At 37.5% G+C, this 109,187-nt stretch overlaps 3 protein-coding genes across 5 annotated transcripts; all 3 read right to left on the bottom strand.

Annotated features, from left to right (window-relative positions):
* Positions 1 to 8,842: 8,842 nt before the first annotated feature.
* tbc1d15 (TBC1 domain family member 15) lies at positions 8,843 to 55,534 on the bottom strand. The gene is given in 17 exon segments (NM_203892.1): positions 8,843 to 10,199; positions 12,218 to 12,304; positions 13,416 to 13,532; positions 17,700 to 17,797; positions 19,003 to 19,102; positions 20,583 to 20,683; positions 22,574 to 22,690; positions 24,419 to 24,513; positions 27,129 to 27,232; positions 28,287 to 28,415; positions 34,469 to 34,663; positions 36,059 to 36,161; positions 40,956 to 41,166; positions 46,429 to 46,561; positions 46,837 to 46,911; positions 48,100 to 48,198; positions 55,497 to 55,534. Coding segments are annotated over 17 exon segments (2,001 nt in total). The 5' UTR covers positions 55,521 to 55,534; the 3' UTR covers positions 8,843 to 9,986.
* Positions 55,535 to 61,995: 6,461 nt separating this feature from the next.
* rab21 (RAB21, member RAS oncogene family) lies at positions 61,996 to 74,892 on the bottom strand. The gene is given in 7 exon segments (NM_001016319.2): positions 61,996 to 62,696; positions 63,598 to 63,686; positions 63,781 to 63,835; positions 66,573 to 66,636; positions 67,538 to 67,645; positions 70,123 to 70,182; positions 74,566 to 74,892. Coding segments are annotated over 7 exon segments (666 nt in total). The 5' UTR covers positions 74,719 to 74,892; the 3' UTR covers positions 61,996 to 62,559.
* Positions 74,893 to 89,250: 14,358 nt separating this feature from the next.
* tmem19 (transmembrane protein 19) lies at positions 89,251 to 108,288 on the bottom strand. 3 transcript variants are annotated; one of them, XM_031897925.1, is made up of 7 exons: positions 107,840 to 108,080; positions 103,961 to 104,111; positions 102,778 to 102,891; positions 100,769 to 100,906; positions 98,291 to 98,545; positions 93,820 to 94,029; positions 89,251 to 90,497 (listed from the first exon to the last, which is right to left on the bottom strand). In XM_031897925.1, exons 2-7 carry the CDS (start codon positions 104,088 to 104,090, stop codon positions 90,334 to 90,336), a joined length of 1,011 nt encoding a protein of 336 aa, XP_031753785.1. In that variant the 5' UTR covers positions 104,091 to 104,111; positions 107,840 to 108,080; the 3' UTR covers positions 89,251 to 90,333. The 3 variants fall into 3 exon arrangements, with proteins under 3 accessions (XP_031753785.1, XP_012814445.1, NP_001016079.1); XM_012958991.3 differs by having other exon boundaries at positions 107,863 to 108,080; NM_001016079.3 differs by lacking the exon at positions 107,840 to 108,080 and adding an exon at positions 108,125 to 108,288 and having other exon boundaries at positions 90,150 to 90,497.
* Positions 108,289 to 109,187: the final 899 nt, after the last annotated feature.

Below are 109,187 nucleotides of genomic sequence, written 5' to 3'. Positions count from 1 at the left end.
GAGTATGCTTATAGTGAATCGTGCGAAAAGTCGCCAAAATTAAGACGCGGTAAAAAAATTTTAGCGCACACTAAAAATAGCGCACGTTTTATCGCACTTTAGTGAATCGGGTCCACTGAGCATGTGCAGTGCCATGGACGCTCCAAACATGGCCTAATAAAATAAACATATCTTTAATATACTGCCATTAAAAAAATCTGTACTGTTTTTCTAGAATAAAATATCTTTTGTTGTGCATTTTCCCTACTTGCTTCCACTGTGCACCAAATTCTTTAGGCAGCTAACGGCTGCAGTACTTGGAAATATTCAGTGGTGCTCCGAGTTCTGCAATGCAGGAAACAGCAGGTGGGTTTGTTTCTCACTGAAGACCCTACAAATACAAATAACAAAAACACTGATAAAATGCTTTATGAAGAATGCTATGGTTGCCAGTAAGTGACCGTGACCCCAAAGGACACTGCATGTGAGATGTATTAGAGATAAAGAGCCCCCTTCTCTACAGAATAAAGCTATTAAACAGCACAGAAACTTTAGTAGAAACATAACAGCACAAGTCAGCAGGGTGAAAGCTTTTTATTTTCAGGTCACAGAAGGTTTCTGAGATGTAATGGATACTGTGTATAATATGTCATTTGTTTTTGCTATTGGGACATATATTTCGCTTAGTTTGTCTTACTTATGGTTTGATCAGTGTACAGCAGGGGATGTCTGTCTATTGTTTTTGCCGCTTGTTTCTGATGATGCCTGAAAAGGTGACTTTAGTACAGTTTTGCCAGTGGGCATGGAGAAAGTCCACCCTCCTTTTTGCATGTTACCCTCTTCTTTATGTTGCTCCCAGAAGCACAACTCTTAGAACTCCTAGCTTAAAGCACAAAGAGTTGGGCCCTTATTGTGTATGCAGAACTGCTTTCATAACCCTGCATACAAGAGTGGAGGCATGTGGTCCTTCCCTGAAACACTCCATATCGTGTAGCATTGGTAAATAAGTCCTTATATTATACTCATGGAACATAATGTAAGCCAGGAAGACCCTGAAGGGGAAATAAATGATGATATTGTGATGTTGTCAAGATATGACACACAACAGCAAAATCCATAGCCAAGTAGGGGCTAATGTATGGGCTAAGCAACAGACTGACAAGGCCAAATTATAAAAACCAGGTAGAGAAAGGAAACAATTACAACATCAGGAACAGGCAAGAAAAAAAGACCATCAGAGAATTCAAGACACAGATCAATGAATAAAAACTAATTGGTGAACAGTGTATTAAACATGGTACACCGTCATGTATTGAATAAACTGTGAGACAAACAAAGCACAAACTGACACTTACACACGCAAATGCACCTGCCCATATTGTTGAGGTACTGATATGGCATGTAGGAATCAACGTGCAATTCCAGCCTGAACAAGATGTCCTTGATTCAATACTTAGCCCATGATGCATAATCTATTCACTCTATTCTTTTGGTTAATGCTAAGAAGGCCCTGAATGTAACTGCTGTTTAGCATGTGGACAGGTATTACCCTTTATGAATGAGATAAAACTGACAATTAAGCAAGCCAGATATATGTCTTTAGATTTCCATATATGCATGTTCTAGTTTATTCACAAAGCATAAACAACATACAAATTGCAGAAAAAAGTTAGCAAAGCACCCGTTTTTTGCACCTTACATGCACCTAGAATGGACATTTAGATGTGCAAGCTAGGAAGCACTGGCAGACACAGGTGCTGGTGGGGGCCTGTAATTAACCCCTGCCTGACAAACACAGGGCTCCTTTCCACCAGTGCTGCCCTTGATGCAAGTGCTCTGTGCATGAGCCCTAGAGGGGTTCAATATTATGTTCATTAATGCTCTAGCACAATAAAACACAAATCCCTTTCTGTTTTCAGTGAATGTGCCACATACAGTATATTATACTAACATATTTGCGCACAGTGGGGTGGAGTAATATTTCACTGCTCTTTTATTCATTTATGGAGTATATGGAGAAACTATGAGAATAGGAATCCCATTTCCATTTTAATGGTCTATATATGCTCATATGGCATCACTTCATTTGCCGACTGTCTAATTAGATAGGGGGGCTGAGCAAACCATGAGATTTGATGTCAGTATATTTGGTTATACATAAACTCTGCAGAATTCCATACTCAGTATTGAAAAGATACATTTCCCAATAGCATGGTAAACTGATAAATCTCAGTTCTGATAACTAGATAATGTTCATTTGCAGCTTGTGTTGGCAAGATTTTTTTGAGCTGTACCTAGCTTACATAGGAAAACCCTCCCTGTACAGATTATATGATTACCCCCAATGACATTGTTCTAGTTACAAACCACTTGCTAAATGTTAAGGCCCCTTCTATTTCTCTTTATTATATATTAAAAATGTTTTAGAACAACTATCAAAGAAGCAGGCACTAATGCTGCAGATAGCAATTTCACTGTTACAAGGGATATGCCGTGTTGGTTGGGACTTATTTGTAGTGTAACAAAAGAGTACAAGAGGGGTGACTGCTGATAAGAGCTTGCACTGTTGATTACTGCTGGAATTTTAAAATACAAGAGAATAGAGGCTAAGAGATGATGGGGGTGATACATTACAGTCTGCTTGCCTAATATATGTGATATGGCCCTGGAGCCATCTTGAATATGATAAAGTGTTCTCATATTGAACAGAATTCTCTGCCATAGGCAAACCATATACCACATGCAAAAGGAAGATCCATCCTAGCAAAGATAGTTGGATTTTCTAAGGCAAATATATCTTGACCTATAAACTAAAGTATGTGTCAAACAAAAAACCGATAGGAGTGCCTAACCTTAATGGGTCTACTGTACAGTATAGCCGTCAACTCTAACTTTTAAATATGTATGTTGTGACACTCAGGGGCGATTCTGAACATATCAGGATGCCGCCCCCCCCCCCCCCCCCCGCTCCCCAGCGCTTACCTTCTGAGCGCAGGAGCGGGTCCGGGGGCAGTGAGATCGCTAGTGCAGAGAGCGCAATTGCTCTTAAAGTTACCAGGAGCGGCTTTTTGCCGCCCCTGGTAACTGGGGCGCTTCTGCTGCTTGAGGCTAGTTTCTCAACTCGCCTAATGGCAGAAGCGCCCCTGGTGACACTGTTACTTTGGGATGCTCCGAATCCAGGATTCGGTTCGGTATTCAGCCAGGATTTGGCCTTTTTCAGCAGGGTTCGGATTCAGGCAAATCCACGGTCCTGGCTGACTGAATCCGAATCCTAATTAGCATGCGCTTCTTTCACCGCGCACGTATGGAGAGGTAAAAATTTTTCCACTTCCGTGTTTGCGTGGCAACAATTAATCATTCTGTATCCTAATTATCATATGCTAATTAGGATTTGGTTCAGTATTCAGCCGAATTCCTTACAATGGATTTGGGGGTTCAGGTTCAGTGCATACCTACTGAATGTAACCTAAATGTAACAAAATCTGACACAATTATACCATTGTGTAAAATTTTTAGAAGACACATGACAAAAAATATATATATTTAAGGCTTTACATATTAACATTTAGGGGCAGATTTATCCATATTCTGTTCATTCCTATAGGATTTTAAGAAGCAAATTTATCAACTGGTGAACTCTAACTTATTGATAAATACACTTCTAAAAATCCCATAGGAATGAATAGAACATGAGTTTTTATGTATTAAGCTCTAAACATTTTGATAAATTTGCCCCTATGATTCATTATAGAATTAAATTCTCAAAGTTATTCCCCTAGAAATACTATTTTTCAGGAACTAACCACAAAATACAACGCCCTTGCTTTTTTATTGTACAATAAATCTTCTACAATTTGAAATAAAAAAATCCTCTCACTTTTAAGACACTAATCTCTTGAAAGCAGCTTGATTTCCAGCTTTTTAAAATGCAAACTGTATACAGATTTTTATACTTGAAAGAGAAGCCTTGGCATATTAATAGTAAGCAGGCAGCAACATATCTCTGTCTTACTTGTGGAACTGCCTGCCTGCATCCATTTTGTGACATAACTTATTTATTAATGCACTGAGTTGAGCCTGGAGGCTTGGGACCCTTCCAAGGTTGCAGCAGCCTATATAAGAAGGAAAAGACTGAGGCGAGTGGTATGATTAAAAGCTCTTCAACATGGCCAAATTATCTTTGGGCTTTACCGGTCTTCTTAGCTAATAAATAGTACAACAATCGAGTCTTAAGTAAAATACATTTTTATAGATGTTCCTGACATGAAGTAAATTTCTAACATTAAGGAAGGAATTATTCTTTAGAACTGTGTTTTTTTTCTTATATGAATTAAGCAAAGGCCAAAACATACACAGTAATTTAGCAGCCGTCAATTAGGGATGCTGCTTATTGCAAGATGGCTGCCACTGACGTCATTTAATGAGATCACAGGCAAAGATATCCAGGCAACAAGGATCAGGTTGTACTGACTAGCATGCATGCACAAATTAGCCACTATACTACTTTGCACAAAAAAAGAAGAATATCAGGATGGTCCAAAGTAATTTCCTGAAAAACAGGAAATGAAATGTGTGAGAGGCAGAGATGTTATCTATTGTTCTCAGTATAAAAAAAAGATATTAACTGATAGCCTGATAACACTGACATATTGATTGTTACATGGCGTTTAGTGTGCTCAGAAGGTGTATAAATTCTCTATCTATATATGTGGAACACAGATGCATATTCTAAACAGTAACCAAGCTTTTTTCCTAGCCTTGGGTTTAATATGAATGGCAAGGATGAGTGAGACAAGAGCTACATAGAAAATTGCAGAAAATCTCAGTAATAGCTGCATTATAAAAGAATGTTTGTGTTGTTAGTGGCCTTGTATTAGTTAGCAATAACAATAATACGATGCTTTAAATATAATGTGTAGGGGGTAGATTCTTTTTTGTCAAATTAAATGTGTAGGTGAGATCAGTGTTAGCTTAACTGTAGCCTCCAAGAGGGTTAGTAGTTCAGGGCTCATTTATAAAACCTGCGCAAATTTGCACATGGGAAGTAACCCATAACAACCAACTATGGATGCATCAAATTCGGGATTTGGTCCAGTATTTGTCCAAGATTTGGCCTTTCTCAGCAGGATTTGGAGTCGAGCAAATCCATGCCTCTGGGCGAACCAAGTCCAAATCCTTAAAATCATGTGTTTGTCACGGAAGTTGAACATTTTTCACCTCACGCAAAGTGTCTGATTCTCTTTAACCCTTCCTTCTCCTAATTTGAATATGCCACATGCAAATTAGGATTTGAATTCGGTTTAGTATTCAGCCAAATCTTTCTAAAAGGATTTGGGGTTCGACCGGATCCCAAAATAGTGGACTTTTTTGAGCCAGTTGCAGACTTAACAATGAAAGCAATCGTCTGATTGGGTGCCATGGTTACTGCCCAAGTGCAAATTTGCCCAGTGCTTATAAATGAACCCACTTATCTTTACCCTAAACTTGCTACTTTCCCATATGGTGGGTACTTTAATCCCTATGATTAGGTGCATGAAATGCGTAAGGTTACTCTGCACTTGGTGTTTTTCTTAATAAAGGAAATGTTTACTGAATTACATGCCTGTTTTGTTGGATCTGTGAGTACATGCTGTGTTTTTTTGGTGCTTTTTCACTACATTCAACTACATTCACAAAGTGTGTTCAGTATGAAGGTCTCAGTGACATAAAGGGGTTTATTTTTTAAACCAATACAAAGTACAAATAAAGGTCAACTTAATTTTACAATTTTTACCCACAATGCAACTTTATTTCCCAGAATTCCAGTCCAGAATTCCAGCCCCCAAGACAAACTAGTGCAAAATGCTGAACCAGATACAGGAGTGGGAGTGTGCTGGTTCATTAATTAGGTGCAACTTGCACTTGAGAAGTAAGCGGTGGCACATGGATGGGGCATCAGTGTTCACTTACAAGACCTTCAGTTATGTGTGGTTCAACTGTTACATCATCAAGGGGTGCATTTATTAACAATTAATGTGTTATCTTTTAGGTGACAGGTGTTAACAAGTGAACCACACAGAGGGAGTCCTGTACTTACTGTCTGGTCAAGGCAGGTGCTAGGTACAAGGCTCCTGTGTGCCCTGTGTGTTGTTCCTTGCGCCTTATTTGGCAAAATAAATGCACTAATCACCAAAACAAAAGAAAAAAATGAAATTATAACCAATTAGAGAAATAAATAAATGAATAGATAAGGGCTTAAAAAATTGACAATCAAGTCATACCAAATTAGTTAGAAGGTCCGGGTGTAAATACCCCGGACCTAACGCAAGTGTTGAACATAGAGCAAAAGCCCATTAGGTTAGATATGGTCAAGTTCACTCACCTGAGTCCCAGAATGGTCCAGGTGCCCAAGGCCCCGAACACATAGCCGAGGGAGAGAATTCCACAAACGCATAAAGAAGGCTCCAAGCACTCCGGACTCCAAGCTTTAAGCTTGGAGTCCGGAGTGCTTGGAGCCTTCTTTATGCGTTTGCAAAATAAATGCAACCAGGAAATTGTCACAGGGCTGTGATATGGATGTGTGAGCAGACAAAAGCAGTTTGTACATGGTGTTAAAATAAGGGCAATTCTGCATCCATTTTTGCACCTAGTTCTGTGACTACTTTTTGTAATTGATCCATATTATGTTGCCCTTTAGGCCACTGCCTATTGCAGCTTGGTTGCCTGACAATCTGACATTTTGATTGCCGTTTGAGCAATAAATCGATAGATCATCTCATGCACTTTCTGATCTGTGGTGGCTGCTACAGCGTGCTAGTGCATCTGTTAAAATAAAAAGTACATTGGCTTCAGAGAACAGCTTCTGCCTTTATTCTCCCGAATAGACATTAAAGTAAGAGCATTTCTTACTGGGTTCACAGAACCTGCCTTCTTTTATTATTTTCATCTATTCATTATATATAGATAGCTGCCATATTACTTTACTTGGCTCGAGTACACATATGCTACTCTAGTAACAGAAACCCTGGAAGCTACAAAGATGGAGCTCTTGCCATTCCTGCCACAAATGATATTATAGTGACTGATCATTATATGCTAAGAAAGGACAATCACTACTGGCTGTGCCCTCCTACTTTACTATTCAAGGGAAAGAAAATGCCACTGTATTGAGAAATCCGGTCTGTTTTTCTCTTTGCGGTTTCGCTTGCACTGTGTCTTCACAAAACTGCACAGTGATTTTAAGTGAAATGAAAGCAGAAGGTTGTGTTTGGAAGCACACAGCAGGCTTGTAATGAATGCACCCATTGTGAGTGTGTTATCTCTGCAGCCCTGCAGCTCATTCATTCACAGATTCACTACATTGATTGGATTTGTCAAGGAACAGTTTCATTACTTCAGGATTTTAAAAAAAGAAATAAATGGCAAGCATGAGCTGCATCACCTGCCATTATTTTTCCTTATTATGGTGATCTGAGTTGAGCCTGAAGTGTATTGTGCACAATTACTTTTGTTTTGTGTGGTATTGTATCGTGTGAGAATGGAGCCAGATGTAAGATGTTACATTACCACTATAACTACTAGTTTATTTGTATAGCATGCTACTACTAAACAAATGGCTTAGGAGCAGGGCCTTTAAATGAATATGTCTGGACAGTGCTATGTTTGTGTGTTCTCATGTTCGCCCTTTATAAGAACAATCCCTGCTATGCTCTGTGTGTGGCTTTTCATTGAAACACAATATTACACCCTGTGAGGAAAAACTGTGTTATTGCTCTTAAACTTGGGCATTTTACCATGTGTTTTTCAGCGGTGGACCTCTCCTGTGTTCCATCACAGGAGGACGCAGGACAAAACGCAGCCCATTCTACCTGATAGGGTTGTACCCATTTAGTTGCATACAAGCGCTGATCGACACGTTCCACGTGTGTTCAGAGCTTGCAAGCATCTAAATGGGTACAACCAAATCATTAATATATTTTCATGCAGAAAGGAATGTTTCATTCACTGCCCAGTAATAAGAGTAGAATCATTAGGTTCCCTGCCATACTGTCAATGTTATGAGCCACTGTGACAGTCATTCAAAATGTAGTGGTAGGAGTGTTAGTGCCACAGACGAGGCATGAGGGTAAGATAAATTGTGCAGGCCTGTGAAAGGGGTGAGGAATTCTGACTGAAGCAGGGTGTTTGTATTAATTATGTTAAAGCATCAGTGAAGGAAGAGAAATGCCAACCCACTGTCTCCACTAAAGACACAATTGGTCCAGGCAGTCCTAGGAGCTCTGTTGTTCCATATAAAGGTAATAATTATTGCAACTGCAATGTATTGTTTTGGGTACAAGTTAATTGTGACTATTGAGATTTAAGTGCTAAAAAGTGTTTTTTTAATGGTAAACATGTAATTCTAAACATTTTTCCAATAAATAATTTTAAAGTGATTTATAAATGTGAATCAAAGTAGTATTTCTCTCACAACTCCCTCCTTTCCTTATGCCACACATTCTGGGTTCTCGGCCTGTGGACAATCGCAGGCTGAGAATCTGTCCCTACACTTGAATCAGCACTCTTCCTTGTCTGCATTCGGAGCCACGGTGCAGAGTGGATGTGCGAGTATGCACTAAAACCAACTGTGTGTGCTGTACCTGGGCTGGAGCACTGGCTCCTGGTACAGACACAGAAGAGCACCGATTCAAGTGTAGGGGAGATTTGTAGGCCTGCATTTATCCACAGGCCGAGAATCTGCCACGTTTGGCATGAGCCTAACTATTCGTAACATTATAACACTGTATCAGCAGTCAGATCTCCTCCAGCCAAGCCTCTAATTTCCCCATCATGCATATTGTACAATTAACACACCAAACATTAAAGCAAAGGAAAAAGCTGTGTGAAATATCTGTACAAATCATTACAGATTTATTTATTTACAGTATTTACTGTACATTTAATACATTTAGCAATTTATTTTCAAAACACATAACCAAAAATCATGCGGGACACTAAATGCATCTCAAGCTGAAAATGCACGATTTATTGAGACTGTTAAATACATCTGATTGAATCACCAGTGTGAATATAAACCAATTCCAACACCAAAGTAACAATCTGTTTTCATATTGTCCTCACACCATTCTGCAGCAATATGTGCAGCTTTGGGAGCATAATTTAATGAAAATAATGCTTTGCTTAATAAAAATTATTTCCTTTAGGTTTTTTTTTTTTACTAACATAGGAAAATATTGCAATGCTGAGTATTAACTGAAAGGAGTAATATTCATATGCAGTTTGGTTACAATAAATGTTTAAATTAACATTTAGCTCAAAATATATCAACGTTATCTCTTTAACATTAAATGAAAGCATTTATAAGGATAAATGTACTTGGGAATGGCAAGGGAAAGTTAAACTCAGTAATCAGATTCCTTATTAAACCTTAAGTAGAATTAGGAAAGTACTAGAGTCCCGGTCTTTTCTGAACTATTCTTGTATAGAAAGATTTATGCATTTTAATTGCTCGTGTATTATTTGTATACATTATATCTGGAATCCTCAGATACTTTCCTATGGAATATTATATTAGACGCTGTTGAACACTGCAAAATGTGATTACAAAAAACAACGTAGTTGAGTCCTCCTTAAATGCACACAATTTTCAGTAATCTGTTATTACTACAAAGTAAGGAAACACAATTCGCAGTTATAAACAAAACTTCTGTTTGTTGTACTTTTTTTAGGAATATAAAACACATGATCTTCAAGTTGCTTTATTTTCATTGCTGTCATGTAAGCCACTAAAAATAAATATTTTCCAGTTTACAATGTAAACTTGCTTTCTCAGTGACAGGCTTAAGGAATGACAGAAACAGAATAGAGGTGGTTTGTGTCCACTAGAAAAATAATTTGTTCATATCTTTCCTTTTGAAAAGCTCTAATGAAAAGTTGCTGCTGTAGATAAAAATGTTTGAAATTCTCCAAAATCGTCTTACGTGAGTTTTCTTCAGTGAGTCCCCCTTGGTTCACAGGAATTTGTGTTATCAGGCAGAAGTTGGTGTGTGAACACTGTTTGGCAAAGTTTGTAGGGTTGCAGCACTTTTTGTTCCATTGGCAGCAATAACAGGCACTGGGACATATTGAGGTGATGATTTTTTATGTTTTTTGGCAAGATTTTCTTCACTTGTTGCTTCATTTGGTCCTGCAACACCATTGTTCTTTATGCCAATAACATCACAAACATTCAGTGGTAAATCCTGCAACAAAAAGCAAAGCAGAACTTTTACCAGGAACACTGTGGCCATCAGGTAGGCATCATGGCATTGTGACTGATGCTATTAGCATGGGGGTCATTTGTACATTAACAATCATAAAAAAATCAAGATGAAAGTCTATTTCTAGGTTGCACGTCAAAATCAAAGATGTATTTGAGCACCTAAATGGAATGAATATATTGTTGAGCACATGCTAAGAAGGCATATATCCAAGGTTCTATCATCAAACTTTTACTTTAACTTCCATTCTTGATTTTAGATATTTTTGTGTGCCTACGGGCTGCACAGCAACCCATTAAAACCTAAATTATAGCTTTCTGGTCCCCCTACAATCTTCCAGGTGCTGAAATGAACAAAGCACAAAAAATTTAGTAGCATGGTACTGTTTTACATAACATAGACATCCTTGTTTTTGGTACTCACAGTTATGGCTCAGATAAGGCCATGGCCCATAATTAAATGCTAATTAATCAAACAAGGGTGTTAAATTTGCTGCTACCCACTTAAACATTCTATAATTAATGGTATTTAAGGTCTGTCCTAAAACCTCAATCACATCATACAATGTTGACCACAAAAACATAAAGGGCATCACAGAGACATATATTCTTCATAAAGCAAAACAGCATTTAGATTGTAAGCTCTGGTGAGCAGGGCTTTTTACCTCTAGTATACCTCTTTTTACCTACATATAGATTAGTTGTTACATAGTGCATGAGGTAAAAAAAAAAGAAGACAAACCATTGGACCAAATTCCAAAAGGTCAACTGGACCAGTCCCTGGATCAACTCTGTAACAAAGTAACTTCAGTTTTCTTGTGTTTTCTCTTGTTACAAAACCATTTTTTTAAACAAATGTATCTGCAAGTATAGCTGCTTCATATGGGACCTTACCAGGGCTTTTTAAGCGAAAAATGTGTCCCTTATTGCTGCTTATTAACACTGCTTGCTACATTTAAGATTATTATTCATGAGTAATTCAGGGTACAACACAATCAAGGATTAACCTTAGTTCCATTAAGGTATAAGTCGACTGCATCTTTTTAAATCTCAAATAAATATGACCTTACATTAGTCAAAATGAAATCTCATCTACTACTCAGCTAGCCCAAACTAATAACAGGGATAACACTTCTTGGATGTATTTAATTGTCCCACTCAGTTTTGCAGGTTTGTGTCATGCTTTGAATGCATTTATTCAAGTTATTAATAAAAAATTTAAATTAAAGTGGACCCATAAGGGAAACCTGTGGCATATCACTTATTCGTCCAATATTAGACCAATTAGAGAATGTATCATTGATGACTACAATTTGTACATGGTGAGAGATTTCGCTAAAAGATCCCAATAACAAATATAGACTGCTTATTCAGAAACTGTAAATAACATATTTCCTTTTTTTCTTTCTGCCAGACAATACTTGGTGTGGTACAGAGCAACCCAAAAACCATAAAAGCTGTGATCATGGCAGTCAAGTGCTAGAGAAAAGTCAACCTAATTTTTCTGGCAGTTAATGAACCTAATAATAAACTTTTTAGGGGTTGTTGTTTGCAAGTTAAGTGATAAAATCATTTTCTGTTGTTACCTTCTTGTGTGCTGAAGTACCTATAAAGACCAGCATATATTTAAATACACAAATACCTGCATATATTTAGCTTTAAATGCACAAAGACCTGCATATTTTTAGCTTTAAATACACAAAGACCTGTATATATCTGGCTTTAAATACACAAAGTCCTGCATATATCTAGCTTTAAATACACGTCATGTAGCTATATGGTATTCAGTATTTTCAGGTCAAACCCTTTAATGATCTAATTTGTATAATACATTTTTGTTAAAAGCTGATATTGCTGACTATTGTATAGTTTCTACATTAAAATGTAATCAAGGCATGCAGCTCATATGTTTTACCACATCTAAAACAGTACAAAAAAAAAAAGACCTGCCATTTCTATCCCTCCAAATTGACATGAAATATGCAGCCTACATTAAATTACCTTGCACTTCATCATCTGCAAAGAAATAGCTTCAGCTTTGCTTAGAACATCGTTAACATCCAGCTTCATGGAAAGTTCATTGATGTGCTAAATAACAAAAATGACAATAAATAATTTCCGGAGTGAGAAGGCAGCTGAGCAGTGATTTACAATGATCTTGTAGACCCAGTAAATTTAAATAAACATTTTTCGAGCCTAAAGATTTTGAAAAAATAACAGTGCTGGTGTTGATAATGGTTACAGTTATAGAAAGAGATTGTCTTTTTATTTAAAAATGTATGTATTTTAAACGTATACTGAAGATGTTTGAATGGACTGGCATTTCATGACCACAGGGTGTTGTGTGCGCATTAAATAGCAAGTAGCGCAATTACAGCCTGGGAGAACTTAGTGAACACTGTCGCTACCCTACATAAACTTACGTATGAGACTAGGGGCGCACCTGATAAATTTGATAGAGTTTGGAGTCCTTGGTGTGACTTAGAGGGTTACTGAGGAATTCCACACACATATACATTTTATGACTCACAGAGTCTTCCCACCTCTTTTGACCCAGCTCGGTTGGTTGATGGACCCAATATGCTGGAACTGCTGTCAGATTCCATACTCTGTAATGTTATACCCATTCTTTTAATGTCTGTAACAAACCATGGGGACAGAGTCTATTCTAATGGTATAATTGACCTGGAAAAGAAAGACTAGCGCTTTATCCTCTTGTATTGTAGGATGTGTTACCTTCCAAAAAAAAAAAAAAATAGCATGTAGCTTAACAAAAATAGAAAAGGGCAACAGAGGTATATCTAAACCCAATTTAACTGGAGATGTTTTTGATTTGAATAAATCAAATTTTAAAAATATTTAACCAAATTTCATTTTGGCACTGGTGCATCCCACTCAGCAATTATTTTGTTTTTGATTCTTAAGCTGGTCAGACACAAGTTGGGGGGGCAGAATCTACCCAACTATTCTATTGGAAGGTCAACTGCCAACATCTATACAATATGGCAATAAATTTGGATTTCTAAACTTCAGTTTCAACTTGGGTCAGTTTATTTTATCACTCAGAACAGACATAGGGATGATATAAAATAATTATTAGTCATCTTTATATCTATTTTGTCTGCTCAGTTTTGGTACAATAACACTAGTGGCTGCTTAACCAAACTGCCATAATTCTAAGACTAATGACTCTACGTACCTTAAGAATTTCATTAAATCCAAAATGTTGCTCCATAATTACTTGTTTTTCTGATTCCAGGATAGCACAGCAAATAAGCAGATGAAAATTCTGACAAGGAAGATCTGTCCATATTACCTGTAAAATATAACCTATGTTTATTAATATATGTGGTAAATGTCACGGTAAATAGGGCACACACCAAAAACTCCGTAAATGCTTCAGTGCCAAGTATGGAGAACAGTATATAATCGAGGAATAGACACAGCACTCACAGGACTTTGTATTGAAAAAATGTGATCCTTTATTTGTGCAAAATCGATTTTTCAATCGAATAAATATGTGAAATAAAATTTTCTGCTTCTTAAGGCCATAATTTAGAAAGCACTGGAATACCAATCTGATTCAGTTATTACTGAAATTTCAAGCAATATAAATACTAAAAGGAAGTTTAGAAACACATTAAGATAGCAGAGAAGAGTTATGGGCTATGACAGATGGATTGGATGCTCTCTTCAAGCATATGTCAATCTAGTAACTGTATGGCAAGCGGCAACCTATTTGTAAGACAGATGCTACATGAGTGCCCTCACCTGGAGCCTAGCACTAAGGACATTTTATGCAACCAGAAAACTGCTTCTAACAAATCAGAACACTGCTCTCTTTCTTTTACACAAAGTGAAACATTATGCATGTACTCTATACAGACAGTGATAAAGGTTTTTTGTTTTTTTTAAAACAAATATGGAGTTTCTAATAGTTTAGAAGGCAAATAAACTTACATATAGATAATGAGGTGACATTAGTTCAGACAAAAATCTATAATAGCAAAGATAAATATCAGAGTGAACAGAATTGAAGCCATATTTCAATACATCCATTTGTGATTCCCAGAAGGGAAAGATATGGCTGTTGATAAAAAATAATGTAAATTTTTTGCTATAACCACCCCACTTAAATCTACCATTACTTACCATGATTATTAGCTTCATTACCTCTGCAACATAAATCTTTAAACCACACTTTATAATGTCTTCTTTTATAACATATGAAATGGAAATCTGTTCCTATAAAACACCTTTGGTACCCATGGACATTTTATTCACTACAGTATGGGTAAAACACTACAGGGTGAGGCAGGTTATCCAATAATTATCCCTAACAGCACAGGATACATCTATATAACTAATGCGGGAGCACAGAAAACATAAAAGCCTAATTTATTAACACATCTGTACTGTATTAACACATCGTAAGACAAAAAATGAAAAAGCAAGGGTTACCACTTTTTTCTGTCAATAATACCAGCCTTTGGGTTGGGAGCAGTTTGCAACATCCTTTTGGGGAGAGGAAAAGGTGAATGAGGCCAGGAAATGGGCGTGGTTATAGGCGGAGCAGAGGGCAGCTCATGATTATAAAGAGTGATAGGAAGCGGAGAGAGTCGCTGAAGGGAGGGATTTATAGGGCATTACAAATTTACCAGCAAGTACATTGCTGGTAAATTTGTAATACAGGTGCTGGCCCTAGCTGGTGATTAAACAACTAGGCTGGTCAAATACTGGCTAGGTGGCAACCCTACTCACAAAGGAATTAACATAGAGCAACTGGAGGTGACTTTGGGCCATTTGATGTTTGTTATACATTTTCTACTTAACATGAAAGTTAAAATGGCTTTGTATATATTCATATAAACAGGGTCAAAAGTCATTTATGCCTCTCTTCACATGTAACATAAACAAGAGCCGATACAAAAATGGTGATTTTCATGCACCATGTTTCAGCATTCTGGTGTGCACTCACATTGTCATATTCTATTTATTTATATTTTTACCCTTATATAAACAGTATAACCTCGGCATCAGAAATTCTTAAAGAGGTAAATCAAGCTTAAATTTTAGTAACATTCTGAGACAATCTAAGAATGATCTTAATTTCTTTTTTAGGGAGAGGGTTTGATTTTTAGCCTAAGAATTTAAAAGAGTAACAACTTCTTGGGGTCACTGATCTGGCATCAAGAAAGTAGATTAATGCTGAACTAAAAAAAAAAAATCAAAAATAATAACAATAACAATTTCTTGTTCGTGTTGAACCGTGACATTTAACCCTTTCCCTGCCAAGCACGTAGCTCCTACGTGCTGGAATAAAAAGATGTTAAATGCCAAGCACGTAGGAGCTATGTTTTCTTTATCTTGCTCTCGTTCTCTGCGCTCCCTGCTTAATCCGAGTGCAGGGAGCGAGCGCAGGGTAAAGAACCCCCTAGGGAACGACCTGAGGGGGGTAAATAGTGGCCCCTGGGGCACAATTGCCCAGGGGCCCCATGGGAAAAGCCTGACACGTGGATGTTATGTGGCAGGCTTTTGCTGCTCTGCCCCCCCTTCCTGTGCTCCCCCCTCACTTCCTGTGCCACCCACACACTGGAGCCGACTGCTGCTGCTGCTATCCCTGTGATCTTCTGTCTCCCTCCTGTGATCTCCAGCTGTTTGTGCCCCGGTTAGTGCCAGATACACACACAAACACACAATCACACACTTATTACACTAATACACACTTATTCTTATACTTATACACACACACACACACTTACATTTGGGGGGGGTTTCACACATTCACAGCACTTACAGCACTCACACTTACTTGCACACTCACACACATGCCCACAAAACACATTTTGCCATGTGTTACACACACACACACTTATGCAATTTAGTCATTTTTTTTTTTTATCACATCGTTTTTTTTCTTGCCTGAAAAATTATTTTATTGCCATTGCGGATAGCATATTCGCGCAATACCTTTTGTTTATTATTTTTGTGTTTTTATTACATTTTCCATTGCCATTGTTGTTTGCTTGACTTTGTCTGTAAAACTTATTTGCCCAAGCCAAAATACTCAAACTGTGATTCAGACTGCAGATATCACTAGGAAAAAAAAAATTTGATTTTAGGTTTTTTTGGGGGTTTTAGCAATTTTACTGCATTTCATATTGTTCTTTGTTACTTGTCTTTGCACATGGACATTTTGTCTGCTGTATTTCAATTTGGCTTCCTCTGTACCCCACATAGTTTGGTAAATCTATGCATATAGGGCATCAAACTGTTCAGTAGACCACTGGCGTTCATATTTAGAGTGTTTTATGTTGGTACGTTATGAAATGTGGGGTACATGATGGGGCAAAATGCAAGCTTTGTGACGATTTCCGGAAATGTTATAAAAACTGTTCTGTTTAGCATAGCTTTGTAGTTTGGTAGTTTGCAGTAGAAAGATGTATTTACCCATTTTTGTTTTGTCAGAATGTGTACTTTCTGAAAATGTATGGTTTTCTAGAGTCTCCGTACCGTTAGGGGGTCTTATGGCACATAATACACATACCGGGTGCAAAAACTGCACGAGCCGGAGCGTCATTTGTGAAAATTCATATGCACTATTTTCATTTGGGTGCCCTTGTACTCCAAATAGTTTGGTAAATCTATTCATATAGGGCATCAAAGTGTTCAGTAGACCCCTGGTGTCCATATTTAGAGTGTTTTATGTTAATATGTTACAAATTGTGGGGGTACATAATGAGGTAAAATGCAAGCTTTGTGGCGATTTTCAGAAATGTCATAAAAACCGTTCTGTTTAGCATAGCTTTGTAGTTTGGTAGTTTGCAGTAGAAAGATGTATTTACCCATTCCCCAGAATCTGTTCTTTCTAAAAATGTATAATTTTCTGGGATAAACCTTCTGTTAGTGGAATTTTTGGCCTTGAAATCTAAAAGTATGCAGCTTTCTGGAGCAGTGCTTTGGAAATTTGGTAGTGTACTGCTGGGAGTTTTTGACCTATACAAGTGAGAAATCTCCATAAAACTATATATATTTGGTATTGGCACGTTCAGGAGACATGGGACTTTCCAAATCAGTTGTATTTTCATGCATAAAATAATTTTTGTTTCTGGTGTATGTGTTTATATTATGGAAAATATTTTTTTTCATTTTTTAGACATTTAGAAGCCTATATCTTGTTACAGAATTGGAATTACACAAAAATTCCACCATATTTTGAAAGCATAGGTTGTCCTGAAAAAAAACGATATATAGTTTTCCTGGGTAAACTAAAAGTCCCCCCGAGGAAAAGCCCCTAAAGTGAAACAGTGCAAAATGTTCAAAAACTGTCTGGCAGTAGAAGTTCCACTTTGTTCAAAACGGCTGGCAGTGAAAGGGTTAAACCACTAGTTAAAAACAAACAAACAAAAAAACCACAGACTAAACAATACAGATCAATTGCACACAAAAACACAATGTAGTTTAGTTCAGAAACAACACTTACCTCCCACAATCGTAGAGTATCTTGAAAATTAAATTCCCTTTTAAATCTGATAAGAAGCCACCGGAAACAGAAATATAAGTATCCAGAGTCCTGAGATTCTAAAAAAGGATACATCAGATAGTTATTGTGCAAGTATTAGGATGTTAGATGCAAGGCAACCGGTGATGTAATATTACTGTAGAACAAAACACCTGTAAAATGGCAATTTACAACAGACAGATGCCATCCATTATTCCATTACGTTTAAATGGTTTCTCATCTTAGAGAATACATAACAAATAAATATTTTGCTTTCTATTTTTCATTTTTGACTATTTTTGCAATATTACAGTTTTATTTTATTTTGTTCCTTTTCATCTCTCTGGATCGCCTTGGGGGGGAGGGGTCTTTAACTCTAGTCCACTGACTATAATTTGATACATTAGTAAATACATTTCTTATCTTTGGCCCTGCTGAGGTTTATAGCTGAAGAAAATACCTACACTGAAAAAAGTGATTGGAAGGTGAACAACCTGTTTAAGCAGGTTAAGGCTGAATAAGATTTGATACGAAACTCAAAAGACAAATATAAATCCTGCAAGTAAAAATAGTAATTGTAGTTTCGCAGATGCTTTTCTAAAAAGGAAACCTTTTAAATCAATTCCCCTGGACTATAGGACAGGGAAATTAAACATAATAAGCAACTATAAGCCTCTTGTAATGGCCTGAAATTCAGGAGGTTAATTAATGAAAAATAAAGTTATCCTTAGAATTAACTAAATCTAGAAACTAATATAATTGCACATCACGCACTGATGCATCAGATGTACCCATGTAGGGTGACCTCTCTTAACATATTCTTTAGCACTGGGAACAAATACATTATAAACTGTACTTGGTTTCCAAGTGACAAAGGGAAAAAAAATCAAAATAAAAGGACATTATGTAGACCAGTTATGGATTTACAAAACATACCTTTTGTATGACTTTTTGTTGTTGAGAACAATAAGGCTACGTCAGTGTCTGAGAGAGTTAATATTCAAAACTTTAGCATGGTATATGGTTTCCATACCAAAGTTAGGAAAAAGTAGACAATACAACACTACTCAATAACTTTAAGACCACTGAACTATACTCTTTATCTTAGCTCAGTACTATTTTTAGCTTTGTAACGAGGACTTTATGAAGCATTCAGAGGAAAACATGTATTTGCCTTTGATGCTGGCAGCTGAAATCGTATTATCCCCTTGACTAGTTATCTTGTGCATGACTCAAGATGCTTGTCACTCTATTTACAGTAAAAGCTCTTTAAATCCATACTTACCAAGGTAACTGCAGAAACCACTGTCCAGTAACCGCAGCAATGTACTCAGATGAACTAGCTGCGTCTTCATTCCCTGCATCTGCTCCTCAAAATTCTGATGCTAGAAAGACATGCAAAGAAATGTCTTTAGATAAGATGAATCTAGCAAATTGCTGTCTTATTGTAACAAGCATAAACATTTCTGCACCTGCTGCTCACACAACCTATTAACATAGTTATTTGGGTTAAAAGCAGATTTGATTGATCCTAGCCTTCCTTCTGTATAGGAAGGAGTCAGGCTAGGATCGATCAATCGATCGTCGCATAGTGGATGCTTCCCCTGCATTGCCGTATCGCCTTTTTTCAAATGACCGGAAGCCAAGTTTTAACAGGTATTTTCTAATAAAGCATTCTAAATACTAAATGGTTTGCAGGATAAGGCAATTATTGGGGCAGAGTAAATAGATTTTTTACTTTTTAACTTTTTACATTTTTAGTGTTACTTTTCCTTTAAGGAACTATAGCCAGACATGCATATGACTCCTTAATGTCCCTGTGGCCAACTACTCATCTGCCGCTGGTTTATTAGCACAGATACAACCTAATTCAGAGCCATGTATTCAAACTTGCAGACAGCCTTTTCCATCTTTTTAGATCTTATCAGTGCAAGACATTGCAACATAGCTTCTGAGGGTATAGGACGTGGAAAGCACTGAAGCAAAAGAACCACATTTGCTAGGATGAGAAGGACTAAAGAGAGCCCAAGAGCCCTTCTCTAATGCAAGACATGCACCGAATACCTTCTGTTTTTTTTTTTTCAACTGTATTTTTATTTATTTTTCACATTTTAAACACAGGTGCATTGTTTCCAGAAAATAAAGCATACATATTTATATTCAATGACATTCAAAGTTGTGCTTTCTTTAGAAAAAATTAAACCAATAAACTTTCATATCTTTAGAGAGAAAAGACAAGAAAAATTCGATGTGAGTATGTGGTACAAGGTTCATGGTGTATTTATTCGGGATACCTGTAGGTATTTCTTTGTAGGAGTGCCATATGCTTAGTTTAGTTTCCCCTTTTCGTTTTTATTTAAGTTAGGTTTTAGCTTTCCTGTCGGTCTTGGCCCTGTAAATCAGCATAGTAGGCCTGCCACATAAACCAGTCCTCTTCTACTGTTAGGGACCTGCCATGCGATAAAGCTGTTAGGTATTCCATTCTCCTTACTTGCTCAATTTTATTAACTAGGTCTTGGAAGGAGGGGGTCAGAGTATTTTTCCAGTGGGCAGCAATTAAACATCTGGTCGCTGTAAATATACAGTTCAGTATTTTTTGTGTTCTCTTTCCCACTCCCTGGACTGGGCAGCCCAATAAGTGGGTCAGAGGATCAGTTGGTAGGTCTAAGCATAGGGTTCGTATAGTTATTTGGTTTACCATGGACCATAAGGGGGTGATTATACCTTCTGTTTTAAGAAGAGACATGCAAATTCCTTCTCTTTAATAAAATAACGAATGTATCCCTAAAAAAAACACATTTTCTAAAGAAAATTGAAAAATATTACAGCAAACAACTTTTGGTTTTATTTATATTTGGTACTTACCATTTGATCCATGTATGATACAAAGCACCAAAAGGCATCTACTTCATTTTCCATAACATACAGAACAGGAGAAAGCAAGTCACTCATTCCTTGCACATATCCTAAAACACAAGGCACATGGCAACTAGAAGTAAAAATATGTTGCTTAAGCACGCCAGAAGTAAACATATATAGGGGAAAGGTTCATCAATTCAAACAATGGCATTAAAAGATAGAAATAAAAACTGAAAATCAAAGTACAAATTTCTAATATGAGCAGAATGCTTAAAATACTGTAGTAAACTGTACATTTATTAAAAAAAAAAAAGTTTCAAAAACATTCTTATATGATTAGTGCACTGATTGTTACTGCTTTAAGCCAGTTTTTTCTTACTACCACTATCTCAACTTCAGGTCAAAGATTGCCCTCTGCCATTTGCTGCCTACACAAGTGACATGAGGCACTCTCTACATACCTAATTCCATGGAACTTATGACAAAAGCCTAAAAAAGTTGATGCATTTAAAACAGGAGTTATATTCTATCAACCCCCTGAAAGTTTGTACTTTTTCTTAGCAAACATGTAAAATTATGGTTGCACTGTATCCAGGATTCAGTTCAGAACACTTTTTCCAGGATACAGAAAAATCCCAAGAGCTTGGCCATATAGAATTTAAACACTTAGTCAAAAAACTTCAAAGCTCTGGAAAATTTTACAAACAATTCAAATTAGGATTTAAGTTCAGTTCAGGATTTGGCCAAATCTTTTGTGGAGGACCCAGTAAGTATTCTGCCAAATACCAAAAGTATAGATTGGTAAGAAAGGGGAGGTTGTGCTCACCACTAAATATTAAACCATTAGGTGGGTTGCAATGAGGCTGTGACTACAAAATTCATATAGACAGCAACAAGAGGTCCTCTGCTTCAATACACATTTAACAAAGGGACTGAGTTTTACCTGCAACTTGCTTGCTTTCAAGGGTAAAACCCCCAAATGGTTGCCCTTTTATTGGCCTATTGGGATCACCTGATGGGAAGGATGTGTACTGAAGCAGTATAATTTTAAGTAAATCAGATGAAAGTGTAGAACTGGCCAGAGGGGATGCCTTTGACGTAGTTGGCCAGCTTGAAGTATATTGCAATGTATGGACAAACAATCCCTGTTTTGCTTGAAGGGGCAGGCATTTCTTGGTAGCTTAATGCACAGAATGTCTTAATGTCCTATATATATTGATAATGGGTAAGTGCAGAGGACTTCTTGTTGCTGTCTAAATGTATGGATTGGTGGCATTCTATGGTAAAGACAGCTTTTTTTGTACTTGTGTGCTTGCTTGTTTGCAGCACTGTTTACAAGACTGCAGAATGTAGAGGGCCTAGCAGAAATATGCAGGATGAAAGGACAAACACTTAAGCTGGCCATACACATACATAAATAGAATCAATCAACAAAACTGTCTTTGGTAGATGTATTTGGGAGGATGGTTCTAAGCAATTTCTTTGTACTACTGATATCAGATGGTTTGTTAATCAGGCAGGGTTGAACTATTCAGGTTGGGTGGCTTAAAGAGGTATAGTGAAACCTTATATACCCTGAATTTTACTTTTTCCTCATTTTATACCATCTTGTTGTAGTCTCACCAATATATATATATATATATATATATATATATATATATATATATATATATATATATATATATATATATATATATATATATATATATATATATTGCATTTCCTTGATTTTACATTTTTCTGGATTTTATACCATTTTTTATCTGGTCCCCTGAAAAACATTCATATCACTCAAGGTTTCAGATATAGATAAAAACCTTTTTCTCTTTCTCTTTTAAATTTGAAAATTTTCAGCAAATAGGGGATTGCAAAATGCAAAGTAAGTTAAATGAAAAGCAGACAAAATACTTTCTTATGTCCAAATTATTCTATACATGGTATCTAATTGCTTTAAAAAAAGAGAAACAGAGAAAAGAATATGAATATCCACTACTTACCGAGATCAAAATCATACATACAATATGTCATTAAAATGTCATGAAGTAAATTTAATCCTGGATTATCTGGGCCCTCGTAAAACTTGTTTGTTCGATCCGTGCGGTTGACATCTTTCTCTAATGTAAGAGATAAAGAAAATGACATTAAATATTTGACGGGGAAAGAGAAGCCCTGCTCATTTTCACTAGAACCATATCTTAAACATTCAGTGTGCTAGCCTAAGTACATCCACTAAGCTTTAAAGGGCTTAACATGACAGCTACTGCTCATGAATGCCAGACAGAAAGCAATTACACTGCCTTTAGAATTTAAAAAGACATTGCTTCTTAAAACAGATTTTTGCTTAGCTTAACTGAGAGATCTAAATAAAAAGAGAAGCAGGTTAATAAATGATGCATTGAACTTTCTATTTAGAAAACTTTTATTTTGCTTTTTTAAGTTGGATTTACGCAAGGAAAACATATTTTAGGGAATCAAAAGTGCATATTTTTTATGCCGTAGTTTTCCTCTCAAGATTGAGCATGGCTATATAATTTGCCTCAGTCAATCATACAGGCATTAAAGATCTTAAACTGTAATAACCTTTAAAGGAGAAGGAAAGGTAAAAACTAAGTAAGAATATCAGAAAGGTCTATGTAAATACAGCCATAGAAATGCATAAAGAAAAATCTTCAGCACACCACTTACATACATGTTCTCAAAGGGTGCTTGACTTCCACGGCCACTCCCAAGCCTTTTTCCATATATCTTTGCAAAGGGGAAGAAGCACACCAGTGTGTCAGCGATGCCTTTAAATCATTTATTTGCAGAAATGAACAAACAGCACAAGCTTTCGGGGGTGACCCTTTCTTCAGGTGCAATACTGTATTGCATCTGAAGTGGTCCCCCCCGAAAGGTTGTGCAGTTTGTTCATTTCTGCAAATAAATGATTTAAAGGCATTGCCGACACACTGGTGTGCTTCTTCCCCTTTGCAAAGAGCCATAGAAATGCTGCACTGAGTCCTCTATCAAAAGAAACACAGGATTTCTTATCGTTTTCCTCTGCCAGAGACACGCAGCTCTCTCCTCTCTTCCCTCTCCTGCTCCCCCCTCCCTCAAGAATGCTAAGAACTCCCTTCCCCTCCTTAGGAATGTGTGATCTGAGCCAATCAGCAGAAAGCTTCCTCATAGTCTTACAAACTGCACGTGTACACCAGTCTTGGTCTTGGTGCAGGAGCGTGGCATTATGGGAACTTTCTTTACAGAGCTCAGCTTTTTTTCCTATGAGGCTTCTGATCATCTGAATAGGAGAAATATGGGGAGACTTAAGGGCACTATTGAGAGAACTGAAGGTATGCCTGCAGCTTGAGGTTTACTCTTTATTAGCCTTTCCTTCTCCTTTAAATGATGCACATATAAAACCAAAAGGGATTCATTATTAAAGGGGTTGAAAGGACAAGGTCCAAAATACATGGCAGGTGACCACAATGCACCTGCCCACACCCAGCAGTTGACATTCCAAGAAAGAAAGGAGTTGGACCCTTCTCTGCATGGCAGTCATCTTAATCCTAAAGAGAAACAACTACACTTGTTGTTTGGCATTCTTTTTATACTTCTATATTTGTATTTTTTCATTTTATATTTAATAGAACTGTAATTAGCCAAATTTTTGTCTTCTGTGCAATAGAACTGACCCGTAAGGGATTACATATGTTAGCTACATGTTAGTATATATATATGTTACATATTTTAGTTAAATCTTATTTATGGGTTGTTACTGCTGTTATTTAGCTGTGAATCCTACAATCATGCATAACAAAAAAATGTAAGTGCTACACAATAAGAAATGTATTGTTATAACATGCCTATTAAGCTTCTATAATCTCTGAGTTTGGAATTTCGATTTTCTTGTTCTTCACTGACCGACTTCCACTGAAGTTTCATTCGAAAATATTCATCTCTAAAAAAAATAAAATAAAATACATTCAATAAATACAATACATACAATATAATCCAGGTATTTAAACTGATGGTTTGCCAGAGACATATAACACTGATATACAGTTAAAACAAATACTATTATCTATATAAACTACTTTCTATAGCCAATTTAACATGTCACTTGATGCTGACATGGTATGATTGGCTATGATTGATTCATGGTATGAAGATCCAAATTACAGAAACACCCCTTATCTAGAAAACCTCAGGCCCTAAGCATTCTTCTACCTGGACTAATTTTGAATGCACACCTTCCAACCCTCTTAAAACCTTACCACAACTGTATAGCTTTATTCCAGGCATGGATAGATCTAAAACATAGGAGCACAAATGGCATTTTTTAAAGCACTGTTCCAAAAATAAGCATACTTTTTAAAAGGCCAGATCAAAATATGCCCCTAGGTAACATTTTGTAAAAGAAGATATCCTACTGTACCATGCATACCTCTGCAGATAATTATATCTCATTGTCTTTTTGCAAAACATACAGTTTTAAATACACATACATATAGCCACAAAAAAGACTTTTATTACATGCTATTAGGTACAAAGACAACACATAGAATATACAAGTCAGGAAACTGATATATTATTCACAGGGTATCAAAAAATAGGTGTATTTAAAAGACCCGTAAATATAAATTGTGTTCTCTTATATTCATAGCAATAGTGCAATTTACAGGATCTTATCTCCCATATACTGAAAAACAAATACACATCCACATGTTTGCTACAGGCTACATCTCAGCAGTATTTCTGAACCGTTTAAAACCAGATTTGCATATTATTAACAGACCATATGGTATGTAGAAACCCCAAAATGTATACAGGACAAATGTTCATGGCTCCTGCAAGCAAAACACATACACACTGTTTTATCAAAGCCACTAATATAAAGATAGCCCAATAAAATCATATATGTTATTTTAAAATAATGTATTAAAGAAATTACAATTCATAATTGTAATTTGTAAACATATCCTATTCCAAACTAAAATTATGTGCTAAAATGTGTAGTTTTTGAAAACTTACTGATGCTAAAACATTTAGGCAGAGTAACTGACTACTGAATGTACTGTGTGTTTGGTTAATATAATAGAGGCTTTTGTACGCTCCAATTGGGAAAGAACTAAAGCAAATAATGTACAACCTCCATAATGCACTGTGTAAATGTGGAGATGCTATATTAATAAATTATAATATATTTAGTGCCCTAAATACTCCATGACAGAAAAACAAAATATCACAAATATGAATACCATGGGTCCATGTGGAATACAAAGACCACAATATATGAATAGGCATGCATATTGCCTGTGTGCAGAATTATGACTCCTGGAAAGTGATCAATGGCTTATTGATATCCAGTTCTCTCATGAAGAACCAGATAACCACTGCTACTACTGACAGACTGAATAAATTGGGAAAACAAAGTATGGTACCATAAATGGATCTACAAGCCCTCTTATGGATTTACATGAATCAGCTCTCCAGATCACATGATCAGACTCTGATGAAGCTGATTGTGGATTGAAGCCAATTGGAAGAAACACAAAAGGTGACCTCCAGTTAACTTAAATATTAAAAACAGTCACACACAGCTGCAAAAATAAACTGTTTATCTTCAACCTTGCACTACTAAATAAGAGCTATAACTACAGGCAACATGTGAGTGATAAGTGCAGCCAGTTTTTATTAATTTGATTTCAGTCACTGTCAATGTCAAACAGACTCAAATGCATGCATTTATCATTTGAATTGTGAAGTAATATGAACGTTTGTACATAAGGATCTCTGCCTTTAAATGTCAGCTAAAGAAGTCAAATTGGGTATGATAGGTAGTCGAGCTGGGAAAATAAACAGAGAACAGCAAGCCTGTTCACAACCCTCAAGCAAACAAACTAAGCACAAAGTCTCCTGCAGAAACAAAGGCACTCTGCACACAGATCTTGGAGGGAATTGAATCGCAAGGTAAGCATAACAGCGACACAACAGAACTCATCCCAATGACTTCCCAAAGTGCATTGGAATAAAAAAATAAACTGGCACAAAGACAGAGGGCAAAATATGTTATTAGGCAACAGTGTTCATTTTCATCCACATTTTTTTTTAAATTTTTTATGGCCTATGAGATTTAAGAATCATCATATAACAATATTATATGCACGTACTAATAAAACATCAAATACCCCCTTTAACTATTTTTTCATTTATCTGACTCAGAACATAATTACTGTGAGTTTTTATTGGTGTATTTACAAAGCTTACTTCATTTTTACCTTTCATTCTACTTTATTTGTAATTTAGCAATATGGCACGCTGCCTAGTTTGTGTTTTTTTTTCTTTTTATAAGGTGTGCATTGGGTTATTCATACTTTACAAAGTATGCTTAAACCCTCAGACCTTCATTTACATAAATATAAGAAATTCATAATGATAGGGAGAAAATGTTCACTTATGAGGCTACTAGATTTGAATACCAGAGCTTGATTTTCCACTATGAATGGCAATTAAAGATGATACATTTTAAATAAAGAACATAATTTTCCTTACTGAATTATTGTAAACACCTACGTTTTTCTTTTTTGCAAATGAGCTCGTTCCTCTCGTGTACTATCCCATGGAAAGTAGCCCAGAAGAAATTTCCAAACCTCTTTCCTTAAGGCATGACAAAGACCCTGCAGAAAAGATCAAGGCAAAAGTGATTTTGCTATCTCTCAGAGCAAATTGTATTTATTGCATATTGCTGTTCTAATAAGAAAACTATTACCATTAGAGTATGTACTCAGTGTTATTTAATCTTGATTATTATTTTTTCGCTCCCATGAGTACAACCCCATAACACAAATTCGAGCTTAATATTGCCATGTGAACTATAATAAAACACATCAAAAACAAGATAAAAAGTCTATGAAAATGGATCCTAATGCAAATAAATAAAGGCAATTAAAATTGGAAAACAATATGCAAAAAAGTATAACAAAAAGAAGCAAAACTAAAAATATATTTGTTTGCAAACAAATGAAAATGCCTTATATGATAATGTTTAGGAGCATTAGAATGGAAAAGTGATCATTGACACTGTCATACAGAGATCATTGTACTTTAACACATGGCAGTATCAGACTATACAAGAGGAATCACTGACTTCATGAACACATTGGATTGTAGACAGCTAGATGGGGTGCTAGCCAGAGAGAAAAAATGGGTCAAGAGTGGTTCAGGATTAATAATACAGGCCTGTTTAAATAAAGAGGTGAGAATTCCCTAAGGACAGTGTACAATGTTGAGTGATTACGTTGGTGAGGGATGTAGAAAGGTATTTAATATGAAAAACAAGTTTTGTGGATTTAAATAATTATTATTTACAAGTATATGTACTACAGTAATCTTGGTCTTAGAGAGAGCAGAATTGAGACATAACAGGAGAAATTAATATTGCATGAAGCTAGCTAGACTAGATGTGACTTGCAGGTCCTGCACCGAAACACAAGAATCTTATTTGTGATTTCAACCAGGGGTGGTTTTATGATCTTGAGTATGTACAACTTAAAAAGTCAAATGATGGTGAGGGAAAGAATGTATTTATAGGGATTGTCAAGAGCATTAGTGACCCCTTAAATTGGACATATAAACTTAACAGAGTTTACAGTAATTATGCCTGAAAATAACATGTATTGTTAAGAAGAAAAAATGATACTGATTGATTAAAAAAATAAATAAATACATTACCCCTTTAAAAATCATGTTCTTAATGCGATCCACATTACAAATTCTTCCTTCATGGTCTATATTGGCTTCCCATTCAGCTGTTGACATAGGATCCCTTCGATGAACTTCTGGGCGTGTTCCAACATCAATCTAAAATGCATAAACTTCAATCTCTTAAGCCAGTATAGCCTAAACTGCCATATTCCCACAATGCTGGAAAAAGCCAATTTTATTCAAAGATATATTCTAAGCTATTTAGCTTAGTATAAATATAAGAATAAAATAGGCTTTTTCAGTTGTGTTGGGGTTACTGCTCCAACTTGTAAAAAATAGGGGGGGGAGGGCTTTGTTTGCACTCATAAGGAGACATAAATGGTACCTAAAAATTGTAAGCATCTGTTTTAAATGTTAGTATGAGCAATATTCAAATATACTTTGTTCTTTTCAATTCTCTTTTTGACTGGCTCTGCTTTTCTGAAGAGAGCAGAACCAGTTTGACATCATGGCTCGATAGACAAGTCTTTCAGCCCTTCTGCTAGCTGCTTTGTATAATGTGTGCATTGGGAAAACAGATTTAAGTAACCCTATGCGAGTTTGATCTGCATGTCAGATTTCATTCACATAGGACAAGTGATGTAAAAGAAGGCAGAGGGCATGCACTTACTGCTCTTATAAACATCAAACTCAGATCACAACCAATTTGCCTTCAAGAAAGCTACAAAAATGCCTATACACATTTTTTCATATAAGCTGCACTGCACTGAATATTCTAAATAAAATAAATTAAAAATTCTGACCCGTTTCTGAAATAGTGAAGATAAACGTGATTATCTCCCTATCAGCATCTGTCTCTCTTCATGTAGGAGCTGGGAATCTGATTTAAATGACAGTTCAGTCTAATGCAGCCTTTGGGGGTTAATCCTTTTTCCTTAAAGATGTATTAGAGATGCTGTTGGTGCTGGAATCCAGTATTTGAGTAAGCTCTAATACATCTGCCAGGAGCGGGAGCTCTCCTAAAAAAGATATACTGAATCTGTCAATCAAAATCTGACACCCGTCTCCTGCATGAAGAGAGACAGATGCTGATAGGGAAATATGAAAGCCAAAGGTTCACTGAACAGTTTGATATCCAATGTGCATAGGATTACCAAACTGTTCAGTGAACCTTTGGCTTTCAAATTTAGGTTGTATTTTCTTGGTACCTAATGTTATATGGGAAATAAGGTGCTTAAAATTGAAAGCTTTAAGGCGATTTTCAGGTATTTAATCAGCACTGCAAATATTGGTAAAACATTGTAGTTTGGAGTAGAAAGACATGGGTAACCATTTTCTTTAATTCCTCTGAATGTGAATATATAGTTTTGGGGGGTCAATGTATTTTTTATGTGGGAGATAAGATGGAAGCCTTGAGGTGATTTTTTTTTTTTTATAAATTTTTATGGAAACTCCTGAGTTCAGAAAGGCATTGCTGTTTGGTACTTAGGAGTAGAAAGACATGACTACCCATTTTGGATTTGGCAGAATGTGTACTTTTCAAAAATGTATGGTTTTCTGGGGTAAACAGGATTTTTGGCTTTGAAATCTAAAGTATGCTGTATTCCGATGTAGTGCTTTGAAAATTCAGTAATTTAATTTTCTACTTGATCTGTAGAAGTAAGAAATCTCCATAAAACTATACATATCTGGTACTGGCACGTTCGAGAGGCATTTTTGGCCATAAAATAAAATATTTTTCTGGTATTAATACCTACATTGAGGAACATAAGTATTTGAACACCCTGCGATTTTGCAAGTTCTCCCACTTAGAAATCATGGAGGGGTCTGAAATTCACATTGTAGGTGCATTCCCACTCAAATCAGGAAATCACATTGTATGATTTTTAAAGAATGTATTTGTATTGCACTGCTGCACATAAGTATTTGAACACCTGGCAATCAGCAGGAATTCTGGCTCTCAAAGACCTGTTACTCTGCCTTTCAAAAGTCCACCTCTACTCCACTCATTAAACTAAATTAGTAGCACCTGTCTGAGTTCTTTAAAGACACCTGTCTACCTCACAGTCAGTCAGGCTCCAACTACTACCATGGGCAAGACCAAAGAGCTGTCAAAAGACACCAGAGACAAAATTGTGGACCTCCACAATACTGGAAAGGGCTATGGAGCAATTGCCAAGCAGCTTGGTATAAATAGATCAATTGTTGGAGCAATTGTTAGAAAATGGAAGAGGCTAAAGACGACTGTCAGTCTCCCTAGGACTGGGGCTCCATGCAAGATCTCACCTCATGGGGTATCACTATAAGAAAGGTGAGGAATCAGCCCAGAACTACAAGGGAGGAGCTGGTCAATGACATGAAGAGAGCTGGGACTGCAGTTTCAAAGGTCACTGTCGGTACACCGTCATGGTTTCAAATCATGCATTGCACAGAAGGTTCCCTTGCTCAAGTCATCACATGTCCAAGGCCCGTCTGAAGTTTGCCAATGACTATCTGGAAGGTCCAGAGGAGCCATGGGAAAAAGTCATGTGGTCAGATGAGGCCAAAGTAGAGCTTTTTGGTCTAAACTTCACTCGCCGTGTTTGGAGGAAAATGAAGGATGAGTTGCATCCCAAGAACACCATCCCTACTGTGAAGCATGTGGGTGCTTTTCTGCGAAGTGGACAGGAAGACTGCACTGCATTAAGGAGAGGATAAATGGGGCCATGTATTATGAGATTTTGAGCAACAACCTCCTTCCCTCAGTCAGAGCATTGAAGATGGGTCATGGCTGAGTCTTCCAACATGACAATGACCTGAAGCATACAGCCAGGATAACCAAGGAGTGGCTCCGTAAGAGTCATATCAAGGTGCTGGAGTGGCCTAGCCAGTCTCCAGACCTAAATCCAATAGAAATTCTTTGGAGGGAGCTTAAACTCCGTGTTGCTCAGTGACAGCCCCAAAACCTGACAGATCTAGAGGAGATCTGTGTGGAGGAGTGGGCCAAAATCCCTGTTGCAGTGTGTGCAAACCTGGTCAAGAACTACAGGAAACGTTTGACCTCTGTAATTGCAAACAAAGGCTTCTGTACCAAATATTAACACTGATTTTCTCAAGTGTTCAAATACTTATGTGCAGCAGTGCAATACAAATACATTCTTTAAAAATCATACAATGTGATTTCCTGAATTTGGGAGAAATCACAGGGTGTTCAAATACTTATGTTCCTCACTGTATATCATGAAGCACTTTTTTTTTTTTTTTTTAGGGGGGGTATTTAAAGCTCTAAATCTTATTTCAGAAGTGGAAATACAATCCCCCTCACCAGAAAATGCCCCTAAAGTGAGAGAGCACAAAATGTTCAAAACATGTCTGGCATTTCATGCACATGAAATGCAAAATTTTGCTGGCACTTAAAAGGTTTAAACACATATACTATTTAGTTTGATAGCTAGAACAATTAGCTACTGTTAAGGACTATTAAACTTATGGATATTTCCTTCTTGAAATATGAAAAGATTAAAAACAATGCAAACAAATACTGTTTTTTTTACATGATACAGTCTCACTACTGCTGAAAGGAAATACATCTTCTAAAAATGTATGTATTTACTAAATAATGCCTTATAATAATGTATGCATAATAAAAAACATGAACAAGAGTTGCTGTAGTTCACAAATCAACAAAAGGTATTGTCCACAGGATATATTTGTCTAATGAATGACAAAATATTACATGGCATGTACAACAGCTCCATTCTAGGTCTTCGTACCACAACCATTCAAAAGTCTCCTTCTAAAGCCCTTATGATAACTCACCTAAAAGTAATAAACAGGGGTTGTAGTCTAGTGGGCATGGGGCGTTGTGTAGCCCATACATGAACAAGACCAGGCAAAAAAGTTTGCACATAACTTATATGGTACCATAAGTATTCCCTTGTATGTACCAAAAGAAGCATCTTATTTTATTAGTTTCAGGGCAGTGACTACTGCAGCCAAAGTCTTATACCTAAACAGTTATGACAAAGGCAAATCAGCAATTACAAAAAAAAAATAAAAAAAAAATAATACAAATTATAAATTTGCTTAACAGCCTGTAGAGAGCAATACAATAAAACTTCATCCAGCATACGTATTTCTCCATACTAAGAATGACTCAGTAAGGATACATTCAAAATAACAGTTGCCTTAATATTCATCTAGTAAAATTAAATACAGTTATGGGATCTATTGTTCAGAGGTTTTCTGTATAGGGCTCTTTCCATAACCTAAGCACAATTCAGCTAAAACACTGGACATTTTGTAGAAGCTTTATGTTAACCAAAACAATTATGTTTGCTATTTTTGAGTAGGACAACATTTTTAAGGTATGTAATGTATGTACAGGTTTCCGCAGGGACAACGTTCTCTAAGGACTGTTGGTGACAAATAAAACTCTTTCTGCGTACTTTGGTGGGGTCAAATTATTAACATGTACAGTAGAATTTACTTTTTATATTATGGGATCCACAGCAGCACACAAACAGTGCATTTGGCTTAAGTATAGAAACAGGTTAGTAGTTTTATTTCCATTTCTTTATTGCAAAAATAAATAATAGATGGGTTACTGTAATGGAAAAGCAACAAAACAAAAATCAAATGCTACATTTTGTATTAGTTTATATTGCAGTGCTTTTAATTCTACCTCAATATAATATTTTATTTACAGTATTTTGATGTTGACTTTAACAAAATAAATGTATTTTAAGAGGCAATGAAACTACTGTTTAAGAGTGCAATTCAAATTACACTCAGTTTATTCTCAAAGAATATTGAAAATCCTCTCTTGTTCTCCTGAAGTTTTTTTTTTTATCTATGCAGGTTAGCAATCTGTGAATCTATATTTGGAATAGTGTTTTCAAATGATTCTTATGAACTTTAAGGTTGTCTGTACACAGTTTTTAAAACTGTAAACGTATCTCTAACTACATAAAATAAGTAAAATCTGCACTTATTCTGAAAAAACATTAACTTGCTATGTGATTTAAAAGTTGGACCAACACAATGACTAACACAAAATTACAAAAAACAATGAGTATATAGTGCATCCTGATCTGTGGTAGTGGAACGCGTTAAAGGAAACCTATACTCTCAAACAATGTAGGTCCCTATAAAACTATATTGCATGAATAAACTCATTTGTAAAACCCTGCTTCATCTAAAACAATTTTCAAAAAAAATATACTTTTTAGTAGTATGTGGTATTGTGTAATCCTAAATAGAAAATTGCCATTTTAAGAATTAAGGGCTGCCTCCTGGGATCATAGGATTCACTTTGCAAACAAACAAGCCAAGGCACACATACATGCTAGGCCACATCAGCCAATGAATGGACAGAGTTCTGCCTTTTACTTCCTGTTACAGTTATAGCAGCATTATTTCTGGTCATGTAATCTCTGAGGGAGAACACAGCCCATTGGTAGATCAAGGCAAAGGATGTAAAAGGGCAATATTTACAAATATTTATTACTGTTTGGAGAGATTCTTTAAAGGAGAAGGAATGGTAAAAACTAAGTAAGAAAGGTCTATGTCTGATAAAAGTCCTCTATCAAAAGAAACACACAAGAAACACACACTAAAATGGCAGCTGCTATCTTAAATGAACAGAGGGAGCTTCTAGGCTTTTACTAAATATATACATAAATCTCACAGGCTAACAGAATCATCGTATTTAAAGTGGAATCTTACCCCCTACTTAGGTGGGTCCAGGTGCTCATGCCCCGGACCATCAGCTTGGGGAGTCATACAGAACCATACGGGAACAAAATAGGCAGGCACATCTGGAATCCCTTTTTCGTCAAAGAACTTTTCAAAAAGCAGCTTGTGGTGTTGATAGCCTATGATTAAGTACCCTGGTAGGTACGAAACGCGTAAGGCTTTTGCAGTTGTTTTTTATGGAATAAATAAATTTTGAAACTTTTATCACCACCACAAGCTGCTTTTTTAAAAGGTCTTTGACGAAAAAGGGATTCCAGATGTGCCTGCCTATTTTGTTCCCGTATGGTTCTAGGCTTTTACTCAGGTATGGTAAAGCTCTACAGAATATAGTGTAAATATAGTAAAATGCCAAAATGACTTCCTCCTCCTTTAATAGGTAACAACATAATATAAACTATCTGTTTGGTATTCATTCTGGGGTATAGCTTTCCTTTAAATGCTTTCAGACGGACAGCTAGGGCAGCAATACTTACTCGAGTTATCACTTCAAATCCAGATTCCTCCTGCTGGTTTATTTTTAGATCTTGGATTGCATCACCCAAAAACGCCATTTCCTCGCGTGGCCTGCGTTGAGTAACAGGATCAGAACCTCTTATAGTGTCAAATAAATAGTTTGTAACTTTGGAAAAGCTAGCCAAGGTGGCAGTATATGGGTCTTTCTTTAATTTCTGCAAAAAGTATAATGTACATGCATTCAAATAAGTATAGCTTATAGAAAATTAATGTACAATAAACATATGCACACTGCTGATTCTGTGCAGGAAGCCGAGCATAACACTGTATTAAATAATTGTAGTGCTAGATTCTGCAAACATTTTATTAACTCCCAAAAAGAAAGCAACAATATAATATGTGCCATAATTCCTAGCAAGCATTTTTTTTCATTAAAGGAGAAGGAAAGGCTAAGTTACTTGGGGTTGCCAAAATAATAGGCACCGCAAGTGACTTTAATCACTTACCTTTTACCCCGGGCTGGTGCCCCTGTAAGGAGAGAACCGCACCAGCCTGGGGTAGTTGCGAGCGTCTCCTCTTCCTTGTCTGTGCGCTTGCACATGCAAGTGAAAAGCCAAACTTTAACAAAAAAGTCAGCTTTTCATTCTACTGCGCATGCGCTGGCCCAGGGATTTTGCCAGCAGAAAGAACAAGGAAGCAGGAAGCACTCGCTGCAGGTACCCCGGGCTGGTGCGTTATTCTCCTAACAGGGGCACCAGCCCAGGGTACAAGGTAAGTGATCAAAGTAACTTGGGGGTGCCTAACATTTTGGCACCCCCAAGTGACTTAGCCTTTCCTTTTCCTTTAAGGGTTTAAAAGACAGAAGATTAATAGCTAGTTATGTGCCTCGCCAAACCAGAGCCGAGACATGGTAGAGAAACAAAGCCATTCATCCACACCTGTTTTCAGACTTTTGGTTCAATTCCTTGTTAAATAACAACAAAAATTTTTTTGCTTATCACTGTTAATCCCATGAAATACGACCCAAGTCTTAATCATTGGCTGAGAGCATGCAATGAGTTCTTACCCCCGGGTAGCCTAATGTGAATATCCAGAACACCTCACATTTTTAAAAAAAAATTGAAATAAACCACTATGTATAAAACCTTTGGTTTGTCTATCACCTGCTTTTCCATTGGTTGTATTCCCCTTTTCCCTTTAAATACAAACATTCCATTCTGCACTCTAGAATTAAGCCTATAATTAAGTGTTATTCGGGAATAAATTAAAATATCATGACAGAATACCGTTAAGTAAAAGCTCCTTTTCCTTTCCCTACATTTATGCGGCTTTCACATATTTCTTGACGGTTTCCATACAGAATGCCTAATCTAATCTAGGATTTGTAGAATTATTCCTGTTAATAAACACACACATAAAAAATCTATACAATCTATAGACAATAGTTGTTGGATTGTGCATAGCTGTTGAGTCAGAGGGTAGGAAGAACTCATTCTTAAGGCCTTGCTTTCTCTTCTTAAAGGAAAAGTAACACTAAAAAAAAGTGTTTTAAAGTAATTCAAATATAATGCACTGCTGCTCGACACTTGTAAAACGCACTGAATACTCACTTGAATTAAACTATATGTGGACTCCTCCAGAAGATTTTCAAAAGACTGAGAAAGACTATTGTTCTGACAACTGACCAAAAGAATTCTGCCATCCTGTTCAGATCTGCAAAGAAAATTTAATTGAACCTGGTTACTATGTCATAAACACTCTGTCTCCAATTATTGTAATACTGGTTAAAAAAATATAACTGCAGTATTGTCACAAGGACAGCAGTAAACTTGAAGAAGTTTTTGTAGCATATAAAAAAATCTTTTACAACTATTATTTGTACTGAGAAATCTACATCTATTAATCAGTGACTCAAGTTCTTATTGAAATGGCTACATCAATGTATAAAAAAGACATTGTTAAGAGTTTTTTTTAGTAATCCAAAGATTCTGATCACTACAGGATACGGTTTCATTAGAGGCATCATATATGCTGAACACAGTGATGCTATAGATTACAAGAAGGGAGTAAACATGCACAAAATCACAATGTTTTAGACAAATATATGGGGTTGTGTCTGTCCTGTAAAACTTTTAATTCTTTTTTTATTTATAGGTAGTAATCCTCAACCAAATCCTCCTAAGCTTGTAGTTTAGAATTATCACGTAACATTTGTTAAAGAATTTTGGGTGAAGAGACTGAATGAATGTTTCCGGACGGGATAAAATCTCAGGCAGGCATTAAAGATGTTTAGACTTTTATAACCGCTAAGAAAGGCCATGCAACAGGCATACTACTGTACACGTGATATAAAAAATATTTTATCTGAGGAGCAATACAATATCCTAGCATATCCATAGACACCTTTTCACTTAGCATACACAGGTGCCATAGAGAATACATTACTGAAACAAAATTAATAGACAAAATATTAACTTAGGTTGTTCCCTGCAGTTTTAGTTGCAACACTTGTTTTATACTTTCAATACACATGTACTGAAAGTATATATAGAGTGGACTGGGAACAAACAAAGCTCACACAAAAACATATAGAAAGGGAGTGTTTTTATACCTGACTTTATCTTAAAGTGCACAAAACTGGCACCACCAAACACTCACAAACTGCAGCATGCATTTGCAAAGTATTGTGTACAGGTATGGGATCTATAATTCAGAATTCTTGGGACCTGAGCTTTTCCATATAAGGGTGGGTTCTTTCTTTCCTTGGGTAAATTATTCTCTGCCCGAACAAATACTGGTATATTCGGCACAAGGATGCCCTGATAAATTTGAAGAGATCTGGGGCCCCTGACTGGACCGTTAGTCTCTAGGGCCAAAGTGGTTACTTGCTTCCACTTAACTTCTTAATTATTGGCTTCAACCGGGCTAAGTAAGCTGATTTTCTTTACTGCTGCTTCTTTTCTTTCTTTCCTACTATTGTACTGCTGTATCTATGAAAATGTAAAAAATTGGTAAATAAAAACTTCTGAATTTGCTCCATTAGACTAAAATCATGAATATATACATACATATACACACATACACACACACACACACACATGTATGAATCACTGACAGAAGACAAACATAACCACTGCACCCACTGCAGCTCACTTAGACACTTTTCTTAAGAGACACCAAACAGAAAAAAAAAAGTTAAATGGAATCTATGTGCTTTATAGATCAATTTATATAAACTAATCATAAGAGTAAAATAAAATCATCTATAAATGAAGGAAACAAAGCAGTCAAATGTATTTTTCAGTTGAAGGAACTCATTTTTGCCACTAAAGCTAAGTCTGCTACTTTAATATTGAAATCTGCATTTTCCATTATTAGTAGATAAAATCCCAAAGTGATTTTAGCTGAGAGTTTATTGAAGGATATAAAAACCTGTTTTTAGACATGACAAGCATATGAACAAAAATAAAAGAGCAGATAATTGTGCCTATAAAGATCATTTGTCTGAATTACTGCAGAATTACAAATGACTGAAGAATTTGAATTCAAATGCTTTAAGAAAACCAAACAACATATTAAAACTTGCTCAAGAACCAGAACAATTAAGGAATATGTAAAAATTACAATTTTAAAAATATGATGCCTGTGAAGAACACATCCCTTTTAAATCTGCAATAAGCAGTAAATCTGCAACTGGTGGCTGTTCTTGCACACAGGATTCATTAGTTTTCCCACAAAAGCAAAGACAAGCCAGATAACTAAGATAATAGAGAAAGCCGTGGTGACCTGCCTGCATTACAGAATATGTTTATTTTGGTGCACAGTTCTATTCTAACAGTCAAACTAAATGCAATTGCACTGATATAATCAGCAATTGTTTTGCTAGGGGTATAGAATGAATTTTTCTCTTTTGCTTGTACTTCTACTACCCAGAGTGTTATTAAAGATTGAGATATGATCTTTAATATGTTTTATCTATTCACTTTCAGCACAACAGGATGGGATGGCATTATGAGGTGAGAGGAAATCAAACATGAGATTTTCATGAATAAAGTCAGCAGGCACATAGCAGCAGAGGGGCCTCTAACAAATTCATTGTTACTGAGCAGAATAAAATTTAAGGTGGGCATGTTCTGCTGGTCATTTGAGCTCTTCTCACTAACTGCAATTAGGTAATTAGAAAATAAGTGAAGCAAAATCACATACAATGTAAATCCATCTACAGAAATAGGGGTTTCATAAATCATAGCTTAAAACATATAACTGGATGTAAAACAAACAATTCTTGACCACTTTGCTTTACTATGCAATAATAAGTCAGTAAATTTTCTTTTTTGTAACTGTAAAACATGGTGCCCCATATGATAAAACACCCCTATATCCAGGACACCCAAGGCCCCAAGCATCTCAAGTACTAGATCCCAAACATGTACTTTTTTTGGAATTGTTGTGTGATCTGAAGGTAAAAATTCCTAACATATCTCAAATACAAGCTTCTTGCACAAAGAACAGTCACATAAACATTCTTAAGTAATAAAGAATTATGTCAAGTAGAAGCATTCTATTCACTTTATACAATAGAATATTAATTAACCTGGCAAAACAGACCTATGGAATCTTAATAGTGATTATTAGAATTATTATACTACATTAGGTAGTAAGTTTTATTTTAAAAAAATCAGGCCTCTCCAAAGCTATTATATGCATCAGAAAGTATGGCTTGAGTCTTAGGCTGGCTGATACAAGTAAGGAGCACACAGGAGGTGCCTTGTGAGGAAAATTTTGGCAACTTCAGAAAGCAGAAGTGACGCATATTTTTTACCACTGGCGATTTACATTATCACAAGAGGGAAGGCATTTGGAGGAGATTCGTCGCCCACAATACAGGAGATTTGCAGTGAGCGACTTATCTCCTTGTGTGTCAGGGCCCTTAAAGGAAAATGAAAGTCAAAATGTAAAAAGCATACTGCCCAATAGTCCTCCTATTGTTTAGTAAAAACGCCACACTTTTGGCTCACCTAATCAAATATTTACTCAGTCACACTTCACATTTTCTAGGCAGCCATCTCTAAAAAGGTATTCTTTCTTCCTTTCCCTCCTTGCTTCATACTGCACATGTGTTTCATGGTGTTTCACTGTTTTAGAGGTATCACTGTAACATACAACACTAACTGAGAATTTTAACTGAGGGGTATCAAGACACATAGGGGCCCGTTTATCAAAGTACGATTGGGTACGATTACTAAAAAGCCGTATTTTTTCTAAGTTTTAGAACTGTGCGTATTTTCTCATTTGCGCAACTTTTTCATACATTGCGTGACATTTTGTGTGACAAAATCATATTTGCCGCAACGAGCATGAAACTTTCAGAATTTATTTAAGCTTCGGTATCGTGACTTTCTTTTGGCCAAGTTGGAGCTGCAGAGTGCCATTGAGTTCTTTAGTAAGCTTCCCACATCATGCATTAAAGTGTCAGAAAGGGTTTCGCGCCGTTTACGATAATTGGGATAAGAAGATTTCATGACTATCGGATCGCCGTATCAGAAATGATCAGATGACATGATTCGGATACGTACATTAGTGAATCAGCCCCATAGGTTGTTCATTCTAGATAAACCTGACCTAAACATTGACCACCTCTGATGAAGCTCCCATTGGTGCGAAACGCGTTAGGAGAGTGGGTACCATGAGGCAGTGGGATGCACCTTTCCATTGTTTGGTATAGTATGGTTTGCTTTATTTGTTAATTGTTTGTTTAAATTTTGAGCCATTAAATGTTATTTTAACTCACTGAAATACTTGTTGTTTATTCATTCTAGATAAATAGCCTAATCATGTAGCATAAGGGTTTTTCTATAATTGATTTTATAATGATTTACAAAATAAACATCTGCTTTGCTATATGAATCAAATTATAGGTTTGATTCAAGTAAAAAAACAGCTATTGTCCAATGTTTAAGGTACAATGTCTTTGTTCTACATATATTGCTGGCTAAACTGTAAACACAGGTACTGTTACCCAGCACATATCCTTGTAATAAACACACAGATAGAAGACAGACAATAAACACTACATATAATTTATCTGTGTAACATGGCCTGGAACAAAAAATCTTGTTTTTAGTATCCTAGCCGCTTGTGAAGGCAGCTTCATGCTGTTTCTGAACACTGCTAAGGCCATCAAGAAATCAGTTTCTGGCTTAATTTTCCATAGACATGGTTCCTTCCTTGCCAAAACAGAATCTTAACTGTGCAAACAAGCACACTAACGTTCTAAAAATAAGGACAATAATGCTAATCAAGAGATTATTTTTTAAATTACATAATATGTAATAGCTTGTGCATTTAATTTTTTTTTTTTTTAGTTTAGAGCACTGGTAACTGTACCCGAATTAAAAAAAAAAAGAAATGGTTAGATTGTATCTTCTAATTGTTATTTATAGCTTTATACCTTATCTCCAATTCATGTAATAGAACAAAAGGCCTAGAGCTTTAGAAGATACTTACTCACAAAACATGACATGTTTCCCTAGGCACTCAAGCAGAAGTTCGCTTCCTCCTTGATGGAAATGAAGAGCTGGAAGGACAACATCATCCTTCAAGCAGAAAACAAAATAAGACCAGCCCATGCCTTCTTTGTTCTGTTTAATTGACTTCAGGTCTGCCAAGCTGAAGAGGAATGACCATTTGCTCTGGCTATTTAGGGGACTTTGAACACCTAGAACAGCAAACAAAAGAAAATACTATACAAAAGAAAAACTACACCCCTGTGATCATGATTTTTATTTATACTTTACCAGCATATTCAGCAGGGATTTACAGAGATTAAATCATTCATATTAGCCCGGGCCCTGGTGTAACTATGATTATATCACCTAAATATATACATAGCAAAAAACCCCAATTGCACGTTTCATGTTGTAATTTTTATTGGAGGATCCAAAATGTTGTACAGGTATGGGATCCCTTATCCGGAAACCCGATATCCAGAAAGCTCCGAATTACGGAAAGCCCATCTCCCATAGACTCCATTATAAGCAAATAATTCAGATTTTAAAAATTGATTTCCTTTTTCTCTGTAAAAATAAAACAGTGCTTTGTATTTGATCCCAACTAAGATATAATTAATCCTTACTGGATGCAAAATAATCCTATTGGGTTTAATTAATGTTTTATTGATTTTTTAATAGACTTAAGGTATGAAGATCCAAATTACGGAAAGACCCCTTATCCGGAATACCCTTGGTCCCGGACATTCTGGATAATGGGTCCTATACCTGTACCTACTGGTATTATGAACCCTCTTCTGTATTTAAGGATACATTAGTATCAAGAGTGGCAACAAAAAAAGACACCAAATATTTCCGTAAAATATAACACTGTTTTGGAAATCAGTTCCTTCTACAGGTTCTTATTTATATAAAATATCATTTATGGTGCTTAACGGTACAAGCTCATTAATTCTCAAAGAATGGTGGCCATAGGAGAGACACAGTCATGCACCAGTGTAAACAATTTGTGCCCTAGTTTAATCCAATAACAATTAAAATTAAATAAAATTTACAGTGATATAGTACAACCAATACAAAACATTAAATATAATTTTATTAAGTCTAGTTGTCTAGACAGTTTTAGTGATGCACTCCAAAATAAACACATACATTGCCTAGGTGCTGCCTAGACATATACAGTAGGTATTTAGAGGAGAACTAAACCCCAAATATTAATATGGCCATATAGCATTAAATGCCATATTTTATATACTGAACTTACTGCACCAGCCTTTCAGCATTTCATTAGAAGCAATGATCCAGGCCTTTATAGTCGTCACATGGGCTCCCCATCTTGGAAAATGTCTGTGACACTCACATGCTCAGTGCACTCTGAGCAGCTGTTGAGAAGCTAAACTTAGGGATTGTCGCAAATTATCAAGCAAAAAATAAGGTTAGCCTGTCATATAAGCTGATGCTACAGGGCTGATTATTTAATTCTAAAGCTAATTGTACTGGTTTATGAGCTGCCATGTAGTAATTATCTGTACTAAATTAGTAATCAGCCTTATGTTGTGACATTTATATTTTGTATATACTGTAAATTGTGTGTCGGCCCCTAAGTTCAGTAACTGACAGCAGCACAGAGAATGTGCAGTGAATCATCAGAAAAGAAGATGGGGGAGCTACTGGGTGCATCTTTAGGGGAACACATATTTACTGCTAAAGGGTTGTGGTTGACTTGGGCTGGTACAGAAGCCCAAAAACATAATGTACAACATTTCTGCCTTACTTTTTTAGTTAGGCTTAAGTTCTCATTCAAGAGCACAAGATAGGAGCACTCATTGGACTTTTTAAAGGAAATAAACTGTTTATTAAATTGATGGTTCCACGCCTTTACATTTTTTCTTTAAAAAGTCACACACATATATTGAAAGTAATAGTGTAATGCACTCACAAATAAACCGTATTACTAGGCGCCTTCAAAAGATAATACAAATCCATGTAACAGAGATAGAAGCACTCACAGGACTTCCAAAAATAAGCGAGAAAGTGTTTATTTAAATCTACTTTTCTCAGAGAAAGGTCTATTAAGTAGGACCAAAGCGTTGACTTAAATAAACACCATCATGTTCATTTTTGGAAGTTCCATGAGTGCTTCTATCTTTGTTACATGGATATATATACACTAAATGTAAAAAGTCTACACACCCCTGCAAAATGGCATGCAAAATGTATGGTATCAATTAGGACATTCCATGGAGCACAGTGAAAACAGTCATTACCAAGTGGAGAAATATGGCTTAACAAAGACCGTATCAAGATCAGGACTTCCCTCCAAGATTGATGAGAATGCACAGTGAAAACTAGTCAGGGAGGCCACCAAGATACCTACAGCAACATTTAAGGAGCTGCAGGATTTCTTGGCAAGTACTGGTTGTTCCCTACATGTGATATTCTTAATATGTCTGGATTGTGGGGTAGGGTAGCAGGACAACGTCTTCACTCACTAAGAAAAACATCCAAGCTGGGCTAAACTTTGCAAAAAGGTATACCCAGTCTCCCACAACCATGCAGAAAATGTATTACGGTCTGATGTGACCAAGGTTGAACTATTTAGCCATAATTCCAAAAGGTATGTTTTGCCCAATGGATGATTGTGGAACTTTATTGCATCCACACAAGCTATGGATCAATACAAAGGCATAAGTGTGTATTAAAAAAAAAAATGTCAGCATGAGTACAGTTTGACAGGGGTTCCATCTACATCCTATTAAACTGGTGCAATAATTTGTATGCAGACACTGAAAAGGGAACCATGGACTTAATAATTTTACTTTATTTATACAGAGTTGACATATCCCACAGTACTTTATGGAGACTAAACATCATTTATATCTGTCTCTGCCCAAGAGCTGGGTTGTGACTTTACTTTTAATTTCTGATTTGCCCTGTTTATTGCATAGACATATATATATTTAATTGCAACTTTATGCGGCTCCACAAAAGGTGGCCATTTGGTTGAGCCAAGTTTGTAGCAATCAAAATTGATAGAAAATATTTTCCTACATCACTATTTTTTTTTTTTTTTTTTTTTTAAGATGCTATACAGGAGTAGGATTAGACAAGGGATCCGGTAAGGGATCTTTCAATAACTTGGAAGAAATATTTTGTCTGCTAAAAATCATTAAATAACCCTAATAGGATTGTTTTACCTACAATAAGGATTAATTGTATCTTAGTTAGGATCAAGCACTGTTTTATTAATACAGAAAATATTAATTTATTAATATAGAAAAAGGTAATGACTTTAAAGAAGAAGGAAAGTCATTTTGGCGTTTTACTGCCAATAGATTTGCCACATTAGTGCCACCTAGAACAATAGATTTATTTTGCAGAAACCATAACCATACCTGAGTCACCAGCTTTTGAAGCTTTCTCCGTTTGCTTAAGATAGCAGCTGCCATTTTAGGTAGCTACCTGCCTGCAGCTCTAGTCATTATAGCTGAGCTCACACATTCCCAAGGGAGGGGGGAGGGAGTTCTTAGCATTCTGGTGGGAGGGGAGCAGGAAAGGGCAGAGGGGAGAGAGCTCCGCAGACTCTGGCCAAAGGAATTAAGGATGTTTCCTTAAAAAAGAGTCAGACACTGGAACATCATGTTTACAAAAAAAGAGGCACGAAATCCTGTGTTTCTTTTGATAGAGGACTCAGTGCAGCACTACTGTAAATGCTTAAACAGACCTTTCTGATAAAGCTTACTGTTTTTACCTTTCTTTCTCCTTAAAAACAATTTGAAATATTTGTTAAAAATTGAGTCTTTGTGAGATGACCTTTCCATATTTTGGAGCTTTCTAAATAACAGCTTTCTAGATGAGGGATCCCACACAAGTGAAGATGCTGGGCAAGTGATACATAATTGGAAAATATAAATAAAATATACATACAGACCAACCCAAATATTCACATTATCCCATGCAAGGACCCTGCAGGTTAAATACCCCCCACACTTTTTTTTCAACATCTGCTATTCTGAGCAGCTGCCATTACAGCACTCAAAATGTGTTGCCTCAATGTAAAATTCTTGGAGGACAGATCTAAGCTGTGCCCATGTGCCCTAATAAGAGGGCAGCAATGGCAGCTATGATTTTCAATAGGCAGTACTTGCAGCCATCACACCTGACATAATGCTTAACACTCTTGCGGCTGTTCAACTACAACACTCAAAACATTCTTTAGCAAAGAGAGATTTTTTGAAACTCTAAATGCTACAAACATTTAACCAAAGGCAAAGAGTCACATATGTGGCTATCCAAGCTAAGCTGCAACTAATAGGGCAAAAAGCCCCCCCAAAAAGACTATATATTATATATAGAAACCAAAATGGTGCACACCACTAACAATAATGAGACCTGGGTGCAGGAGCCATATGAACTAGAATATTGCAAGAGTAATGCCAGCACACACAGGATTTGGTAGGTTTCCTTGGCATTGTGGCCAAAGTAGGCATGTTTCTCTACTTACTGAGCAATAATGCACACAAACATGCAAGCAGTATCTCTGACACACACAGACAATTAGATTTTTCTTTTCCCCCCAAACTAAAGCAGAACCATATTCTAACACAGTCTCACTCATATGACCAAGCTGAAGCACAGACAAGATACAAAGTAACAAGTTTTAAGGGGAACTATCGGAAAAATATAAATTTAATGTAAGCTTTGTTATTCTGAAATATGAAATTTGCTAAAATGAATCATTTTTAATTTGTTTTGTCTTTCAAATAACCAAGTTACTCTTCACTATCCCTTTCCTAGCATCTTCTCACTCTCTCTTCATCACTCTCTCTTCATACAGAAGTCATGTTTTAATTGACAGTTATGTCCAATGTGTCTTTTTTTTTGGGGGGGGGGTCCTTTTGTCTAGATGCATTAGAGCTCACACAAGAAACTGATTCTAAAAGAAACTGTCTCTCTCTACATGGAGCACGTGCTGTACTTTTTGTTTGTGCAGGAGTCTGTGAAGTTAGTTAGCATTTTCTAGGCAAAAGGAGCCCCCTTAAATTATTATTATATACATATTTGTAATAAGTATTAGATAAGTATTAGACCAAACTGTCAATCAAAATCTGACTACAGCTCCTGTATGAAGAAGAAATATTTTTACAAGATGAAGCTTGTATAAGATTCACAGTAGTGCCCTTTAAGGCTGCAGCACCTGGCAGAGAGTAATCAGGAAAGAGGCAGAGAATCAACACAAGCTGAAATCTTAAACACTCTTATGGGGACCCCGGGGCACTACTTCGTGCCATGTTTGAAGGGAAAACTCCAGGGGGAGCAAAAGCCCCCCAAACCCCCTTACTTTTAATGCCTAGGCCAGGGGCAACTGTATAAAAGACAAGAAATAACCCATTCCCTAAGCTCACTCCACAGGAGAAAATATACAACAGAAATAAAAAATTAATAACTGCAGATTGTATCTTTATACTGACCTCCATTAGCAAATTGCTTTTTCTTAAAAGAAACTGTGTTGACCATATCCCACTCTGCTTCATAACTGTTCTGGTGATCTGGTAAATGCATCCCCCTCTCCTTTGTAGTCCACTCTACAACTGAGCTTGAATCCTACAAAAGTAAAAAACCATGCACAGTAGATAGAAAGTTAACTCTAAAATATAATGTTATGTGCACATATTTTTCTCCAGTTTCCCAATAGCAATGTTCGTTATCTCCTTTCGATGCTTAATATAAGTATTTTGGCAATAGGAATTTATCTGCTATTCCACTTTAATAAATGTGCCCCTTGTGCCTGTCATCACACATAAATTATTGCAAAGAATTTATTTCTGCCTATTATCCTCAGTTTACACTGTACACTGATTATGATACTCAAAACATACCTTTGCAGCACAAAGAATATTAGAGGAATCCATTGTTTCTTCTAGTGGTCTCCAATCTACTACAACGTCCTCATCCTGAAAAGAATCAAATACAATCAGTTACTTAGGAGCAGGTTGTCAAAATTTGTGATTGCATGCAAATATATGCAAGAATATTTTTTGAAATCATGATTTATCAAAGAATATAAACTCGAAAAGGAAAAGCTGCTGAGTTTTTATAGAAGTGGAAACAGAATTGTCTCTAACAACTTTATATTTTTCCTAGGTTCATTTTTAAAACATTTGAGACTTACTTCCTTATTGAAACAAATGGAATAAGGTGATTTTTGCTTGTTTATGACCTTTTTTCCCCATGAAAGATTAGCATGGAAAAATTTTGTGGCATTTTTTGAATAGTTGCTGACAGAGTGAATGTTATATCGCTTGTAGCAATCAAATTGATGCTATATAACTGTTGGCATATGCTGTTAAAATGTTAATGCTCAACAATTAGAACAAGTACTTAGGAGTAAGCCATGTAAAACATGTGTAAATACTGCCGCAGACCCTGAATAAACAATAAGGGCTCTGGCACACAGGACGACTAATCTCCCTTGTCATGGGTGACTAATCTCCCCGAACTACCATCCCACCGGCGAAAATGTAAGTCGCCGGTGGGATGGCACATGCTGCGCAGGCGATTTCGGCAAATTTGCCGAAATCGCCTGCACAGCGTGTGACAAGGGAGATTTGTTGCGGGCAACTAATCTCCCCGTGTGCCAGAGCCCTAAAGGAATACAAATGAAAGGCAGTATCACACATGAAACATTTATTTGGTGCACAAATATTTGACACACAATTTGGGAGCTAAGTTATATAATAAATGCTCTTAGTTGATTTCACAGAAGTTAGTGTAGTTAAGGACCTGTGTTGTTTTTAAGACAGATTAGCAATGACAACTAATTTTAATGCCTTTTTCTCTCCCTTGCAATTCTGGTGCCCCTATTCAACCCCTATTCACAAGGAGTTTGTGTAAACTGTCCATCCAGATTTCCTCCCACACTCTAAAAAAACATACAAACTGGTTACATGGTTTCTGATGAAAAATTTGTGATATGCGAATATAGTAGGGAATAGTAAGCCCCATTGGGGCAGGGAAGGACATGAATGATGTAATTGCAGTAATTTAAATTTTTATTTTTTTTTATTTGCTTAAACGAATTCATATGCATAACATTATTGGCAGTGTGGTGTATCATGCTTTACCCAAGAATAAAACAATACCTTTTCTATGACACGTAATATTCCAGGGATTAAAGTGTCTTGCTCATCAATTTTTCCACAAGATGAATGTATGAATACCCCTTCTTGATCATAAAGAACCTAAAAATTCAAAAGGAGGAAAAAAAAATAAGCATAAGCAAAGGCTATTTAAAAAAAAAAAGTATTTAAAATGATCTATCACATTTCTTATGTAATGCTTGGTTGGTTCAGTGGACCATTTAACAACATCACAGGCCTTAAAACTTATAAAATAACTTAAAAATTCCTTAATGCAGTGCTTTCCAACTGGCAGCCTGTAGCCCCCCACCTGTCTGGCTGTTGTGACTGCTTACAGTATTGTTCTTGGCAATGTCTGTACCTCGCTTGACTTTTCCTTTGTTACATAGCATAGACCAGTGCTGTCCAACAGGCGGTCCACGGCCCCCCACCTGTCTGGTTACTGTGACTGCTTACCTTTGTGTAAGCTTAAAATAGTATCAATACTGAGATTAACTGGCCCCTACATTGTTTACACCTCAGATTCAGGCTGTAAACCCTGTATAGTTCACATCTCAGGCTCAGACTGTAGGCTCCCACATTGTTCACACCTCAGACAGACTGCAGGAGCAGTGCCAGCATGGTGTCACTGTATGTACTGCCTGCCCTATGCTGCCTGGGTGTGTGACACACGTAGCATACTGAAGGAAGATAGTGATGTTGGGGCCGGCCCGATACCTGCGGGTTGACCCTCCTTCATAAGGCAGCATAGGGAAGGCAGAGTTGGCACACTCAGGCAGGGTAGGGCAGGCAGAGTATGGTGCACTCAGGCAGTATTCTGCCTGCCCTATGCTGCCTGTGTGTGCCATACTCTGCCTGCCCTATGCTGCTGTGTGTGCCATAACTTGCCTGCACTATGCTGCCTGCATGGGCTGTATGCTTCCTGCCCTATGCTACTTGTGTGGGCCATACTCTGCCTGCCCTATGCTGCCTGTGTGGGTCATACTCTGCATGCCCTATGCTGCCTGTGAAAGATGAACCTGGCAGGGGTTTGTTCTGAGAGTTTATTAGCATTTAGAAATAGTCATTATATAGTGTGTAATTATTTGTTGGGGGTTTCCATATGGATTTAAAGGAGAAGGAAAGGTAAAAACTAAGTATGTATGTATGTAAATACAGCTGTAAGCACTCTGTGCCAGAGACAAGCAGCTCTCCCCTCTCCTGCTCCCTCCCCCCTTAGGAATGTGTGATCTGAGCCAATCAGCAGAAAGTCTTACAAACGGAGCATGTACACCAGTCTTGGTCTTGGTGCAGGAGCGAGGCATTATGGGAACTTTCTTTCAACAGCTCAGCGTTTTCTTTTCCTATGAGGCTTCTGACCATCTGAACAGGGGAAATATGGGGAGACTTAAGGACACTATCGAGAGAACTGAAGGTATGCCTGCAGCTTGAGATTAACTCTTTATTAGCCTTTCCAAATAAAGCCTTGACATAATATAATTCTTTCACATATGAATGAAGGGTGATACCCCTACAGTGAGCGCCAACCATTTGGATTTTTGCTGTGCTACCACCATTAATGTGGGTATGGTCTTAAATGCTCTTGTGATGACTTGGGTGTTGTATGAAGTGGGTGCAGTTTAAACTGGTCAAAACTAGCTTGCATTATCGGCCCACCAACACGTAGGCCAGAAACATTCATGCCTTTGGTACCACAGAAGTTGAACAGCACTGCCTTAAAGTAAAAGGAAAGGCTAATAAAGAGTTAATCTCAAGCTGCAGGCATACCTTCAGTTGTCTCAATAGTGCCCTTAAGTCTCCCCATATTTCACCTGTTCAGATGATCAGAAGCCAAACAGGAAGAAAAACGCTGAGCTGTGTAAAGAAAGTTCCCATAATGCCTCACTCCTAGACCGAGACCAAGTGTACATGCTCAGTTAGTTAGACTATGGGGCAGATTTATTTAGACACAAATTTGAATCCCGAATGGGAAAAATTCAGATTGGAGACGATAATTTCTGAATATCGCAAATATCACGAATATGCTTACGAAAAAATCATATTAGTCACGATAATATCGTATTGCCGATCCGAAAGTCCCAAAATTTTCATATCCAAACTATCGTAAAATGCAGGAAAACCTTTCCAACTTTGATCCTTCTGTGCATGATTTTGGAAGCCTCCCATAGGACTCAATGGGACTCTGCAGCTCCAACCTGGCCCAAGGAAAGTCACGATGCCGAAGCTTGAATGAATCCGAAACTTTAATACTCGTTGTGACAATACGCGTTTTTTTTTATGCACAGTATGAAAAAGTCGAACAAACGATCGGACCATTCGTAGATTGATAAATCTCCCCCTATGAGTCAGCTTCCTGCTGATTGGCTCAGATCCACATTCCTAAGGGGAGGGAGCGAGTTCCTAGCATTCTTGAGAGAGGGGGAGCAGGAGAGAGCAGAGAGCTGCGTGTCTCTGGCACATAAATTACAGACATAAGAAATCTTTTGACAGAAGTCAGTGCAGTGTTTCTGTGAGTGCTTATGGCTGTATTTACATAGACCTTTCTGATAAAGCTTACTTAGTTTTTACCTTTCTTTCTCCTTTAATGTGTTTACACTAAGAACTATTTCAGTTTTAAAAATAGAGGTATGGGATCCGTTATCCAGAATGTGCCAAATTACAGGAAAGTCACCTTTCAGACTCCATTTTAATCAAATAATTCTAATTTTTAAAAATGATTTCCTTTTTATCTATAATAAATAAATATAAAATATAATAATAAAGCAATACCTTGTACTTGATTCCAATCAAGATGTAATTAAAGGAAAAGGAAAGGTAAAAACTAAGTAAGCTTTATCAGAAAGGTCTATGTAAATACAGCCATATGCACTCACAGAAACACTGTGTCCTCTATCAAAAGAAACACCGGATTTCTCTCCATGTTGTTCGAGTATCCGACTTCCTCTCAGAAAAATCCTTAATTCCCATGGCCAGATTCTACGCAGTCCTCTCCTCTCTCCTGCTCCCCCCACGGCTAGACTGCAAACAGGAAGCAATTTAAAAAGGCAGCTGCTGTCTTAAGCAAACAGAGAAAGCTTCTATGGCTCTTTACTCAGGTATGACAATGCTTTCTGCAAAATAAATATAGTGTTCTAGGTGGCACTAATGTGGCAAATCTATTGGCAGTAAAATGCCAAAATGACTTTCCTTTTCCTTTAATCCTTATCTGAGGCAAAACAATCATATTGGGTTTATGTAATGTTCAAATCATTTTTAGTTAACTTAAAGTATAGAGATCTATATAACAGAAAGACCCCTTATTCAAAAAACTTTGGGCTCTAAGCATTATGGATAACAGGTCCCATACCTTTACTACAAGCCAAGGTACACCAATTTTTAAGTGAGCAGTTCGCACCCCAGAAAAAAACGGATGGCCCCCCCACCCCCTTATTATAGGGGGTGGTGGGCATTAATTAGCGCCCCACCCCCCAATAATATCACATTTATTTATTTAAATAAGCTGACCATCTTTACAGTAGGTGAGATATTAAAGCTAGCATAAACTTGTTGCTTCAAAAAAACGTGTATTTTTATAAAAAAACTACATACCGAAACAAACAGACCCATTCAGAATTAATGTATATCACTAAGTAATCTTTGCTATAAAAATAAAGAATTATATATAAAAATTAAAGACAATTATGTCATTATAGTAACAGTATGATCTTACCGATCACCAACCCTCTAAAAGATAAAATGCAGTGTTTTAGCTATATATTTTTGCAGCATCAAGTTAAACCCTTTTCAAGTGCAGTATTTAGAAATTAAGATTCTGGCAGCTTCCCTGCTTTGCAGGGTCTGTCTCTAGAAATGTTTGTGAAATAAGTATGTGAAATAAGGACAACGTATGGAGGTGAAAGTTTAAAAAACATAAGGCTTATGTTGAGGTCCTTTAAATAAGACTTTAAAGTATTTCCATGCTAAATGATTGTTATATCTCTAATGGTATGGGATAAGTTATAACAATCAACTCATCAATAATGATAAACCAACAGATCAGTATGCAGAGAGTAATTATATAAATATAAGTACAGGCAAGTTATAACCACCACCTAGGGACTTCACACAAGTTCTTTGGCCTACTCAGTGAAGTGGATACGTTTGACCTATTTATAAAAATGCGGATTTTAAAATGAAAAAAAAAACAAAAAACCACAAAGAAATTCTGACACTCTAAACTATGCAAAATCCACACTTAATTGCTCCAGCACCTCCCAATGCACATAATTGCACATTTAATTGCTCCAGTGCCTCCCAAAGCATATAATACTGTTTTTTCTGTTTCCAAGATTTTCCAAAGAAAAAGTCACCAAAACCAAATGCTAGGAAATATTGAAGAAAAACGTCAGGATGAGAAAGGCAGAAAATATCGCTGTTGAAAGTAGGTTAAGGGTATAGCCACGTTCAGGAGGGAGGAAGGAAAGGAAGGTATTATGCGCTCCCATGCCATTTAGTAGCCTGAAGTCTCTTAAAGGACATGTGAACCCCACACACAAAAATTTAATCAGTGAACAGCCTCTTTGAAATCTTTCAATACCTGCTACACTGGTTGTCCATAGGTTAATAGTAAGCCTGCAACATCCCCTAAACTTAGACTTGACTTAGACCTTGACTTAGATTTGCTTCTCCTCCTGTAACCCACTCAGCCCCCTCCCTCAAGAATTTGCTTTGGCTGTTGGCTTGTGGGCATGCTCAGTTGTTCTAAACTCAGATTACTAAACACGCCCTCCAGTCTAGCAGCCAGGGAAGAGATGCCATTACTGGTTTCCATAGAAACTCAGCTCTAGCGGTCTGCTTCAATTTTTTTCTCCCAACCAACTCTCCTGAGCTCAGCTCAAACAAAGCAGAACTTTTATCAGAGACAGTTGTGCCTGTGTGAGCCTGTATTCTTGATTAAATGTAAGCTGAATAAGGGTCTGTGTGTGCCGTTTGCAGATTTAAATGTAACTGATTATGTATCAGAGTTAAAATAGCCACCAGGTGAAAGCTGCTATTTGCTTTAGGAAAACGTGATGGTGCTGGCAAGCAGAGGGGATATATGCAGTACAAATGATGCCATTTGGGTGGGGGAGGCGTGCCCAACTGATATACATTGTAGGCAAATGTAGCCTTTACATGTCCTTTAAGGAGCAACCAGTATAAATCACAAGCTGCCATGGATTTAGAATGAATTGCAATTTCCTAATAATGTTTGTCGTTTCCCATTCCAGAAAAGAGTTTATGGGTTGCAGCGTTCTTGGTACAGGTATAAATAATTTTGTCAGTAAATTAATTTAAATTGAAATTTAATTTGTTGGATGTGGGGCTGGGTATACCCATTTCCTTGCAATGCTATCTCATGTCTAACAAAAATGATGTACCACTGGATGGTTATTTTGGAGGATTATTGAGAAGGGTTGGGGTTATTTCAGAGATAAAACATTTATCTTGGTCCATACAGGATGTATGACGGTGTGGAATAAAAAGGACATTTTAGCATGGAAGTGATCTGTAACATATTTATATACTTTTAAACCTGGTAGAAAATATGCGTTGAAGATTAATCTTCCAGAGCTTATAGTACAGTTCAATATTGTTTCCCATTTGAAAATAAATTTGTTGCTGTTGTTACTGGGTTAGATGTTTTTTGGAACACGGTTATGTAACATATGCATAAGTTCTCTTTTTGATGAGGATTTCTGGCTAAAGAATCTATGGGAAAGCATAGATGTGTGAAATTCCAGTTCTGCACTCCACTTTGTAAATTAATCGCAATAACTTAAGCAATGTGGCCCAAGGTAAAACATTATGGGACAGATTTACTATCATCTAAGAAAAAAAAATTAACTTTCCTCCCTAAGTAAAATAATTTACTTTCCATTATTGTTCTTGGCAAGTAAAATCAGTTCTAGCACAAAACACTAATTTACCCTGTGTAAAAAACAAACATTTTTTTTTACATACATAGTCACTATAATGTAATTATAAAACCAAAGTTTTAACAGTGCTCCGGAAAACTTCCACAGAATAATTTACCCCACCCTTAGAGCAGCCAAAAACATTAACCAAAAACACGAAAAAGGCTTTGGTGAATTATATAAAATATGGCAATTTTGAGTAAAAAGATGAGAAATGTATTTAATCCAAAATGTAACTTTTCACAAGAAAAGGATAGTTCAAACACAAGGGAAAAAACCCTACACTTTCTTAGCAGAGGATCAGTGAGTTTAGCCCAAGTTCTAAATGACACTGAAAAGCTTTCACAGTTCAGAAGAATGAGAAACGAAAGACTCATTGAAGAACAAGGAGATACAAATTCACTGGGGTGCCAAAATGGTAGATACCTCCTTGTAAATGTAATCATTATGTTTTTTGCCTCAGGACAGTGCTTTTGTAATGTAATAAAATCCAGCTGCCTTATGAAAAATAATACAGCTCCATGCCACCTTTGCTATGTATCTCTAAAGCAGACGTAGACATGCATATGTACAGTACAGTAAGATTTAAAAAATCGTTACCAGAGTCTTTCAAGGAAGCCTGGGAAAGGTAAGTGAAATGGAAAGGCACCTTACTATGTTGGGGTTTTTTTTCCCCTCAGGTAGAAGCATTTTTGTTCTTGCCTGGATGGGCTAGTTTTTTCATACAAGCCATGGAACTCCAATGTGTGTTTTAATTACCTCATATCTTACAAGAGGGGTATTATTTATTATAATACACAAGCTTCAGTGAGTAATGCGACATGTATTACACAACTAAATGCTTGCATATAGTGAATAATGCACTCCCCATTGTTCCAATGTATATATAAAAGCACAAGCTCAAGGTTATGGAACTCCGAGGAGTTCTAATATCATCATATTTTACAACAGGGGGTGAATTTTACACACAAGTTCCATTGGGTCATGTGATATTATTAGAATAATAAACACCCATAACTGACAACATCACTAAGCAACGTTTGTAAGTATACAATGTAAAAAATATTTATAGTTATTGAGTATGAAGCAGTAAAATATGTACACATAATACAAGTGGACATAGAACAGGTAAAGATAGAACACTTCCTGATCACACAGATGGTGTAGCACCTTAGGAACTTTGTTATAGTCACACACCCGGGTTCATTTTTGAGAAAAGGATAAATCATCTCCCTGCACTTTCACCCTATAAACTCTTTTAATGACACTTGTAAAGTCAGTCCCTTTTCCAGATGTAAAGAATCTTGTGTGTCTTTTTTACATTGCTCTCCGAGCTAGAAGAAAAAGGAGAGAAAAAACAACGTTGTGCATCTTCTGAAACACTGTGCGCTAAACGCTGACCTCTCTCAAGTCCCCTGCACACCTTGGTTGCAAGGGGTCACTATGCTTCCCTATTTTCGTTACCTTTCCTTGGCCAGGAGCCGCCATCTTGCCTACGAGTGTTTATGATGACGTCGCGAAGCTCACGTGCCTGCCAAACATTGGACCCAATAGAAGACACGCTTGCGCAGTGACGTACGTGAGGCACGTTGGGAGCGGTTTCACGTTAGAATGAGTCAGGGAGTGTAGGCTGGGTTAAAAGTGATGAAAGGGGTGTGAACGTCGCTTCTAGACTAACGGAAAACTAGTCTAATCCACTCCCATTAATTTTTGTCACAGCAACCAGAAAGCGTCTATATATCTCGCACAACAATTTAATGGTCACAGTTTAGAATACAGTTATATACTTGAGAAGTTAAAATCCCTTATTGAATTCATCGGCATGATTGTGGCTAAGAGACATGAGCTATGAGCTTACCTCAAATTGGTGATGATGCTGTCACGTAGTAAATTAATTTAAATAAACAATCTTAAGACAAGAGACTACAATGATTATGTTATGTAATTTAGAACGTGCCTGCTTTGAGGAAAACTCTTAGCAGCCTGGGAAAATACTGACTTTGTGGTTCCTGTAATTGGACTGGCATGTTATGTTGTTAGTATAGTGTTTTCCAGTGGCGTAACTATATATATATATATATATATAGTTATATATATATATAGTGGGGTCTCCTATACCTCAGTCCCCCCTTAATTATAGTGATGGGCTGGGGAGGAGTTACACCACTTGTGGTTTCCCTTTCTCTTGACCAGTGATCCCCAACCAGTGGCTCCTGAGCAACATGTGACTTACCAAACCCCTTGGATGTTGTTTCCAGTGTTTGGAAGCAAGTTTTGGTTGCATAAAACCAGGTGTACTGCCAAACAGAGCTGCCAGTCACCAGATAGACAAATACAGCTCCAGAGTGCTGAAGTGCCCTTTCTGAAATTTACAGTTAGGTTCCATGATTATCAGAATGAAGCTTCCCTGGGCCACTTATAGCAGTGGTTGCCAAACTGTGGGGTTTCAGCTAGTGTCTCTTCTCTTTCTGCATTTATGTCAGAAATATCAATAAAATTAACATTGTATGAGATATAAAAGCCAGAGCAGAACTTGCTCCAAATCAGTGTTTATTTACATAACATGTTTTGGGTTTCATGCCCTTGATTGCACTTGATGAAGGGTGTGAAGTCTTGAAAATTGTGTGAATGAACACTTATTTGCAACAAGTTCTGCTCTGTGGCAGTTGCATTTACACCTGTGGGGGGTGATATACTGAGATTGATAGCCTAACTAAACCACACTTGGTCACCTTCAAATATTTGACGGATTATGTTTACTTAACACATTTCCCCCAAATATGTGAAGTTCATGATTAAAGTGTTTTCTGATAGAAACCTCTGGTATTTTATAATTATATATATACAGTATATAAAGCAACTGGCTTTGATTCACCACCTCCAAGGTCACAAGGCTGCTAATTTCACTTATTAACTTTGGCACTAGTAAATCTTTACAGCTGCTGTGTCTAACAGAACAGAAAGAAGATGAACAGAAAGACTGCCCTACTAATGCTAATATTCAGTGAAAGGTGAGCCAGTTAGGTGGCTCCCTTGTTGTGGGGGTTCTCAAAGAACCCTTACCCTTGCCTTGCATAAAGGCATTGCTGTTTTCCAGAATGCTCAGTGGTTTAAAACATTGGATTACTTTGACCCCTAAAGGTATGTCTATTATTTCCAAATGCTATATGCTTCAGTGTTAAATTTAGCTTCTTATGAGGTCTCGAAATAAGAAAAAAACCTGTAATGGATTGCTTCTTATGTCTACCATTATCCCAGAAGCTGTTTTTGCAGTTGTAAACATAGAACTAATTGGCACTTTGACAAGCGAAAGTGAAATGCACAGAAACTCAACACTTACTAAACAGGAAGCAGGCTTGTGAGGCTGAAATAGAAAGGTATATGAAATATAAGTGCAAAACAGGTGAATAAATAGTGGTAATTGGAAAGCATATGTGCAGAAACTGGGTGCAAAATGTAAGAGGAAACCAGAATACAAAAATGATTGTAACAATTTAAAAATGTAAAAATACTTTTATCCAGAATTAGGTAAAATTATGAAAAAGTAGAATGGGGAAGGAATAAACAAACAGGTAAATGCGTTAGGGAAAAGATAGTTAGAAAAATGGCAGGGTTGAAAGAAGGAATGAGAAAATGGCAAAAAAACAAAAAACAAACAGAAAGGAAACAGAAATCAGAATGTGAAAAGAAACAGACCACAAGAAGGAAAAGTGTACACAACGTTAAAAACAAAGATAAACAAAAGTCGAAACTTGAAAAAAGTAGAATGCAAGAAAAGGGTAAAGCAGAAGAAAAATGGAGAAGGGAGAAAAATATGTATGAAAGCAATATGGAGATTTGGGTGATGAAAAAAAAGCATTATCCTGAAAGCTCCAAATTACAGGAAGACCTACTCTCACAGACATTTTTAAAAATGATTTTGTGTGTAATAAGAAACAGTACCTTGAATTTAAACCTAAGATATTATTAATCCTTAAAGGAGAAGGAAAGTCATTTTGGGGTTTTAATGCCAATGGATTAGCCCAGCGTTTTTCAACCGCTGTTCCGCGGCACGAGATGTTGACTGGTGTGCCGTAGGCAGGGCCGCAATTTTTACTTTCAAAGGGGGCCCAGCGATGCTACAGTTTTTCTTAGTAGCTCGGGCCCCCTTTAATAAAATCCGGGCCCTGTCATTGGTTGCGCCCCGTGTGTACGGGTGACGTCAGTACGCACGGGGCGCAACGTTATAAAAGGGCCTGTGTGCGGTCGCGTGTAGGCAGAAGTGAAGAGGCGGCGCGTCTGAGGGATACGAAGATGCTGCTGAAGCCACCGGAGAAGCCGCCGAAGAGCAGAAGTAAAATGCTGCTGGGCACCAATGTATTAGGGGGGGCCACGGGGCACACTGACTTATGGGGGCACTGCTGCTGGGCACCAATGTACTGGGGGGCACTGCTGCTGGGCACCAATGTACTAGGGGGGCTGGCTCTTGGCACCAATGTACTGGGGGGCACTGCTGCTGGGCACCAATGTACTAGGGGGGCACTGCTGCTGGGCACCAATGTACTAGGGGGGCACTGCTCTTGGCACCAATGTACTAGGGGGGCACTGCTGCTGGGCACAGAGTTAAATTTTTTAACATTTTCTAATGGTGGTGTGCCTCGTGATTTTTTTCATGAAACAAGTGTGCCTTTGCCCAAAAAAGGTTGAAAAACACTGGATTAGCCACATTAGTGCCACCTAGAACACTATACGTATTCAGCAGAAAGCTTTATCATACCCAAAAAGTAAATAGCCCTAGAAGCTCCGTTTTTTTAAGATTGCAGCTGCCATTTTAGGTTGGTCTCCTAAGCTTCCTGCTGCAGCTCTAGCTGTTGGTAGCACACATTCTCATAGGAGGGGAAGTGAACTCTTATGAATTCTTTTGGGAGGGGGGAGCAGGAGAAGGAAGAGACGTGGGCCCCTGGAAAGAAGGATTTTTCTGAGAGAGAAAGGCTGATACCGAAGAACATGTTTACAAAAAAGAAGACAAGAAATCCTTTGTTTTGATAGAGGATTCAGTGCAGCTTTTCTGCGGTTGCTTATGGCTGCATTTACATAAACATTTTTGATAAAGCTTACTCAGTTTTTACCTTTCCTTCTCTTTTAATGGAAGTAATACAATCTTATTGAGTTAATTTAATACCAGCATTGAGTTTAGTCTGATGGACATAAAGCTCAGTTTTGTCCTCACAAGACCATGAAACCTTCTTCAACATGACTTTTAAGTTTATTAAATGCCTCCTAGCAAACTTAAGGCAATATGTGATGTGAGTGTTAGTCACTGCTGCCACTCTCCCATAATTATGTGACTGATGAAACACCCAAGCATCTGTTGTAAACATCATGTGTCCAAACTCAGGCACGGGGGCTCATAACAATTGTAATGGGTCTCTTGTTGGCCTCCCTCACTAGTCCCTTGCACGCTCACTCAGTGAGCAGCCTGTCTTGGCAGTAGTGCCATACTATTTCCACTTTCCTCTGCTATAAAGGAATTGTACTTTTTACTGCAGCTCTTTCCCTGTCAATTGTGGCTTGACAGATAGGTAAGCAGTGAAAGCAGAGCCTTGACAATCATCTCACCCACCATAGCCATTCACCTTTTTGCCAATTGCAGAACACAGGGACAGAGTTAGAGGAGGCAGCATAGATATGTATCTAAGGTCCAAGCAACCCCCCCCCCCCCCCCCCCCCCACCAATTGCCTCTTCTGCCAACTCCTATCAGAAGGTACAACTGATAAACTGGTAGGCAAGTCTGGATTAAAGGAAAACTAAACCCCCCCCACAACATAGGTTTGTATACAAATATACTGTATAAACAAGCTCATATGTAAAACCCTGCTTCATCTAAATAAACCATTTTCATCAAAATATGTTTTTAGTAGTATGTGCTATTGGATACTCCTAGACAATACATGCTAGGCCACATTAGACAATTATGGACAGAGTTTGGTCTTTTGCTTCCACACTACTTCCTGTTACAGTTAAAGTTGCATTATTTGTGGTCATGTGATCTCTAAGGGAACACACAGACCATCACTAAATGGTGGATGAAGGGAAAGGATGTAAAAGGGCAATATTTACCTGTATATATTCCAAGTTGGTTAAGTATTAATTCTGGGGGTATAGTTTTCCTTAGACAATGCTTGTATCAACTGGGTGTGAAGAAAATAGTTTACTTAGGTTTGTAGCAACCCTAAAGTTTAATGTGATTTCTTGTGATGATATTAAATCTGCCCCTGTATACAAAAATACACAGATTTCTGCATTGTAGTACCTAAACTTTGTTTTCGATTGATGATTTTCCTGTGCAGTAGGAAAAATATAGCGTGTTTGTTTTTATCCTTGATTCTGCACTGTCCTTCACATCCTTATATCCAGTCACTCACTAAATCACTAAATTTTTAAAATAGGATCATTAACTACCCAAGATGCCACTAAAATTCTGATTCACTCTCTCATCATATCACACACTGATTACTGTAACTTTTTGATGACTGTTACCTCTTCAGTGTCTTCAGATACTGACACAAAAAACTACCCTTCAAAATATTAATGTACATAAAAAGTTGCCTATAGGTCATGTTCATTTATTGCTGATAGGGCTGCTTTTGTAAGTAATTGTTTCTTGAACTTCCTAAACCTGAATGTTTTGCCAACCTGATTATCCCTTCTCAGCTTTAGCTCTAGGACTCCTGCTATACAAATATGGCAGCCCCCTCATAGTGGAACTTGGGGGATCTGTTAGGTAATGCTAAAGCATCAGGAAATACTTTTATAGCAAAATTATAAAGCTCATACAAAAACATGCAAAGAATTACCGGTGATGTTGCCCAGGGAAGCCAATCAGAAATTAGATTTCAATAGTTAGAAAACAAAAGCAAAGCATCTGATTGGCTGCTATGAGCAACATCACCGGTAATGTTTTACTCCACTTTTTACACAGCATAATAAATATGTGTCTTAATCCCATCTCCTTTATACTGTAAGCTCTTTTGGGCAGGCCCCTCTATACCCCTTGTATTGGTCACTGGTTGTTTTGTATGTTTTCTTGTATGTTAATAACAAAAATAAAACCAAATACCCAACACCCCGAGAAAAGAGCAAGAGATGTATATAGACAAAAAAACATAGAACCAAAGTCCTCCCTTTTACCAATAACAATGATAGTTACCACCACATAAGGGTGCACTTATGCAACTTAAGCTCTGTTAATAGTTGTTTTGGTGCATTTTCTGTCCTCTTAAAAATTGCAAATATCAAATATTTTTGATCAGAGGGTTTCGCTCTAAAACAGAAAAGGTGTGTACCTATTTTGTGTCCAATTGCTTCTAATATTTATGGTTTCTTAGCCACCACCCTCCAAACAAGGAAATGAATGAAGAAAAACAAAATTACTTTTTTTTTTTTTTTAAGGAAAGCTGAAAATTGAATTCCGTATCTATGAAATGTAGAACCATTCACTTTCATACACAACAAAAATTATTACAGTTAGTGTTAGTTATTAGAAAACTAAATGACTAAAGAATTTCTTTTGATATGAAAATCCAAAGTACTAATTACTAATAAAATTACAAGATACCGTCATCTACTGATACGACCTTAGGTTTTTTTTTTGTAAGCCATTCAGTGTGGCTGAATTTTATAGCATACCTCATGCATGAAACATTTTGATATATTCCACACAAAAACCACACATTCCCTTTCATTACAGTGAGGGTTATCACTCTACTATGAATGATTTATTCTAGAACGAATAACAAAAACACTAGTGGTAGTAAGAAACCAGAACCTCAGGTTGTTTGCCATTTCCACAAAGTTATAAGCCTACAGATATAATTACATAATGTGGAAGCAAGTGTGTGTTACATCTATGACAATAACACAAATTTAAAAAGAAATACAGTAAGAAAATAAGAGGCTATAAAATTCAGACTCACATTATAGAACATTTCTGCACATGGAAAAGCAGATAAAATATTTAATATGTAATGTACAGTGCCCATTTATGAGATCAGCTTACAGAAATGGATGAAGTATAATCAAAGAGTATAGTTAGGACTTGTGCAAACCTTGCAAATAAAAAAAAAAAAAAATAGTATTATGGTATCTGCCAATAAAAAAAAAAAAAAGGATTTTAGAAGAAATACAATTAGTTTTCAACAAAACATAAAGGCCTGCAAAAGTGCATACCATCCTAACAATGTGTATAAGTTATTAAATAAGGAACAGATTTAAAAAGAATATAAATGAAGCTTTAAGTAGGTCTTTTCTACATGCATATTATTCCTCAATAAAGAAAAATAAACATATGTAAAAAGGCCATTGGTAATTGCTCAGTAGAAAACACCAATTCTCTGGTCACAACTCGCTAGTTTAAGCACTTTGTCTTTGCCTTGTTATGGATTTTTAAAACACTGTTGAATTCTATTATTCCAATGGAAAGAGAATATGTGACTCGGGATATGGCAAATCTTCCTGATGGGGCAAATATCCACACAGTTTATGTAATTATCCAGAACAACATCCACCAGTGCTCTGTGCCTGTGGTTCATCATCAACAATCTGTACTCCTCGCCTTGAAGTTCCTGACTGGGATGGGCCATTACCTTTTGCTCTTTCATCTGTTTGTGCTGTTTCAATCATTCCTAAGAAATAAAGCAATAAATTGTCATTTTTTTTATTATTAATCATAAAACATTACAGTCAATGATTCACAAAATTGTATGTGGTTACATCAATAAAATATGCAATCAATCAAATATGATTCATTGTGTATAAACGGTCATTTTTAATTAAAAGAAACATATAATGTATCAAGAGTTGTTTTATTACTCTATACTTAAAAGCCACAATTACAAAACTTATCTTACACAGCTTTTAATAATGTTGTGAAAATTGTAAAACTTCTGCCATTTCTCCACAATACTCCAATTACACAATTTCAATTCAAATGTGATTTCAGTCATCACAAAATGCAGCAGATTTTCATACCATTTAATAATAGTGCACATTTATAAGCTATAGCACCTGCAGCACAGAGAATGGAATATGGACATGACATGTGCTTACATACTGTTCAGTTGCACACACTGATAAACATTTTAGCACATGGAGCATACTGTGCAAAAGCAGCCTATATTTCCTGCTTGCTCAAGACAGGTGTATATACAGGGATACATTGGGCCTCAATCACAGCACAATGGTACCAGACACAAGTTTTATGTGACACAGCTTCCAGATCAGGACCACCACTGAAGGATCAGTGCCCAGAGCCTGAAGGCCAATATTGTCACATGATATCAATGTGGGGCTTCCCCAAGTGCTCAGAGAGGCACATTTGAGAATGTTAATGTGTGGTCTGTAAGGTAAAAAAGACCAAAGATGGGAAAAGGAGTTAAAAAAAATAAGTTATGAGAACAAAGCAAGACAACCAAAATAAGGAAAAATAAACTTTATAGCTTGCCTAAGAACACTAAGTAACCATTTATTAATAAAAATATTTGCTGCACACAGGCAGTAAGACAACAATTATATTTGTATACCTACTTTTACAAAGATCAAGGAATAATTCTTCAATACCCTTATTCTGTTTAGCTGAAGTATGATAGTGCTTTGCTCCAACAGACTCTGCATACCTTTAAAGAAACAAGAGGGGAAGAAGACAGTTTAATTTTAAGTATGGGAAATTATACGAACTGTACATGAAATACAAAACAATAAACAACTTACGTTTCTGCTTCTTGAACGGAGACGTGTCTTTCTTTTTCCAAGTCTACTTTGTTACCTAATAATGAAATATCATTTTTAACAATCTTGGGCTTGACTACAAACAAAAACACATCACATTTTTGAACTCTGCTAATTAGGCTTCCCTAGTATATTACAACTATTTCTGAATTTATCTGAATGTAGGTTGTCTATAAGTAACAACTGTGCAGGTGTTTCATACCTGAGGAGATTACAGTTGAAAGTAACTAGAGACAATTGCACAGGCCGTTCCTCTAATTTTGTGGGAAAATTTCTATTGTGCGATTATCTTTAAAGAATTGAATATGTTTATATTAACAGAATTAAGTACAAAACCCACACATTGCTTTTTAGAAATGTAGAATATGTACATATTTATGTGCATGCTACCCCTTTTATACATGCACTTAATGCATTTAAAGGGGTCCTCCTTTTTAAATTATTTGTAACTGCTACTGCAAGCAGTGTTATGCCTTTCTCTTCTTTGGTACTGACTCTTAAAACAAATTAACAGGAATCAGTTCCCCTCAAGGTCTTTTAATCAGCTGACATTGTTTCAGAAGTAGGAGCCAGTACTGCAGAGAATAAAACAGGCAGACATGAATTGCTTTTAATAGCACAGAAAAATCTGTATATTGGATATTGGAGAGTGGCTTAGCATTGTATTCATATTTCTTACTTGATGCCTTGACATTCTATTTACAAAACGACCTATGTTCAAAATGTATTTTTTTTTTTACCAATATGGTTTTATTAGAAAAAACAGTACATATCAATGCCAGACATGTACAATGCATCTGTTGGTCTCAAGTGGGATCATATAATTTAATTAACATACAATTTAACATCATGTTCAAACATTGTACTTATATATCTCACATCAGTAGTATCCATGTTTTAATTCTCTAGAATAGTGCTGTCCAACTTCTGTGGTACCGAGGGCCGGAATTTTTTCGACCTACGTGGTGGAGGGCCGATAATGGAAGCCAATTTGACCACTCCCCTTTTTGAAACCACACCCACTTGAAACCACACCCGTGTTATCACATGACCATACCCATATTAATGGTTGTAGTACAGCAAAAACCTGCCATACTCTGCCTTCCCTACCCTGCCTGTGTGTGCCATACTCTGCCTTCCCTACCCTGCCTGTGTGTGCCATACTCTGCCTATCCTACCCTGCCTGTGTGTGCCATACTCGGCCTGCCTTACCCTGCCTGTGTGTGCCATACTCTGCCTGCCCTACCCTGCCTGTGTGCGTATGGCACACACAGGCAGCATACAGTGACACAATGCTGGCACTGCTCCTACAGTCTGCACAATAACTATATATTAAAAAAACTTTTTAATTGCAGTACCACCTCAGTATATGTTCTTTTTATAGTGTGCAGGGATTATTTATGGGTTTCTACTGCTCCTACAGTCTGAGGTGTGAACAGGGGAACAATGTGGGTGATTACAGTCTGAGCCTGAGGTGTGAACACTGCAGGGGGTGAACAATGCAGAGATTAAAAAGTGTGAACATCACAGGGGATTACATTTTTAAACAATACAGGGGATATACAGCCTGAATCTGAGGTGTGAACCATGCAGGGGGGGCAGTTAATCACAGTACTGATACCATTTAAAGCTTACACAAGAGTAAGCCATCAAAGCAGCCAAACAGGTGGGGGGCCACACAGAGGGGGGTTGCGGGCCGCCAGTTGGACAGCACTGCTCTAGAACAAAAAACAAAATACTAAAGTACTTAAAGATAAGCATTCCAAGGTTGGTAAGGCAATTCCAGCCAAGGAGACTTTCGGGTATTTAACTGGGCAGCCACGCCTAGTGTAGATTAAAAAAGTATTTTTAACAATATATTTACGGCTTCATCCATATTAATTTAATGACAGCCAGGCATAATTTCCAATGGCTCTTTAATATGTATGGGACCATTATTGGTTTAATAAAACTTTTTAGGGCTCTGGCAAACAGGGAGATTAGTCGCCCGCGAAATCGCCTGCGCAGCGTGTGCCATCCCACCGGCGACTTACATGTCGCCCGTGACAGGGGAGATTTGTCGCGGGCGACTAATCTCCCCGTGTGCCAGAGCCCTTAAGATGGCCACACATGGCGATCTGACGATGTTTCGTGCGACCATCGGTCGACCATTAACTTAATCCAGGTCCCATTAGCAGGGCATATATGTGATGTATATATGTGTGTGCGCATATTATACCTGTGTGTATATTATCCCCTGATGACGGGTCACATGACCTGAAACGCGTAGGGAACCGATACACAGATTTTCCCAAGGAGCAGGAACAAGCTGACCCACCCTCCTTCACTGTTTGCTGAGGACATTGAAAATTGAGATTCCTTCAGCCCAAAAGACCAGGACTGCAAAAGCTGAAAAATACTGGTGCTCAGTGGAGGAGAAGGGCTTACATATTGGCTACAATAGCAGGACTCAAGGTAAACACTGATAAGTATGCTAATTAATGTCCACATGCTATGTAAGCTGATTCCACAGACTGTTACCTGCACACTGGGAAAAGGCTACTTTGCCTGATATGTTTTTATAAAATCACACTGGTAAGGAGTGTTTTAATAAATAAAAGATGTTTTTAAATGTTTTTATAATCCATACTATTGGATATTTTATATATATATATATGTCACAAATACTTTGAAGGATAACTGTTACACAATTGTATTTTGCTATTAATAGTAATAGAAACTAATTTACACAATATACATACAAAAAGGTATAAAAAATGAGATCTACAACCTACCTACTATACACAAGCATATCTCATTCCCCAGCATCTTTCTCAGCTCCTTCACCCAGTTTTTTACCTGGAAATATAAGCATATTTATGAAGGTATTTTCTAAAAACAGGGCGGGCATCTTGAATTATGTTGTTGATTAAAAAACATGTCTGGTTAACAGAATAATGTCTTCTGATATAGTTTAGAAATGATTGCATCTGCCTCATTCTACCAAAGCTAGGCCCACTGCCTGTTATGAGCAGCAACCAATGCTGTTTTTGATGGGCTTCAGCCTATCCTTCATGCTAGCATATTAAAGATTGTGAATTCACCTACAATAAATTCTGTGTAAATAAACCAAATGGAAATTAAAGCTGGATTAAGTGTTGGCAAGAGCTGCCCTTTATTTCTTTAAAGAATGACCGGTGATTACATAATCTTAAAATTCCATATACAATGCCTTGGAAATTTGTATTTTTATATTTGAGATTGTCTACCCCTTCTTTTAAATAACTATGTGCCTCAAAATAAGCAGACATTATATGTATTTACTCTAAATATATGCAAATACACACAAGTTCTATATGGGATTTGCTCTCTTTTACATGTCCGTATATCTATGTACATGGAGGCTACCTAATAGACAATCTTAGCTCTTTGGCACCTCCATGAACTATTATGATGCTCGTGTAGTTCTCCAAGTCTTTTTACATTTGACTGGGGCTCACGAGTAAGAAAGGTTGGGGACCCCTGCTGTATGGATAAATATTAATGGGTTGCTAAAGTAGGCACATTAGTATAAAATATATTTAAAACTTTATTTAAAAATTCATAGTAAACAACACTTAACACTTAAAAATAAACAAATTAATGGTTATCCTGTAGATTACAGAGCCTTTTGAGCATGTGCACTGTCCAGGTTGCTAAACTATAAATACTGGAAGAGCTCCAGTTAGAAACTACTTAGGGACTGACCAAACATACATACCTTCTGGAAGGAGTCTTCATCTGTAATGTCATAAACTAATATAGCTCCATTAGAGTCTCTGTAGTAGATAGGGCCAAGTGCATGGAATCTTTCTTGGCCTGCAGTATCCTACACATGGAAAATGAAAACAAAATAATACATTTGCTTATATCAATAGAATCAATATCGTTTTCTCACTTCAAGTTTTTAAAGTGTGTTTTTTTTTACTAAAAACAAGTGCATATCATACTCTAAAATGCTTTTGCTTTCGGAGGCACAGCAAAGCAGAAAATTATTTGTCACTATAATTCTGCTTACTTCATTCTTCTTTAGTCTAGTTTTTGATTGCCCTTCATTATCCTATCTGGAGCTAGTTAAATAATGGTGACCATATAAGGTAGGGTAGACAGTTAAAATCAAAGTCGTATCTGTCACTGGTAAGTTCCTGAGAAACTAACTAAGAAACTAATTGTACCATCAAGTACTTCTATGCATATAAATGGAGGTGTGTGAGTGGTGGCCATAGTGAGCGAGAATCCAGATTCAGGGTTTCACGAGGGTGAAAACCATGCTCAATAAAAGCTATCTAAATCAGTTCTGTCCAACTGGCGGCCCGCGACCCCCCTCCTGTCTGGCTGCTTTCATAGCTTACCTTTGTGGAAGCTTTAAATGGTATCAGTAATGAGATTAACTGGCCCTCTGCATGGTTCTCACCTCAGATTCAGGCTGCAATCCTCCTGTATTGTTTAAAAATGTAACCCCTTGTACTGTTCACACCTTTTAATCCCTACATTGTTCACCCTCTGCATTGTTCACACCTTAGGCTCAGGCTGTAATCACCCACATTGTTCACCTGTTCACACCTCAGAACAGCTCACACCTCAGAAACCCATAAACAAAACCCTGCACACTATAAAAAGAACATATACTGATGTGGTACTGCAATTAGAAAGTTTTTTAATACATAGTTATTGTGCAGACTGTAGGAGCAGTGCCAGCATTGTGTCACTCTGCCTCTCCCTGCCCTACCCTGTCTGTGTGTGCCATACTCTGTTTGCCCTACTCTGCCTGTGTGTGCCATACTCTGCCTTCCCTACCAAGCCTGTGTGTGCCATACACACAGGCAGCATAGGGCAGGCAGAGTATGGCACACAGGCAGGGTATGGCAGGCAGAGTATGTCGCACACGCAGGCAGCATAGGGCAGACAGAGTATGGCACATACAGGCAGCATAGGAGAAGCAGAGTATGGCACACACAGGCAGGGTAGGGCAGGCAGAGTATGGCACACAGGCAGGGTAGGGCAGGCAGAGTATGGCACACAGGCAGGGTAGGGCAAGCAGAGTATGGCATACAGGCATCCCAGGGCAGGCAGAGTATGCCACATACAGGCAGCATAGGGAAGGCACAGTATGGCACACACAGGCAGGGTAGGGCAGGCAGAGTATGGCACACAGGCATCCTAGGGCAGGCAGAGTATGCCACATACAGGCAGCATAAGGCAGGCAGAGTATGGCACACAGACAGTATAGGGCAGGCAGAGTATGGCACAAAAACAGAATAGGGCAGGCAGAGTATGGCACACACATGCAGGGTAGGGAAGGCAGATTATGGCAGGTTTTTGCTGTACTACCAACACTAATATGGGTATGGTCATGTGATAACATGGGTGTGGTTTCAAGTGTGTGTGGTTTTAAAAGGGGGAATAGTCAAAACTGGCTTCCATTATTGGCCCTTCACCATGTAGACCGGGAAAATTCCGACCCTCGGTACCACAGAAGTCGGACAGCACTGATCTAAATTATTCCCCTTCAAGCATCCAAGCTTACATTATCCATCTGGGATGGAGACATTTAAGGAAACCTTAAGGCAATATTAAGTTTTTCATTTATTCTAAACAATTTAAAAAACATATTTTTTTGCACCCCCATCAATTTCTCCCTTTCCTTCTAAGGAGAACAAAATCTCTACTCTACCCCTATAATGCAGTATCTGGCTGCATCAGATCCAGTATATGGCTCATGGACAGCAAGTGAAGTGTCAGTCAGGAGCATACACAGCAAAAATCAACTTGGCTTCCAGTGTGCATGCTCATGTAGGGGGTGAACAGTTAAAAGCTTTGGGGGGGTAGCCTCATTTTTGTTCATGCTGTTTTGAATGGGTCACCATGATCCCCTAAAAAAATAGTGAAGATTTCTCCTCCTATTATATATATATATATATATATATATATATATATATATATATATATATCAGTCCTGATGGTGTCTGCACTCCAAGGCTTTTAGTATTCTGTGGGGTGCACAGCCAAAATCTGAGTATTTAGCATGAAATAATCCATGGCCGGCACACCCTTAAAATTCAAAAAAAATTTTATTGAAAACTCATTGTTTAAAAACCAACGTTTCGGTCCTCATTAGGACATTAGGATCCTTGATAAAGGTCCTAATGAGGACCGAAACGTTGGTTTTTAAACAATGAGTTTTCAATAAAATTTTTTTTGAATTTTAAGGGTGTGCCGGCCATGGATTATTTCATGATTATATATATTATATATATATATAGTTTTTATAAATTACCTTAAAAGGAAAAAAAAAAAAAGACATACCCAAATTGCAAGATTTACTCTTTTTCCTCCAATATTTAGCTTCTTTGTTAGAAATGATGCCTAAAATAGAGAAGATAACAATTAAAAAACCATGTCAATTTACACAAATCTGCAAAAAAATTAAACACTGAAACAACAAATCTTGTGATACCAACATCTTGTGAATACCATATGACTTCCTGACCATTCAATAATCTGGCTCTCCTGATCTGTGATCAGTGGCAGAAAATTTAGTATACTCATTAGTCTAAACAGAAAAATATGCAGATTTGCATTACTTTGGAATAAAGCTTACAGACACATAAACACAGCCCTTTTGCTTTCAGGATACATACATTTTTACAGAATGTATTATCCAGGCTTTTGTGAAGTTTTAGAAGGAAGACAGAACAATATGCCAAGGTCACAAGATGGATAAGGAAAAAGTTCCACTGTTCTAGAGCTCAGAATCTAGACTACTAGCTTCTTAGCACTGAATTAAAAATGCTATTATTTTTCCTCATCAAAGGAGTGGGGTGACTTAAGAACAGGCTATAGAATTCACATTTTTAGAGTTAAATAATCTTCAGGAATATTTTTACTTGGCCTTATAATGGTCAGTTAACCAGTAATACAAATTAAAGTTTGCAAAAATAAATAAAACATGCAGTGACATTTTTGGACTTTATAGCTGATGTCTGGGATGGCAGCATGGTTGCATAAAGCATAACATAGAAAATTAAACCGTAATGCTTTAGACACAAACATAGGATACAGTATTAAAGACACATGCCAGTTTGCCGTGCAGGTTAATATCGCATAGTATTCCTCTAGAAGAAACATTTAATCGTGAGCGCACAAAGCAAGTAGAGTGTATGACTTTGAACTGTCCTTTCTTCTTAAAAAGGAGTCAGTACAACAAAATAGTCCGGTGCCCTCACGGCAATTCTTCAATAATTGTTAAGTTATTTGTAAAAGTACTTGCAATAATCTTTCTGTCCCTTGAACTGCTAATAATGACTGCCTGTAACAATTCAACAGTTGTAAGGGGGCAGAGGGGTTGCTAGATCTCAGATTATTCGTTTGAGTAAAGCATAAGGGGAAATAAAAACAGTACAGTAAACTATTTTGCACAAAAGGGGACAATCTTGAAGGCTGGAGCTACAAGAAAAACCTCGCCGCATTTCAATGGCGGTGCTCTAGTAATTGAAGTCACCCAAGCAAATGCTATTAGGAAATCACTTATGAAGTTACATATCTGCTTATAAATTGTGAATAATTTTCACAAACTAGCCAGTTTGTTGTTTAAAAAATTCTCTCTGTTCTAAATGACATCTACAACTTCTCTAGCAGAGGGTTATATTAATTATAATATATAACTTCTAATAGCATAAGGGTGGCTGGCTATATATGTGCCGATTTTGTTGGACAGTTTGGACCTCACTGCTAATGGGCACCACTGGGTATAGTTTCAACAGATTGCCCTGCAATCTCGTCAAGCTGCAGCTGGTCTCTCTAGGCAGAAAATACAATCTGGTCATGTACCTTCTTGGCATGAGAATGAAGCATCAACAAATCTGAATATGAGAGACTGGAGTACCTTTCCACTTGTAAACATAAAGTTCATCTCACCTAGATATTTTCTACTTAAAGGAGAACTAAATTCTAAAAATGAATATGGTTAGTCATGCCATATTTTAGATATTGAACCAGCCTAAAGGTTCAACATCTCTATAGTAGTAATAATCCAGTCCTTTAAAGTTGTCACAGGGAGTGACCATACTGGACACTTCTGTTACAAGTGTCTTTGACACTCACATGCTCAGTGTGCTCTGAGCAGCTGTTGAGAAGCGGAGCTTAGGGGTCGTCAGAAATTATCAAGCAAAGAAATTGATGTCTGTCTCTCAAATAAGCTGATCCTAATGGGCCGATGATTAAAGTCTGATGCTAATAGCACTGGTTTCAGAGCTGCTATGCAGTAATCATCCGTGTTAATTACTAATTAGCCTTATATTGTGACATTTATATTCTATATTATATATATATATATATATATATATATATATATATATATATATACACAGTATATTGCGAGTGGGACCCTAAACTCAGTAACTGACAGTAGCACAGAGCATGTGCAGTGAATCAGCAAAAAAAAGAAGATAGGAAGCATCTTTGGGGGGCACAGATCTTAACTGCTAAAGGTCTGTGGTTGCATTGGGCTGGTACAGAAGCACAAAACATAATGTACAACATGTGTAACCTACATCTATAGTTAAACTTTAGTTCTTCTTTTAAACATCTTAGCAGTGCTGATAGCACTGCCACTTACTCGCAATCACTCTCAAATTATAAAATATAAATAAATAAATTATAAATAGAGTGCAATATACCAGTGTTTTTAGTACAATATTAACATTTTGTATGGCAGATAAGAGGACAACCCTCATATATAATAAAAAGCACTATGTTTACCCAGGTGCAGTAACCAATATGGTGTCTGCTTTTAAACAGATGACCAGTAAATGATACATGCTGATTTGTAGCAATGGGTCACTGCACATGGGAAAACTTAGAACCTTCTATATACCCCCACTGATGTTTTAGGGTGAAGACACACTACTGGTACTAGTAGCAGCTACTTTTTCACAGCTACTAAACTCCAGAAAATACCTTGCCATAGACAATACTGAGAACTGCCTCTGATAAACCACACGTAGAGACAATTATCATTAAATGATCAGCACTGTCTATTTTTAGTAGCCACAACAAGTAGCTACTACAGGTATAGGACCCGTTATCCAGAATGCTCGGGACCAAGGGTATTCCGGATAAGGGGTCTTACCATAATTTGGATCTTCAAACCTTAAGTCTACTAAAAAAATCAATAAAACATAAATTAAACCCAATAGGATTATTTTGTATCCAGTAAGGATTCATTATATCTTAGTTGGGATCAAATACAAAGCACTGTTTTATTTTAACAGAGAAAAAGGAAATCAATTCATATTCTAAAATATGAATTATTTGATTAAAATGGAGTCTATGGGAGACAGGCTTTCCGTAATTCGGAGCTTTCTGGATATCGGGTTTCCGGATAAGGGATCCCTTACCTGTATTAGTAGCTATGTGTGTGTCTTCACCCTAAAACTATTAAATAGGGCATTCCTCATCTAGAAGAGAAGATTATCATAAAGATCCCTAGAATTTTTTAAAGTGTCTTTTTGCTTAAACATTATTTGAATATGATTACACACACACTTTAATGTCTTGAACCATTGCCATGCTACCAGTGGCAATAATTAGGCAGTTTAGCAAACACACATTGTCAGCTGGGAACAACTAAGCACTTGCACTGGACACCAGAACTGCAACCAACTTAACAATTGTATAGATATTTCTATAAGTAAAGGCTGCTCTGTGAAACATTTATTTTGACATTATCTGCAAGCAGGTATTACATATTTAAATTTAGCAGCTATTTAAAGTTCATAGAGGACCATTTTAAATGAAAAAAAAATACAGGATTAGAATAGTATTTTAACATTTAGGGAGGTAACTACTGAGAAAAAAAGAAAACCTAGAAATAAAGTGCTCCAATCTGAATATACTGGAAACAGAGATAATAACTGAGGTTTGCAAGCTGTGGAAAAATGTACAAAGCAAGCTTTCACTTAACCACATGATAACCTGAAATACATAAGTGAAATTCAAGCCACGTCATGTGAACTGCTGGATTGCTTATGTTCTGTACAGTATGACATTTCACCCTGCACCTTCCTGCCTGTTGATAAACGAAACTTTCTATGATCTGTACATACAGGGCATTTTGTTTAACAGTAGCAAGAGAACAGCATCACTGCTACTAAATGCCAGCTTATGTTACAGCATGGTTTCACAAGGGTGCATTTAAGTGACATACAACTAACTGTCCCACAAGAGTGAAACGACATACACATTCCATATTGAGAAAATAAAATAAATGGCCCCAGGCTGTTGTAGAACTAGTGGAGTAGTACTGTTTTCATGCTTTTGGTAGTAGTGCATCTACAGAGAGCACAGGATTATCTTATCATCCCAATACACTACTTGTACAGTACACTTGCTGCATGCACAATTTGTATTCAGATGTAGATTGGGGGATACAATAATTTCTGTGCAAATTAACCATCAATACCCAAATTGCCTTCCTGCAGTGTCAAACTACAACTCTCAGAATGCTCTAACAGCCACCAGCTGTCAAAGGATGCATGAAGATGAAACATCTGGACAATTTCATGTTGCACATCATTTTACTAACTTAGTTAATACACTAATTCCTAGCAAGCCAGGATCTAGTAACTAGGCCTCCAAGTATAAAAGGAATATATGGCAGCACTAAGAAAAGCCTGACACTGGTACATGAGATAAACAAGTGTAATTGCCCCCTATATGAGCGCCTGACGACAATGCCACCGTTCACACCTGCAGGGTAGTGATGTGCTTGTCGTTGAACTTGTTCTCACAGTAACGCAGAACTAGCGAAGTCTTCCCCACGCAGCCCTCTCCGAGCAGCACCACCTTGAACGAGTAAGTCTTGCTGACCCCCGCACCTCCACCTCCGCCAGCCGCCGCCATGGACCCAAACGAGCCACTAAGGCCACCGACACAAGGAGCCCAGGCCGCACCGAAGCAATCACGCAGCACCGGGCTCCTGGCACCGCTTAGAGACGCGCCCCTCAAGTTCAAGTCAACACGACTAACAATTGTCAGTGGAACTTAATATGTGACAGGCCAGAGGTTCAAGAGCTTTCTATCCGCCTTAGTCTCTAATGGCGACTTCTTCCTCTTACGTCACCCACCACCACGTGATGTTGGTGTGATGCCGAATGTTAGAGTCTGACTGACAGGAAGGCGTGATTGGAAATCTTACAGGGTGTGTTCGGCTGACGCACCTCACAATATTAATTGGCGGGATTGTGTAGATTGGTTCTACCAGTGGCTGGATTGTGTCATGTTTGCTAAATTTGTAATTACACATCTTACTCAGTATTGAGGAAACGAGGTAAATGATGAGCTCTGCTTTGTTTCGTAGTGTTTTGTAGACTCCACGTTTCCTTTACTGTAGTAAATCCCGCCAACCCTGGTACATGCTATACAATAGGTGGCATTAAAATGCAGATGTGCGGTTATTGGTGAGAACTTTGGCTTACCAACTATTGACAAAGAGCTGTCAGCCCCAGTAGACTCTCTTCCCTGGGGATCATTACAGCATGTGTAGCTGATACCCTGAGGGCATGTGTAATGTGTCTTCACTGGGCGTGGGGTAGTAAGGTGGCCATACACGGGCTGATTCTAGCTGTCGATATCGGTCCCGATTTGGCAGCTTAACGGCCGAGTATGGGCAGTAACGACGGGCCTGCCCTACCAATATCTGGCCTGAAATCGGGCAGATACTGATTGTGCAGGTTTAACCCTTTAAGTGCCAGCCGAATTCGTCATTTCAGTTCCCCCCAGTGCCAGACGTTTTGTAAACATTCTGTGCTCTCTCAATGTAGGGGCTTTTACTGGGGGCAGGGTTAAGTTTAGGTAGGCAAACTATATATTGTTTTTTTCAGGAGAACCTGAGCTTTCCAAATCTACCTGAGTTTTTGTGTATTTCCACTTCTGGAACAAGATTTAGAGCTTGAAATACAAAAAAAAAAAGAAAAAATGCTATTTTTCATGATATAAGGATTTCTACCAGAAACATATTTTATTTTATGGACAAAAATTCAACTGATTTGGAAAGCCTCATGTCTCCCGAACGTGCCAATACCTGATGTGTATAGTTTTATTGAGATTTCTGACTTCTATAGATCAAAAACTCCCAGCAGTAAATTACTAAATTTTCAAAGCATTACAGCAGAATACGGCATACTTTACATTCCAAAGCCAAAAATCCTGGAACATTAGGTTTACCCCAGGAAACCATACATTTTTGAAAACTACACATTCTGACGAATCCGAAATGGGTAACTACAGTGGTGTGAAAAACTATTTGCCCCCTTCCTGATTTCTTATTCTTTTGCATGTTTGTCACACTTAAATGTTTCTGCTCATCAAAAACCGTTAACTATTAGTCAAAGATAACATAATTGAACACAAAATGCAGTTTTTAAATGAAGGTTTACGTTATTAAGGGAGAAAAAAAACTCCAAATCTACATGGCCCTGTGTGAAAAAATAACTTAACTGTGGTTTATCAATTTCAATTTTCAATTTCAATATCAATTTCTGTAGTCACCCCCAGGCCTGATTACTGCCACACCTGTTTCAATCAAGAAATCACTTAAATAGGAGCTACCTGACACAGAGAAGTAGACCAAAAGCACCTCAAAAGCTAGACATCATGCCAAGATCCAAAGAAATTCAGGAACAAATGAGAACAAAAGTAATTGAGATCTATCAGTCTGGTAAAGGTTATAAAGCCATTTCTAAAACTTTGGGACTCCAGCGAACCACAGTGAAAGCCATTATCCACAAATGGCAAAAACATGGAACAGTGGTGAACCTTCCCAGGAGTGGCCGGCCGACCAAAATTACCCCAAGAGCGCAGAGACAACTCATCCGAGAGGCGACAAAAGACCCCAGGACAACATCTAAAGAACTGCAGGCCTCACTTGCCTCAATTAAGGTCAGTGTTCACGACTCCACCATAAGAAAGAGACTGGGCAAAAACGGCCTGCATGGCAGATTTCCAAGGCGCAAACCACTTTTAAGCAAAAAGAACATTATGGCTCGTCTCAATTTTGCTAAAAAACATCTCAATGATTGCCAAAACTTTTGGGAAAATATCTTGTGGACCGACGAGACAAAAGTTGAACTTTTTGGAAGGTGCGTGTCCCGTTACATCTGGCGTAAAAGTAACACAGCATTTCAGAAAAAGAACATCATACCAACAGTAAAATATGGTGGTGGTAGTGTGATGGTCTGGGGTTGTTTTGCTGCTTCAGGACCTGGAAGGCTTGCTGTGATAGATGGAACCATGAATTCTACTGTCTACCAAAAAATCCTGAAGGAGAATGTCCGGCCATCTGTTCGTCAACTCAAGCTGAAGCGATCTTGGGTGCTGCAGCAGGACAATGACCCAAAACTCACCAGCAAATCCACCTCTGAATGGCTGAAGAAAAACAAAATGAAGACTTTGGAGTGGCCTAGTCAAAGTCCTGACCTGAATCCTATTGAGATGTTGTGACATGACCTTAAAAAGGCGGTTCATGCTAGAAAACCCTCAAATAAAGCTGAATTACAACAATTCTGCAAAGATGAGTGGGCCAAAATTCCTCCAGAGCGCTGTAAAAGACTCGTTGCAAGTTATCGCAAACGCTTGATTGCAGTTATTGCTGCTAAGGGTGGCCCAACCAGTTATTAGGTTCAGGGGGCAATTACTTTTTCACACAGGGCCATGTAGGTTTGGATTTTTTTTCTCCCTAAATAATAAAAACCCTCATTTAAAAACTGCATTTTGTGTTTACTTGTGTTATCTTTGACTAATAGTTAAATGTGTTTGATGATCAGAAACATTTTGTGTGACAAACATGCAAAAGAATAAGAAATCAGGAAGGGGGCAAATAGTTTTTAACACCACTGTATGTCTTCCAACTCCTAAGTACCAAACAGCAATGCTTTACTGAATTTAGCATTTTCTATAAAAAAATTATGAAAATTCTAAAAAATCACCTCAAATCTTCCACTTTCAAGCACCTTATCTCCCACATAACATTAGGTACCAAGAAAACACACCCTAAATATGAAAGCCAGGGGTCCACTGAACGGTTTGATGCCCATTGTGCATAGGATCACCGATGTATCTGGCATTTAGAAACCCCAAAAGGAAGTTAGTACAGGTATAGGACCCATTATCCAGAATGCTCGGGACCAAGGGTATTCCGGATAAGGGGTCTTTCCTTTATTTGGATCTCAATACCTTAAGTCTACTAAAAAATCAATAAAACATTAATTAAACCCAATAGGATTGTTTTGCATCCAATAAGGATTATTTATATCTTAATTGGGATCCATTACAAGGTACGGTTTTATTTCTACATAGAAAAAAAAAATCAGTTTTAAAATTCTGAATTATTTGCTTATAATGGAGTCTATGGGAGACAGGCTTTCCGTAATTCGGAACTTTCTGGATAACGGGTTTCCGGATAAGGGGTCCGATACCTGTACATACAAATTGCCCAGGAGATCTCTTTTGCTACTGAAAATTCAACACATTTACTGCATTTTCTGTGGGGTAAAAACACAAAAAAATACATTGACCCCCCAAAACCATATATTTTTGGAAAGTACACATTCGGGCGAATTCAAAATTGGTACCCATGTCTTTCTACTCCAAACTACAGAGTCGCAGTGCTTTCCCAAAATTGCCAGTTTTGGTGAAATACCTGAAAATCACATCAAATCTTCCAATTTCAAGCACCATATCTCCCACATAACATTAGGTACCAAGAAAACACACCCTAAATATGAAAGCCAAGGATCCGCTGAACAGTTTGATGCCCATTGTGCATAGGATCAGCACTGTATCTGGCATTTAGAGACCCCATAAGGAAGTTAGTGCATAGAGATTGCCCCAGAGGTCTCTTTAGCTAGTGAAAATTCAACACATTTACTGCATTTTCTGTGGGGTAAAAACACAAAAAAATATATTGACCCCCAAAACCATATGTTTTTGGAAAGTACACATTCGGGCGAATTCAAAATTGGTACGAATGTCTTTCTACTCCAAACTACAGAGTCGCAGTGCTTTCCCAAAATTGCTAGTTTTGGTGAAATACCTGAAAATCACATCAAATCTTCCACTTTCAAGCACCTTATCTCCCACATAACATTAGGTACCAAGAAAACACACCCTAAATATGAAAGCCAAGGGTCCACTGAACAGTTTGATGCCCATTGTGCATAGGATCAGCACTGTATCTGGCATTTAGAGACCCCATAAGTACGTCAGTGCATAGAGATTGCCCCAGAGGTCTCTTTAGCTACTGAAAATTCAACACGTTTACTGCATTTTCTGTGGGGTAAAAACACAAAAAAATACATTGACCCCCCAAAACCATATATTTTTGGAAAGTATACATTCAGGCGAATTCAAAATTGGTACCCATGTCTTTCTACTCCAAACTACAGAGTCGCAGTGCTTTCCCAAAATTGCTAGTTTTGGTGAAATACCTGAAAATCACATCAAATCTTCCACTTTCAAGCACCTTATCTCCCACATAACATTAGGTACCAAGAAAACACACCCTAAATATGAAAGCCAAGGGTCCGCTGAACAGTTTGATGCCCATTATGCATAGGATCAGCACTGTATCTGGCATTTAGAGACCCCATAAGGAAGTTAGTGCATAGAGATTGCCCCAGAGGTCTCTTTAGCTACTGAAAACTCAACACGTTTACTGCATTTTCTGTGGGGTAAAAACACAAAAAAATACATTGACCCCCCAAAACCATATATTTTTGGAAATTACACATTCGGGCGAATTCAAAATTGGTACCCATGTCTTTCTACTCCAAACTACAGAGTCGCAGTGCTTTCCCAAAATTGCTAGTTTTGGTGAAATACCTGAAAATCACATCAAATCTTCCACTTTCAAGCACCTTATCTCCCACATAACATTAGGTACCAAGAAAACACACCCTAAATATGAAAGCCAAGGGTCCGCTGAACAGTTTGATGCCCATTGTGCATAGGATCAGCACTGTATCTGGCATTTAGAGACCCCATAAGGAAGTTAGTGCATAGAGATTGCCCCAGAGGTCTCTTTAGCTACTGAAAATTCAACACGTTTACTGCATTTTCTGTGGGGTAAAAACACAAAAAAATACATTGACCTCCCAAAACCATATTTTTTTGGAAAGTACACATTCGGGCGAATTCAAAATTGGTACCCATGTCTTTCTACTCCAAACTACAGAGTCGCAGTGCTTTCCCAAAATTGCTAGTTTTGGTGAAATACCTGAAAATCACATCAAATCTTCCACTTTCAAGCACCTTATCTCCCACATAACATTAGGTACCAAGAAAACACACCCTAAATATGAAAGCCAAGGGTCCACTGAACAGTTTGATGCCCATTGTGCATAGGATCACTGATGTATCTGGCATTTAGAGACCCCAAAAGGAAGTTAGTGCATACAAAGTGTATATACTGCAATATAAGCAGTAAGGAGACCCTAGAAAACTATACATTTTCCAAAAGTACACAATCTGACAAAACAAAAATGGGTAAATACATCTTTCTACTGCAAACTACCAAACTACAAAGCTATGCTAAACAGAACGGTTTTTATGACATTTCTGAAAATTGTCACAAAGCTTGCATTTTACCCCATTATGTACCTCCACATTTTGTACCGTATCAACATAAAACATTCTAAATATGAATGCCAGGGGCCTACTGAACAGTTTGATGCCCTATATGCATAGATTTACCAAACTAGGTGGGGTACAGGGGCACCCAAGTAAAAATAGTGCATATGAATTTTCACATAAGATGCTTCGGCTCATGCAGTTTTTGCACCCGGTATGTGTATTATGTGCCATATGACCCCCTAACAGTTAGGAGACTCTAGAAAACCATATATTTTCCGAAAGTACACATTCTGACAAAACAAAAATGGGTAAATACATCTTTCTACTGCAAACTACCAAACTACAAAGCTATGCTAAACAGAACGGTTTTTATGACATTTCTGAAAATTGTCACAAAGCTTGCATTTTACCCCATTATGTACCCCCACATTTTGTACCATATCAACATAAAACATTCTAAATATGAACGCCAGGGGCCTACTGAACAGTTTGATGCCCTATATGCATAGATTTACCAAACTATGTGGGGTACAGGGGCACCCAAGTAAAAATAGTGCATATGAATTTTCACATAAGATGCTCCGGCTCATGCAGTTTTTGCACCCGGTATGTGTATTATGCGGCATAAGATCCCCTAACCGTACAGAGACCCTAGAAAACCATATATTTTCCGAAAGTACACATTCTGACAAAACAAAAATGGGTAAATACATATTTCTACTGCAAACTACCAAACTACAAAGCTATGCTAAACAGAACGGTTTTTATGACATTTCTGAAAATTGTCACAAAGCTTGCATTTTACCCCATTATGTACCCCCACATTTTGTACCATATCAACATAAAACATTCTAAATATGAACGCCAGGGGCCTACTGAACAGTTTGATGCCCTATATGCATAGATTTACCAAACTATGTGGGGTACAGGGGCACCCAAGAAAAATAGTGCATATGAATTTTCACATAAGACGCTCCGGCTCATGCAGTTTTTGCACCCGGTATGTGTATTATGCGGCATAAGATCCCCTAACAGTACAGAGACCGTAGAAAACCATATATTTTCCGAAAGTACACATTCTGACAAAACAAAAATGTGTAAATACATCTTTCTACTGCAAACTACCAAACTACAAAGCTATGCTAAACAGAACGGTTTTTATGACATTTCTGAAAATTGTCACAAAGCTTGCATTTTACCCCATTATGTACCCCACATTTAGTAACGTACCAACATAAAACATTCTAACTATGAACGCCAGGGGTCTACTGAACAGTTTGATGCCCAATATGAATAGATTTACCAAACTATGTGGGGTACAGAGGATGCCGAATTGAAATACAGCAGACAAAATGTCCATGTGCAAAGACAAGTAACAAAGAACAATGTAAAAAGCACTAAAATTGATAAAAATAAAAAAGAAATCACTAAAATCATTTTTTTTTTTTTGCCTAATAATATCTGCAGGCAGAATAACAGTTTGAGTATTTTGGCTTGGGCAAATAAGTTTTACAGACAAAGTCAAGCGAACAACAGCTATGCATAACTGAAAATGCTATAAAATGGCTAAACATGCAGTAAAATACCCAAAAATGCACCAAAATCACAGAAAATGTAGTAGAAACACCAAAATAATACACAAAAGGTATTGCGCAGTGCGGTTAGCGAATACGCTATCTGCAAAGGCAATAAAACATTTTTTTCAGGCAAGAATAAAAACGATGCGATAGAAAAAAAATAAATACAAAATTACATAAGTGTGTAAGTGAGTGTGTACACATGGTAAAATGTGTTTTTTGTGCATGTGCAAGTGAGTGTGCAAGTAAGTATGTGTAAGTGTAACTGTTCTGAATGTGTGAAACCCACCAACTACCCAAAATGTATGTCTTTGTGTGTAAGTGTGAGTATAAGTGTGTATTAGTGTATTATGTGTGTGTATGTGTGTTTTTTTACACTTACCTGGGACAAGCAGGCACAGAGATCGTCTGAAGGAGGAAGGACCCAGGAGCCGCTGCAGCTTCTTTCTGCGACGCCGATCCTGTGAGTATGAGAAGGGGGGCCAGGGGGGAGGGAAGGGAGAGCAGGAAATGTCAGGCACGCATAGACAGCGTGTCCTGACATTTCCTATGGGGCCCCTGGGCGATCGCGCCCCAGGGGCCACTCGTTCCCCACCTCTGACTATTGTCTGGAGGCTGGGGAACGAGCGGGGAGCGAAGAATCGGCTTGAAAAGCCGCTTCTCCGCTCCCAAACCCGGAAGTGCCCCAGGACGTAGAATCTACGTTCTGTGGCACTTTGGTCCTTTAGTACCCAGGACGTAGATTCTACGTCCTGTGGCACTAAAAAGGTTAAAAAATGTAGTCAGATGACGGGCATAGGCGCAATGGTTTGGGGACCGCATCAAGAAGCCGATGCAGTCCCCGAACCATTGCGCCTATGCCGTCATTGTAATTCAATCGTTTGGCCCCAGGACCAACCAACCAAATTAGCCCGATTGCCCACCTGTTGGTGGGGATAGCGGGAGAAGACCAAGTGAGCGGATCTCAGTGTGTATGGCAACCTTTAGGGGCCACTTGCAAATTATTTATATAGGCCCCCACAAACACAAGTGCATAGTGCCAAAATGTTGGATACAGCCCTTGTGTGTGTAATATAAACAGCTTATATTACTTTATAATAAGTAGTTCATATAAAGGGTTTCCTTGAATAATGTGCTAATACCTATATAGGGGGTCAGTGGAGTTTGCTCTAACCCCTTCCCACCTACCTGCCCCTGCTCTGTGGTAACATTGCTTGATATAAAGTTAAATAAGTTTTTGCATAAATTACGTAAACTGCGAACATGTAGGGGCCCAATGATATTGCTGTGGGGCCCAGTCTGGACTAGTTCATAAAAATAATTAATGTGCTTATAAGTTACATTTTATAATAATAACCATTTGAAAACTCTGAAGTGTTCTTCGAAATGAAGGACATCTTACGCACTTTCTTTAATCTCAGGAAACCATTACTTCAGATCACAGGTATTAAAGATACCACAGGAAACCTTTAGGCTAGTCTCTGGTTTACTGCCTTCTTCCCATGGAACTTTCAAAAGATTGGCAGATTTTACTTTTATAAAGGGCTTTCAAAATACAGTTCTGATGTCGGCAAAATTAGTGGAAGATGCCTTAGACCAGGGGGGCCCAGACTTTTTCCCCCGGCGATCTACTTTTCAATCCTCCCCGCGTACGTACGAATACCCAATAAACACGCTGTACTTCTGCATTTCCTGGCTTAGACACGGTCCACCAAAAATCCATGGGGGATCGACTGGTGAACCGTGATCAACGTTTTGGCCACCCCTGCCTAAGACAATGCCAGAACCTATTCTGAATCTCAGTTCAGACCTGCCACCAATGCTCCCACCATTAAGTTTATTGTGTGACTTCAGGGCTGTGATTGTCTATCCCCATCCTACTGTGCTTCTGGCTGGGACTGTTAGGACAAGCCCACCCCTCATTTGAAATACAGGGACCTAAGAGGATCTATAGGGAGCTCCAATAAAGGGGCAATGTTTAGAGATAGCATTAATTTTGAGACCAAAGTAAAACCAGTGACATATTATTCATAATTGCCTAAAAGATTAGAGTTCTTTTAATTTTTCCTATATGTTTCCTTTAAGAAAGATATTAATGAGCTGGAGAGGGTACCAACTAAATGGTAATGGGGATGGAAGATTTAGGCTAATGCCAGACGTGGCGTTTTTACGCTGCATATTTTCTCCACCTAAAAACGGCGCACAACCCACACAGCCCCTGACTATGGTGTTTTTCAGCCTAGTACTGGTGACGTAGCAAATCCCGTTTCCCATGGTGCTAATAGTGCGAAATAGTAATAAGGTCTGGCAGCTGCCTTTGTGTACACATAGGAATAGGCTGCTGTGCAAATAACGGTGTATTTTGGCAAACGCATGAAAAGTCCGTGCTAACACGTTTTCTATCGTATTTCCGCATAGTGTGTTTTCCATCGAGACTGTAAGTTATTTCTATGGATGATGATATTGTGCGTTTTTCAGCCACCGAGAGAATTAGAAAATACACAGCGTAAAAATGCCAAGTCTGGCATTAGCCTTAAATTGATTTTAGACTGTCAAGTTTGGGTTTTCTCTGGGGAAAAAAAGTTGTTTGTGCTGGGATATAATTACTCTTTACAAGTACATTAGAGGGGATTATATACAGATAGGGGATGTTCTTTTTTTCCCATAAACAGAATCAGCACACCAGAGGCCACCCCTTTAGACTGGAGGATGAACTTTCATTTGCAGCAGCGTAGGTGGTTTTTCACAGTGAGGGTAATGAGGTTGTGGAATGCCCTTTCTAGTGAAGTCGTGATGGCTATTGTTATACTAAAATCTTGAATTAGTATTAATGTTGGTAAATATAGTTTATGTATGAGTGTATAAATAGGTCAGTATAGGTTTATGTGTGCTGGGTTGAACTTAATGGAGTCTTTTCAAACTTAGCTTAACTGTATAGCTATGTAGATGGTAACCCAATTGTTGGTTCCAAAGCAAAAAAAACAAATGAAATACAGTAAGTTATTGTTTTTATTATACATTTAAAATTAGATTTCAGACAAGTACATTTTACAGACTGTACAGATAACAAATATTGAAAAACTTTAGTAATTAGCTCAGTCTCTGCAATCTTAATATTTTTTTGTGTGCTGTGGTTTGAATAAAGGCTGAAGCAGTTCATCTGCGTGAAGGTGCTCTCCTCTTTTCCTGTTATATTCCAAAAAGCCAAGCGGTGGGCTATTGGGGATTGATGCATCGTGCCGTGTGAGCAGTAACGCTGAGCGTTTATATATTCAATTTCCTTAATGTGTTTCTATTGTGTTTATCTAAAAATGCAATAGTTATTTTGAACAGAAACCTATGGGAATTCCTTAAGACACTAGAAAAAAAACAAGGAATAGAGCTTTATGGAGGTAATACATTTAAACAAGAGATAGACCACAACACTGAGTAAAAGATTGAATGCCTATAAGTAAACCCTACATTAATGGCTACATATATAACATAATTATAGTGGGATTGAGTATTTACATTCCAGACTCTAGTGATTTTGAATAACACAATGTTATGTAAAAGTTAATAAGGTCAGAGCTAGACACCCACATCTACAAAACACTCTCACTAGTTGAACATACAAAATAAATCTAATCTTTATGAGCTGGATTTAAACTGGCTGAGAAAGAAATTCCACAATGTAATTAATTACAACAGAAGTAGATGGCTAGAGAGTTCAAGAGATCAAGCAGAATATACCTCAGGTGGGGGTTTCTTACCAATATCAGTTAAGCCATCATAAAACTTTTTGTGGGTTGCCTGGTGTAAAACATTGCGCCACTCATTTTCTTTTCAATTTACATATTAAAGGACATGTAAACCACACACACAAAAATGTAATCAGTGAACAGCCTCTTGGAAATCTTTCTATACCTGCCACACTGGTTGTCCAGAGGTTAATAGTAAGGCTAAAACATCCCCTTAATCACTTAGATTTCCTTCTCCTCCTGTAACCCACTCGGCCCCCTCCCTCAGGAATTTGCTTTGGCTGTTGGCTTGTGGGCATGCTCAGTTGTTCTAAGCTCAGATTACTAAACATGCCCCAGTCTAGCAGCCAGTGAAGAGATGGCATTGCTGGTTCCCATAGAAACTCAGTTCTAGCTGTCGGCTTCAATTTTTTTTTCTCCAGAGCTCAGCTTTACCATTACAGTGCTCAAACAAAGCAGAACTTTTATCAGAGACCGTTGTGCCTGTGTGAGCCTGTATTCTACATGAAATGTATGCTGTATAAGGGTCTCTGTGTGTGTATGCTGTTTGCAGATTTAAATGTAACTGATATGTATCAGAGGGAAAATGGCCACTAGGTGAAAGTTGCTATTTGCTTTAGGAAAATGTGATGGTGCTGGCAAGCGGAGGGGATATATGCAGTACTAATGGTGCCATTTGGGTGGGGGAGACATGCCCAACTGATATACATTGTAGGCAAATGTAGGCTTTACATGTCCTTTAATAGCAAAGGGTTTCAAAATGACACTGCTATAAATACACATTAAATCATTCTGCATAGGGTGCTTTATTGATCTACACAGCTGAGGATTTGCCACACTAGTTTAAAAAAAAAAAAAAAAAAGACATTTTAAGTACATGTCAAGTACACTGGGGGTTGCCAATGTTTGGCACGCCCACTGAATATAACTGCTTACCCTAGAGTGGTTTTTGCAAATGAGTACTGAGGTATGGGGTACTATCCCTTGATATCTCTGCAAATGTCCCAGCAAACTTCTGCTCTGTCCTGTATAATGCACAGCAGAGCAATAATCCTAACTTTAACTTTGGATATTTTCTCTACTGCACATGCGGGCTGTGCAGAACAGGAAAGGGGATCACAGGTACATCAACAGAGATGGTAGAGCAGCACTTAAGGCATAGTACAACGGCCAGTGCACTATTCAGTGAACAGGAGCACTGGTCCAGGGTAAGTGATAATTATAACTGGGGGCACCTAACACATTGGCACCCCCCAGTAAAGTCCGACATGACTTGTCTTTTAAAGTCTTTAAAGTAATAGTAGTCTACATGACCATATTATATAACAGCAGAATAAAATGCTTGATTTTTATCAAGCTTAAACTAATACCAGGTGTTTGCATTGCCACTTCAAACAGCAGTGATGATAGCACTCTGTACTGCTGTTAAGTGGAAAAGCAATAATCAACATTGTTAGTGCAATAATATATTTGCAAGATTATTATCCAACAGGTTTCAGGCTGTGAAGTGTAACTACAGATCACCATTGTAGCATTGTAAGTAGTTCACATACAGAATAAATTATCACATATTACCAAGAATGCAGAATATTTAAATACAGAGTGCTAATGCATCAGTTTTTAAACTTGCTGGAAAGGTTTTGCTGGGACATCTCAAAATACTACTAGCAACATATGAAAAATGAAAGCAGATAATGCTTTATACATACAGAGCCCTGCAAAGGTATTTGGTTCCTTACTATAACAACTTTTAACAATCGACTTGCTCAAAGTCACTTTTAGAGATTCTACTTTCTCCTCCCCCACGCTGCCAAAAATGTAAGCTTGGTGTTATTTTTATCTATAAAACTTGCTCAATGCTCTGTCTTATTGGACCGGGGTCCTTGCCCCAGACCCTTCACCTGGGGGGAGTCTCTCACTCCTTATCAATATAAAAATTAACTAAACCTCCTGATGTCCACTCACCACTGATCCAGTGCCCCAGACCCATAGCAAGGGGGGACCCAGAGATCAAAGGCACACTTTCTTGAACGGATGCGCACTATGAACACCAAATGGCTTCGGTTAAAAAGAAGCTTTATTTCATAATTCTAAGGAGGATAAGGGTTCTTTTTAACCACAGCCATTGGTGTTTGGAGTGCACGTCAATTTAAAGAAGTGTATTTGGTTCCTTGTCAGACTTTCTAATTTTACTAAATAATACTAAAAACTAATATATTTAAGTTTTGTTCCCAGAATATTTTTATTTCTAAGCACTGAAAGTAAAAAAAAAAAAAAAAAATTTTTTTTTTATTGTAATACTGTTTTATGTAACAAAAAAATCTTAAAGAAATTAAATATGCTGTTAGCACAATTGAATATTTTAGAGCTACCTTTTGCAGCAACAAGCAAAATGTTTTTTATGGTAAATATGTACCAGTGTTCACAAACTATTTTAGCTTATTGTTCTAGGTAGATTTGCTGTTGGTTGTACAGGTTAGATAATATTTTTGCACATTAAGGGGCAGATTTAATACGCAGTATAAAAAACAGCAACAAAATTTGCCACGCATCCTTAGAGTGCATTTTAAGCATATCATTTTAAAAATTATTTCCTTTTTCTCTTCAATAATAAAACAGTAGCTTGCACTCAATCCTAACTATGCTGCATGAATCCATATTGGTGGCAAAATCCAATCCTATTGGGTTCACCTGATGTTTAAATGTTATTCAGCAGACTTAAGGTATGGGGATCCAAATTAAGGAAAGATTTCTTATCCATACACCCCAGGTCCCAAGCATTTTAGGCTAATGCCAGACGTGGAGTTAATTGCTTGCCGAAAATAGTACCATACGCCTCCTACCTGCGCCTGCACCCGAATGAATTAAATATGCTCGGGTGCAGGCACAAGTAGCCGATATCCGCCAAAAAAACGCGAGACTTCATATCTTCGGCTACATGTGCCTGTACCCGAGCGTATTTCACTCATTCAGGTGCAGGCACAGGTAGTAGACGTATGGCGCGATTTTTGGCAAGCGATTTTTGGCTTATAACTAAGTTTTAGTCCTTTGAAACACATTTCATTGTACAGCAAATTAACAAATTATAGAAGTGTATGGAACATTTCCTAACAAAAAACTTGAGAATCCAACGGCCACAGCAGTGTGTGTTTAAAGGGGATGTTCACCTTTACAAAACTTGTATTAGTTAAATTATAAGTCCCATTTGGAACATTTATGCAATATACATCCATTATCAAAAAATGTAAAGTCTTTAAAATATTCAATGCTAAACTTTATGATTTCTAATGTAGGTACAATGTGAGCAGCTTCTGAAAGAGGGGGTCACCGACCCCCTTACCTTGCAGGCAGCCACCCCGTACGTCATGGCAATCTATGTGCAATTGTGGTAGAAGTTGCTTTTTGCGCATTGTGTTTGCGCATGCGCGGAGTCACACAATGGCAACTCACCTTTGTTATGCTGTTGACACACTTTTTTTTTTTATCCCTTTTTATATATCGGTAGTTTACTCTAGAGTGCTCTAATTTTGTCAGTTGCGCAACGATCAGGAGGAAGAAAGAGCAGGGGATGGGCTCTGACGCAACCATGTAACTCACTTTGCTGGAGTACTGTAGCCCCTCCCCTTCTTCCACTGACTGAGACTATACGATGAGCATCGAGCATCTGAAAGTGATCGCTGCTAAGCTTATTTACCTTGTAAAATGGTTTATATGACACAGAAGTGCATAGTACAGTTAGCTGGCAATATACTTTGCAAAAGTAAGTGTTTCAGCCGAAAGGTGAACATTCCCTTTAACTAGAAATGTTTCCATCACTCCACTTTGTCAAGGATTCTCAGGCGTCAAGAATTATCAAGTTGCTTTACTACTAAGGTCTTTCTAAACCTTCCACAAAGTGACACTAGGGCTCTGCAATGCTCCTTTGATTTGTAATTTTTAAAAGGGGAGTTCACCAACTGACCAATATTCCTTTAGAAAACCCATAAAAAGCAATAGAGTGGCAGAATTTCACTTAAACTGTGGCAAGCAATGGAAAATAAGCCCAATGTGAGGAAATATGTTCAGCCCCTTTCACACTCACACAACCTTTAAGCAACAAATAATCAGTTAGGAAAAACATTTCTGACAATTTACATGTGAGATGCACCAAAAAAAAAAAAAGGTGTAAAAGAATTTTTGAATTTTTATAACTGTGTCTTTAAGTAAATCTCTATTACATCATTTTTAGTGCATTATCAACTATGTATACTTCATGGTCCAAAATTCTCCTAATTCATAATCCTTATCTTGTTCTTTATACACAAATAAAGTGCTAAAACTCATAATCTCCAAGCACTCTGCAATTAGGGAGATATCAAAATTCCATTAAGTGAAGTTAAAGAAAATCTTTTTTGGGGGAAAAAATTTAATAATTTTAACCGAACCATCTATATTTTAAAAGTGTATTTGTTTACATCTTTAAAACTCTACACAATAACTGCTACAATAAAACAAAACATCAATAATTAAGTGCAAGCCTGCTGTACAATATGTATTTTTCAACAATTAGAAAATAATAGTTTCCCAACTTTTCAAAGTCTTGGCCAAAAACTCCAAGCAGCAGTTGGAAGCAGCAGAGCAATTAGAATTGATGAGAACAGATTCACTGCATTATTGTCCAATATCGGCTTCCCACAAATGAATTTTGCCTCTTTTGTTGGGTGATTAACAATCTTACCAGTGCTTTCATCATAACCTACAATAAAAAAAAAAACAGGAAGGAATGAAAAGAATGTTGGTAGGTCTATGATTTGGGAATAATGTGGAAACACAATTTAACATAACTTTTTCAATGCAATTTGCTTTCTTACATTTGCATGCTTATGTTTACAGATGTTATGTTGGCCTAATATTAGCACTAATATTAACGTATAGAAAGCATTATAAAAAGTCAGCAATTTAAGACAGTTGTGAGATATTCCATTCCCCATGGTAGTTTCTCAAGTTGCCGAAATGTATTATTACACCTGTTGTGCATGTATCTTTCACAAAACAGCAACATCACAGCTAGTTTTTATAATAATTTATAGACCCAAATAGCTAGACATTGTGGAAATTATAAAGAAATAAATGACAATAAAATTATTTTAGACTCAACATTTATTGATTTATTAACAATCTTGCACACAAAATTAATCTGATTACCTTCTATAAGGAGTTAATTAATAGGACTGAAACTAGATTAAGATCAATTTGCTGCTGTAATATATTTAGATGTTATACTGAACCACATCAAAGACTAATGCACTGAATTAAAACAGAAAACTAAATAACAGATAGAGTTATTATAAGTGGGTCTAGGAAAAAACAGCATTTGCTATCTGTAATATTGTTCTTTATACAGTTATAGAACTGCTAGCTTTAACTGCAGATAATCCTATTAATAAGGCCTGCTTAAAGCTTTGTAATGAAGTTTAATCAGAGCAACATTTGCCTACTACAGAAATACTTAAAGGAAAGGGCAGAGAAATGGAAGTTCACTGTGGATAAAGTCATGCAACTATACTGAGGTAAATAAGTCATAGAAAGAATGTAGAAAGATTAGATATATTTTACTTGATCACCCAGTGCCAGGCAAAGGTTACATAAGCTAATAAGTCAGAAAGGATGCAAGCATAATTCTACCTCTGTATAAATTGCTTAGCCCATATCATTAATATGGGGTAAGATTTTGGGAACCCATCTTCAAACAAGACACAGAAGAGCTGAAATGAGAGCAGAAATTGGCAACTAAACCAATAAAAAGTTTGATCAAACTTATGATGCCAAGGTTGAAAAACTGGGGTAAATGACCACCTGCTTAGCATGGTACCCACTCGTGTTACACCATAATCACTATGGTCCTGCCAACTTTTGTGTTCCAATAATGGCAGATGGCAAGTGGCTTTATGCTTAAGGTGAGGCTGCAGTAGTACTACAGTTTTGTTGATTAGCACCTAGACAAAGAGATCATCTGTACTCATCCATTATAAATATAAGAAGGACATTAAGATATAGTGTACATTGAGCTACTAAAAAATGTCCTCCCCTTTTAACAACACAGTGATTGTTTGTCCATAGATTGCAATATATTCAAGCTATGCCAAAGTCTGGCCAGTCTTACACTCACTTTCACCTGATTAACAATTCTATGGCTTCAGTATACATTATTCATTGGGACTAAGGTTTACCTACAACCTGCTATTCAAAGTTAAAACTCCCATATTGGTCACTACTGGGATCACCTGACTTTAGGTGGGAATGATGAAACTATAGTATACAGAAGCTAGCCACTGCTTCTTTATAGTAAAATAGGGAAAGTTGTGCTCACCAATAAACAAAATTTATACAGACAAAGGCACCCCCACTTAATGGTTTAAAATACAAATAACTGAAAATCTTCAATCAATGTTTTTTGGAAAGTTGTCCACTATATTTTTACTTTGGGTAGAATTGTTTCTATGTGGAAGACCCTTACATTTTGCCAGTTAGTTCATGATAAAAAAGGAAACCCTGCATTTACAAATCTCTGATTATGAATACAGGTATGGGACTGGTTATCCAGAATGCTTGAGACCTGGGGTTTTTCAGATAAGGGATCTTTCTGTAATTTGGATCTCCATAACTTAAGTCTGCTTAAGTCTGACCAATCATGCTAATAATGGACAGGGGACGGTTTAATTTGTCAAGAAGGGCAATATGTAACCCATGTACTTTAAGTGTGATTGATCCCTTAATTTCCAGGTGCAAATATGGCTTCCCAGATACTGGGAAGTATAGGATAGTAAAAAAGCAACAGCCCAGGCTTTTGCTTCAACTTGTGAAGACATCTGTTACATGATCACAGGAAAAGCAAGCAGTCCAGAACCAAAAATATCATGTAAAATCCCACCATTTCAAACTGTACTAAAAGGTAAATACCCACCACAAAGGATTTTGACTACTCTGCAATAAAAGGATCAACCTGAAATCTTAAAGTGGCCCCCTGGAACCTAGAGTAGGGTCTTACATTTGTAAGAGTGAAGTCAGCTTAGAGAGAAGGTAAGGCACCCCCCCCAGTGATCGTAATCACTTGCCTGATACCGCAGACTGGTGCTCCAATTAACAGAAAATCCCACCAGCCCGGGGTACATGCAGGTGAGCACTCCTCTTCCTTTCTTCTTGTTTCACAGTGATTTTTGTTAAAGTGCTGCTTTTCACTCTACTGCTCATGCGCAGCCGGTGAGAAGAAAGACTGAAGAGGATCACTCGCCTGCTTGGACCCAGGGCTGGCACAGTTTTTTGCTAATAGGAGCACCAGCCCGGGGTATAAGGTAAGTGATTACAATCACCGGGGGGGGGGGGCTAACATTTTGGCACCCAACATTGATTCAACCTTTAAAATTTTACCCTTGCACCAGCATATGTATTTATTTTAAGTTGTAATATTGGTGTGTAGGCAGTCATCTCAGTGCATAATGTCCGAGTCTGAGCGTTCAGAAGGGGCCACTGCTTCACATTAGAACTTTCAGATAACCTATTGTTTCTTCTACCCCCATGTAACTGGAGGAGTCCCAAGCCAGACTTGGATTTATTACTATTGAGTGCTATTCTGATATCTACTGGAAGCTGCTATCTTGCTACCTTCCCATTTTTCTGCTGATAGGCTGCTGGGGGGAAAGGGAGGGGGTAATATCACTCCAACTTGCAGCTCAGCAGTAAAGTGTGACTGTTTATCAGTATCAGTATAAGTTTATCAGGGCACAGATCACATGGCTGTGGCGCCCTGGGAAATAAAGAATAGGGCTAGCCCCATGTGAAATTTCAAAATTAAATAAAAAAAAAAAAATAAAATGTCTTTGCGCTTTTGAAAAATTAATTTCAATGCAGGATTCTGCTGGGGAAGCTAAATTAAAATGCATTCTCACAGACAGGAAAATTATGCCGATTAAATTAAGCCACCCAATCAGCATAAAATTAAATGACTATAAAAATAATATATATTCTTGGTCTGTATTAAAATAACCTATGGCAAATATGGAAAGAGGTTTTAAATATACCTGAATATTGCATTATAGCTCCTAGATAGGAGTCTATTAAAGACCCAAGTAAACCAGCCATTCCACCATATATGACGATGGGCCACTGAGGGGCTGCGATTTCCAAATCAGGTACAAAAATAAGTTGTGTAACAAAATATGCTACACCTACACTTGTGCCACCAAGAAGGCTTGAAATAAGACCTACTGGAGTAACACCTCCATTGGTTCCTACAAAAGAAAAAAAAAAAAAAACATGAATACATAGAAATCATAGAGATGTCTACATGTAGCAAGTATATTTGCCCCATGGTATTAAAATGCTTGCCACTCAAATATTTAGTTAAATTATAATACAGGTATGGGATCCCTTACCCAGAAACCCTTTCTGAATTACGGAAAGGCCATCTCCCATAGACTCCATTATAAGCAAATAATTCAAATTTTTATAAACGATTTTCTTTTTCTCTGTAATAATAAAACAGTATCTTGTATTTGATCCCAACTAAGATATAATTACCCCTTATTGGGGGCAGAACAAGCCTATTGGGTTTATTCAATATTTAAATTATGTTTAGCAGATTTAAGTTATAAGCATTCTGGATAACAGATCCAATACCTGTACTGGAATAGTATGTTCCACCTCAGAATGAGACTTAAATTGCTGGTCATAAGTTTGCAGAATTTATAAGATATGGAATATTTTTAAGAAAACACTTCTTTTATTTAAATGTGTTTCAATTTAAACTATTAGGCATCACAGAATAGAACAATAATCAAACAGCCGAAGCAAAACAAAGCTTTCAAATGTTTGCATACCCATAGCTTTTAATATGTATTGTCCCCTTGCAGTTTTGTAATAGTCATGCGGTAAAAGCTGTGCATTTTTCCTGGCATAAAGCCTCTAGGTTCTTTAAGTTCTCTGGTTGTCTAGAATGAATTGTATGTTTGAGATCTCCCTACTGGCTCAATGATGCCGAGTTCAAGAGACTGTGATAGCTGCTCCAGAATATTCTTTTTTTCTGCTGCAGCCCCTGAACTCTTATGTTTCTGATCACTGTCATGTTGAAAAGTCCATATGCATCCCATGAGCAGCTTCAAGGCTGATAAATGCAAATCTTTCGAATTTTACTCAGTTCGCTGTGCCACTGTAGCTCATCTCCCACCCCTAAACAACAAAGATTCACCTCAATACTTCATGGAAGGAATGGTATGCTTCTCTTCATAGGCCTTTTTGACTGCTTTCCAAAGATAACCTTTGCAACCATGAAGTTCAATTCTGGCTTTTTTATCTTTTCGGCAACGCTATTATTCAGGCCATTTATTTTTTAATGCTTTACCTTTTTGTGCATACTAAAACTGCTGCACCACTTTGTTTCAGAGAAACCTGTTTTTTAGTCAAAGTGGGTTTTTCTTTGCATCCTGACAAATATTTCTTGTATTGGTGTCTGAAATTTTTCTGGTCTATCTGATAGAACAACTAATTTTCCACATCTTAATCAGAGGGCAAAATAGAGAGGCTTCAAATGTTTTTTTTTTTTTTTGCCTTCCTCTGGATCGACTAGCAGGTAGGCAGGTTATATATAGGCATTAATGTTGAACCTGATGGACGTACGTCTTTTTTCAACCTAACTTACTATGTTACTATATCCTTTTCCTAATTTATAAAGTTAAAATACTTTTGTTTACAGATCCTGTGACAGTCCCGGATGATATACACAAAGGTTTCTCGAGAGCTAAGAAACTCATTGACTAGTTATGCACATGTACTAGTTAAGTCATACAAGACCACAGGTGTGGATACTTACCCTTCACTGCCATCTCAACCTGTGTGTGTTATAATATTAGCCAAAACATGAACTGATCAATGCTTTTGGTGCAGAGACATGACAGGAACCATAGCTCCTCGTAAGTAGATACTTTTTCTTTTTAATGGCTTTACTTTAGAAATGTCAAAAAGAGGCAAAACTGTTGACAATGCACACATAACAGTTTTACATTGCCATTTACGTTGCAATATCATAATGACAAAAAGGCATCATACATATCTGTGCTTATTCCCACATTTTAAATAAATTATAGATCCTTATACATATCCTATCATGCTCACTATACATTCTGATGGTGTGTCAAAAGCACTGGCTTTGGCTTACCACAAGCTTTTGTATGCCACAAAAAATAAGTAGTAATTAAGTGTTCATAAAGAGAGGTAAAATGTAATTCTTTCCTACACCTGTAGCATGAATCATTTCTTTGGCAAAATAACACTGTTGCTGCCCAGAAAATTATGTACATGTACTGTACCAGACAAGTTAATCAATACATTTATGTTGTTTCTGAGATCAAGGCTTGGGATATCATGCAGGATAATTGTCAGGTCTTGTTCTATCTAGGACAAACATGCAATTTTGTAAGCCACAATGCTATGCTTTACAACCATGACCTTCTCACTCCTCTGTAAAAGGCAGCTTGATATTGAACAGTTTTATACAAAGGATAAAAATCAAGGCTTTACAAAAAGATTGAAAAGTAGAGTTCCATGAACTATCTAATATAAATAAATCTAAAGCAACTGGACTTGTTAGGTAATCATTGAAGACGAGCAGCTTCTTCAGTTCAACTGACTGGTATGGGAAGTCCTCAGCATATATACTCTTCCACTAATCCAATCACAATGGCACTTTGTAACTCTTCAGAGAGGTGACATCTGAAACTCACAGAGGTGTGAATGGCTGTGGAGTTACTTTGAAAGGATTACCAAAGTATCATGCAACTCTTCAAAACAGGTGTTAGAGTTGCATGAATGGATGTGTGAAGAGTTCTGAAACTGCCGGGGTACAGATCTTATAACAGCATTGTATGTAGCAGACAGATGGTGTCGAAGTCCCCCGCCTCTGTTTAGGGATGGTTTCTCCACTTTAACATGCGGTCTTCTTTCTCCAAAATTTGGACGTTGTCTCTTGTCTTTTACGTGTAGAAATACAGCAGAATCCTGGCCTGTAGTGTTCGCCCTCCTATGTTGAGCCATTCACTTGGAAAGCAGTTGCTTTGTCTCACCAATGTAAAGGTCAGTGCACTCCTCGCTACACTGGACTGGGTACACAACATTGCTTTGTTTTGCTTTGCTTTGGTGTTGGATCCTTTGGGTGTACAAGTTTTTGTCTCAGTGTGTTGCTAGGTTTGAAAAACACAGGGATGTGGTGTTTGTTGAAAATTCTCCTGAGTTTCTCTGACACTCCTCCTACGTCATATGGGATGACTATATTGCGCCTTCTCTCTGTCTCGGGACGGTTATTCCTTTTGGTGTTCCTGTTGGGCTTAGTTGCTGTTGTTTTGACAAAAGCTCAGTCTGGGTAGCCACAAGCTTTCAGTGCTCCTCTGAGATGTTCGCATTCCTTGTCCTTGGACTCTGTATCGGTTGTCACACTTTCCGCCCTGTGGGGTAGAGTTCTAATGACACCCGGTTTGTGTTCCAGTGGATGGTGACAACAAATATTGATCCGTATGAGTGGGTTTCCTGTATACTTCTGTTTTCAAGTTACCCCCCTCTTGGATGGATATCAAACAGTCCAAAAAAGCAAGTTTGTTCTCATGGACATCCTCCCTCGTGAACTTGATGTTATTGTCCACTGAGTTAATGTGTTCTGAAAAAGCTGCCACTTCGTTGGATCTGATTTTAACCCAAGTGTCATTTACATACCTCAACCAGTGACTTGGTGTAGTTCCATTGAATGTGAGTAGACCCTTCCTTTCCACTTCCTCCATATACAAGTTTGCTACAATGGGAGAAACTGGTGAACCTATTGCACAGCCATGTTTTTGCCTGTAAAATTGGTCCTTGTATTTGAAGTATGTGGTGTTAAGGCACATATCTAGCGATTAACATACTTGGTTAGGACTGAGTTTCGTTCTGCTGCTATGTCTATAAAGATTTTCATTCATCCAGGCCATTCATGTTAAAGTGGAGAAACCATCCCTAAACAGAGGCAGGGGACTTCAACACCATACTACATACATACTACATCTGCTACATACAATGCTGTTCTAACATCTGTACCCCAGCAGTTTCAGAATTCTTTACACATCCATTCATGCAACTCTAACAAGTAACATCTGTTTTAAAGAGTTGCATGATACTTAGGTAATCCTTTCAAAGTAACTCCACAGCATTTACACCTCTGAGTTTCAGATGTCACCTCTCTGAAGAGTTACAAAGTGCCATTGTGATTGGATTAGTCGAAGAGTATATATGCTGAGGACTTCCCATACCAGTCAGATGAACTGAAGAAGCTGCTCGGATGAGTAGTGAAACGTCTTCAATGATTACCTAGCAAGTCCAGTTGCTTTTGATTTATTTATACTAGATATACCATGACCTGGATGAATGAAAATCTTCATAGACAGTTCCATGAACTGCTAATAAAGAGAAAATGCAATGGATTTGTCCTAGTGAGGTGTAAAAAAAATAAATTGATTGGTGAGAGCAACTTACCAACTGGTACCTTTTCCCAGGTTGTTATTAATCTAGGGGAACTTTTGCTAAGTACTGGTCCTATCTCAGAAGCCCATGTATCTCCAGCAGAGCTTGCAAGAGCACCCAGGAGGGATAAACACATCCAAGATGCAGTGTACTCTTTGGAAAAATCTATTGGTATTTCTCCAGGTCCATTTTCTATCATGTAGAGCAGAGCTAATTCAGCAGGAAGGCCACCATTGCAGAACACTTGAACCCAATTCCTTTGTCCTCCTAAAATAAAAAAAAAGAAGGTTTACACCAAGCACAGTTATGTGAATTAAAAAAAATGGGTTTAATTAGTAACAGGCTGTCAAACATGTATCCCCAAGAAATTGTTAAGATACAGATTCCTAAAATCTCAAGACACAAAAAGTTGGGATGGGATACTGGTACAAAATCACAGAAACACTTTTACTGCAGCAAGGAACTTTTTTTTCTTTGTTGACAAAAGAAATTTTATTGGTACATCTCAGGCAGTACATAATGTTATAGACTTTAATAAAGAAATCATAGTTAGGACCATACAGACAGAAGAAATTTAAATAAGTTCCTTTAGCTAGATGCTTGTTACAGAATGGTTAAATATATATTTTTTTGTAATACTTTTAACAAGTGACACTGAATGCATGACTGGTATTGAAGGCTACTTATTAAAAGCAAGTGACAGTAGAACCCTGATTTTATGTTAGCCAGTGGACTGAGGCTAAACGCTGTAATTGCTATTTCACCAAATGCACCCAGACAAACAAAAGGTTAACAATGGGTGGAGACCCAGGGGGGGATATAAATAGGGGGGGGGGTATAAATAGTCAGGGGGGATTGATGGTGGGCTTATTTGCTCCTGAGGAAGCGTGCCGTGAGCACGCGAAACGCGTTGGGCTTTTTGTTGTGTCTGATATACTGCTTCACACTGTAAGTAGCCTGCATTGTGCAGGGGCTTTATTTTATATATTAAACAATTTTATACTATTTTCTATTCCTCTTCATTCCATATACTCTGAGGACTAAGGATACACTGCAATCAATAGCCGAATTGACTTCTCTAGATGCTCTTATTTTAATCAAATCTGGTGAGCATTTACTTTGGACACATCGTGTGGGTGTGATACATTGCATTGGGCTGATGTATAAGTATTTTTGATTGTTCGATTCACTTAATATATTTGCACATTTTGCACCAAATTAGAACGCTAAAAATCTTTTAGCGTTTTAGTCACAAAGAAAGTTTTGTACTTATTGCACTAGTTTTACTTTTGTTTTTCTCTAATTCCATGCGCTTCCATCAACACGATTACTCTATATTGGTACCTCTTACACAAGCTTCTCTGAGAGCCACAGTAAGGGCCTTGCATACCACACTTCAATTTTACCCTAGACTACAATAGTATTGCTCAGGCTATACCCCACTATAAGGCAAACCCCACCTACAACACTTAAGCAAAATAACAGATTCACACTTATGAACACAATATAAATACCTTACCAGTGTTATAGTGGATGGTAAATTTCTGCCCATCAGGACCTTAAACAAAAAAATCTCCCTGTTCTTCAGATAACTACAAACTGAAGCATGCAACTGAGGCCCAATTTGGGACCATACGTAAAAACCTTTATTACAATTTCAAGCACAACTGGTATAGGCAGGGAGTGGTTCTCTAAGTAAACTATGTACAAAATGATAGCCGGATATACCCAACATCACAGTAGAGAAATGGGAAGATATTTTGGATTCTACCTTTACCTTAACTATTTGTACTGGGTATACCTTACCCCTCATGTTTACATAAGAAAACCCCTAGTCTACACTCTCCTTAAGACAAACTCATGTACTCATACATAAGACAAACCATAGCCAACTCTCCAGCAGTCTTTTTACATATGGTGTGGACATAGCCTCACCTCAAGACTAGTCATTCTGAGAGCAGGTAATGCAGTTAAAATAGACATTCCGCTCACTATGGACCCCCATGGTACTGTTGCTCAATCAAGTGGAGGAGCCGTCACCTAGAAGGTGCAGCTCACTTTACTCTCCATACTTTGTATGTATGCCAGAAAAGCTAACGCCAAGTGGGATCTGCCTAAACCATTTTTTCTCACTTTATATTTGGGCTAAATTGATTGATGGCTTCTCCTTATGTAAGTGCTTTAGTCAAGATTGCACCATGGTGAATCTCATTAATACAGTTCACTGTGAAACCAACCTAGCACTGTACATCACACAGTAGGGAAATAAGACACCATTGTTGTTAAGTTGTTTTGTTTAACTTTATTGTACAATTCGACATATACAAACGATATGTACCTATCTCATACTTTGCAGTTGCTCAATATAGGTATATAGGATTACCAGTACAATATAAGTTTGAAAATTATCTTGAGTTCAAGTCTAAAATCAGCAAAATTACTGTATTTGTAGACTCTGCTTTGCTATTATGGAAGGAGAAATAAAGTTACCTTCTTTATATTCTGAGTCATAGCATTTCTTAACTTCACCTTTCCATTTAGTGAGTTTAGAGGAAATGAAGAAGAAAGTCAGCAAGGCTGAGAAAAAGCTATAATTGGCTATAGTGAGGATGAATCCTACCAGCAGCCCTGCAAAACAAATTTTAGACATGTATTAGTAGCATCCTGTAAAATCTAAATTAAAATTGGAAAGAAGCAATCTAGTGAGCTTTTTACCTAAAAAAAATAAAATTTCAAAAAAAAAACCCTCTCCTGCACAAAAAAAAAAAAAGAAAACGCAAATCAGTGCCAGAAAACTCAAGCAAATTAAAGAACAAAATCGCATTATCTGCCAAAACAGATACTTTATGGTTCTTAAATCAGTCCTTTATTATGCCAAACAAAAGAATATATAGTTAATTGGCTAAAAGTTCTGATTAGGCCAACAATTTTGATCAGCTTATGATCCCTCAGTTTATAAACCCTATCATACTATATTTATTCTGTAACTCTTGTTTGTTAAATTATGGTAAAATCCCTTTCATATAAATTATTGTTATATATAAGTGCTGTGTAATGTGCAGGCACTAATACTAATAATTATAATTTATATTAAACATACACTATGGTTCAGTGGATATTTAAAATACCAAAAGTTTTTCCTTTAAACATTATAGATGTTTTAGGACACGATACCCTGAAACAATGTATGTCTCTATAACAATATATTGCATAAACAAGCTCATATATAAAACCCTGCTTCAGCTAAATAAACCACTTTCACAAAAATATACTTTTTTAGTAGAATATGCTATTGGGTACTCCTAAATAGAAAATTGCCATTTTAATAATTAAGGGCCGCCTCCTAGGATCATTGCATTCACAGTGCACACAAACAAGCCAAGGCACACATACATGCTAGGCCACATCAGCCAATTAATGAACAGAGTTCTGTCTTTTGCTCCCACACTACTTCCTATTACAGTTAGAGTTGCATTATTTCTGGTCATGTGATCCCTGAGGAAGCACCCAGCCCATCACTAAATGGTGGATCAAGGCAAAGGGCAATATAGATATACAGATATATATATATATATATATATATATAGATAGATAGATAGATAGATAGATAGATGATAGTTAGGAACAAATGGAGCACACCCTATAAAAGATCAAAAGCCCTGGGTGCTGGCAAAAGTAGTAATAAAGAAGCAGAGAGGCGCACACACAGGGACTTTGGTTGGTCTCTTTCACCTGGCCTTTTTTCAATCCAGTCTTAACTTGATATTTGCTCCTCTTATGATGTTTTTTTTGGAGTGTAAATTATAGTGAGAAATCAAAAGAAATTATCACTTTATTAACAGACTCTGGCTCTCTGAAGCCATCTCTTTATCAGTCTGGTGTATGGTAGTGTTAGTTATTACTATAATAAAAAAAAATATATTATATAACACATAGCCTGCTAAATCTGGAACTTGTTTATAATAATCTTGGCTAATTTTAGTTGACACATGCTTTTTATGAATTGAATGCCCAATGCAAATTAAGTGTGTTAAAAACACTATTCACATGACAAATACCAAAAACATACTAGCTTTAATATAATTAGTATGCTCCATTATCTATGACAAAGTAATTTGGCTACTTATGTTTTTTAGTCATTATTTTTTTTCTTTATGAAATTATTTTTTTTTTATTCTCTGTATGTTAAGTGTAGGGGCTCCTGAAAATATTGTTTCTTTTTTTTCCTCTGTATGTTAAGTGTAAAGGCTCCCTGCGTATGAGCACTATTAAAGAATAGAGAGAAAACTCTGTTCACCTATTACTGCAACAAAAAAGGAAATATTGCAGAAATAAAAACATGCTGTGCCCATTTTACCATTATTTTCTGGCATATTAAAGTAATGCTGCCATGTTATATGTTCAAGATGGTGTTAAATAAAAATATAATTAATGCTAAAAGCAAACCTCAATGCAGGCAAAATGGAGAAAGAATAGAAATAAATGTACTAACTATATACCTCCAAGAGCACCACTGTTATCCAAGCTCCTCTTCTTTATACCATGCCATACAATAATAATTGGGGTTAGCACAGACACAAGCCAACGCCATGGAGAGATTGGTCGCAATGAACCTGTTAAAAAAATCACAGCCTTAGAAGAGTTTCTAAAATTGGAGCTTGCAAACTTTTCCCCCCCACAATTTACATAGGGTGAATCACCCGCACCTATTGGTGCACTCACAGGTCAGGCTTAAAAATGCATTAGCCAACATTTGAGTGTTAATCAACTTCCGTGCGAACGCACCCATAGTGCACAAATGATCTACATAATAACATAAACACAGATTTTAGTGATTTACACAGAAGGCAAAAAGTATGTTCCTCACAAACCCTATTCACTTAACTCATGTTGAACAAAGAGGTATTGTGCCCCTTTAACTTGACCACTAAGGCTTAAAGGAGAAAGAAAGGTAAAAACTAAGTAAGCTTTTACAGAAAGGTCTATGTAAATACAGCCATAAGCACTCACAGAAACGCTGCACTGACTTCTCTGTCAAAAGAATTGTTGTGTCTGTTTTCCTCTGCCAGAGACACCTGCTCTCTCCTGCGCCCCCCTCCCGCAAGAATGCTAAGAACTCACTCCCCCCTCCCGTTAGGAATGTGGATCTGAGCCAATCAGCAGGAAGCTTCCTCATAGTCTAACTAACTGAGCATGTACACCGGTCTTGCTCTTGGTGCAGGAGTAAGGCATTACAGGAACTTTCTTTAAACAGCTTAGTGGTTTTTCTTTGTTTGGCTTCTGATCATCTGAACAGGAGAAATATGGGGAGACTTAAGGGCACTACTAAGAGAACTGAAGGTATGCCTGCAGCTTGAGATTAACTCTTTATTAGCCTTTTCTTCTCCTTTAAGAGGTCATTTAAGGCTCATGATGCAAGTGCAAGAACACTAAGAGGGCACAATATTTTTAATATTAATGATGCTTAATCCCTTTTAAGGGACACTGCAAAAAAGGACATGTATCTTGTACACACTGTAGAGTTCCATAGAAAGAGCTATTTCCCTATTACTGATTTTCTTTACAAAAGCCTTTAAATTAAGTAGTTCAGAAAAAGTTAGCAAATATGTTCCCATTTGGGCTAAGGTGTATATGCAGAGAAAGCTGTGCTTTTGGGTTAAGTGCAAAAGCTTAAATGCTTACCAGAGTAGGTACTTGCTGTGATGGAAATTATCCAGAAGGACAAAGATATGCAGAGGATCATACACAAAATGACAATATTCATCATCATTTTCACATATTCCTTGTATACGTCGTCTTGAATAAACAGCATGAGAGCGACTCAACAGTTTACCTAAAAATGAATATGACATACTCTTGTTTAACCGAGCAGTATAAAGCTTAGAATCATGCAAATTAACAAAGAATTTTAAGAATGAATGAGGAAGTATAATCAATTTGACAGGGAAATAGAACTGGCTGATATGCCTTAAAGGAGAAGTAATGTCCCAGAAGTATGCACTGTTTTTTTTTTAAAGGTTAATGTGTTGGCATTATTTGCTGGATAGTACTTCACTATCGCATCTTGTTAACAATAGAGCTATATGATCAAAGAAGCTTTGCTCTTTTGAAATAGTAAATAAAAAAGTCAGACCAGGTGTATCATCAATTATGTGATGTTAAAGATATAGCCTTTAAGGATGCGATGCCTTTTATAATGGTATTACAGCAAAAGTCTTTTTGGATATATATGCTGGAAAAATTAGCTCATACAGGCATAAAATTGATTGTAATACAACTATAATAGTCTGTCTTTGTGCTTGTTAGGACCAGTTTCCACCACCCTTACGCTCACAGTGTAATGAAACTCCCTCACCCTTTCCCATTGTGAAGTGTTAAGTCCCTCTGCTTTCCCATAGTGGGTGGTATATAGATTTTCTAAAAAGCAGGGCAGGGGGTTCCAATTTTGTATGCCTAAGGGGAAGAGGGGGGGGGGGCTGGTCCCAGTGAGCAAACAAGACAGACTGTTATGGTTTCCTTTCAATATGTTTAAAAAAAATAAATAAATTATATAAAGGTGGGCTATAATAGAAGTTGATGCTTCACTGTGGTTTATTTAATTCTGATGCTGGTTTCAGAGCTGCCATGGACAATAATCTGAATTATTTATTAGTCAGCCTTGTATTGCAACATTATTTTCTATATACACAGTATAATTTAAGTTGGCCCCTAAGCTTAGCCCAATAAATGCAGATCTTCACTGTGACAGAAGGCCTAAATATAATATGCAATATTTCTGCCCTTCTTCTCTAGTTAAGTGTTAGTTCTTCTTTAGAACCATGTTTAAAAAATATATTTATTTAAAGGAGAAGGAAAGGTAAAAACTAAGGGGCAGATTTACCAAAGTACGATTTTCGTACCTTTAAAAAGCACAATACAAAAAAATCGTATTAAATACGATTTTTTTGTATTGTGCTTTTTAAAGTACGAAAAATTTGTATCTAGATATACAGTGGTGTGAAAAACTATTTGCCCCCTTCCTGATTTCTTATTCTTTTGCATGTTTGTCACACTTAAATGTTTCTGCTCATCAAAAACCGTTAACTATTAGTCAAAGATAACATAATTGAACACAAAATGCAGTTTTTAAATGAAGGTTTACGTTATTAAGGGAGAAAAAAAACTCCAAATCTACATGGCCCTGTGTGAAAAAGTGTTTGCCCCCTTGTTAAAAAATAACTTAACTGTGGTTTATCAATTTCAATTTTCAATTTCAATATCAATTTCTGTAGTCACCCCCAGGCCTGATTACTGCCACACCTGTTTCAATCAAGAAATCACTTAAATAGGAGCTACCTGACACAGAGAAGTAGACCAAAAGCACCTCAAAAGCTAGACATCATGCCAAGATCCAAAGAAATTCAGGAACAAATGAGAACAAAAGTAATTGAGATCTATCAGTCTGGTAAAAGTTATAAAGCCATTTCTAAAGCTTTGGGACTCCAGCGAACCACAGTGAGAGCCATTATCCACAAATGGCAAAAACATGGAACAGTGGTGAACCTTCCCAGGAGTGGCCGGCCGACCAAAATTACCCCAAGAGCGCAGAGACAACTCATCCGAGAGGCCCCAAAAGACCCCAGGACAACATCTAAAGAACTGCAGGCCTCACTTTCCTCAATTAAGGTCAGTGTTCACGACTCCACCATAAGAAAGAGACTGGGCAAAAACGGCTTGCATGGCAGATTTCCAAGGCGCAAACCACTTTTAAGCAAAAAGAACATTATGGCTCGTCTCAATTTTGCTAAAAAACATCTCAATGATTGCCAAGATCAATATCTTGTGGACCGACGAGACAAAAGTTGAACTTTTTGGAAGGTGCGTGTCCCGTTACATCTGGCGTAAAAGTAACACAGCATTTCAGAAAAAGAACATCATACCAACAGTAAAATATGGTGGCGGTAGTGTGATGGTCTGGGGTTGTTTTGCTGCTTCAGGACCTGGAAGGCTTGCTGTGATAGATGGAACCATGAATTCTACTGTCTACCAAAAAATCCAGTAGGAGAATGTCCGGCCATCTGTTCGTCAACTCAAGCTGAAGCGATCTTGGGTGCTGCAGCAGGACAATGACCCAAAACACACCAGCAAATCCACCTCTGAATGGCTGAAGAAAAACAAAATGAAGACTTTGGAGTGGCCTAGTCAAAGTCCTGACCTGAATCCTATTGAGATGGTGTGGCATGACCTTAAAAAGGCGGTTCACGCTAGAAAACCCTCAAATAAAGCTTAATTACAACAATTCTGCAAAGATGAGTGGGCCAAAATTCCTCCAGAGCGCTGTAAAAGACTCGTTGCAAGTTATCGCAAACGCTTGATTGCAGTTATTGCTGCTAAGGGTGGCCCAACCAGTTATTAGGTTCAGGGGGCAATTACTTTTTCACACAGGGCCATGTAGGTTTGGATTTTTTTTCTCCCTAAATAATAAAAACCCTCATTTAAAAACTGCATTTTGTGTTTACTTGTGTTATCTTTGACTAATAGTTAAATGTGTTTGATGATCAGAAACATTTTGTGTGACAAACATGCAAAAGAATAAGAAATCAGGAAGGGGGCAAATAGTTTTTCACACCACTGTACAAAAAAATAGTATCTTATCGTATAATGTCTGAAAAGTACGATTTTTTCATAAACTGAACTGCGGGAAAACCTTTCTGACTTTGATCCTTCTGTGCATGATTTTGGAAGTCTCCCTTAGGACTCAATGGCACTCTGCAGCTCCAACCTGGCCCAAAGAAAGTCAAGATACTGAAGCTTGAATGAATCCGAAACTTTCGTACTCCACGCGACAATACGATTGTCACGCTTTTTGATGCAAATGTGTGAAAAAGTTGCAGAAAATACACAAAAGTTGTAACCTTTAAAAAATACTAATTTTTTGTATTCAGACCTGTCGCACTTTGATGAATCTTGGATCTCGATGGCCCACTGTTTGATATTTTTGACACTGTATGGCTTATGAGTGTAAGTGCAGTGCACAAAATGCAATTCTGTACAATTGCTGAATTGCCATGTCAACACATATGCAATTGTGGATGCTTGATGAATCAGACACAATTGCATCAAACATTTTAGAGTGGAGATTGTGTAATTTTTAGTGTTAGGCTTTATGAGGTCTATGTATTTACTGGGTGCCTTGACACGGCCCGCAGTGGGAATTTGGGAATTTAGAAATTACAGCCAGCATGAAGATGTCAGAAGCTCTAAGCTCCCTGTGCATCACTGAAGCACTAGTGAAAGATTCAAATGCACTGGTCCCAAACACAATTGAAGTAAAGTGCAAGGAGCATCTTTGGATTCAATTGCCTTTCATAAATGGTGAATGTGTGCAATAACTGCATTAATTTTTGTGCAACTGAGGCTGCATTTCTAAATGAGCCCCTAAAACTGGCTTCTGGCATATTCTAATACTGCTTTTTTTTATCATATATCTAAATGGTCATTAAAATTAACACGTATTTGTAAAGTGCTAAATTCCATAGTGCTGTGCACAGGAAAGATATATACATATTTAAATGTACTGACCGACAAAGTAAAGAGAGCCCTACCCAAATGGAACTTATAATCTTAAATGAGGAATTCATTAGTCGGGATCCTTGCTATGCCAAAACAGAAGAAGTTACACAGATGCTGGAAAGGATCCTCGTTAGGGTATATCTTGGCAACTCTGCACAGTAATGGAACATAAAACGTGGCTACATAAACATCGCATATTTCACAAACACCCTGCCAGTTATAGAGCCTTCTCGCAGCAGTACACAGTTACAGGCTGAACTTCCTGCGGAAGATAAAGGAAACACGTGAAATTACCTGGCACTCTCCTAGTATTTTGCTAGCGGTAGCTATTTCTCCTGTCACGGTAAAAACATGGAAAGTGCCCAAGGCTAAAATCCATCTCAGTTGCACAAAACAGAAAAATAAGCGCGAATGATGCTATCCGCTACATGCCCCAAGCCAGGACGCTTACAGAAAAGCGCGCTTCCGGGATACAGCTTCTGCCCCGACATCGCCCGCGTCACTTCCGGTTTAAGAGATAACATTAGTTGGCAGATCTTTTTTAATTTTCTCGTATAAAGGAGACTGCTGTAAATGGCATAAGTAGGTTGGAGAGAGAGTAGGAGAAAATGATGTTAACTGCACCAGACACACTAGAATAACGATAGGTGCGGTGATAACTTTGGCTGTACACAAATTGTCAGGCATGCACGTTATTACAAACATACCTTCTAAGATGAACCAATAACAGGTTGACCGATGATAGCTATCTAGCTGATTTTTCTCCCAATTATTGGTAGGAGAGACATACAGGTCCACGTATGACTATAGTTGCCACCTGGTATTTTACCTGCCTGGCTGGTAAAAATAATGCTTGCTGCCAATGTTAGTCATAGAGAAAATATAGGAAAACCTTTTTTTAAGAAAAGGTGGCAACTCTATGGGGCACATTTACTAATCCACGAACGTCCGAAAAGCGTCCGAATGCGTTTTTTTCGTAATGATCGGTACTTTGCGTCTTTTTCGCGAATTGTCGCGACTTTTTTGAAAGTTGCGACAATTCGCGAAAGTAGTAATGGCTATGAAAAAGTTGCGACAATTCACGAAAGTCATAATGGCAATGAAAAAGTCGCGACAATTCACGAAAGTCATAATGGCAATGAAAAAGTTGCGACAATTCACTAAAGTCGTAATGGCTATGAAAAAGTTGTGACAATTCACGAAAGTTGTAATGGCTATGAAAAAGTTGCGACAATTCACGAAAGTCATAATGGCAATGAAAAAGTCGCGACAATTCACGAAATTTGTAATGGCTATGAAAAAGTCGCAACAATTTACGGAAAAGTCATAACGGCGACAAAAAAATCGCAAAAAATAC

The sequence above is a fragment of the Xenopus tropicalis genome, chromosome 3 (genome assembly GCF_000004195.4).
Source record: "Xenopus tropicalis strain Nigerian chromosome 3, UCB_Xtro_10.0, whole genome shotgun sequence".
Classification (NCBI taxonomy): Eukaryota; Metazoa; Chordata; class Amphibia; order Anura; family Pipidae; genus Xenopus; species Xenopus tropicalis.
Note: the sequence above shows the minus strand (reverse complement) of the source record. Positions and strands in the feature narration are given on the sequence as shown.

Coding starts and splice junctions, on each gene's coding strand:
- tmem19 (NM_001016079.3), bottom strand. CDS start 104,090: ATGCTGTTTATTCAAGACGACGTATACAAGGAATATGTGAAAATGATG. Junction 100,907..102,777: donor TAACAGTGGTGCTCTTGGAG/GTATATAGTTAG, acceptor TTTGTTTTGCAG/GGCTGCTGGTAGGATTCATC. Junction 98,546..100,768: donor TGACTCAGAATATAAAGAAG/GTAACTTTATTT, acceptor TTTTTATTTTAG/GAGGACAAAGGAATTGGGTT.